This window comes from Schistocerca serialis, chromosome 9, assembly GCF_023864345.2.
Source record: "Schistocerca serialis cubense isolate TAMUIC-IGC-003099 chromosome 9, iqSchSeri2.2, whole genome shotgun sequence".
NCBI classification, from domain to species: Eukaryota; Metazoa; Arthropoda; class Insecta; order Orthoptera; family Acrididae; genus Schistocerca; species Schistocerca serialis.
The window spans coordinates 407,689,446-407,833,624 of record NC_064646.1 but is presented as its reverse complement, the minus strand read 5'-3'; the positions used below and the strand labels follow the sequence as shown (position 1 = coordinate 407,833,624).

The following is a 144,179-nucleotide window of genomic DNA, read 5'->3' as shown; positions in this document are numbered from 1 at the left end:
GCTTGTAGTCAGACGAGTAACATTTAATCATCTGACTGTGGATCCAATCCGGCCCAGGAGCTGTGTCAGGGCAATATGCTAGGGCGCTGAGGCACTCTGTAAATGGGGCATTATAGGGTTCATTGTGGCGTGTAGTGAATGAGAGGACTTTCCTTTCCATCCGCCATTTGAGGGTGCGAAAGGCTGGCTGGGGTGGTAGTTCTCCAATGCAGAGGCTTGAGCATAGTGACCAGCAAAGTGCTTGGCAATCGCGTTTGCATTGGTAGATAACACGTCATTAATGTTAATGCCAGGGATACCTGTTAGGGTCTGGTACCCAAAAAGGCATCTGATCTTCATCCAGACTTGGAAAGGTGACATATGGCACCCAATGGTCGACACGTACCTCTCCCAACTCTCCTGTTTCCATCGTTTTATAAGCTGGCGAACGCGGGCACGGAGCCGCAAGGCTATTAGGAGCTCTAGGGAAGGGTGCTACTTATGTCACTGCAGAGCTCGCTGACGCACTTTAATTGTATCAGTGACTTCCGGGGACCACCAGAGGACTGTCTTTCGCCAGGGGCACAGTAAAGAATGAGGGATTGCATTTTTTGCCGCAGAAACGATCGTTGTAGTGACCTGCTCAACGACATCAATGACAACATGTGGGGGAGATTCAGCGGTGACAGTAGAGGTGAAGGTTTCCCAGTGTGCCTTGTTTAAAGTCCATCTGGCTAGACGTCCGTGAGTATGGCGCCGGGGGAGTGACAGGAAGATGGGAAAGTCGTCACTACCACACAGCTCGTCGTGTGCTCTCCAGTGGATAGATAGAAGGCCAGGGCCGCAAACTGAGAGATCAATGGCCGAATATGTGTCATGTGCCACAGTGAAATGTGTGGAGGCACCTGTATTTAATAAGCAGAGGTCGAGTTGTGACAGTACATTTTCGACCTCCTTACCTCAACCAATAAGTATGGCGCCAACCCACAAGGGTTTATGCACATAAAATCTCCCAAAAGTAGGAAAGGTTTAGGGAACTGATCAATCAGTGCAGCCAATACATTCAAGGTACTGCACCATCTGGAGGAAGATATACATTGCAGACGGTTATTTCCTGCATCATCCTTATCCTGACAGCCACAGCTTCAAGAGGGGTTTGAAGGGACACAGGTTCACTACATATTGAGTTCAGGACATAGACGCAAACTCCGCCTGACATCCTATTATAGTCACTATGGTTCCTGTAATATCCCTTATAGCCGCTGAGGGCAGGGGCCCGCATTGCCGGGAACCAGGTTTCCTGGAGGGCAATGCAGAAGCAGGTGTAAAGCTTAACACTTGCTGTAGCTCAGTCAGGTGGTGGAAAAAACCGCCGCAATTCCACTGGAGGATTAAGTGATCGTGAGACTGGGAAGGTATGAAACTCTCAATGAGGCAGTCTACACCTCAGGGTCACCTGCTGCCACCAGATGAGTACTTGTGTGATCAACATTGAGCCTGAGGGCCAAGCGAGATCTAGGTTCTCAGCGGACGCCACAATCTCCACCTCATCCTCAGACACAGAGCTTGTAGGTAGTCGTGGTGTGGGTCCCACCCCAGTGCCTTGGTTCTTGGGGGTCTTTTTCTTTTTAGGTTTCTCTCACTGCTCCTTAGGTTTGTCCGGCTGGGAGGGCTTCACTGATTCAGTCTCAGGGACTGAGAAGGGCCGAGAAGCCCTACAACCAGCTACCTGTGGTTGCTACAACCACTGGCGGGTGTCAGTTTTGCCACTGGTAGGAACCTGGTTGGGGATAACCCAAGGGATCCCTACCCGGTGAGAGGAGCCAAAGGAGACTTACGCTTCTCTAGCTGAGAAGTGGGGACTGATATCCTCGATGGTTGGGGTGGGGGGCAGGGGTGTTGCTCCTGAAGTAGGTTGTGCAAGAGCAACAGGGAGGGAAGTGCCCCCCCCCCCCACCCCATCATGGGGGCAGGTGGAGTCTGGCAGCTGTGAGAGCCAACAGTACACTCTGCAATGGAAGATGGTAGAACTGTTGTCGTAGTGGCGGCAAAGGTTGACATCATATGCACAGTATGTAGCCTCTCATATTTTCTCTTAGCCTCAGTGTAAGTTAGCCAGTCCAGGGTTTTGTATTCCATTATTTTTCTTTCTTTCTGGGCAATCTTGCAGTCTGGAGAGAAAGGTGAATGGTGCTTTCTGCAGTTGACACAGATGGGAGGTGGGGCACAGGGAGTATTGGGATCTGAACAACATCCACAATCTGGACAGGCAACACTGGAAGTACAGCAGGAAGACATATGGCCGAACTTCCAACACTTAAAGCACTGCATCGGGGGAGGGATATATGGCTTTACGTCACAGCAGTAGACCATCACTTTGACCTTCTTGGGAAATGTGACACCCTCAAAGGCCAAGATGAAGGCAACGGTGGCAACCTGATTATCCCTCAGGTCCAGTGGACGCACCAGACAAAATGGACACCTCGCCACTCTAAACTGGCATGCAGCTCATCATCAACTGCAAAAGAAGGTCCCTGTGAAATATGGTATCCTGGACCATATTTAAGCTCTTATGGGGCGTGATAGAAACATCCCCCAGCTTGTCACAGGTGAGTAGTGCCCATGACTGGGCAGAGGATGCTGTTTTGATCAAGACTGACCCTGACCACATTTTGGACAAACCCACCACCTCCCCCAACTTGTCCTCTAAATGCTCCACAAAAAACCGAGGTTTCATTGACAAGAAAGATTCCCCATCAACTCTCGTACATACAAGGTACTGGGGTGAATAAGCTATGCTGCCATCCTTAACCTGGCATTCCTTCCATGGTGTGGCCAGGGTGGGGGGGGGGGGGGGAGGCGGGGGGAGGGACTATTTGGGGTCGTATTTCTTAGCATCAAAGTTAGACCTTGATCACTTGGAGACTGCTGGTGTTTGACCACCAGAAAGAGATGACATACTATGCTTCATGGTGTGTCATCCACCCCGATGCCACCCACTCTGACCAGGGGCCCTCCCCACGGGCGCCATCCAGCTACAGCAAAGGCCACCTGGCAGGATAACCATTGCTTGGAGTCCTGATGCCCCAGGGTGACAGGCATCTACTCCTTGGCATACGTGGGGAGTTAACGGCACAGGCATCAGCGGAGCGATCCCTGTGTGGTCAGGGGGCTACAACCAACAGGGTACATGGCGGCCAACCACATCGGACTGGTTACTGTGCTGGTTATCAGGCGCAAACGAGCTAAGAAGTCCATTATCATCTACAGTGCAGAAAGCGATCCTGCACAGAGGATGGAGAAAAACGCACCCAGGAGGGTGACCTCGCCCAACAGCTGGAGAACGAGCGGAAGTGCAGATCCATGTTGACAAAGGATACAAGATGTCTCAGCACATGATAGACAATATGCACCATGTAAGGCGCCCTTCCCTTATTGGCTTGTTCTACGGCAAAATTTTGAAAAATGGCGGTCAAACCCTACAGGGGACCATCACATAAATGCTGAAGTGTGTGAGAATCCTTTTAGTCGCCTCTTACGACAGACAGGAATACCGCAGGCCTATTCTAACTCCCAGACCAGCAGGGGGAGTTCAAGGATTGAGTCCTCTGTCCAGCACACAATATTAGTCTGCCAGGAAGTTTAAAATCAGTGCAGTCTGCTGCAGGGTGAAAATTCGTTCTAGTTTTTTTGCATCTTGCTGCAAGTACTTGACGAATTTTCAGTTCCTACAAGTTTTTGTCAAACTTGTAGAAGTTAGTGCCAGCCGGAGTGGCCATGCGGTTCTAGGCACTACAGTCTGGAACTGAGCGACCGCTACGGTCGCAGGTTCAAATCCTGTCTCGGGCATGGATGTGTGTGATGTCCTTAGGTTAGTTAGGTTTAATTATTTCTAAGTTCTAGGCGACTGATGACCTCTGAAGTTAAGTCGCATAGTGCTCAGAGCCAACCATTTGTAGAAGTTATGTGTGTGTGTGTGTGTGTGTGTGTGTGCAGAATCGGTGAGAAAATACTGGTGTTGAAAAGGAGTACGGCAGAAAGCTAGACGGGCCAAAACAAATGTGCTTTTCCAACCCCTAAACAAAAATAAGTGGCACGACCAGTCAAGGGAGTGTAAAGTAAGTTTACTAATGAATACAGCTCACCAGAAAGGAAGGTAGAATGGTAGTACAGACATATTAAATTTTTTGCTGTTTTTTAAAGCTACTGTCAACATAAATGCATGACACTTGTAATAAAATTAATAAATACAGCTTGCAAAAATCATAGGGTACTTAAAAGGCAGTCTTTTGGTGGGATAGCTCGCCGCATTTTTGTTTCCTATTATCGAATATTTGATTATAAAATGGCTCAAATGGCTCTGAGCACCATGGGACTTAACTTCTGAGGTCATCAGTCGCCTAGAACTTTTTTTTCTTTTAAAATTCTTTATTCAATCATTATTATGATACAATTTAAGCTACTACCTAAATACATTAGTCGGTCCTATTTTTAACTATTACAATGTACAATCTGCAGCTATTATTTTTAACACTACAGGTTACTACTGTGATCCTTCACCACTATGGGGATTATTCTACTATTATTTACTATGCTATTGTTTTGGTGTTATTGTAATTTTTAGCTACTGTTAGATTTGGATACTATTTGTACAAGTTACTATGACTACTCTACCTGCAGCATTACAGGTGTGCCAGAAGAAGATACAAACCTAATTATTGGCCTTTCCCACTGAGCTAATCCCAGTGGGAGTGCCCCTGGCACTGGGCTGGCCGAGATTTGGTTGCTGCAGTTCTATACTAATATTATTATCCTAATTTGAACATTTAACTGATCTATATCTAATGTCGTAATTGGTGCGTTGTCAAGTCCGGTGGTGATGTACTGCCCCCCCCCCACCCTTATCCGAAACCTGACGGGTTCCAGCCGTGAGGTGGCTGGCCAAGTCCATGTCCCTGCAGAACAGGGAGGGTGTACGTGTCAAGTCTGGTGTTTTTTCATTAGTTGTTTCTTTGGTACTCTTTGAGGACTTTACCTGAGATGGCATCTGCTAGGTGATTCAGGATGTTAAAAGTGTTTTCATGCCTGAGGAAGTGGTGCGTATTGTTATTCGGCAGTTGTTCCCTAAATTGTTGTGCAACATCGTCGAAGAGGGGACACTCGTACACCACATGGTCTGGAGTGCCCTGCACTGCTCCACAGTCACACGCTGATGTTGCCCTTTTCCCGAACCGACACAAATATATCAGGTAGGTTCCATGCCCAGTAAGAAAGTGCAGCAAGCCTCTAGTGGGTTTGATGTATGTGAGTTTTAAGTGTTCCTGTATGTTTGGAAGTAGCTCATGTGTTCTTCGTCCTGTCTCATCATTATTCCAAAGTTCCTGCCATAATTCAATTCCCCTTCTGCTGTGATACAATTTAATTAGATCAGGGGGGAGATGGAATCTTTTATGCCCTATTCTGATTAAATTGTTTAGTACTGTTAGTGATCTCTGTGTTACTGTGTCGATGTGTGATGCATAGTTCCACCTCTCGTCGACGATGACACCAAGATACTGGGCTTCTCGGCGCCTGAGGACCGGCAGGATGTTTATTTTGACTGTGGGATTTCTTAGTAGTTGACCTTTGAGTAACAGGTACGTTGACTTGTTAGGTGCAATGGTCATTTTTGTTTTGTGACACCATGTGGTCAATATTGCTATAGCTATCACTACGTTTGGTTCTAACTCTTCGTGGCTATGGCTGCCGACCAGCAGGAGGAGGTCGTCTGCGTAGGCTATGACCTCTAGCACATCTTCACTGCTCTTTAGCTCTTCTAAGAGTGGCTCCATATTTATGTCCCAAAAGAGTGGCCCTAGGACGGATCCCTGAGGACACCCCTTGGTAATTTTCTTGCTGACTTTGCCGCTTGTCGCCGATACCCAGACCTCCCTTTCTTCACAATAGCTCCTGAGACAGCCATACAGTGGCCCTGGGCATTCCTTCTCCTGCAAGCAGGAGAAGAGCGAAGGCCACCACAGGTTTTCAAAGGCGTCACTGATGTCCACCATGATGCCGACAATGTACTTGTGCGGGGCAGAGTCACAGACATCTGCAGCCAGAGCAATTGCGTCAGACGCCAATCGTCCTGTCCGAAAATCAAATTGTCTGTCACTCACCCCGCACAGGACTCGGTGTGCAGCCAGTCTGTCTGCTAGCAACCTCTCAAAAAGCTTGCCCAACAAGTCCAGTAGACAAGTCTGTACGACTTGGCATCTTGGGGGTCTTTGTCTGGGCCTTTTTTGATTATAACTACATTCGCCTTCTTCCATATTGAGGGGAATGTCTCAATCCGTAAACACTCGTTGTACAGCTGAGTGAGAGGTGCCACCAGCTGGGGGGCGAGGTATTGTATCACTTCCGCAGTGATGCCGTCTGGGCCAGGAGTTTTGCCTTTTTTAAGAGCTTTGATTTGGGAGCCTACCTCTTCTTCGGAGAAGGGGTAAACCACTCGGTTGTTTTTGTAGACCCATTGGTTCTCTCTCCTTATTCTTTGTTGTTTGTCAGAGTCACCTTCCTCTCTATCGTCAGGTAGCAAGGTACGGAGTAGGACCCCCGCAGTTTCCTGCCAGGTTTCCGTCATTCGGTCCCCGTCCCTGACGGTAGATAGCACCATGGGTGATTTGATTTTTTCTCGTACTATTTTGTATGGAATTCCCCAGGGGTCAGTAGCCAATTGGCTTTGTACATACTTCTCCCAGCTCCTCATCCTGACAGCCTTAAGCTCCTGTTGGAACTGTTCTCTGGCTCCTCTGTATACCTGCAGCCAGCGCTGCTTTTCATGCCAGACGACGCACCACTGGTAATACCTCCTCACCCTCCTTAGTGCCTGGCGCATTTGCCCCAGTTCAGCTGACCATGGTGAGGGGGAGGCCGCGACGGCCCTCCGCCTGGTTGGTACAGCTGGCTTCACTGCCCTAGTTATCGCACTCGTTACTTTTTTGGCATATTCTTTTACGTTGACATTACCGTCCAGTAATGCTGGAATGTCACACTCCCTCGCCAAGCGGTCCCAGTCAGTTTTATTGTAATTGAGCTGCGTTTCCCACCCCATGTCCCAGTGGCACTCGCTGTCTCCGATGGTGAATGTTATTACATTATGGTCACTAGTGGTAATTTGGTTCGGCATTACAAGAGTAACATCGACGTTTGTGCCCTGTCCTCCACCACCAGTGAAGGTGGGAGGGTTTCCCTGTTTGTTTGCGACCATTTGTTGTAGTGCCATGATTGTGTCGACAGCTTTTTCTCCTCGGTCATCCTGAGTACCACTGAACCACAGGAGGGATTTTGCGGCCAGGAATTCATCTATTTGTCTTCCATACTGGAAGTACATGTTAACCACGTAGAATACTCCCGTTGGTGAATGAAGCTCCACGATGTTGCAGTGGTCATCTGAAAATTGTGCTAGTAGTGTGGCTCTCAGTGCTTTGTTTATGATTATGACCGCGGCTCTTGGTTCCGCTCCACTATAGATCTGTTGCCAGTTGACTGCAGTGATCTGGATCCAGCCAGGGAGTATGGCTCCTGCAAACAGAGTACGTCCAGACTCTTCTCCTCCACCACTCTTCGGAGTTCCTACATAACCAGTTTGCTATTGTGTGTGTTTATCTGTCCCACTCTTAACTGGCTCATGTGGGAAGTATGTGTGAATGTGAGGTTCCGGCCAGTTTTTGCTCCAGTTGTGTGCTATTCTGCTGTTAGAGATGACAGATTGATCGTACAATTCATTGAGGCCGAACTTTTCGTTTCGCCTGTCGAACACCTTCTTAACTAGGTCCCGCAGGTCTCCGAAGTCTGTGGGGAGATTCATTGTCTTAAGCTGTATTCTATCTACAGCCTCCATCACTGGGAAGGTGATGTCTCTGCCATATTCGTGGCCGACACGCACCACATGCCTTAAGGCTGTTGTGAGGATAGCCGGCTCTTCCAGTCTAGATAGCTGTAAATCATGCTCCAGGTTGGGGTAAATCCTAGCAGGATCTATTCCCAGCCCTCGTTCAGTTGGTGAGCTTGTTGGTGTACTTGTACTTGTTGGTACACTTGTGCTACTTATTGCGTATACCTGCACTTTCTCTTCATGACTATTTGCCTTTAGGTCTTTTGTCAATAATAATTTCCCTACCACAGGATGCCCAAGTGGTCGTGCATGATCTTTAGGCGGCCTTTGTCCCCGATTCGGAGGGGAGGGTGCATCAATCTGATCACAGGGGTCTGTTTGGATACAGACATATTTCATTGTGATTGTGTAACATTGTGGCCTGGTGATCTTCTGAATAAATTCTTTGAATTTATTGGCCCTTATTGCATCCCTCAACCTCTTGCTTGGAGACTTTCTTTTGGGCTTCCTGTTCCCATTTAGGGACTCAGCCATAGTCGATTCGTGCTATGTCTCTGCTCAAGCATCCTGCAGGTAGGTCAATTTCTGCCAGTGGTATTGCATGACTTTTTACCTCCCTTTGTGCAGGGTATACAGTTTCCAGCTTTGCCGCAGTTCTTTCTTGTATGATCCTCTGCCCCGCATCTGGAGCAGGCCGGCTTCCTCTCACAGTGCTTGTGTACGTGATCTAAATCGCCACAGTTGTGGCATCTGGGAACCACTAGATAATCTCTTACATTTATTGGATGAAAGCCTATGTAAACTCTCCCCATGGTGGTGATTCTACGCCACATCTTTCCAGAGACCTCGGCAACGTCATGTACGACATCACGGTCACGGGACCCTGTCCTGAAATGCAGTTGAAATCGTTTTTGAATGTTTCCCATTCCATGTCGTCGAAGTTTTGGTTGTATAGAGTTACGTATATGTCTGCTTCTGTTAGTGCTAGTGGTACATCGTACAAGATCACCAGCGGATTTCGCTTTTTTGGTGGTTCACATCTGACTGCTTTGTTAAGTTTGGCATTGTTTAAAATCTTGTCTCTGTGCTCCTCAGTTGCCACATCTACTACTACTACATTTTTGGTTGTCTTGACTTTGTTTATTTTTATCTTGTCTTTAGCGGTGTCAATGGTAGTGGTAAATATTTCTTGACTGTCTGTCTGACAGCCACTGCAACCCAGGTTTTGGTTGGTTGCTGCCTTAATCTGTTGTTTTCTTTCTCTAATTCCTCGAGTCGCCCCTCAAGCTTTGCACTGGAAATAGCCCAGGCGGCAAGCTCGTTTTTGATTGCCAGGACTGCAACCTGGCTAATTTTTCCATTTTTGACACTTGAATCCAGAATTTGATTTATTTTGGTGTGTCTTTCAAGAGCGTTTTGCTCATTTTGTTCCACTTCCTCCTGTGAGGCAGGAACAGTCGCTATCGACGCCCTCGAGGTCGCACTAGAGTCACTTGTCTCTAAGTCAGCCATGTTTGTAGACGAGTGAAGAAAGATGGGAGCCCATCTCTTGCCCCGGACCGGCTCCTCTGGCATAGGGGGGGGGGGGGGGGGGGGACCTCTGCAGCTGGCCCACCGACCTCGTCGATTTCACACGATGCTCCTCGGCAAGTGCACCCCATACTCCAGACAGGCGGATGCACCGCTCGCCCTTCGCCGCCTACTTGCCCGAGCTTCCACCTGACGGCCAAGGACCCACTCCTACTCAGGTGGTGGGTCGGTCCCCCAGTCGTTCGGCGGTCTGGACCCATCTAACCTAGCCCAGGCGATGTCACCACCTCCTGGGTTTGGCAGAACACGCCCCGGTTACCCAGGGGCGCAGCGAAGCACCCTTGCCGACTCGTGCCGTGATCCCACGCCGACAAACGAAGTCGCCGGCATGCAGAGCACCTGCTGGTCTGTGCCCTGCGAACAGAAAGCGACTGATGTTCGGTCCCTCGACACAGCTCCTCCTGTGCCGCGCACCGTTCGATTTCGCATCGGGTTGGGTTGCACCTCTCCCTTTTGTCGCAAGGCAGAATGCCGAGCTTAACATCTGGCTCCATGGGAAGGCGGAAAGAGCCACTTGGGAAGGAGAGGCTATAAGAGACGCATAACTTCCCCACATGAGGACTGCCGCGGCACGCCTGACTGGAAGCGATACGCCCCAGTTCGAGCCTCCGTGCCTTACGGTGTGCCGGCAACGGGCTGGCCCACACCGAACGCGCCGTCAAGCGACCAACCTCACTCCCCTAGAACTTAGAACTACTTAAACCTAACTAACCTAAGGACATCACGTACAACCATGCCCCAGGCAGGATTCGAACCTGCGACCGTAGCGGTCACGCGGTTCCAGACTATAGCGCCTAGAACCGCTCGGCCACCGCGGCCAGCATCTGATTATACAACAGACAATAGATGTTCGAAATTTGCATACTACATCCTCAGAATGTTTCTCATCTAAGTGAAATCCTCTGATTTTAGTCAGTATTTCTTGGTAACATCAATATGCATTCATATAACATTTCTTTCTGTCTCTTTGTGTTTCATCACGATTTTCATTCATTAATAACAATAACGCAGCAACAGTATGTCTGCAACAAGTACCTGAAGCAAGTTTCTGAAATTAACTTGCCCAGCGATTTAAAGAAATAAACCTTAGTAAGTTTTGTTCTAATAAAAACATCATAGCAAGAGCTTGCGAAAGTTACTTGCTAGTGGACACAAGTCTTCCAATGTGTACATTAATACTTCGCATCTATGACGATAGACTGGCAGCGCTCAGAGAAAATGAATATCTCTCAACTTGTGCCGATTTTCTCAGCTTCTAGCAGCACTAGCGCAATCGTCAACTTTTCGTGGCCAAGCGGTAGGTCGCGGTCAATCTGTGATACAGCAAGAAGAGATCGAGCTAGGACCCGCCCATCTCCATTTTAAAGATATTGTAAACATAGTACGAAAACAGGCATCATCACTAGTTTTAGTTAAAATATGCAATAACTGTTGGAAAGGAGCCAAATATGCAACTATTTGCGTAAGACACAAATACATACAACATGGTCTCTGCTCATTAGTGTGTATCTCATTACCGCGTTTTCCTAGATAGCACGCCGGTTTTTGGAAGTCCCAGCCACAATTGCACTAAATTAATGTTAAAACAGACCCATTTGTGAGTTCTCCCTTCCTATTAGCATGTTCCAATTGGGTGGTGTCGGCAGTGTTATTTGTAGTTCACTGTTGATATTTGAGTTTACATATTGTCATTTGAAGATAGTGGGTGGAGGTGTGGACGGTAGAAGATGAAGAAATCGGAACATTTCCAAAACATTCTTTTTGCGTTCAATAGAGGGGTGACAGTAGCGATTTTGATCGGGATAAAGTCACGCCGCAGTGCTCTTCTTCGGCAATCCAGTGTAGAAGTGTGCACAGAATCAACTGAGTAAAAAATCTCTGCAATACGCACGTTTATTTTGTATAAAAGTGAAGTTAGTTGTTTTCCTCTGTGTGAGACCACGTGTACAAGATCGTGTGCATATTTGAAGTTCTAGATCACAGTTCACGTCGTTGCTGTGTAATCTTTCACTAATTGTATCAATATTCGTTTGTATTGTGATATACTGTGAAATTTCGAACATCAAATTCGTACTGTTATTGGTTATTGTATGCTTCAACTTAATTGCGTTCTTTTAAAATTTTTGAGAACAGTAGGCGTATCCCCATTCAAAACAATCGTTCTATAATTTCATTGTACATTTATGCAAGAAATGGGTTGTCTAGAGAATTTTCGAACGCTTACAAAACCATCTGTACTGTTGTTTTGGATGCGTAATTTATTTCATACCAAATCAGCGTTTTTGATTCACATTCCTGCCAAAGAATACATCACCCCTGAACTTAATTGTACATCAAGGCTAAAAAATGACTGTTTTTGAGAATTTTTGGAAGCTACAATTTTCCTTTGCATAATCTACGACCAATTTGTAGCAAATCAGAGTATGTGACTTAGTTACTGTAGCAGATTTTCTAACTGACATATTATGTTACACCTAGTTTTCCCTCAAAGAAGAATACCCCCTCTATATTATCTGCATTTATTGTAAATTAACTTTGTTTTCGAGTTTGCTAACAACTATGATTACCTTCAAAACGTTTTAGGAAACGAGTAGCTTTTACCACAGTTTTTTTTTTTTTTTACCTTAATAGAAATCTTGTTTTGTACATACTTCAGTTCTTATAGAGAATAAGCAACTTGTTAGCTCAACAGATTAAAAGATAATCAGCCAGATTTATTTAAAGTTATTTGTTCACTACCTTTTAATACACTGCACAAACCAAAATGCAGGCCCACTGTGAATGCTGTTCCCAAACACAGGATGAGTTGGTTGATATTTGTAAGCAAGGAACTCGCCCTGACAACTGTCAAACGATTGGCAGCCACTGTGAACTGGTGTGCTGGAAGAGCCCCAGTAGTCATGTACCTGTGATACCTGTACCAGAGGCACCTAAGGTTTTATCCTCTCCCATGGATCCTGTGTCCTCTGCAAAAAGTACAGGATCTGTCATTACTCATCCACTTTACTGTAAGTGGAATGTCAATGGTACATCTAGGTATCCTGTACAGGGTGGATGGGCACCAGTGTGAACTCATGGTGTTGTACCGATCCCTCTAACCAACAAGTTTGAGGAGCTGTCTTTCACTGAAACTGAGCCAATGGGACACACTTTACCTGTTTTGGAGGAACCTGTTTTGTCCGGTGCCAGGAGCCGGTGAATGCAAATGGGTAGGGGTCCATTAATCATCAACAGTACAAATGTATGGCAAATGATGGTACCCCTTAGGGAAATGGCAGCAAGGGACAGGAAAGGACACCAGGTGCACTCAGTGTGTATGCCTGGGGCGTCATTCAACATGAAGAAGCAATTCCAGCAGCCACTGAGGGAACAGGGTGCAACCAACTGCAGATTGTAGCACACGGAACAAATGATGCCTGTCGACTGGGCTCCGAGATCATCCGTGGGTCATTCCACAGTCTGGCAGAGAAGTTTAAGAAGACCAGCCTTGCACACGGAATTCCAGCAAAGCTCACTATTTGCAGCATTGTCCCCAGAACTGATCGTGGCCCTTTGGTTCTGAGTAGAGTGGAAGGACAACCAGAGACTTTGAAGGTTCTGTGACAATCTAGGCTGGGACGTCCTCGACTTGCACCACAGGGTTGAGAACTGTAGGGATCCCTAAACCAGTCAAGTGTGCACTACACATCAGAGGCTGCTGCTCAGGTAGCCAACTGTGTGTGGGTTGCACACAAGGGTTTTTTAGATTTTGTGACTCTCCATCAAACCGGATAATGATAGCTGTAGAAAAGCCAGAAGTATCCCTGTAAGATCAAAAGAAGCGTGTCCCACAGGTGACAGTATTAAAATCCTAATGGTAAACTGTTGAAGCATTCACAACAAAGTGCGAGAGTGTGAAGCACTCATGACAAGCAGTCAGTCTCAATACTAGGTACTGAAAGCTCGTTGGAACCTGAAATTGATACCAGAAAGATTTTTGGGGAAAATTTAAGTGTGTATTGAAAAGATAAGCAAAGGTGAAATGGAGGTTGTGTCACAGTAGATAAGAAACTCAAATCCACCAAGATAGAAATTGAAGCTGCAAGTGGGATTGCTTGGGCAAAACTCGGTCTAGTGGAATGCTCAACACCTTGGTACATAGAGCACACTCGATCTCTGATGAACAGAACTTGCCAACGGAACTCAAACACCTGGAGACCGTGTTCCGCAAGAATGGGTATGACAACTGCCAAATCCAAAGGGCCTTCCGACAACAGAAGTGCAGCAAGAACCGAGATGAAGAACAACCCCAAGAAGAGAAGCAAGCTCGGGCCTTTCTGCCGTTTGCTGGCAACGTGAAGTCAAAAATAGGGAGACTATTAAGGCGACACAAGATTGACACAGTCTTCCGACCACCAACGCAGATACGTGACCTACTAGGAACGGCAAAAGATGACGTAGGCCTTAAGAAAGCGGGCGTATACAAAATCCCATGCGGCTGTGGCAAATCCTACATAGGCCAAACAGTTCGCACGGTCGAGGACCGATGCAAGGAAAACAAACGTCACACCCGCTTACACCAACCCTGCCATTCGGGCCTAGCAGAATGCTGTATTGAAACCGGACACACAGCGAAATTCGAAGAGACGAAAATGCTGACGGCCACAAGTGCCTACTGGGACAGTATCTACAAGGAGGCCATAGAAATTCGCGTTACAGGTAACCTCATCAACAGGGACATCGGGTTTCAGCTTAGCAAGGCCTGGAAACCATTATTAAACACCATCAAAGAGCAATGGCGTGAGCGGACACGAGATCCTTCCGCCACGGTGGACGGAGATGAACTGCGCCTACCACCGGGCGTGGCTGCAGCTACCTCCAACCCTCGCACCACGCGGCGCCCGGCCGGCCATCCGTGCTGGGGTACGAATCGGGTCCCCGCAGACATAAATACCATGGACTCAGCACAGACAGATCATTCCATCAGCACCACCTGATGATGGCGGAACCGTTATTCGCTGAAATATCCTGGAACTTCGACAATCGGATCCGACTGGACACCCGAGAACCTTGGATACAAATAATTGGATCCTTGTATCGCACACCAGCCTCATCTCCTGATGTCATCAGAAACTTTAGAGAAGAGCTCAGTTCACTATGTATGTAAATTCCCCAATCATACTGTAATCATTGGTGAAGACTTTAATCATCCAACAGTTTATTGGGAAAATTACAGTTTTGTTAGTAGTGGGCATGATAAAGCTTCCTGTGAAACAGTACGAAAAGCCTTCTCTGCAAACTACCTAGAACACATAGTTAGGAATCCCACTCATGTTGGAAACATATTGGATCTAATGGCAACAAACAGACCTGCCTCTCTGAGGATGTCCGGATCGACAAAGAACAACTAACTCAAGCAGAAATATACGCATGTTCAGTAAACGAGATAAAAAATCAGTAGTGTCATTTCTCTGTGAGGAACTTGCAACTTTCAGCAAAGGGCAGGAGCATGTAGAGGAGCTATGGCTCAAGTTTAAAAGAATAGTTGACCATGCACTGGATAGATGTATGCCCAGCAGTACAGTTCATAATGGGAGGGAACCACCATGGTATACAGTCACTGTAAAGAAACTGCAAAAGAAACAGAGATTACTGCATAACAGATGCAAAACAAAGTATAGGGATATAGAGAGATGTTGAATGAAAAGCATTTGGATGTCAAGAGAGCAATGCGTGATGCCTTCAATGACCACCACAGCAGAATATTGTCAAATGATCTTTCACAGAACCCAAAGAAATTCTGATCGTATGTAAAGGCTGTTGGTGGCACCAAAGTTAGTCCCTAATAAATGAGACAGGAACTGAAATTGATGGTAGCAAAGCAAAACCTGAAATGCTTACCTCTGTTTTCAAATGTTCCTTTACAAAGGAAAACCCAGTAGAATTGCCTAAATTTAATCCTCATAACCTTGAGCAGATGAATGAAATAAGTATTAGTGTCAGTGGTGTTGAGAAACAGCTGAAATCATTGAAACTGAACAAACCTCCAGGCCCCCTTGAAAACCCTGTCAGATTCTATACTGAATTTGCAGCTGATTTAATGATAATCTATCGTACATCCCTCAGACAAAAAACTGTGCCCAGTTCTTCGAAAAAGACACTAGTCACACCTGCCCACAAGAAGGGTAGTAGAAATGAACTATGAAACTACTGTCCAATATCCTTGACTTCGATTTGTTTTACAATCTTAGAACATATTCTCAGCTCAAACATAATGGGGCATCTTGAACAGAATGACCTCCTCAGTGGCAACCAGCATCGATTCCAAAAACATAGATCATGTGAAACCCAACTCGCACTTTTCTCACAACATATTGAAAGCTTTTGATCAAGGCAAGCAGGTAGATGCTGTATTCCTTGACTTCCATAAAGGATTTGACTCAGTACAACACCTACACTTATTGTCAAAAGTACGATCATCAAGTGAAATTTGTGACTGGCCTGAGAATTTTTGTTAGGGAAGGCGCAGGATGTTATCCTGGATGGTAAGTCATAATCAGATGTAGAAGTAACTACGGGTGTACCCCAGGGAAGTGTGTTGGGACCCTTGCTGTTCGTGTTGTATATTAATGACCTTGAATACAACAACAATAGAAGAATCAGGCTTTTTGCAGGTGATGCAGTAATCTAAAATGAAGTACTAAATGAAAGAGGCTGCGTAAATATTTAGTCAGATCTTGATAAGATTTCAAAGTGGTGCAGAGATTGGTAACTTGCTTTATGCAGATATGTAAAATTTTGCACTTCACAAAACGAAAAGACATAGTATCCTATGACTATAACATCAATGAGTCGCTGTTGGAATCGGCCAACTTGGACAAATACCTGGGTGTGACACTTTGTAGGGATATGAAATGGAATGATGACATAATTTCAGTCGTGGGTAAAGCAGGTGGTAGACTTCAGTTTACTGGTAGAATGCTGGGGACATGCAATCAATCTATGAGAGAGGTTGCTTAAAAATAGCTCATGCGACCAATTCTAGAATATTGCCCAAGTGTGTGGGACCCATACCATATAGGACGAACAGGAGATATTGGAAGGTATACATAGAAGGGCAGCACAAATGGTCACATGTTTGTTTAATCCATGGGAGTGAGGCACAGAAATACTGAAGGAAATGAACTGGAATACTCTTGAAGATAGACATAAACTACCCAAGAAAGTCTATTAACAAAGTTTCAAGAACCGGCTTTAAATAATTAATTTAAGAATATACTACAGCCCCCTATGTATTGCTCTCATAGGAATCATGAGTGTAAGATTAGAATAATTACTGAATGCACAGAGGCATTCAAACAATTATTCATTCCGCATGTGAATGGGACAGGAAGAGAGCCTAATAACTGGTACAATGGGATATAGCCTCTCTGCCATGCATCTCACAGTGGTTTGAAGAATACAGATATAGAGGTAGGAACAATTGCACTATGTATGGGGATAATGCCATTGGACTGAGCGTGGCAGAAAATGGTTTTCGCAATTTAATAAGGATCGTCTTAACATTCGTGACCCTCCACGTTCAGAAAGACCTTTGGTATTTGATGAATATTGATTAAACACATTAATCCACAATAAACCACATCAGTGTACTCAAGAACTGCCAAATGTGATGAACTGTGATCATTCCACCATCATGCGACATTTTCATGCAGTGGGAAAGGTTCAAAAATCAAATATTTGGGTACTGCACGTTCTAAGCCAAAATCACAAAAATCAGTGGATGGCCATATGTGCATTTCTGCTTGCTCCTCATCAATTGGCTCATGAACAACACCGACCATTCCTATCCTGTATCACTACTGGTGGCAATAAATGGTATCTTTATGCTAACTAAAGAAAAGAAAGAAATGGTTAAGCCCAAACAAAGCAACAACTTCCCGTACAAAGACCTGCGCACATCGACAAAAGATAATGTATGCATCTGTTGGAATAACAGTGGTGCAGTGTACTACGAATTGCTTTCCTGAGGTGTAACCATCACTGCTGACAATTTCTGTCAACAATTGCAATGTCTTGCAGGTGCAATTCAGGAACAATGACCAGGAAGACTGCATCAAATGATGCTACTACACAATAAAACCCACCTGCATTCTGCTAAACTGATAAAAAAATATGCATAGGAGTTGCGTTGGTTGGTCATTCCACACAACAATATTCATTTTATGTTGTGCCCTCAGATTTCCACCAATTTTTGCTGTCTACTTAACACCTTCCAAGGAGTTTTCTTTCCAGATGAAAATGTGCTCTGAACATGGCTCAGCGAGTTCTTCGCTCAAAACCACAATTTTTACAGTTGCAGAATCAAAAAGTTATCGCAGAGTTGGCAGACTGTTGTAAACAGTGAAGGAGATTATATTACTGATGACTAAAGCGTTTGTTATGTGTACCTGTTATGCTTATTAAACTTATGGAAAAACACTATGAACTTATGCACCAATCCAATAATTGAAAATGGCGAAGAGTCTATGATGTGTAAAAAAATTTGTGGACGTTTCCAAGTCTGTATACAAATAATGCAAGCGCTTAGATAACAACTATATTCAAACAATTCTTGCACGCCTGGATTGCAAGATTGGACATTAAAAATAGGATAAACATTCTGTTTATTGACTAGTGTGCAATGCAACGAAGTGTAGATAACATAAACGTTTTTTTTTTCCCCCCCCCCCCCCTTCACAATTGTACAAGCCGCCATCAGCCAATTGACTAACAAGGGACTCTCCGGTGAAAGGTCGCAAAAGGCCAATGCTGTTTACGGCAATCAAAACACACATATTGTCTACCATACAACTAACCATGACACTGGCTGCTAATGGCAACAGGAGGTGGGATAGGAGGTACAAAATGATGAGGACAGCATAAGGCTATTGAGCTTAGTTGAACTGCTTGGTCAAGGAATAACTCACAACAATCCTACACTGCTAGTGGTGTTGATACAAAACAGATCAATAGTAATGATAAACAAAATGAACATTTCATTACATCTACAACAACTGTTGCCAATGCTGACATTTCATCAGAAAGGAACTCAAGAAATTTCGTTGAGAGAGACAGAATTGACAGATGAAATATCAGTGTTCCTGTAAGATGAGTCAGTAGAATGTGTCGTGTCGTATATGCTCCACTGTGCAGACAATGTACACTGATCAGCCAGGACATTATGACCACCTACCTAATAGCCAGTATGTCCACCTACGGCAAGGACAACAATGGTGATGCGTTGTAGCATGGAAGCAATGAGGCCTTGGTTCATCATCGGAGGGAGTTGGGACCACATCTGCACACACAAGTCACCTAATTCCCTAAATTCCAGGGAAGGGGCAACGAGTTCTGATGCCACATTAAATCACATCCCAGATGTTTTCGATTAGATTCTGATCTGGTGGGACAGCACAAGAATTGGTAATCACCACTGTGTTCCTTGAACAATTCCATCACACTCCTGGCTTGTGACATGGTGCATTATCTCGATGAAAAATGCCTCTGCCATCAAGAAATATGATCGTCATGAAGGGATGTACATTGGCTGCAATCAGTATATGATAATCCTTGGCTGTCATGGTGCCACGTGAACGCTCACAAGAACATAATGGAGCCGCTGCCAGCTTGTCTCTGTTGGTACAGGTGTCAAGCTCTTCCCGTGGAAAACAATAGATTCACCCCCTCTCATCGACAAGATGAAGAAGGTATTGGGATTCATCAGACTATGCAATGGTCTGCCACTGCACCAACATCCAGTGCCAATGATCACGTACTCATTTCAGTCATAGTTACTGACGTCGTGGTGTTAACATTGGCACATGCTTGGACCATCGGCTGTGAAGGCCCATCATTGGCAGTGTTCGGTGCACTGCGTGTTCAGACACAGCCAGCATTAAAGTCTAATGCTGGTTCTGTCACAGTTCACCACCTGTCCTGTTCTACCACTCTACCCAGCCTACAACGTCCGAAATCTATAATGAGGAGCAATACCTCAACCCCGCAACATCTGGATGTGGTTTCACCATCGTTTTGCCATATGCTGAAGACACTCATCACAGCACTCCTCGAACACATGACAAATCGTACAGTTCCCGAAATGCTCATGTCAAGCCTCTGGGCCATCACAATCTGCCCTTGGTCACTCAGATACACTGCGTGCCTTCCGCATTCTACACAAGAACAGCATGCTCACTGGTATTACATGCACCATGCATTTGTCTGACTACCAGTCACTCCTCACCAGGTGTCTATGCTGTCACCCGGGTGGGTTTATATCGATAGTAGGTTGGTGGTCACAATGCTCTACCTGATCAGTGTACATGAGGAGTACTGTGACGGCACATCCTTAACATGTGAAAGTGATATAGTAACAAGTGTTGAGTCATGTGGTTTATCATGCTTGTGAGACTGGGAGCCCGAATCTCATCTCCAATGAAACTTAGTAAAATACAATCATTGTCCAAATAGCAGATTCTAAAATAATTATGTACGCGGAAGATCACCCGCAGCGTAGTAAAAAAACAATTATGAACAGATTTCAAATAAGTCTGCAGCAATATGACCGTGTAGTGCGTAAGAAAAATTATGGATATACAAAGGAGGACAAGGCACACTTGTTACAAAAGCTGATGTTTGCGTAATTCAAGGGTGCTCGATATAATTTACAGGATGTGGATGATACTAAATTATGCATTATTCTTTTGTGTGATATTTCAAGGGAAGCAGTGGATGGTCGCATAACTTCAAACAGTGCTACAGAATTGGAAGATGTAAGATAACAAAATGCCAAACAACGCATCAACTTGGCATTGCACAGCAAAATGCCGAACTGGCACAAAAATTTGTAGATGAGATAAACAAACTTATCCCACTGTTCAGTTAACCTGTAACACTACCGCCCTGCTCGGACGTAGGTTAGCTCTATAAAGCCTGTACTGTAATAAGTTCACGGGCTTCACCTTATAAACAAGGATTTTTAGTACATTAGTTGACCGCGTGTACCTAATAGAAGCAAAATCGGACTTATCTTCAGTCAATAACTACAGTGATGCATCAAGCAAATGTACAGTATAATTATTCTTTCGCATGGACAAGAAGTACACACAGTAGATGCTACCTATAACTAACAATTCGGTCGCCAGCCTACCTAGGCAATTAGTGTGTTTTTCCTTGTACAAGTGGGTGCATGTACAAGCATAGTAACACGTAGTAATGATGCGTTATATGGCAAAGTTTGGAACCCGAAAAATCCACTGAACTAAAGTTTTCTCTTTTTGGTACTAATTTGGACGAGCTACATTTACACAACACCACACAGTAATGATTACTACGAACTGCATTTCGTATGTTGAGCAGACTGAAATCGGGCATAGATTGCCCTAGCGTCGACAATCTTAAAAGTACACACACAATATCACTATGAATAATGGAAAAACACTAATACATTTAGGATTAATATAGAATTTAGCTTTACTGGTCAAATCTGATCAGTACACATCAAGGTTTGAACGAATGGACAAGAGCAAAGGGGGGGCCCTGAAACTGTTATAGTCGTTGTACTGAAACTATCTAGTACTGAAGGCAAATTAACACACAAAATTATCAATCTCTGGATAACTACTCTTTTGTTCTTTACCAATATTTGCAACAGCACACAGAACTATAGATTCCTTTATGGCATAGATTAATCTGCTGATAATTTTCATTAACACAAACATTAAACTTTCAGTTTAGGATACTCGGATTGCACAATACGAGGTAAGGATCCTGTCTAGGTCAGTGATCGGGATAAGTCATGGCTAAAGCAATTCTGGTAAAAGTCACGTTATTATTGAACCATTAGAAACAGTTTCGACACTGGTCCACACAGATACACTTCTAAAGATGAAATAAATGTTTGACCTGTGCAAGTCGGTGCGGCGGATGGCGGGCAGCGAGATAGCGGGCAGCACGGCACACATACAAGCACGGCTAAGGCTCACACAACATCGGCACTTTCCATCTTCTTAGCGTCGTAATTTTTCCAATTTTGTGCCTCAGAATATAGCCATGCCAAGTAGTCGTCGGAATCGGTTCATCCGAGGCTCAATGGAATCCACTTTTCCTGGGTAGCCTCCTCGGTACAGTACGTGTACTTCCGACTGTTGCTCGCCTCCGACTGTGTTACTGAGCCCGTTGTTCAGAACCGCGCTAGTGTGCGTTTTCCCGCCTCGCCTGCCTCCACCTTTTCCCGCTCCCCTACAGGTAGGGTATTCACCACAGGTTTTCTACTACACATATCCTAACGCATTACCTACGTATGGACCAAGTGTATAAATTACAATTTTCACATCTTACAATAGTTTTAACACTAAATACACTTCCCTTTGATTACCACATTATTTGAAATCTAACAGAAATAATAATATTCGTTTCAAAAGTTACACACAGTTTCTTTAACATGACACGAAAAGAATCGAAAAAGAAATTCAACACATTGCTATTATTAATTTATCTAAATTCATAAAGAAAAAAATTTATTATACGTATAATTGTCGTTACACATGCCCCTGTTTCCAGAAAATTTTCTTAAGTCCAAATTTTATGGGAACACTAAATCTTACAATTATACATTGGCTCCGAATCTTTACTTAATTGCCCAAAAAGATTTACACTACATATTTCCTTTTACTCACTGTATATAAGTTTACACTTTTTAAACACTTCAAGAATAAGTACTTGTCATTTACTCAAGTGCCTTTCGCACAGTCCAACTTCCCATCACAATCTCACTAAAATAGCAATTTACTTATTTTTTCTAAATTTCTCAAAGAAATAATTTAAAATTCTGGAATACCAACATTTAACTACAAAAACAATTTCATATTTTGTATACACTATAAGATAATTTGTCGCTGCTTGCTTTGAATAGCAGTCCATTTTCTTACTTACTAAACAAAACACACACACATATATTCAGAAAATTAACTACACACATTTGCTGCCTATTATGCGGATTTGGGCAGTCCTTTTCACTTCATATGGTGACATCTCCTGGATCACATTTACAATTTTCCATCGATTATTTATCTGCCCTCATTGGTATTTGGCAGTCCTTCATATTATGGTTCATACACTGCCCATTTTCATTTTGACAGTCCCATCTTTTATCTGGCTGATAGCATTTATCCTTTCTTTTCAGTCCTTTTCTCCATACATTTTTATAGTTACAGTACAATTGGTAATCTGAAACTCACATAACTACATTAGCACACTTTCAAGGGTATACAGACATTTACAAAGATTAGATACATTTAGAATAATTTGGGTTCAGCATAAGATACAGCACATTTACTCGTTCCTAGGTACATACAGTTTCAGGTCCACAATATTTCTTACGCCTAAAGGTCTTTTGGATTTTGGGTAGATCAGGTAGTAAGCATTGTCGTGTGGAATATTCTGTATTACATATGGTCCATTATAAATATACTTAAATTTTGAAATTTCATGGTTTAGTTCACTAGACTTTTCGTGGGGTTTTAAAAGAACATAATCTCCAATTTTAAATTTTGAAACTTTTAAATTTTTATTGTGTCTTTTAGATCTAGATTCAGCTTTTTGCTTTGCCCTTTTTATCACCAATTCTTTCTTTTGATCCAATCCCAAACTTGTACAAGGTGGAAACTCTAGTTTTTCTTCAATTAAACTTTTACTACTTCTGCCTAACAAAATTTCTTCCGGTGGAAATCCTGTAGTTTCATGATGTAAGGTGTTCATGACATTCTCAAAATCCGATATAAATCTGCCCCAGGCTCTAATTCAACAAACAATAATTCACTTTCAGATAAAACTGAGTTACAGTAATAATAAAGTCATGCATAATATTAATAATATATAAAAATACAATATCCTGCCCCCTAATCTCTTTATTAATAAGGCAGTCTTTTCTGGTTCATAAAACAGTCACTTAAGTCTGGTGGCTTCTTAGGCTTCTGGAGTTCAAAGTCTTTGCTTACTTGAACTCTTCGCAAAATAAACACAGAGTCGTCAGGTGGCTCTTTCTTTCTTTGTTCAGTTTCAACGTCTGGATTTTGTCTTGATACGTCGTCATCGTTAGGTACAATGCCACAATTAACTGCATCCCTATTATTTTCACTGATTTTCTCATACCCTCTTTCAGTAAAAGTATATTCATTTTCCTTTACACCTGAAAATTCATCTTCACTAGAGTCATTACTACTCTCTTCCTCAACATCAGATTCACTTAAGCACGCTACTTTTGCACAATAGGGAGAGTTAGTACATTCATTTTCGTCTGTATTTACGTATCTATCATCATCTGAACTATCGTCGGAATCCGACCATTCCGGATCGCTTTCAGGTTCTAACATAAAAGCTTTTCTGAGACAGGCACTAAGTTCTTCCTCTGTATTGTCGTCAGGCTTAGATTTTAATTCAATCTCCTCTTTTGGCAAAACGGCCTCATCCTCAGCTTTATTCACATCCACTGTGACTTCATATTTGGTGTAATCCTCGTGGACTTTAATTACTTTCAGGTAATCATCTACCCCTTCTCCACGGTGCCTCTCGGTAGCAGCTTGTACTATTGGCGGACTGTTAGCAGAAGTTATTTCTTCATCAATGCGGAGGATTTCATCCTCCAAATCCTTCCTATCATTAACCTTCATCCTATTGGCAGCACGCGTACTTTGCGCGGCGCTATTTATTCTCCCCTCTTCAAATTTGGGCCACGTCACTTTATGGACGTCCCTACTATCTCTCTTTCCACCAACTAATTTCTTCGCCTCATACTCCTTCTTAAAATCCTCCCACTCACATTTCTTTAGGCCCTTGTACAGATCATCGATCTGCACACGCCAATCAGTTACTTCTGCTAGTTCATCCTCGCCTTTTATCTCATTGCAAACACTGCTAACCGCACCTCTCTGTGTATTTACAGTTTCAATTATTGTTTCCTTTGCCACGGAATTATCACTCGTAAAATTTTCTTTAGCTCTGACGGCTATGTTCGTATCTACTGCTGCCGTATTGCTAGCGGCTTCTTTCCGAACAGATGTTCGGCTAGGCTGGGCCGTTGCCCTCTGATGCTCCACTCGCCTGTTAACATGTAGCGCTCTGTGCGGCAGCGATGATTCATTCTGGCTCGCACCTGACACTTGTTTCGCCACAACACGTCGCGGCGTTCCACGCTCGTCCCTAGCCTGTCTTATTACATTACGGTCGGTCCGGTATCTTTTCTTGAATCGGGGCCGGTATATATTGTCCGCTTCCGTTTGGCCCGCAACGTTCGCGGAAATTAGTTTCCCGCGTCGTAATTATTTTGCGCGGTATACCCTCTACCGCGACCTGGATTATTTCCTCTACCTCTTCCTCTGCCTCTTCCTCTTTGTATTACATTGACGCGAAATCCATCGCCATCGTTTCGTTCGTCATGGCGTCGGTTAGTATGGTTACCAAAATTTTGATAATTGGCACGACTTTCGCGCCAATGATCTTCGTCTTCGACTCTTTCGAGAAATGCTTGGAAGCTGCGATGATTGCTTCCTACATACCTTTTTGAATCCTCCGGAAGCTTTTTATATAGCTCCCAGATAATTTCCGAATCTGATCTTCTACCTCTTAGGTGTGTCAATTTCCGGTACCAATACTCACAGAAATCTTTCAAAGAATTTCTGCCCCGGTTATCATGCTGTTTGGCCATGATAAACTCGCGCCATAAATGGTCCTGCTTTTGTTCAGACCAATATTCTTCCGTAAATCTTTGCCTGAATTCTTCGAAAGTCATTCGTTCGGTATTTAAATTTATTCCCCAGCGCTTAGCGTCACCTGCTAAGGCGCTAATTACTACGTTTATCTTTTCCTGATCAGACAAGTGCTCAGGAAATACTCTCTCGCAATTTTTGATAAAATCTAACGGATGCCACCCGTTATGTTTCTTGGCTGGATCGAAGCGTTCCTCGCCTTCTAACAGCTTCGTAATTGGTGTGCCATTACAGACAACACCAGGCCTATCTTTAATTTTGCTCTCCAGATCGAAAATTTTGCCCTGAATTTTCGTAGTATTTTGTTCACAATTGTGAACACATCCGGTTACTTTTTTACTTAAATCACTTTCAGTGTCTGAAACTACCTTTTTCAATTGCGATATCCCGTGTTGACATTCGTTTACGATCTCAGTTTTAAGACCGAAAACTTTTTCGTCTACCTTAGTTTCAACCAAAGGTTCTACTTTCTCTTGGATGTTGAGAATTTCAACATCAAATCTACTATTAATGTTTCCAATTTCCTCCTGCATAGTATCCATATTTTTGTTAATGGTATCAATTTCAAATTTCAGAGTATTTACCACAGAACTTAAATTACCCACTTTTTGTTCTACCTGTTCTATCTGTTTACTAATTTTAATTCCCTGTCCTTCCACCTGTGCTTTAATTTGATCCACCTGTGTTTTGAGTTGCTCGTTAACGTGTGTTTTGAGCTGTTCATTCTGCGTTTTGAGCTGCTGATCAACATGTGTTTTAAGCTGATTAACCTGATTGCCGACTTGATTTTGAAGTTGCTCATTCTGTCCTGCAATTTGTTTGGTTAATTGTTCAAATAAGTCGTTCATACTTAAAATTTTTATACTGTTTTGTTCTACAGGATCGATGTGTTCCGATTCTACTTCAGAAGTTTCTTTCGGTTCTTTCTTTATCTGTGGTGAATCAAATATGTCAGTGGATTCGTTCACATACCCACTATCATCTACAAAGTCACCCTCTGCTTCCTGTTTTGTCCCTTGTTGTGTTCGAGGCGATCTCAACCTTTCAATCTGTTCATTGACATGTTCGTGGTATTGTATGTACGCCAACTGTCTTTCGCTAACGCCATCTGTTATCTGGCCGCGTAAACTCCGGCTACTGCCAGCCGCATTCTCCATTTCACTTGGCGCATCTACCCTGCCTACGTTCCTGTCCATATTGAATGCCAACTATACCACACTATTATACTTGACTCACACTGCAGTTTATTTTGCTAAACTTTATTGCAATTCGTGCCACTGAACATCCACTGTTCGGTATTTACATTAATTTGTAACCGACAACAGATGGATGTCCTGTCACCGGGAAGCCACTTGTAACACTACCGCCCTGCTCGGACGTAGGTTAGCTCTATAAAGCCTGTACTGTAATAAGTTCACGGGCTTCACCTTATAAACAAGGATTTTTAGTACATTAGTTGACCGCGTGTACCTAATAGAAGCAAAATCGGACTTATCTTCAGTCAATAACTACAGTGATGCATCAAGCAAATGTACAGTATAATTATTCTTTCGCATGGACAAGAAGTACACACAGTAGATGCTACCTATAACTAACAATTCGGTCGCCAGCCTACCTAGGCAATTAGTGTGTTTTTCCTTGTACAAGTGGGTGCATGTACAAGCATAGTAACACGTAGTAATGATGCGTTATATGGCAAAGTTTGGAACCCGAAAAATCCACTGAACTAAAGTTTTCTCTTTTTGGTACTAATTTGGACGAGCTACATTTACACAACACCACACAGTAATGATTACTACGAACTGCATTTCGTATGTTGAGCAGACTGAAATCGGGCATAGATTGCCCTAGCGTCGACAATCTTAAAAGTACACACACAATATCACTATGAATAATGGAAAAACACTAATACATTTAGGATTAATATAGAATTTAGCTTTACTGGTCAAATCTGATCAGTACACATCAAGGTTTGAACGAATGGACAAGAGCAAAGGGGGGGCCCTGAAACTGTTATAGTCGTTGTACTGAAACTATCTAGTACTGAAGGCAAATTAACACACAAAATTATCAATCTCTGGATAACTACTCTTTTGTTCTTTACCAATATTTGCAACAGCACACAGAACTATAGATTCCTTTATGGCATAGATTAATCTGCTGATAATTTTCATTAACACAAACATTAAACTTTCAGTTTAGGATACTCGGATTGCACAATACGAGGTAAGGATCCTGTCTAGGTCAGTGATCGGGATAAGTCATGGCTAAAGCAATTCTGGTAAAAGTCACGTTATTATTGAACCATTAGAAACAGTTTCGACACTGGTCCACACAGATACACTTCTAAAGATGAAATAAATGTTTGACCTGTGCAAGTCGGTGCGGCGGATGGCGGGCAGCGAGATAGCGGGCAGCACGGCACACATACAAGCACGGCTAAGGCTCACACAACATCGGCACTTTCCATCTTCTTAGCGTCGTAATTTTTCCAATTTTGTGCCTCAGAATATAGCCATGCCAAGTAGTCGTCGGAATCGGTTCATCCGAGGCTCAATGGAATCCACTTTTCCTGGGTAGCCTCCTCGGTACAGTACGTGTACTTCCGACTGTTGCTCGCCTCCGACTGTGTTACTGAGCCCGTTGTTCAGAACCGCGCTAGTGTGCGTTTTCCCGCCTCGCCTGCCTCCACCTTTTCCCGCTCCCCTACAGGTAGGGTATTCACCACAGGTTTTCTACTACACATATCCTAACGCATTACCTACGTATGGACCAAGTGTATAAATTACAATTTTCACATCTTACAATAGTTTTAACACTAAATACACTTCCCTTTGATTACCACATTATTTGAAATCTAACAGAAATAATAATATTCGTTTCAAAAGTTACACACAGTTTCTTTAACATGACACGAAAAGAATCGAAAAAGAAATTCAACACATTGCTATTATTAATTTATCTAAATTCATAAAGAAAAAAATTTATTATACGTATAATTGTCGTTACAAACCGACAAATCGGGATTTGAAGAGAAAATGCATATGAAATGAACCCTGGAAATTAGAGGTACCAAGAGAGTTGTATTAAGATCAAATAACATCAACACCTTGATGAATTTGCATACAATTATGCCGACTGTTAATCTGGATGGTAAATAGGCTGGAAAGTTATTTATTGTGCCCCTATGATCTCGCAAGGGCAGTAAGGAAAATTTATATCACAGCAAGTAAAAGCGAGAAAATGGGAATAAGAGGACTACAACTATGGTACAAACACTGTTTTTCACCAATAGCTGGTCAAAATTACTTGCTTTGCCTGATTCATTGACTACATATCGAAACTATATTCCTTCAGAGCAAACTATCCCTCCTGAAAAATGTATGATATCGCAATTCATACCACCTGGAACCACTGGACAAATTCAGCCTCTGGATGTTTGTTTTTCCCATACCTATACAACATATTAACAGCTGTGCCTTAAAGAATAGCCAGTTTCATGATAAGCTTCACAAGAGACTGTTTCACATTTAGTTGGATGCCACTGCATCTCTTACAGGACTCAATCCAAATGAAGAGCTTCATCAAAATTAAACCTAATAATTTCTGACATATCTGTCAAAGCTTGACCAGTAGCATATCTAATAAATGAATGATAGTGAATACTTTCTTTGAAGTAAAATTCTTCAAACATATTACAAAATCCCTACACTTTGTCAACCAACTTGAGCCGTCAAGAACGTCTGCATTACCACCAAAACCTTCACCAATAGTGACAGCAAAACATTTAGTATGCGGGCTTATATACCACTTGGGTGCTGGATTTGCATTTAAAGCATACTCAATAACATCAACAGGTTGTGCCAGATCTTGCTGTGGCTGGAGAATATTTGGCTCCAGTTCAGCAGCGATTTCGACAGAGTTGGCACATGATAAGGACATACTGGACGCTGAGTGCTGCTGAGCTCTTGTAAAACTAGAGAGCTCGCCAGGCGGATTCAGCAAGTGCATTTCAGTGTTGCCAGTGACATCACCACGTGGCTGGTCACATTGCTCACCCATGGACTCAGACAATTCCAATAAGCACAACTCGTTAGTACTGTTACCAGATAATGCATTCTCACATCATTCATTTGCAAATGCAAGATCTCCTTCATTATATTCCCAGGAATTGCATGGTTGTGTTGATGGGAGCCCAAATAAAATGTCTGCCTCTCCAAAAATATTGACGTCCTCCATTTTTTTGTGCAGTAAGTGTTCACAGTCTTCTTCAGCACATTTACACAATAAACTAGCTTTAAAAGATTTTACAGGTGCATATAGTTCTTTCTCATAACTTACCATATCACTGATCAGTAACTGCCAATTTAAACAAAACATAATAGCTTTCCAACCAAACCTCTCCCATAGTGCTCAGAGCCATTTTTCCAACCTAACCTCACCCTCAGGCAGGGCTACAAATCAGTCTGTCAGCAATGTTCAGTGTCTTTATGTGTATGTGTACCACAAAGGCAACTACTTGTGTTTCTCAAGTGGAAGTATCTCTAATGACAGTGTTGGTGATTGGGGGTTTCATTGAATGCCGTGTGCATTCTGCCAGTTCACATCACCCCATTGCAACAATATGATTCTATATGCTTTCTTCAAGAGAATAACTAGCTGAATATCCTGTTCAGTCTGTAACTCGTAAGGAGTTTGGCTTCAGTCTTGATGGTGTGAACATTTGTGCTCACTGTGGTGTGCCATTTTTCATTCCGTGTTCACGGTGCCAGTTAATGGTTTGTTCTGAACACTTCGTAATTGTCAATGATGTTCATTTCCTCGCTGTTTGGTCCCCTCCCCCAAACCAACCAACCATATTTAAACATTTTGGCTTCTTGTATACTAACATGCGTCCCATAGACGGTTGATCTCTGCACCTCACAGGCACTCATTTTCTGTTGCCCTACTAACTCGCATGGTGAGTCATTAGCAGCTAATATTTTTACTGTTATTAACTGTTAACACAACACTTTCAAATGAGCATCACTAAAGAATGAAACTGCAACCTCGCACCCAAGTTGTTCTTTGTAAGGCATTATAAAATGCCTGAAACAAAAATGCAGGATGATTCTTGTACAGAAGAAGCTGGCACGATGAGAAAGGTTACAATCTCGAATGCTGCTATGTGTTTTGTAAGAAGTGTCTTGGATTCCACTCAAGATAGCACGTCTCAAATGGCATCAACAAGGCTGGCTTTCATCAGATACCAGTACTTACAGAAGACATCACACCATAAAACACAGTAGTTGCAGCTAAACTATGGCAGCAAATAATGGACAAGGAGAAAACACTGTTTACCTTCCTTCAATGAATTTGTTGATTGTGACGAAGGTGTTGGCATCTGTCAGTCCATGACAATTGATGGTGTGTTGCAGGAACAGATGGCAGAGAAACATGAGAAAGGGATGACGAGGATGAACCAGAACCTTTACCAGTTCCTACAGTCCCAAATGCTGTTGAAGCAATGGGCACAGTTAAGTGTTACGTTTTTTGAGTTTGAAGTTGACGAAGAAGTGATGAACACATTAACTATGGTGAGCAATACAATATTAAAATTAGGACACAAGAAGGAGTCAACTATTGAGACGTTTTTCAAACCTTTGTGAAGACAGGAATACGCGCTGTATATTATCATGCTATAGTGTAGTTAGGCTTACAAGATGTATAATATACTGATAGTTTGTTGAGATGAGAACCCCTATTCAGTTACCAGTAGTGATTAGAGACACTAAATCAACAATGTTAATTTGTGTTGAGAAGAGTAGCAAAAATTGCAATTTTTGCATATTTTTATTTTCTTATATTAACAGAATATTGTAGAACAAAAGCAAACTGGTGCTTTTCATTTATTTTTATTTTCTTCTTCACCACATGCCAGGTACAAAATTTGGATGCTAGAGAGTGTGCCCTCACATCATGTGATTTCCAGCTGGCCAATGGCCGAAGTGTACACATCCAATATATTTATACAATGTTGCCACTGAGCGAAGAGGCACAGTGGTTAGCACACTGGACATTCAGGAGGATGATGGTTCGAACCTGTGTCCGGCCATCCTGATTTAGATTTTCATTGATTTCCATAAATCGCTTCTGGTAAAAACCAGGATGGTTCCTTTGAAAGGGCATGGCCAATTTCCTTCCCCATCCTTCCCTCATCTGATGGGACAAAAAACCTCACTGCTTGGTGCCCTCCCCCAAACCAACCAACCATATTTAAACATTTTGGCTTCTTGCATACTAACATATAATTTTTTGTGTTTCTGGATTTGATTTTCCAAATGTGATCTCAAACATGTGCATTTTGAATTATAATTTATTGCTATAGCATTTAAGGGAGCATGTTGTTATGATATCCCATATTACCCCAAATATGGTACCTGTAATTCTGCATTTTCACCAATGAAAAAAATCGAATCACTACCAAAATAAGGTATTTTTGGTAGCATATTTTCCTACTTATGAAGTCCAAAATCTATTGTCCTTTCAAAAACGTACTAAAGAGATATTACTGTATATCCATTACAGTCCTGTTTTGTTTCTCAGCCATGGAACATGTAATACTCCAAAGGTTTCTGTACTAGATTCTTGCTGTACCACATTACTTTGGGGCTCTCTTTCTTCCAAAACCGAGAGTTATCTATCACTAAACCATTTTTCTTGAAGAATATGTGCAATCTCTTTTCTTCTTCAGTTCTACTTTCCCATCCTTTTGCTCCCACTACATTTTCATGCCCTGGTCTTTCACTCCCAATATGTGCATTCAAGGCTGCTATGACTACTACCCATTGTCCATTCAACTGCTTTCGTAGTTCTTCACAAAGTCCTCCTTGTCTTAAGATGTGCAGCCCACTTGTTGGACATACATCTGAACCATCTCCATACTTCCCTTTCTCATTATTCTGATCTTTTTTATCCTATCACTTATCCTCTGTAACTCTTCTTTTGCACAATCCCTCACAACAACTTTCACTACCTTTTGTCTTTCCTCTTCATTTCCACCCCAATACAGTTCATAACCTTTCCTCCGTTTCCTACTGCCTTCTCCCTCCCATCTTGTCTTTCCCATTCCTAATATATCCAGCTTTGTCCTTCCCACCATATCCGCTATCTCCTCTATCTTTCCCGTCAGTGTTCCAGGGTTCAAAGTTCCAATTTGTATTACATGGAACGTTAAAAGTTTGAACACGCCAGGAACGTTCCAGACATTATTAGATGAATTAGATAGATACAATGTAGACATTACAGCTATTCAAGAAACTCGGTGGCAGGGGGAGGGTAGCATAAAGAGGGGTAACTATACATTTTTCTATAGAGGTGCTGAAGCTCACAGTTTCAGAACAGGTTTCGCAGTACAGAGAAAAGTGCTTCACGCAATCAAAGATATAAGGTTCATTAGTGACCGTCTATCAGTTATAGTGTTGTCCGGAAGATGGAATAGACTAGTAGTAATTAAAGTACACGCACCAACTGAGGACACTGAAGAAATTGTTAAAGACAGCTTTTATGAAGAACTAGATCAACTGTGGGATGAGTTCTCCTCGTACGATACAAAATTAATCATAGGTGATTTTAATGTGAAGATAGGGAAGGAGGAAGCATTCCGGCCTACAATTGGGAAAGAAAATTTGCATAACATTTCGAATGATAACGGCACAAGGGTGGTTATTTTGGCTGTTTCAAAAGACATGATTGTTGAGAGCACATATTTCAAAAGGACATTCATAAAGCAACTTGGGTCTCTCCGGATGGACACACCTGAAACCAAATTGATCATGTTCTTGTAGATCGGAGATGGCACACTAGTATAGAAAATGTTAGGACTTTCAGGGGAGCAGACTGCAATTCTGATCATTTTCTTGTAGTTGCCAAAGTTCACCAACGGCTATCTACAGCAACATCAAGGTGTCACAATGCAGAACTTGTTAGGTTCGACACTGACAAGCTAAATGATGAAAACTTTAGAAGCAGGTACATGATAGAAATTTCAAACAGATTTGATGCTCTCAGGACACACGAAGACCAAGACGAGGATGTAAATAAACAGTGGATCACTGTGATGAATAATATCAAAGAGGCAGCGAAGGTACAATTAAGAAGAACAGGAGGAAACTGTGGTTTGATGAGAAATGCAAGAAATTGGTAGAGGAAAGGCAAAAAGCGCGATTAGATTGAGATAGAATGAGAGACAGAAAACGAGAGGAGTTCTTGAACTTGAGAAGGGAAGTTGGTTGAAGGCTACGGGCAAAGAAAAGGGATTATTTGAACAATCAAATTACAAAAATGGAAACAAACAGTAAAACAAAAAACATTAGGGAATTTTACCTAGACATAAATGGGTGTAGGAAGGGCTTCAAGGCTAGGACAAATGCGCTTCGAGGGGATGCTGGGGGAATACTGCAAGACCCCAGTGCTATATTAAGTAAATGGAGGGCATATTTTGAGCATCTATTAAATGTACACCAGGAAGCAGGAAATGAGCAGGCGTACGAAATACATACAGAAGAACCCCACATACCTGAGCCAACGTTCAAGGAAGTAAGAGATGCAATCAACAAATTGAAAAACCATAAAGCACCAGGATCAGACTGCATAACTGCAGAATTAGTTAAAAATGGGGGACAGAAATTGGTGGAAGTAGTTCACAAAGTGATAACTAAAGTATGGAACTCAGAGATGATACCTGAAAAGTGGCAGGAGTCGATTCTGATCCCAATTTTTAAGAAAGGTGACAAAATGGATTGTAGTAATTATAGAGGGATATTGCTATTACCAGTATGTTCCAAAATTTTCTCAAATATTCTGCTAAGCAGGCTTACACCATATGCAGATGAAATTGTGGGGGATTACCAAGCCGGCTTTCAGAGGAACAGATCAACTATAGACCAAATATTGACCCAGCGTCAAATTTTGGAAAAGAAATGGAAATACAATAAACCAGTTCATAATCTTTTCATAGATTTTACAAAAGCATACGATTCAGTATTGCAATCAAAATTGTACAGAATTCTTTTGGAACTTGGAATACCAAAGAAGTATGTTAGACTTATAGAAGCAAGTTTGAAAAACACAAAAGGTAGAGTACGCGTGGGGAAATTGGAGTCAGAAGAATTTGTAATAAAGAACGGACTTAAGCAGGGAGATGCCCTGTCTCCACTACTTTTTAATTTAGTCCTAGAATATATTGTACAAATGGCAGCAGATAATTCAGAGGGTGTGGAGTTAAATGGAAATATTAAGATATTAGGGTATGCAGATGATCTAAACATCATTAGCGATAGGAAATAATCTGTAACAGCAAATGCGAATGCGTTAATCAAGGCTAGTGAAATGGCTCTGAGCACTATGGGACTTAACATCTTAGGTCATCAGTCCCCTAGAACTTAGAACTACTTAAACCTAACTAACCTAAGGACATCACACACATCCATGCCCGAGGCAGGATTTGAACCTGCGACTGTAGCGGTCGCGCAGTTCCAGACTGAAGCGCATAGAACCGCTCGGCCACACTGGCCGGCAAGGCTAGTGAAGATGTAGGTCTAAGGATAAGTGAAGATAAAACTAAATACCTGGTTACTACTAGAATACCAACAGCAGTAGATCAGGAAATGTTAAGAGTTGGAGACATGCAGTTTGAAAAAGTGAACACATTTAAGTATCTAGGCGTGGACATCACTTCGAGAAATGGGATTATGGGCGGGAAATGCGTGCTACTTCTCACTGAATAGCTTACTTTCATCACGGATATTGTCTAGGAATTTAAAGATTAGAATATACAAAACTATTATTCTACCAGTTATGCTGTACGGGTGTGAGACTTGGTCTCTCACTGTGCAAAATGAAAAGCCATTTCGAGTATTCGAAAACAAAATTTTGAGGAAAATTTTTGGAGCAAAAAGGGATGACATTAGCAGAGAGTGGCGAAAACTGCGTAACAAAGAGGTTCACGAACTCTATTCAAGCCCTGACATAATCAGTATTATTAAATCACGTAGGCTGCGATGGGCGGGTCACGTAGCTCGAATGGATGAGGGCAGGGCAGCGCGCACAGTACTGGTAGGGCACCTAGAAGTAAAACGTCCTGTGGGGAGACCGAGGCGTAGATGGGAGGACAATGTGAAGGCTGATTTGAGGAGCCTAGGTATTGATGGTGAATGGAAGGAAATAGCCCAAGACAGGGACAGATGGCGAAAATACGTTGCTGCGGTAATGGACTCTCAAGTCCGGTATGACCAGTGAGTAAGTAAGTAGGTAACTAAGTAAGTTTCTGAACTCCAAATAAACTTTCTTTCTTTAACAAAAATAAATTAACTTGTGCAGACATGGTAGACATCTGATATGTTTACCGCAGGAGCTGAAGACTACCTCCACCACCTTGTGCCAGCCACCAGCTCATGCCAGAAATGAAGATTCTGAATGTCGCTGATGTGGTCTGGCTCTCACTACCCCATTGTCGCCCAGCCACGAGTGGAAATACCAAATGCAAATCAATGGTTTTGACATCTCAGTGTGGCACAGTCTGTCCCAATACATCTTGCCCCACCACGTGGTGCTGCACCTAGTGTGCAGTAAAACTGAAGGTGCAGTGGCTGCCCATATGTGTGCCCCATCAATTAAAAAGACTATATCTTTTGTTCCTTGGGGCCCGCAGTGCAAAATATGTCATCTTTTGATGTGATTATTACAAATATCAGCCAGCTACACTGCTCTTTTTATTTTATAAATCATTCATGATGAGTCCATTTCGGCATACTGCCATCATCAGGGGCTCTGTAAATGCTAACGTATGCACATGGTCTTATTATAATAATCTGTAACTATGATCAGAAAACATAATACATCATGAGTAGTTAATGGTCTATAACTATGATCAGAAAAGTTATAATACATCGTTAAGTGTTTTTACCTTACTTGTGGAAATCTTTATAGGTTTTTTTAGGTTTATAGATTTGGTTTTAATCATGTTTTCGTCTGGTATTTGTTTCAGTTTTATTTGAGATTTTTGTGCCATATTTTTATTTTTTCTTAATACTTTTGTTATTGTCTATGATTTACAATGGTTTCTTGATGTTATGTCTTTGTTTTATACTCTTCATGCAGTTATCACTGTTACTATGGATGTGTGTTATTTAGTGTCCAATTTACTGCTTTACCCAGTTTCTTGATGTATACTGTCAAGTTTTCTATGTACTTTTTGTGCTTTAGGTTGGTTTATTCATTCAGTAAATTTGTGGGCTTGCTCCATGTTATGAATAAATTTGTATTTCCTCAAGGATGTTCATGAATGCTCCCTATTGCATAATATGAAGGATTTCTAGTGCTCCATTTATGGGCTTTATGTCATGTGTTTTTGTTTGTGTACGTTGTAGAAAAGTGGATGGGCTGTGAAAATTTTATTCACTTTCTAAATCAAGAAACGGTAAAGTAATAAATTAGGGACGCTAAATAACACATCATAAATCGTAGACAATAAAAAAAATTATTGCAAAAAAGTAAAAATATAACATAAAAATCTCAAATAAAACTAACACAAATCCCAGACAAAAACCAAACCTATAAAAATAATTTAAAAAGCAACCGATTTTCCACACATCACTTATTTATAATGGTAATTTATGTAAACACGTAGTGTGGCTGATCCAATGTCATCTAAACTCTCAAGAGAAAAATAGCGTACATAAAAATTAACTAAACTCAGAGACAAGTCTCCAGTGTACATCTCAGGAGAAACTGATAATTCTAAAAAAATGACATGGCACTAATGGAATTACATGTAAAGTAAAACCACCTAACAATGTATTATATTTTTCCTGCTAATAGTTCCAGACCATTATATTACGACCAGCACTTACTTATGTATTTACATAGCACTGATGATAGCAATATGCCGAAATAGGCTCATCATGAATGATTTATAAAATAAAAGCCATTTAAAGAGCTGGCTGCTATTTATAATAATCAACAAAGCAATAATTTCAGGTACCAGCAATAAATAAAAATAATAAAATGAAAGATATTTTTTTAGAATAAACATTCTGCGGCTTATGAGCACATAAACATTATTTTATTGTGGAATAACAAAACTACAAATGACAACAATTTAAATTGACATCAACATAAACGACTTCAGATATAAAAACAATTTAGTTTCACCATAAATACACAAACAAACCTATAGTGTATGATCGTCACTGAGAAAGAAATTGATGGTAAAATAATGGCTTAATTGGCATACGGCTATAGCTATATGATCTCGATACCCGACTTCAAAGACTGAGGCAAGTGAACAAAAAGGCAATCAAATAGTTAAAAAATGAACATAAAAGCTCAAGTAAACTCTTTACTAAATGAGAATTTGTCTTGCAACATTAAGTCCAGAATGATGCTATTCACTGGTTAAAAACATCAAATACAAGATGAAATCCTAGTAATTACTCATAGGTCATACAAAAGATACGTTAAAAGTACTCTCAATGATATTGTTGCTCTTGTCTGGAAAAACAAATACATTTCAGAAGAGCAAACAAGTTAGCAACAGCAGCCTATTCAGGTACACAGATGCTGTAGACTCTCAACAGGGACTCTACAATGTTTTAAAACCATTACAGTCAGTAGAAAACTAATAGGCAACACCAGTCAAATCCTTCCGTTATATTTGTTTTCACATAAAATATTGTTAAAATGCTATTACATTTCTGCATCAATTCCAGAAATATTTCAGTTTGAACATCCTCATTCATACGTAAGCATTAAAATATTCATGTAAAACACACACTAAACATCTCACACCCATTAAAAAATCTTTGTACTACTCAAAGACACTGTCTAAACATTTGTTTTCCTCAAACAACTACTCTCGCCATCGGTGACCACACTGATGATTGCAGCATTTATAAAACGTTGTCATAGGCTCATCTGCAGATCGTGTCTGTATCTGCATAAAATAAGCACGAGGATGTGCACATCTTGGACACCGCTCTTCTGTTGAGTCAACATTTTCCCATGCTGCAGCACCTCCAAGCACATCATCAACCTCCTTGAGTCTAGGATAGGTGCGAGAAGAGGTTCTCTTTGTTATCGTGTATACATATGGGCAAGTACTGCATGCCATACGCATGCAATATGAAATCCCTTCTTCCACTCCAAGTATGTTCCCACAAGTTGGGCAGAAAACCAGCATGATTAATTGTTAAAATCCTATATATAAAGCAGAAAAAGAATTGTTACTTAAGACAAAATACAGGTGGCAATTAAAGTGAGAAAAAAGCAATACCATACAGCAAAGAAAAAAAATTACACCCTCCATGAATTACAAGCTCCTTCCTTATCTATAGCATAGATGTAGTTTATTGGAGACAGCTGACAACTTAATTTTATAAAAAATAAAAAATCATATATACTAGGTTCAAAGATGTCAACAATCTCAGACTGGAGAATGTCTCCAACCTGAGTTAGTTTCAGAGAGAGGGTGAGTCATGTGATCTTTCTGATATGATTAACTAATGAGGCATTAAGTTTCTTGACCTATATTCTGACTGCAAATGATAATTTCTAATTCTGCAGCAACCACTTATTTTGGAGTGTGTTTCAAGTTTTTCAAGCAAGACAGGTACACACATCAAAATGTGAGAAAGCTAAGTCAAAGGACCTTGCCAGTAAGATTCAATGAAGCCCTACAGGGTAGATCAACCCAAGATAACAAACTTTTCTTGTCACAACTTGTATCAAGCCTGAGTTCATTATCAAATGACAACAATTATAGATCAGAATATGCAAAAATTAAAAAAATGTTGGCACAATACCTAAAAGTTAGGCATAATATTATCATGTAAGCAATGTCAAATCACAAATAAAAATAAGACCACAAATAACAACTGATACTTCAAATGCCATTGAAAATGAAAAAGTGGACACAGTCATAAGGAAAAATCAGTTTCTTGTAGAAAATAAGTGTCAATTTTGTTAAACTACATTAATTTTGCCTGTAAACTATGGCATCTTGGTCTAACAAAGATCCTCTTGAGCCCGAATTCGGAAAAGGCCAATAACATAATGAGATTTTCACTCTGCAGTGGAGTGTGTGCTGATATGAAACTTACTGATACATTAAAACTGTGTGCCCGACCGAGACTTGAACTCGCGACATTTGCCTTCGCGGACGAGTGCTCTACCAACTGAGCTACCCAAGCACGACTCTTGCCCCATCCTCACAGCTTTACTTCTGCCAGTACCTCGTCTCCTACCTTCCAAACTTTACAGAAGCTCTCCTGTGATGTACCATTTACATTCCACTTGCAGTAAAGTGGATGAGTAATGACAGATCCTGTACTTTTTGCAGAGGAGACAGGATCCATGGGAGAGGATAATACCTTAGGTACCTCTGGTACAGGTATCACAGGTACATGACAAAGCTCTGAGGACGGGACGTGAGTCGTGCTTGGGTAGCTCAGTTGGTAGAGCACTTGCCCGAGAAAGGCAAAGGTCTCCCCGCTGCAGAGTGAAAATCTCATTCTGGAAACATCCCCAAGGCTGTGGCTAAGCCATGTCTCCACAATATCTTTTCTTTCAGGAGTGCTAGTTCTGCAAGGTTCGCAGGAGAGCTTCTGTAAAGTTTGGAAGGTAGAAGACAAGGTACTGGCAGAAGTAAAGCTGTGAGGACGGGGCGTGAGTCATGCTTGGGTAGCTCAGTTGGTAGACCACTTGCCCACAAAAGGCAAAGGTCCCGAGTTCGAGTCTCGGTCCGGCACACAGCTTTAATCTGTCAGGAAGTTTCAAGGCCAATAACGTTTACACATTCAATGCCCCACATATTATCACGATGCAACCACAATATTGGCTGCCAATGGTAATGTGGGAGGGGGCGGGATGGGCGGGGGGGGGGGGGGGGGGGGGGGGTGCAGACTAGAGATATCCAACTATGAGCACAGCATGAGGGTACAGAGCATAGTTGAACTGCTTGACCAACGAGTAACTCACACCAGTCCTACCCTGCTAGTGGTGTTGTTGCAAAGGAGAGCAATGGCAACAATAAACAAAGCAAACATCGCACTATATCTACAATAACCGTTGTCAAAGCTGACATTTTGTCAGAAAGGAACCCAAGGAATTTCACAGCGTGAGAAAGAAATAGCAGATGAAATATTAACATTTCTGCAAGATGAAGCAGTGGTCTGTGTAGTGTCATATACGCTCGACTGTGCAGGCAATGTGCATGAGGAGTACAATGATGATGATATGTCCTTAACAAGTGAAAGTGTTACTGAAACAGATGTCGTGCCATCTTTGTCAGACAGGGAGTCACAAATCCAGTCTCCAGTGAAAATAGAAAAGGACAATCGTCCATGGAGCAGGTACTAAACATAATCACATGCATGGAAGATCATCTGCAGCACAGTACAAAAACAATTTGGAGCAGATTTTGAATAACTCGGCAGCAATATGAACGTGTTGTATGCAAGAAGAACGGCGGATATTCAAGTAGGACAAGGCACACTTGTTACAAAAACTGGTTTTTGTGTGTTTCAAGGATGCTTGATATAATTTACAGGATGAACATGATAGTGACCTACTAATGTTAGGCACATCAAATTGCACACAACACAGATTACAATCATTTTGAGGGAAGCAGTAGATGGTTGCATAACTTCAAACAGTGCTATAAAATTGGAAGACATAACACAATGAAATTACAAAGTGTCAACTTGATAATGCACAGCAATCTGCAGAATCGGCTCAATAGTTTGTAGATGAGATAAATACTCTTAGCCCATCATTCAGTAAGGAATTTGTTTTCAACTCCAGCCAATCGGGATTTGAAGAGGAAAAGCATAGGAAAGGATCCATAGGTACCAAGAGAGCCGTATCAAGATCAAATAATATCAATGCCATAACACACTCATATACAAGTATTCTAACTCTTAATCTGAATGCTAAATTGGCTAGAAAATTCTTTATTGTGCTGTAAGAAGTTGGAGGTGCTCTGCCCCCTATGATTCTTTCTAATGTGCATGACCTTGCACAGGCAGTACGGAATATTTACATCACACAGTGGGAAAGTAGACGTAAGGAAACTACAGCTTGAAGATCGACAATGTCAATTTTGTGAAGTGTAATACATACAGCCCATAAAAAGTTGACCTCTGCAATTCCCGGACACTCATTTTCTCTCGCCTTCCTGACGTGAGTTGTGAGTCACTAGTAGCTAATACTTTTTCTGTCATAATTGTTAACACATCACTTTCAAATGAGCCTTACTAAAGATTGAACTTGCGACGTAGTACTCAAGGGATTTCTTGTAAGACAACAGCACCTGTTTAAACCGTATAGAAACAGACAATGTAATAGGCTAACTTTCGTCTCAGGTTGGATGACTGCCAAACAGATACCACAATGGAGATGACAGATACTTCTACTTCAAGTGTCACTGATTCGTATCAATCACAAATACCTTCAACCCTACAGTTCCAGTTTTTTTAATAAAAATATCTCACAGGATTTGATATATCTTTGTGTGGATATACCATAACACAAAGTAATTGGCAATATAGGTGGACTGAATGGTAAAAAAAAGTGCTGTGGTTTTCTTCATAATGGCCTTCAATCTAGGTATTTATAAAACCCTTTTTCAGGGAGTATATGTGGACATGGAAAAAAAATTCCCAGATTTTTCCCGGTTAAAAAAGATACTTTTTCCCGGGCGAAAATACACTTTTTCCATGCTAAGCGACAGTAGGTTTTCCGCAGATTTTCCCTCAGGAGTGTAAAACTTATCAATCCATTATATGGTTAATGTTTTATACAGTGACACATAACTTCCTGGCACTTTAGAAATAAATAAAAAAAATGGGGAAGAGAAGTTTTGGAAAGCTCTTTAATGAAGAATAAGAAAAAAATAAAAAAAAAAGGAGGAGAGAAGTTTTGCGAAGACCTTTGATGTGCAGCAACACATTCACTGCATATTTTCATACTACAAAAGTATAAATTAGAATTGCACCAGACACAGCAATTTAGTTTCCGGAGCATTTAAATCGAGATTGCGATGACCTGTTGTAAGCCAATCTTATCTCATGCCACATGATCTCAACAGCCAACGACGTAGTGTAGTCAGCAAGTAGCAAGATCACTGTTACGTAGCGAGAACACACAAAGAGGAAAAGTTAACGGTTTAGGTTAATATATATAGTGTAGCTACAAGGAAAGCTAAGCTTTCACATATAATATTGGTCTCGAAGATTAATAAGCTACAAGAGAAGCTAAGCTTTCACACGTAATATTGATCTTTTTTTGCGTGTGTTATACTTTAACATACATTACACAAATGTGCCAGTAAATTTAAAATAATAAGATAAATATCTGGTCTTCTGGACTCAAAATTCTTCTAAGTGGCTGGTCCTCAAAGTGTTCAGTTTCAAACGAGAATAACACATTCTGTGATTAAAGAAATTCACTCAACTTTCTCACACGTAACATAATTCATCTTGCATAAAAGGAAATTTACTTTGAAAGTAACACTTTTCAAACCACCATTCGCAATACTATCCCGAGACTGTTAGAAATATGTTCAATTTAGCAGTTGCCAGAGAGCACCAGAAGACAGGGATTACTGCGCGTGCACAGCTGCAGTGATGTAGGAAGCTCACATGTTCGTATATATAAAGCATTGAGAGATCTTACATTATGCCATAAAAGAAACAGGACATCAGAGGATACTCCAAGTGCATTGGACATTTGTAAACCATACTAAAATGCATAGTTCAGCTTGAAGTGCACAATAGTTTGTTCAGATTTACACTGAAGTAGGTCCCACCTGTGTGGTTTTTGGGATGTAAATTTTCTTGGGGTACCAGTACTGTACTATCTCATGTTTGGTTCTTTATTATCGCATAATGCCATACATGGCAGAAGATGAAAATGTGCAATTCAGTGAACAATTGGAACTAGCCAACACTGTGGAATGAAACCCTTCATTTCAAATAAATTGATTGCCTCAGAGGAAAAGATTAATAAAGCCAAATTTCTTTATCAAACTTACAAAAATAATTTCATTGTTCTACAAGGCGATTAATGCTTGACTGCTAAAAGCTTGGAAATAAAATAAAATCGGAAAACAAACTAATAATAATCTTTTGCCTTCCATAATTATGTGAATGCATTTTAATTCACTCAATAGCTCCCAGCCATAGAAATCCCTTTTGTTTCATTTGACATGGGACCTGTAAACGAAGAGGAAATAGCAAAATCACTTAATGCAAACACAGGTCACATGGAGACTATGCCCCCTCCCCACTTCAACTCGGACAACTCTGTGCATGCACATATCTGGCAGCTAGGAAAGTGTGAGAAAAATTTCTCTCGTTATCATCTGTCTGCTTGCTGCTATTGCAGATACAGCTAACAGCCACACTTCAAGTAGCCGAAAGCATGAGAAGGTACTGTCCATACACAAGCCAACTGTGCATTTGCATGAGCTTGCTGGCAACTGGTCAAACAAACCTAGTGGAAACAGCTGTGACTTCACGCTCATAGAAAGCACTCTATTGTTACAAAGTATTATATAGTCTTTACTGTTTGCAGACCCTTGTGCACACACGGTGTTTTGTTGTTGTAAATGGCGCATTTCCTTTGCAACCAAAGATTTATTTTCTTTTTCCTCATTTGTTTTATTGCTGCAGTTATTCTCCAGCGGGAGGATAAGTAACATTCTTTGCTAGAGTATCAATTCTTACCAGTCAAAATCTCAAAAATTTAACTGAAAACTAAAACAATGAAAAATTCCCATAATTCTGAAAAATTCCTGAGTTTCCCCCAGATGAAAAAATTCCCGGGTTTTTCGCGGATTTCCCAGTTGTCCCGCATCGTTCATCTAACTATATGTTATTCACCATCTCAATATGCTCCTCAACTAAAAAGTGGATTTTGAGATTTCTATGTTCTTGCAGTCTGAGAAGTTATGGAAAGAGCCTCCATTCTCTGTAACACGCAATGTTTCACCATTCCACTTGAAGGTTGTCACCGAAACACATACAAAGTTTATGAATCAGACTAACAACATTGAATGGCCCCAGTTTGGGAACCAGAGGTCTGTCATATACAAATCCAGTAAGTGTCAGCTGTATCTGTCTACCATCCATCTATACGCAACTCACCTATCCACACATTCTCCCATCCCTCCTGTTCTCCACGTGTGTGTGTGTGTGTGTGTGTGTGTGTGTGTGTGTGTGTGTGTGTGTTTTTACATTTCTTCAGTGTAACTGACATTTCTTCAGTGTAACTGATAAAATAGGGAAATAATGCTAAATCCATGACATGGGTATAACACAAACTTTGGTTATTTCTACAAAGGTAAAAAATGAAGGGCAATTATTTATTTACACAATCTCTGAAAACTGAAATACAAGCAAAAAGATACAAAGCTCAGATGAATAATTATTCAGCGACAAATAGTAGGATAGTCTTGAAGAAACAATTTCTGCTCCTTCCAAGCACATTTGAGCTTATAATTCCTTCAAATAATGTTCAAAAGAGTTATATATCAGAAAATTACGTACTTCTTAATCTGAAATGTAGTATTTTGAGCTCAATGATGTTGGCAAAACAGGCCTGCGGAGGTCAGGAAATTCACGTTGAGTATGGTACCTCCGTTCTATGACTTTGTCAAAGAAACGACTTAGTTTCACAGCTGAGCTGGAACCAGCTGCAAGAGATCTTGTTTGAAGGCAGTCCTGCAAGAGAGTAAAACCCTCATTAATGCCTCAGAAAAGTCTAACAATATTCAGTTACAAGTAACATATCGTAAAACTGAGACAAAATCACTTTAAAAACAGAGAAATCCTGTCAATAATTTGCAAACACTCACAGCAACGGAAACAACTGTCTGCTAAGTGGAAAGCCAAAGTAAATGAATAAAAATCATCACAGTAAATTATAACACTACCTGTAAAAGTATGAGGAGAGATGGTAATGACAGTGTAATCATTCTTTACTGATGTTCGATTGAGGTGGAGGGGTTTTGCAAGGAAAGAAGGTTGAAGTGAAGCATATCCAAGGTTGAAGTGAAGTGTATCCAAGTCCTCCCCTATTTCAACCTACCAACTGAGAAAGAAAATTAGAACAAATTCCTTGAGAACTGCTCTTCATCAAAAAGCGTTACGCAGAATTTATAATAGTATTCTCTATCAACTAGTGCATAACCTTTTTGGCAGACGTCCTCCTACCGAAATTAACAAATCCCCTTCATAAAAAGTACATAGACATGTATACACAGTTTATCAAAAATATTGCAGCTGAATTATTAAGCAAGAATGAACAATTTACACTGTACCTCCTAGCCATAGAGCAATTTCATATTATACATAGCTACTCACTTTCCTCATGTTTCATTGCCTCCCTGAATTTAAAATATGTGTTCCTCTTTGCACTGATGCTACTAGTGACTAGATAACAGCCGATATTTTTTTCTAAGTTAGATGTCAAACATGCTGTGTCCATGAACCATCTCATTATGCAGAAAAGAACATTTTAATTGCAAAGAAGGTTGGTTAAAAAAAAAACACTTGATACAGACCAAATCAATGGCATTTTACCATGCCACCAGAAATAATTATATGTACTGGGACTCACACCTTTGTACAGTGATATACTATACTGAGCATTTACAAACTGGCTACAGCAATGTGAATTGGTTGGTTGGTTTGTAGATTAGAGGGACTAAACTGCATGGTTACCAGTTCCTTTCTCCTTAGTCACATAAGTCTCGGATTAAAACCATACCCCAAAAGAATCCTATCACCTGAAATCCGTGGTTGGGACAAAATGCCTAAAACTATGTGTGTAACCACACTGAAGAAGAAAACAACAGTAGCAAGCCAAAACTGAAAAACAACAGTAGCAAGCCAAAACTGAAAACATTAACTCAAAGGAAAAAAGGTAGATGGTGTTGAAACAACTTAGCAGATGGCCTTGGTTGACTAATCACAAGAATAAAATAAAATGAGCCACCCACTCTGCAACACACTACAACCACGCTGCAACACACTACAATCTCCAGCCTAAAAACACAATGCAAGAGAAACATAGATAATGAAAAGACAAACATCAAGTCAAACAAACAGCACCATAAGGAACGAGGAAGAATAAAAAATGCACGTAGGGTGACGGTCTGGGAGATAAGGCCAGGTGCCCACCATTAGATTCAGGGATAAAAATCCCTCTCTCGGATAAAACTTAAAACTAGATCAGCTGTTAAGGCATTGTCACCTAACACAATAGGAAGTGTGCCAGAAAGGTCAAGAGTCCACCCCAAGGCAGCCAGATGTGGACTACCGTCAATCAAGTACCGCATTGACACTGTGTTGGGTCCTCACGATGGAGGAGATGATTGTGACTCAACCAAGTATGGCCAATGTAGAGCCAGCAAAGGAAAAGGGAGTCCCTACGAGTGGCTCACATGAATGATCTCCACACATTCATTGTCTCCTTTATAGCACGTAATTTATTCGGTGTAGTTAGGGCGTGCCATTTGGTATTCCAGATCCCAAAAACTTTACAGTGTAAAACTGATTGTAGATCAGTATTCAGTGTGCTGATCTGCAGAGTATATTTTACTTGTAGCCTGTTTGGCCAGCCTCTCAGTAAGTTCATTTCCCGGAATTCCGATATGTACCGGGGTCCAGATGAAGGCCACTGAACATCCACAGTGTTCAAAGGCATAAACAGACTCCTGGATAGTCATTACCAAAGGATGGTGAGGGAGGCACTGGTCGAGACCTTGTAGGCTGCTTAAGGAGTCATTACAGATGAGGAAGGACTCACCGGTGTAGGAGCGGATACGTTCAAGAGCTCAAAGGATGGGTACCAACTCTGCAGTGAAAACACTGTAGGTATCTGGCTGAGAGTGCTGTTCAATATGCCCAGCATGAGCATAAGTGAAACTAACATGACCATCTACCATCAAGACATCATTGTGGACTATTTCCGAACCATGGAACTCGCCAAGAAGCCCTTGCGGGAGATGGATTACCCTGGTTGGGAAGAGGAGGTGATAATGCTCTATGGACATGTGTGGCACAATTAACAAGCAGATGTTAGGGCCTGATTCACAATGTATGGACCCCAGCCTCCACGAGTAGTTCAGAAAGCTCCTTTGTCGCAAAGCAGACCCCAAAGTGGTGTAGTGGGCCCAGTATCCGCAATGCTGAGGACGATGCCAAACCGTAAGCCAGACTCCCATAATCAAGGCAGGACTGTATTAGAACTTGTTGTTGTTGTTGTGGTCTTCAGTCCTGAGACTGGTCTGATGCAGCTCTCCATGCTACCCTATCCTGTGCAAGCTTCTTCATCTCCCAGTACTTACTGCAACCTACATCCTTCTGAATCTGCTTAGTGTATTCATCTCTTGGTTTCCCTCTACGATTTTTACTCTCCACGCTGTCCCCCAATGCTAAATTTGTGATCCCCTGATGCCTCAGAACATGTCCTACCAACCGGTCCCTTCTTCTTTGCAAGTTGTGCCAGAAACTCCTCTTCTCCCCAATTCTGTTCAGTACCTCCTCATTAGTTATGTGATCTACCCATCTAATCTTCAGCATTCTTCTGTAGCACCACATTAGAACTTACAATATTCCAATTGTAGCTGCAGAGATGAAAGCAACCTAGTTCAGCCTTGCTAAGAGTGATGATGGGGTAGGGACAGGAAGATCAGAAAGAGCTTATTACCAAACAGGTCCTCATGAACTCTCCAGTGAATAGACAGTAGAAGGCCAGGGCTGTGGACTGAAAGACCAATGGCCGAGTAGGTGCCATGTGCCACACTGTGGGAGCTCCAATATTTAAAAGACAAAGGCTGAGTTCTGTCAGATGATTTTCGACATCTCTGCCACAGCCAGTGCTCATGGTTCCACCCCACGATGGGTTATGGGGATTGAAATTGCCCAGAATTGGGAAAGGTGGGGGGAGTGGAGACACCACTGCAGTCAATACATTTTGAGGTACTTCAGCATCAGGGGGAAAATAGACATTGAAGACAGTAAGATCCTGTGTTGTCCTTACCCTGACAGTCACAGCCTCCAAAGTTGTCTGTAGAGGCACAGATTCACTATATACAGAATCAAGGACATATATACATACTCCACCTGACACCCTGTCATAGTCAGTATGGTTCCTGCAATATCCCAACAGCTGGGAAGGGCAGGGTTCCGCACTGCTGGAATCTAAATTCACTGAAATGCAATGCAGAAAGCAGGCAAAGTGTTTGAGAGTTGTCATATCTCAGCTAGGTGGTGGAAAAAACCACCGCAATTCCACTAGAGGATTACACTTTCAGTGTATTGGGATGGCATGAAGGGGCCGAGGAGGCAGTTTATGCCACAGAGTCACCTGCTGCCACCAGATGAGTGCTTGTGGTGGTTGTGTCCATTGATTCTGAAGCTCCGGGATGATCTAGATTTTTGAAGGACACTAGGATCTCCACCCTCAACCACATGAATGGAGCCTGCCGGAAGTGGTGGTGTGGGGGACACGGGGTCTATTTTTTTTCTTTATGGGCTACTACTTTTTCTCCTCTCACTTCTCCTTAGGTTTTGCTGGCTGGGAGGGCTTTTATGATTTGTTATAAGTAACCAATGATGAATGTAAAGCTATATGATCAGCAGCTTATGGCTCCTTCAGCCACTGGTTGGTGTCCTGTTTCATGCCACAGAAACGTCGGAAGATAAGTGTCCCTAGAGACTTCTTCCTGGTGACAGCAGCTGGAGAAGACTGGTGTTTCTCCGGCTGTGGGACGGGGTCCTGGTGGGGGGTGGGGACTGATGTCCCCGATGGCTAAGGGGCATTTGCTCCCAAAGTACGTGGGAAGGGAGCAACAGGAGGAGAAGAGCCCCAAACATCAACAGGGCAGCCATAGTCTGCAGGCCTTGACAGCCGACTTTAAGAAGCATTGCTGATGGGGATGCTGTTTTCATAATGGGCAACATCGTCATAGCCATAGCTTAGTCATCCATATTGTGTTAAGACAGTCGTACTTCTTTTTGACATCTGTGTAGGTCAGTCTGTCCAGGGTCATATACTTCATTTACGTTTGATAAATGGTGCAGTCCAGTGAACAGGGGGAATAGTGCTCTCCGCAGTTGGTACAAATGGGAGGAGGAGCACAAGAAACGTTCGTGTGTGACAGACATTCACAGTCCTGACATGTGGAGCTGGCATTACGACGAGAGGCTACGAGCCCAAATTTACAACATTTGAAGCACCACATAGGGTTTAATGTCACACCGGTATACAACCACCTTGATCTTTTCAGGCAACATCACCTTTAATGCCCAGATGAAGACACCAGTAGCAATGCTGTTGTCCTTAGGCCCAGTATACACACACTTGAGAAAGTGAACACCTCGTTGCTATAGACAGGCGTGCAACTCGTCATCAGACTGTAAGAGGAGATCTCTATGGAATATAATCCCCTGGCCCATGTTAAACTCTTATTGGGGGGGGGGGGGGGGGGGGGGGGGGGTGATGGAAACCGAGACATCATCCATCTTGTCACAGGCAAGCAACGAACAAGACTGGGTAGTGGATGCTGTTTTTATCAATGCTGAACAGTTCTGCATTTTGGACATTCCCACCACTTCCCCAAACTGGTCTCCTAAGTTCTCTACAAAAAGCAGAGGCTGTGTCATTAAAAAGGATTCCCCATCAGACCTTGCACAAACTAAGTATTGAGGAGAATATGTCTGTCAATGATCTTTAGCCCTCTGTTCCTCACACGGTGTAGCCAAAGAAGGGAATGATTTTGGGTCATGTCTGTCAGCATTGTATTGGCCTTTTCCTCACTTAGAGACTGCTGTGACCATTCAACCACCAGCGTCAGACAACTTCATCCGCTTCATTGCGGATCATCTGCCCTGATGCCACCCACTCTTATCAGAGGCTCTCCACTAGGTCACTCCCCACCTAGAGCAAAGGCCATCTGGCACAATGGCCATTGACAGGAGTCCTGAAGCCCCAGGCAGACTGGCATCTACTTCTTGGCATACTTGGGAAGCTTGCAGCTGAAGCATCACTAGCGCGATCCCTGTGTTTCCATGTGTTGACAGGGGGCTACAACCAAGAGGGTTTATGATGATTTCCCCCCCCTCTACGGATTGGCTACCACGCTGGATACTGAATGCGAAAATATCCACTATTATTGTGGGTACAGGAGATGACAGCATACAATGGATTGAAAGTATGCAACCCATAACACATCCTTGCCCAAAATGCTGGGTGATGGGTGTACTCACATTTCCATCAAAAAAATAGGTGCAGAAAGTCTTTACACATGACGCATACAATGTAAAATGGCCTGTCTTTCTGTGGAAATTGGAAAGGTGGAGATCAAACCCTAGTAGGGGACCATAACATATTTGGCTGAAACGTAGGAGAATGACAGGCAGGAATACCTCGGGTCTATTCTAACCACCAAACCCAAAGGGAGAGGGAGAGGGGGAGGGGAAGGGGGGAGGGAGGGCAATGTGAATTCTTTCATATGTGCTGAAAAATTCTATAATAAAAAGCTAATACTTCCTCTGATAGCCATTATCTCTCTGATATTTTACTTCTGAAATTTACTGTGTACTAACCAACCATATGCAAATCTGTCCTAGAAAGCTGACATGGTAAAAAAAAAGTTAGGATACAAGCAAATTTGTATAATATATGAAAAAATTTTAACCAGTTAATTACTGAACTTAGTGACACATTGCTCTAATAGTTAAACAAATAGCTTAAAGTTCTTATGAAGCAGAAAGAAGTTTCTCAAGAGGTGAGAGAGAGAGAGAGAGAGAGATTTTACAAGGCACAATGAGGTCTCTTTTGTACTGCATAAAAATTTAATCCCTACTGGTCAGTATAATGTAACAACTTCCTATATAATATAATTATAATTAATGTATTGAATGTAAAATATGTAACATTGGAAAAGCATATTGAACTTATAAATACGGATTGAAATAATAGTGAATTTTTAATGATTATCACTGAATCAAACTTCACTCTATATATTGCAGGTTCTTTAAACCAAACTGTATAAATGAGAATCTAATTTCTGAAAAAAAAGAACTTTAATGCACATATTATTGACAGTATTCAGTCCAGTAATAACTTTGAAGTCATATTTGATTTAACTTCACAAGATTATAATACTAAATTATTTCAAGTCATACCACAATACACTGCAATGTGCCTCTATTATACATCAATCAACCCCCATACCAGCCCATGTACAAGACAACAGTAGGATGAATAATGGTGGATAATTCCTTTTAGTTTTTATGATAAACCAGAAAAGAATCAGACAAGGGACAAGGATTTTAAAACTTGCACACATTACTCTTTGGAAAGTACCGTTACTGGTGACTCCTATTAAGCAAGTCTCCGATTGATTAATGATGAGATACTACACCAGTTACAGAAATAATACCCCAGATGAGCTAGCTGCTCCAAAGACATTAAAATTTATTTCACTGTACTAGCAGTTTGAAAATGAGGCCTAATCAACCACGAAAACTTACAAATAAATACCATACCTGTTTTATTGTGAAAGGCAAATCAGTAAGTAAGCTGAGTGCTGCTTTCTTGTGACTACATAAAATGGAACCATTTAAACTAAGACTAAACCACGTTTAAAGTCCTATGTTACAGGTGTCGGTATGTGAAGATAAATTTCAAACTATATTCAGCAGATTATGTGCTTTACTAACATTTAGAATCTCACTCTCAGCAACTTTCCTCCAGCTAATGCGGAATTTTATTTCAACAGTGAAACACTATCATGTAGATCATAACATACTATATTATTGATTGCTTATTATAGGTCTCCTTGACAGTTACATATGTAAAAATTTTTTTCCTGCCCATTAATTTACAGCTATAAAACAGTAAAGAGATAAGGTGGCTGCATTCATTTTTTGGATATGAGCACGAGAAGGGAATCACATCACAGCAGGAATAAAAGTCATATGCTTTATCTTCCAGCAGAATTTAACATACACAGACTCTTCAACATGTATAATGTAAGTTTCTGTGGACTTGAAAGTGAAAAAATAAGTTTTCCAGAACATTCTATGTATACGTTTTACGATGGGGTTGGGACAACATCCATGGATGATTTTGTTATTATGCTTTCAGATTACCACAAAAAAGAACAGGTTACTAGATGAACTGGAAGCAGATAAAGTTTGTGTAAAGGCTAAACACAGACTTTTGAGGGAATGTCCTGCTGACACAATGTCATTTTGCTTTCACTTGCAACAGATACAAACACTGCCTAAATTATCGAATGTGAAGCATACTACTCATGCCAAATATTCTTTTACATGTAGTATGTTATTGATGTCAGTATCCACAATCCAAAATTTTATGCTTGGGGTGCGACTGAGGCTGGAAGAGAAGCGAATGAGGTGTCATCTGGAATTACCTCATTTCTAACTGACATATATTTCAATAATTCAATCACCTGCATCATGCTTTTTGCTGACAGTTGCAGACGGCAAAACAAGAACATCCATGTTATCCATGTTCTAGTTTATTGACTTCAAAACAAAGCACCTGTTAACATTTCTGTGATTATTGTATGCTTTCCTATGATGGGACATTCATTTTTACCCACAAACAGGATTTCTGGCATTGTCCAAAAGTCTCTCTTCATAAGTGCTCGGAAATCATTACATCTGTGGAACACTGACAGATTTATCAGGTTGTGGGAACAGTAAAATTTCTAGGGAAAAATGTTTTGTAGGGAATTACATGATTCTTGCTAAGAATTTAAGAAATTACAGTAGATGGGCTTAAAGAAATGATGATGATGATGATGAGCGTTTGGCGTCATTGGCCGGGAGGCCCCTCGCGGGGCAGGTCCGGCCGCCATATCGCAGGTCTTATTACATTCGGCGCCACATTGGGCGACCTGCACGCCGGATGGGGATGAAATGATGATGAACACAACACAACACCCAGTCCCTGAGCGGAGAAAATCTCCGACCCAGCCGGGAATCGAACCCGGGCCCAGAGGACGGCAATCCGTCACGCTGACCACTCAGCTACTGGGGCGGACAAAGAAATGATGAGAGTAATTAAAAAGAAACATGAGCAGTCTCACACCAGAGTAAAGCTGGAGCTGACATACTGGTTCACTGACGCCTCAAAGCGATTCACAAACCTTCTCAAGTGAGGCACAAGGATTGCCCATTTACTTGTACTTCTCATAATTGATAAACCAAGAGTATTATGTGACACTAAGAAACTGGAATGGGGTTGATAGTTTGCAGTTTTATGTTTCTGCACTAAATATTGATGTGACATCAGCTGAAACTGGTAGGCAGACTCATAAGGACGATGACTGTTTGCACGAGGAAGAAGGACTAAGTGCAAGACCGTAAAAATCAATCTACCATCAACAACATGTCAATAACTTCATTTTGTTATGTGATGGGCTGTGTCCAACAATAAAATATTGAAATGAATGTTTCAAATCATATTATGTGAAAACATGATGGGACCAAAACAGATTTTGATCAGTGAATTGGTTCAAAACATACTTCTAGATAAGCTCAAGTACTGTGGTATGAGTGGGACAGCACTCAAATGGTTTAAATCATACCTAACTGGAAGAGTGCAGAAAGGTGAAATAATCTGTTCACATAATATGCAAAAAAAACTGGTGGTTTCTCAAACTAGGTAACAATCAAGAAAGTGGTGCCGCAAGGTTTGGTCTTGGGTCCTCTGCTGTTCTTAATATGTATTAATGACTTACTATTCTATATTCACGAAGATGCAAAGCTGGCCGATGATACAAGTATAGCTATCACACCCAACAGACAAGAATTAACTGATGTAATTGTAAACGACGTTTTTCAGAAAATCATTAAGTGGTTCTCTGCAAATGGGCTCTTATTACAGTTTGAGAAAACACAGTATATACAGTTCCACACAGTAAATGGAATGACACCATTAATAAATAGAGACTTCGATCAGAAATCGGTAGCTAAGGTAGAATATTCAAAATTTCTAGGTGTATGCATTGATGAGGGTTGAACTGGAAAAACACACTGAAACATTTGATTTCAGCTACTTATGTCATTAGGGGCAATGCAAATTCTGGCAATATACATCTCAGTAAGTTAGCTGAGTAAAAGAGTGTTCACTGCACAATCAGAATAATTGCTGGAGCTCATCCAAGATCATCCTGCAGACACTTATTTAAAGAGCTAGGGATCTTCACTGTAGCCTCACTATATATATATATATATATATATATATATATATATATATATATATATATATATATAATGGAAGGAAACATTCCACGTGGGAAAAATTATATATAAAAACAAAGATGAGGTGACTTACCGAACAAAAGCGCTGGCAGGTCGATAGACACACAAACAAACACAAACATACACACAAAATTCAAGCTTTCGCAACAAACTGTTGCCTCATCAGGAAAGAGGGAAGGAGAGGGGAAGACGAAAGGAAGTGGGTTTTAAAGGAGAGGGTAAGGAGTCATTCCAATCCCGGGAGCGGAAAGACTTACCTTAAGGGGAAAAAAGAACAGGTATACACTCGCACACACGCACATATCCATCCACACATACAGACACAAGCAGACATATTTCTGCTTGTGTCTGTATGTGTGGATGGATATGTCTTTAAATATGTCTGCTTGTGGCTGTATGTGTGGATGGATATGTGCGTGTGTGTGAGTGTATACCTGTCCTTTTTTCCCCCAAAGGTAAGTCTTTCCGCTCCCGGGATTGGAATGACTCCTTACTCTCTCCCTTAAAACCCACTTCCTTTCGTCTTCCCCTCTCCTTCCCTCTTTCCTGATGAGGCAACAGTTTGTTGCGAAAGTTTGAATTTTGTGTGTATGTTTGTGTTTGTTTGTGTGTCTATCGACCTGCCAGCGCTTTCGTTCGGTAAGTCACCTCATCTTTGTTTTTATATATATTTTTTCCCACGTGGAATGTTTCCGATGTGACTTACCAAATGAAAGTGCTGGCAGGTCGACAGACACACAAACAAACACACAAAATTCAAGCTTTCACAACAAACTGTTGCCTCATCAGAAAAGAGGGAAGGAGAGGGAAAGACGAAAGGATGTGGGTTTTAAGGGAGAGGGTAAGGAGTCATTCCAATCCCGGGAGTGGAAAGACTTACCTTAGGGGGAAAAAAGGACGGGTATACACTCGCACACACACACATATCTATCCACACATATACAGACACAAGCAGACATATGATGATATATATAAAAACAAAGATGATGTGACTTACCAAATGAAAGTGCTGGCAGGTCGACAGACACACAAACAAACACAAACATACACACAAAATTCAAGCTTTCGCAACAAACTGTTGCCTCGTCAGGAAAGAGGGAAGGAGAGGGAAAGACAAAAGGATGTGGGTTTTAAGGGAGAGGGTAAGGAGTCATTCCAATCCCGGGAGCGGAAAGACTTACCTTAGGGGGAAAAAAGGACGGGTATACACTCGCACACACACACACACATATCCATCCACATATATATATATATATATATATATATATATATATATATATATATATATATATATATATATATATATATATATATATATATTTTTTTTTTTTTTTTCACTTATGAAGTTTGTTATTAACAATCAGAACGAATTCAAAAGTAATAGCAGTGTACATGGCTACAACACTAGGAGAAAGGATGATCTTCACTACTCAAGGTTAAATCTAACTTTGGCTCAGAAAGGGGTAAATTATGCTGCCACAAAAGTCTTTGGTCACTTGCCTAATAGCAGCAAAAGTCTAACAGATAGCCATATAGCATTTAAAAAGGAAATTAAAAGAATTTCTGAATGGCAACTCCTTCTACTCATTAGATGAATTTTTGGATATAGTAAGTGGGTAATTTTCCCCCCCCCCCTCCCACCCACCCAAAAAAAAATAAAAAAAATAAAAATAAAATTATTAAGTGACATGTAATATTTTGAGTAATGTAATATCTTGTATAGACACGTTTTATTAACCTGACATGTTCCACATCATTACGAAGTGTCATATTCATGATCTATGGAACAAGTACTAATCTAATCTAGTAAGTGCAATTTAAAAATTAAAATAGCACCTTCATGCGCTAGGAAATGATTTCAATCATGACTAATTCTGGAACTTAATCTAAATACCTAGGTCCTTCCGTCAAGAATTTTGGCATATTTCATTTGATTACGAAGCAAAACTTTTCTTTTGCTGGCTGTATAATTATGATCTGTGCAATTAATGCAATTTGAAATGACGCTCCTCATATGGTTTACAATTTGCCTATGGAAGATATGTGCATACTTATCTTCGCTGTGTTGTGAAGCTTCAGTTCCTTCTTATCTCCACCTTTGATGGAGGTAGGTAGACTAGATGATGTTTCTTTTTCACTTATATTAACATTTATTATGTAGTCATCCGTAAATGGCTGTGAGCTGCTAAAGGTCTAGTTGTTCCTGATACCTCCACTTTAAGTTTCCGTAGTTTTTTCATTTCTGTGAGGAATGTGGAGCGGTTTGTGTAAGTGAAAGCTGTCTTAATACTACTGCTGCGAGACATTTAGATCTTTAGGGATGGTGTTGTACGTACTTGCCTTGGATTGTATATAACAGGACAGCAGTATAAGTTATGTTAGAAATGCATTTTCTCATACAAGAGGTACCATTTGCTTCGATATATCTATATCTACCTTTGGAAGAAGTTTCTTTGAGACTAACACATTGGTGGCTACAAGGCTTTGTAAACTGTCTTTTTTGTTATTTTCAATTTTTGTTTCCTTTTTAATTCTTCTGTAAATACTTGCCAACCCATATTCTAAAAAGGGCAGTTTTCTTCAGAATGGTTGCACATCTGTATAGATAACCAGCAGTTTGTGATTTGTATGCAGGGTGCCTCATTCTCTCATAACCTGGACTTTGCAGGTTGTTCAGTCGAGGTTTGAAAAATGAAGCAATGGAATGTCACACTTTATCTGGTTAGTACAATCAACTGAACTTCATATTGTCTAGCCACCGTGAAAAAGTGGAAGAACCATGTTTCTTGCTGTTTTACCTCAATCAGCTGAATGATATATTCATCAACAATGATACTACATTCTACTTAGGGCTACACAGTGTTTAACTGAAAACAAGAAATCTGCAATAGAGACGGAAAGATACTGACTGTTCATGCACTTCCTCTACATTAACTTATACCTAATGTTATTCATACAAAAAAAGATTATTGCAGGAAAAAGAAAAAATACAGGACGGAATGTAGCAGATGAGATTGAAATTAAAATATTTGTATCTCACCAAAAAAATTTCATCAGCTCCACATTCTTCAGCTATTGCTGACGATCGTCTGTGTGCATGAGACCTAACTTTCTCTGCCAGATCCAACTTTGTTCCAATAACTAATATAGGCACCTGGAAACAAATAAATGTTACTATTGCACAGTATGCATACTAACGATTAACTACAAACAAAAATATGTTTTCACAAACCTGTGTTGCTCCAACAAACTGTTCAGGATCAAAATCATCAAAATTTCCGTGACGATTTTTACAATTTCCTTCACGGTTTACAACTTCAGCCAACCACTTGTGAAGATTTAATTGAGATTTACGATTTGTGAGGTCATGTACCAGAATAATACCTGTAAAAAGAGTATAAATGTCAAATGTGACGTCTAGTACATAGAAATAAATATTCACAATTGGAGTGTCCAGAATCTAGTGGCAATAAAACATGTAACTGTTCATCTGTGTTTATTTCTGATTTAATCTTGCTAAAGATATAAATTACATTAGGCTCACAAAGGCTCCAAGAGTAAGCATTCCTTGAGTCCCAGAAAGGCCAAAAAGAGCCCACAGCATGTGATGTGCTCAAACAAAATGACGTTTAGTTTTATGTGCGTCAGTCTACCTTCAAGCTGTTTACCTATTCAGCAACCAAAAACTGACAGTATCTTCCAAGAAAACATCAAAAGCCTCAGTAATAAAAAGGATGAACTTCTCATATACATACAGGAAAATGAAAGGAAAGATGTAATGCCAGCAGACTTCTTTTGCCTATCAGAACATCAGATGTAAATTAATAAAACTGAATAGACTTGTCTTAATTGACACAAACTAGTATTGTACTGTTGTAGTATCAATAAGAAGGAAGGGGGCGGTTATATGTGCAAAATATTTAGTTAACTCCCAGGCCTATCAGGGTAATGAACATAGTGTTAAACAGTTCTTTCAATGTTGTGCCAGAACAGTGAATGAAGAAACTCATGACCTTGTAGCACTGACAGTTTACGGGACACCAGCAGGAAGTACATGAGCTTCATAATCCAGATTTAGACAGTTTTAATAGATTACACAGACTTAACTGATGAATTACTATTTGCGGGGATTTAATGTTGGTTTTCTATCAGGAAGTACTGACTCACTCAGAGATGTTCATGTCCAACTTTGAATTATTTGCCATAATAAAATTTCCTACAGGACTAGAATAAAATACTGCAACAGCCAATGACAGACTGTTTCCAGTCCCAAAAACTGTCATCATTTAGCCAGAAAACCATCAATAAATAGTTTATCTGACCATGATGGTAAAATGTTAACACTCAAATATGTTCACCATCAAAAACAGATAACAAATGAAAAGTTTTGCATTGCACAATCATTAGCAATATTACAATCTCGATGTTCATACTGGTTCTCATATAGGATGGATTGTGTTATCTTGCATGATAAGACACTGAAGACATAGTGACAGTGTAGATGAATTATTTAACTCTTTCTTAAACATGTACCAACATAACATTGAATCTTGTATTCACCTACAACAAGCAAGGACCCAACAGAAGCCAGAATCATGAACTGGTAACTTCTGGACTAAAGTACCTTGTGCTAGTGCAACGTTTGTGTCACACTGCGGGTAATGATCTGTCATATCAAATGTTACTGTATTCGATGCTGTAACTACGCGACCTGGTAGAGAGAGAGGTTACCCACTCCACAAGTGACAGATTGGGAAAGCTTTATTAGTAGGCTGCGCTGTCCTCGAACAATAGTATAACAAAGGAACACCCGTACCAGATTCGACGTCAAGATGTATAACATCCAGCATTAATATTTAACTTTTGACTGATTAATAAATCAATTTAACATCACTAAAGTCTTCACCCATACTGATGTTGTTATAATTGTAATTTCATTCAATAAAAAATAATCCACAAAAGCTAACAAAAGAACTGGGTCACTATTATGAATCTTGGCAGAAATGACTGAACTATCATGAAAGAGGGTCTTATGCTGGCAGGCAGGAAACAGATACAGTCTATTACTACCCTTGGGAGAGTCATCATTCAGCCTTTATATGTGGACGCATATAAATTATAAGCAATTATTTTCATTTACTAAAGTGATTCAACATTTTAATTTTGTCTTGGGAAATATTAAACTTAATAGACACAGAAGTAAAAAATATAGTGAACTAAAATTTAATATTTGTGGTGCCGGAAGTATTATGATCAGACTCCATGATCATCACCGTGATTTATGAGTTTAGACCAGTTCTCACATATGACTAATTATGTTATACTGACAGAGTTTTCCTTAGTTTATTTGGAACAATAAATAAGGTGGCATCACATGTATTTAAAGACTTGGGACATTACTGTAGTGAGGCAAAAACAATCCTGAAATTCATATTGAATTTCATTGGTTAAAACAGCAAGTTCGAAGCCATGAGCTACATAGAAGAATTATAACGGGGACAAGGAGACAACTGTAGAAGATATTAAGTAAGCAGGCCTACAGTCGAACAACTTGTGAAACACTAAAAGCAAACTAATAGGATTTACTCTTGTGCATTTTATCCAAAGCAGCCTTCTAAATACATAAGGGACAACTTACAGTGTTAGCATACATGCTGTAATGTATCGTGACAGAGAGATTCCCTATTTTGACCTTGGGTTGGGTTGTTTGGGGGAAGAGACCAAACAGCGAGGTCATCGGTCTCATCGGATTAGGGAAGGATGGGGAAGGAAGTCGGCCGTGCCCTTTCAAAGGAACCATCCCAGCATTTGCCTGGAGCGATTTAGGGAAATCACAGAAAACCTAAATCAGGACGGCTGGAAGCGGGATTGAACCGTTGTCCTCTCGAATGCGAGTCCAGTGTGCTACCACTGCGCCACCTCGCTCGGTCTATTTTGACCTATTTCAGGGAAGACTGGTAAGGTGCATTTAATTTTAGGAAGGGGGACTGCTACACTAGGAAGAGAGAACTCTTCCTATTTCAGGGAAAAGACTGGTGTCAAGAGCTGAAAGTCCACTACCAACAGTTTTGTAAAATTGTCCAGTCTCTTACTAAAAACATAAAACACATATTATGCTCACAAAAGAAAACAATCCAAGAATAGAAAAACAATTTTGAACTTGATTAAACAAGTATTGTAAAATTCTCCAGTCTCTTACTAAAAACATAAAACACAACTATTATGCTCACAAAAGAAAATTATCCAAGAATAAAGAAAAACAATTTTGAACTTTATTAAACAAGAAACAAACAAAAAACGCAATCCAAATTAAACTGAGCCTCCAGAAAATAGCTCTGGCACTAACAGTGACATTTTGAATCATTGGTCTTCAAATTCAATCATTACCACATCACAGTGGAAGCAAAAATTTCACAAGCATACAACTAAATATAGATGATGGCGACGGTGATGATGATGATGATGATGATGATGATGATGATGATGATTGATGTGGGGCACCAAACAGCATGGTCATCAGCACCCTTACAAAGTGTCAGCATGTCATTCACTTGGGAGGGGAGGGGGGGGAGGAGACAAAGACTACTCCCACAAATGGAATTACTTACAATGCATGAAAGTACACCTATCAATTATCAAAAAAACTGTCGTCATGATGCATAAACAGTCACAACAAAAAGTGATTAGTAAAACAGTCAAACCACCTGGGCAAGCTATCGATTCAGCACACACTGACCACCCCTCCCCATCACATTATGGATGAGACCTGACAGTTCACAAAATTCTGAAACTCATGTTACACTGGCATCGGTGTCAGCAAGGATAGTGGGTATACCTCCAGACAAACTAAGGGTTGCTCCTACAACAGTAAATAAGGGTTGTCCTTGTATCAGTATATAAAACACGCAGCCACAACATGCTGAACCAAAATTGGTACAACACAAACACCACAGAGTGCTGGATCCCCCCCGTCAGAGAAGGAAGTCGTGTGTTAGTGGGCAATGTCCTATGCGAAGTATGGTGAGCAGCACTTCCTTCCATCGATGTGGATAGTATGAAGTCCGCCATGCTTGTGTGTGGTTGATTTGAGTGACCACAGTTTGCTATTCACTACTTCCAGTCATTCAGTTTCCTATTGATGCAGGATTCTTCTCTCAGACAATTAGATGAAAGGGAACAGCACATCAATGTACAACACAATCCCTACACACTTCTTAAGCTGCTTTGCCAGCTGTGGTATTTCCCTGTATGTATCTGGGTACCAAGCAAAAGATCGCCTCCTTGCCTCAATATTGGATTTACTGTAAAGTGTCATGGAAAATCTGAATCAACTGGTCCACTGGATGCATTTGGTGGATCTCACCGAGTACAAGAGCAGATGAGAAAATCCATTCTGTGATGTCTTTGATCTTACTCCAGCATCGTCATAATTTGTTATGTGTTCCAGACTTAGAAAACCCTATCAGAGAAAACAACTGAACAACCAAATTCATTCACTTGTTGGGAACCATCCATATACACAAAGATAAAACTGTAATACATACTCAAAATTGAAGTAAACAGATTTGTAAAAATGTTATATGGAGTACAAGTTTTCTTGTACTGGGTCAAGTTTAAAACTCTGTGCCTCTGAAGATGCCAAGTGGCAATTTGTTTCATCCCTAGCTGTGTACTCATATGTCCAGACCCATGAGACAGTTGGTAGCACATGTCAAGCATGGCTTAGTTGCATAGGATCAATTCCTGAATGGCAGCTGAAAGTCTGGTGGGCCACTGCACTAAATGCTAATGACTGAGGCAATGCTGAATTTTTCAGGGATTGTTGAGCTGGAAGCAGGTGCCACCAAATCCAGAGTGGTGGATCATCAGCCTTTTCATACAGACTCTGAGCAGGGCTGATCTGATAGACCACAGTCAACATCCGAATGCCATCATGGTGGACAGCATCTAAGATCTTGAGGTAGGAAGCACATGCTTAGCAATAAACTATGCTGCCATAATCTAATTAGGATATAACAAAGACACTATGCACCTGCAGGGGAAAATCCTGTCAGCGCCCCAAGCCTTTCTGCTGAGGCATTTCAAAATATTCAATGATTTGATGCTCTTTGTTTGCAAGCCTTTCAGGTGTGTTAGCCAGGTTAATTTCATGTCAAATAGAAGATCCAAACAGTGCACATTGTCCTTAAAATTTAAAATATTGCCTCCCATCATAAGCTATGGTTGGTTGAAACATCAACAAGCACTAGTGAAACTGACACAAGTATCTAAAGCCAGTTTTACTGGGCCAGCTTCCATACTCCTGATGGACTACTGCAATTGACTTACTGTCATTGTCAGATCAGAGGAAGAGTAGAAGTTTTAAAGTAATCTACAAACAAGAGCACTTAACAGCATTCCTGACTACAGAAGAGATGCCACTGATAGCAACTGGAAAAAGTTTGACACTGAGTACTTTGGGGAACCCCATTCTCCTGAATACAGTGGTCAGATGAGGTATCACCAATGTGATATCAAAAGCACCTGCCCTCGAGGAAGGATTAATAAGCAACAGACATCCACATAGTCCCCAAAGTTGGTAAAGGATGCTGTACCTCCAAATGGTATCATATGCTTCTTCAAGGTTAAAAAACACACTGGCCAAATGGTTGCAATATTATCATAATCTCCAATAGAATTAAGAAGGGTGGAATGGCAGTACCTACAACTGCACTGGGAGCAACACAGGTTGTGATGAAGTACGCTAGGATGTTTTTACTTCCCCTCTTGTTTTGCCATCTGCCTCCTTAAATTTGTTTTATTACTTTTAACTATTTACCATTAGCATATGTGAATATAATCTTCATTTTCATAAAAGAGGAAGATTGACCATCAGTTTTAAAGAATATATCAACAGATCTAATTTTGTGCTTAGTTTTATGTATGTAATTGATTTTCTAATTTATTTTGACTATTACTAGTTAATATCTTTTGTTATAGGGTGAAATCAGCAATTGTTTCATAAATTGAATTCTACTGTTGATGTATAAACAAATATAAATTCTGTACTAATTACAAACATTTGGAAGCTGAAATATTAGTAATCTTAAAGTATCTATTTGGGTCTATTTGAAAACATGTTAGCAAAGCCAGCTCTTAATTAATTCCAAAGTAATTAACAGTTTTGTCAAAGTATTGTTTGCATAACTATATTTGCTAATTTCAAGATTTAACCAATAATTCAGCCTAACCCTTGTAGTAGAGTGAACTGTTAAAAAGACGGAATTTTTCGATGTATTCAGTTAATTTAATGAGTTAAATTTTAATTGTAATTTCTGTAATTTAACTTCAAACTATGTGTAGTTTCAGTACCTATTATTGTGATGAAATATAAGGGCCCCATTTTTGGTCATGAGGCAGTCAGTCCACGGCCGAGTTTCACACAAGGAGCCTGTGTTGGTTAGATCAACAACAATGCTGCAACTTAACTGTGAAATTTTTTATGTCTTGCCTGATTTCCATAAGGGAATTAATATTGCCTCATTCCAAGGGGCAGAGTACTACCCATCAAACAAAATCTGATTGAAACAAGATAGGAGCTTGCCTTTGGCTCCAGGACACAGATGATGAAGAATGGCATAATAAATCTGATCCAGTCCTGGGGCAGTGTCTCTGGCTGCTGAGAGAGCTGATTCCAATGCCCACAAGAAGCACGGATGATTGTAGACCACCTCATTACATGAAAAGAAGCAGAGCCACCTCTTCTCCAAAGTCCTATGGAACATCTTAAACTCATCTGCAAGAACTGGGGAGCAAAAACAAAAGACAAAGGCTGAAGATGACACCACAGCTGTGAGGCATCTGGTCAGTTTGTCAACTGACCAGAGTTCAAAAGGTAAATACTCTCTAAATGGGCGAGTTACTCAATAATTTGACCCATGGAGCATGTGGAACACAAGCCCCACAATATATTGTGTGTATTGAAGTACACGACACAGCTTAACAGACCTCTGATGTTACGCAGTGGTACATGGCAGAGGTTACAAATCTTTGGTTGATGACTTCCAAAAGGTTTTAGGCTCAGGTGTAGCATTTCTCCTGCAGGTACATTTGAGAAGTGCATGTACTCTTAATTGGATATGTAGTCTGGGTTTGTGTGCAGGCATCACTCTTGGCAAGTGGGTTCTTAAGGGCCAATGCATATGAAATAGTGTATGTCAGATGTTGCATAGTTTTGAAAGCTTTCTTAGCTTTGCCGCAGTGTACGTATCTTGTATCTTTCAACTCTTGAACTTTGCTTTCGCCACTATAAACTCCATATTTCCTACTCTGTACTGGATGATCCCTGGAACACTTCACAGTTTTCGGAGGACGTGTATGTGAGTCACCTCACCTGATCCGTGAGCTGGACCTCCACAATTTCCACATGTAGCCCTCCTGTTACAATTCTGAGGCTTCTCAGAAGACTGATCTTTGTTGGATGGGTGTAGGTACTACGTGACAGTATACCTGTCCTGTTAGGAGTAGGTCTGAGTTATCTCCACTGGGATGCCATGGGGCAACAGGTGCCTCGGAAGTTGCGCACTGGGGACTTAACCTTAACAGTAATTCACCGAATCAGCATGTAGCATATCTCCTCACAGTCCACACAATAAAGTGAAACCCCCTTTTGTCCTAAATGCAGAACATTCCACCACCACAGTCCCTGAAGCGTGCCCAGTCTACGGCAAATGAAATCTGGTGTTGCTAAGCAGTCCCCAGCTCAGGAAACCTGGGATCAGAATGTTCATACCCAACCACTGATGGCAGAGCTTCCAAGGGAAAAAAAGCCCTCCCTTCGCCAAGTTGTGGGGCACTCTTTGTCAGGCCTCTCCACTATGTCTGTCTGACTTGGGTGGCCCTGCCAGTAGCTATGCTACCACCAGCAAAGTTCCACAGTCATTAAGGCACACAAGCCCTCCAATGCTGCACTGAAAACTGCCTACAATAACCCAAAAGCTAGCTACACTAGATACAGACATTGCTAGCTATCAGGTAAAGAACACATCAGCGAGGCTTGTCAGAGTACACAATCTTCTGGAAAGGAAAGGATATTGGAGAACCATGGCTCAACAGAAGAATGGGATACAATTCATCGGCTTTGACAAATGACATCAAATTTAAGTCATAGACGATAATTTTTGTATTTCCGAGTCATAGATAATAAACTGATTATCTTGGGAAATAAAATTCAAATCATAAATTAAAATAAATGAATACAGCATTAAAAGAAAGAAATTGTGTATGGATTTGATTGTTGGTTATGATTTTAAGGAATCTGTGTACAGTTTTTAATTTATTGGTCATCATTTGATACAATACTGTTTGTAGTCTATTACATAATCCTTTATTAGTTTTAAATTTCATTTTGAGCAAATTTTAGATACATGTCGTATAGTTATTTCTTCATCCTGGATAATTCTGAGATATCTGTTGTAAGTTTGTAGATAGAGATTCATTTGTGCCAATGAGTAAGGATGAACTGACTGATGTTATGGGTGTAGATATGTTATCTACAATTCTTTTTTTACAAATATCAAAATTAAATGCTGAATTTGTTCGGTGCCGTAAGTGTGGCCAAAACATGCGCTCTGGTTGGAGATATAGCAAGGATAGTTTTTGGCGTTCCATTAGAAGAGAAATGCCGTCTGAAAAATCTTAGATGGCTGTGAGGAATGTTATGAAGATTACTTACTGCTGACGTATGAGATATCCTGTGTGGTTGTGTGTGAATTAATGTTGGGTGAGTGTTGTTGTTGTTGTTGTTGTTGTTGTGGTCTTCAGTCCTGAGACTGGTTTGATGCAGCTCTCCATGCAGCTCTATCCTGTGCAAGCTTCTTCATCTCCCAGTACTTTCTGCAACCTACATCCTTCTGAATATGCTTAGTGTATTCATCTCTTGGTCTCCCTCTACGATTTTTACCCTCCACACTGCCATCCAATGCTAAATTTGTCATCCCTTGATGCCTCAGAACATTTCCTACCAACCGGTCCCTTCTTCTTGTAAGTTGTGCCACAAACTCCTCTTCTCTTCTCCCCAATTCTATTCAATACCTCCTCATTAGTTATGTGATCTACCCATCTAATCTTCACCATTCTTCTGTAGCACCACATTTCAAAAGCTTCTATTCTCTTCTCGTCCAAACTATTTATCGTCCATATTTCACTTCCATACATGGCTACACTCCATACAAATACTTTCAGAAACGACTTCCTGACACTTAAATCTATACTCGATGTTAACAAATTTCTCTTCTTCAGAAACACTTTCTTTGCCATTGCTAGTCTACATTTTATATCCTCTCTACTTCGACCGTCATCAGTTATTATGCTCCCCAAATAGCAAAACTCCTTTACTACTTGAAGTGTCTCATTTCCTAATCTAAATCCCTCAGCATCACCCGACTTAATTCAACTACATTCCATTATCCTCATTTTGCTTTTGCTGATGTTCATCTTATATCCTCCTTTCAAGACACTGTCCATTCCATTCAACTGCTCTTCCAAGTCCTTTGCTGTCTCTGACAGAATTACAATGTCATCGGCGAACCTCAAAGTTTTTATTTCTTCTCCATGGATTTTAATACCTACTCTGAATTTTTCTTTTGTTTCCTTCACTGCTTGCTCAATATACAGATTGAATAACATCGGGGAGAGGCTACAACCCTGTCTCACTCCCTTCCCAACCACTGCTTCCCTTCCGTGTCCCTTGACTCTTATAACTGCCATCTGGTTTCTGTACAAATTGTAAATAGCCTTTTGCTCCATGTATTTCAACCCTGCCACCTTCAGAATTTGAAAGGGAGTATTCCAGTCAACATTGTCAAAAGCGTTCTCTAAGTCTACAGATGCTAGAAACGTAGGTTTGACTTTCCTTAATCTATTTTCTAAGATCAGTCGTAGGGTCAGTATTGCCTCACGTGTTCCATCATTTCTACGGAATACACACTGATCTTCTCCGAGGTTAGCTTGTAGCAATTTTTCCATTTGTCTGTAAAGAATTTATGTTAGCATTTTGCAGCCGTGACTTATTAAACTGATAGTTCAGTAATTTTCACACCTGTCAACGCCTGCTTTCTTTGGGATTGTAATTATTATACTCTACTTGAAGTCTGAAGGTATTTCCCTGTCTCACACATCTTGCTCACCAGATGGTAGAGTTTTGTCAGGGCTGCCTCTCCCAAGGCTATCAGTAGTTCTAATGGAATGCTGTCTACTCCCGGGGCCTTGTTTCGACTCAGGTCTTTCAGTGCTCTGTCAAACTCTTCACGCAGTATCCTATCTCCCAATTCATCTTCATCCATTTCCATAATATTGTCCTCAAGTACATCGCCCTTGTATAGACCCTCAATATACCCCTTCCACCTTTCTGCTTTCCCTTCTTTGCTTAGAACCAGGTTCCATCTGAGCTCTTGATATTCATGCAAGTGGTTCTCTTTTCTCCAAAGGTCTCTTTAATTTTCCTGTAGGCAGTATCTGTCTTACCCCTAGTGAGATATGCCTCTACATCCTTACATTTGTCCTCTGCTTAGCCATTTTACGCTTCCTGTAGATCTCATTTTTGAGATGTTTGTATTCCTTTTTGCCTGCTTTATTTACTGCATTTTTATATTTTCTCCTTTCATCAATTAAGTTCAATATTTCATCTGTTACCCAAGAATTTCTACTAGCCCTCGTCTTTTTACCTACTTGATCCTCTGCTGCCTTCACTACTTCATCCCTCAGAGCTACCCATTCTTCTTCTACTGTATTTATTTCCCCCTTTCATGTCAATTGTTCCCTTATGCTCTCCCTGAAACTCTGTACAACCTCTGGTTTAGTCAGTTTATCCAGGTCCCATCTCCTGAAATTCCCACCTTTTTGCAGTTTCTTCAGTTTTAATCTACAGGTCATAACCAATAGACTGTGGTCAGAGTCCACATCTGCCCCTGGAAATGTCTTACAACTTAAAACCTGGTTCCTGAATCTCTGTCTTACCATTATCTAATCTATCTGAAACCTTCTAGTATCTCCAGGCTTCTTCCATGTATACAACCTTCTTTTATGATTCTTGAACCAAGTGTTATCTATGATTAAGTTATGCTGTGTGCAAAATTCTACCAGGTGGCTTCCTCTTTCATTCCCTAGTCCCACTCCATATTCACCTACTATGTTTTCTTCTCTCCCTTTTCCTACTCTCAAATTCCAGTCACCCATGACAATTAAATTTTCGTCTCCCTTCACTACTTGAATAATTTCTTTTATCTCGTCATACATTTCTTCAATTTCTTCGTCATCTGCAGAGCTAGTTGGCATATAAACTTGTACTACTGTAGTAGGTGTGGGCTTCGTGTCTATCTTGGCCACAATAATGTGTTCACTATGCTGTTTGTAGTAGCTTACCTGCATTCCTATTTTCCTATTCATTATTAAACCTACTCCTGCATTACCCCTATTTGATTTTGTGTTTATAACCCTGTAGTCCTTGTTCCTCCTTCCACCGAACTTCACTAATTCCCACTATATCTAACTTTAACCTATCCATTTCCCTTTTTAAATTTTATAACCTAGCTGCCCGATTAAGGGATCTGACATTCCATGCTCCAATCCGTAGAACGCCAGTTTTCTTTCTCCTGATAACGACATCCTCTTGAGTAGTCCCCGCCCGGAGATCCGAATGGGGGACTATTTTAGCTCCGGAATATTTTACCCAAGAGGACGCCATCATCATTTAACCATACAGTAAAGCTGCATGCCCTCAGGAAAAATTACAGCCGTGGTTTCCCCTAGCTTTCAGCCGTTCGCAGTACCAGCACAGCAAGGCCGTTTTGGTTAGTGTTACAAGGCCAGATCAGTCAATCATCCAGACTGTTGCCCTTGCAACTACTGAAAATGCTGATGCTGCTGCCCTTCTTCAGGAACCACATGTTTGTCTGGCTTCTCAACAGATTCCCCCCCCCCCCCCCCAATTGTGGTTGCACCTACGGTATGGCCATCTGTATCACTGAGGCACGCAAGCCTCCCCACCAACGGCAAGGTCCATGGTTCATGGGGGAGAGGGGTGAGATTGGTACTCATTTTGTTGAGATGTTTGTGAGAAGTACTTAAACTATAGGGGGTTTCTGGGGCGGAGGGGGATAGGTTTCATCATAGAAATTGAAGAGTAGGGGGGAGCCTGTGGCGGGATTATGGGTTTGTTATTTTGAGGACAGAAAGTTATGATGTTCAAGTTGGTTTGTAACTGAAAAACGAAAGTGTTGGTCAAATTAATCGAAGAGTATGTTGCGGAGGTGTCTACTGTGTTACATCTGACTGCTTTTCATCAAATACAGATTTGGGGAAAATGGGATTGCTTCATTTAGTTGTTAACCACAATATCGAATTCGGAAATTATCGTAACGCTACAGAAGGATATTTGGAAAAATGGGAGGGGGGGGGGGGCGGTGTCATAACTGTTGTAGGAGAAGGAAACAGTGCATTACTGGGGCATTTGGATCAATATTCTTGGAATCTCAGTGTACCTGATACATACTGCCCATTTAAGTATTTCCTTAAGCATATTGCAGAGATGTACAGAACAAAAGTGGTTAGCTAAATTGATGTTGGGGAGGGGAGCTAAGGGGTTTAATGTTAATTAGGGAAATGAAATGGAAGTGTGATTTTTGTGAGAATGGAGAGGTTATGAATTTGGGACTTTTGTGTCTGATCTTGTTTTATTTTTTGTGTTGGGTAATGTTCGATACACATTTTCGTCTTTTGTTATTTTGGTTTTGTTGCTTTCTTGTGACTCTGTATAGGTGGAAAGTGGGATCTTTCTTGTGACTCTGTATAGGTGGAAAGTGGGATAGTCAGCATTGTGTGTTGGTGAACATTATGGTGTGGTATGCTATTCACATTTTTTAAAATTTTTATTTTGTTTGTATGCCATTCTGGGTGTATATGTTCCTATGTACATGTTTATTTGTATGTGCGTATTCGTTTGTGTAGTCATTTTTGTCTGTGTGTCTCTATGTATGTGGGGCTTGTTGACGTTTTTTGAGGCTAGCTCAGGTGTTTTCTTGATGTCTGTGTATGATAAGTTTACTGTTTTCTTTTCTGTAATATTAATTTTGCATTTTTTTTCATTTTACTTTTATTATTATTAGTAGCGAATGTCCCAATTGGAAAATGATAAGCAGGTGATTTTCAATCTTTCTTAGGGTTCTTCTTATTTTCCCAGTATTTCTTCGTTTTTCTCCCTGAAGGCCTTCTTTCTTTCTTTAGTCCACTTTGATCGGTACGGTTTTGGGTCCACCTCTGGAATAAACTTCCACTTATCAATTTTCCTCCTAAACGTATCCCTGTCTGAGGCGCTTCTTATGTCAATTTTCGCTTTTTGTCAAATCCTTCATAACTTCAGTTATCCAAGGTACTGATGCTTTAAGGGATGTTTTATATTGTTTTCTGTTGATATTGGTTTGTTGGTGTTCAATGTTTTGGATAATAACAGTGTTTCATTATTTAGTTGACCTACATAGGTTAATCATATAATAGAATATCCATCTTAGAGTTCTCATTTTATTCATTTTGGATGAAACTGGTAATCTGTTTTTTATTTGACATATATAGGCCAAATAGAGAACGGCTACCAAGGATTGGTTTGTTGGTGTTCCTATTATGGGTAAAGAATAGGATATCAATGCCAGGTTTGTCATTATTTTTGTCACGGGTAACATTAGTACCCTAGCGTTCAGTTGACCTACACTATGTGATCAAAACTATCCCGATACCTAGCTGAAAATGACTGACAAGTTCATGGCACCCTCCAATGGTAATGTTGGAATTCAATATGGTGCTGGCCCACCCTTAGCTTTGATGACAGCTTCCACTCTCACAGGTATATGTTCAATCAGGTGCTGGAAGGTTCCTTGGGGAACGGCAGCCCATTTTTCACAGAGTGCTGCACTGAGGAGAGGTATCAATGTCAGTTGGTGAGTCCTGTACAAAATCAGAGTTCCAAAACATCCCAAAGGTGTTCTATAGGATTCAGGCCAGGACTCTGTGCAGGCCAATCCATTACAGGGATGTTATTGTCGTGTAACCACTCTGCCACAGGCCGTGCATTATGAACAGGTGCTCGATCATGTTGAAAGATGCAATTGCCATCTCCAAATTGCTCTTCAACAGTTGGAAGCAAGGTGCTTAAAACATCAATGTATGCCTGTGCTGTGATAGTGCCACACAAAACAACAAACACTGGGTGCAAACTCCCTCCATGAAAATCACAACCACACCATATCACTGCGGCCTCCGAATATTACTGTTGGCACTACACTTGCTGGCAGATGACATTCGCTGGGCATTCACCATACCCACACCCTACCATCAGTTTGTCACATTGTGTTCCACGATTCATCATTCCACACAACGTTTTTCCACTGCACAGTCATCCAATGTTTATGCTTCTTACACCAAGCAAGGCGTCATTTTGCATTTACCAGTGTGATGTGTGGCTTATGAGCAGCCACTCCACCATGAAATCCAAGTTTTCTCACCTCTGGCCTAACTGTCGTAGCACTTGGAATGGATCCTGATGCAGTTTGAAATTCTTGTGTGATGGTCTGGATAGATATCTGCCTATTACACATTATGACCCTCTTCAACTGACGGCGATCTCTGTCAGTCAACAGACGAGGTCGGTCTGTACTCCTTTGTCCTGTACATATCCCTCCATGTTTCCACTTCACTATCACATTGGAAACAGTCAACCTAGGGGTGTTTAAGAGTGTGGACATCTCATGTACAACGTATGACACAAGTACACCCAATCACCTGACCACATTCAAAGTCTGTGAGTTCCGCGGAGCGCCCCATTCTGCATTCTCATGATGTCTATTGACTACAGAGGTCTCTGATACGGTGTACCTGGCTGCAGGTAGCAGCAGAATGCACCTAATATGAAGTACATTTGTTTTTGGCAGATACTTTTGATCACATAGTGTATATAGATCCACTGAAGTACAGGATATCGATGTTAATATGTCGTTCTTTTTGCCGTTGGTAATAACAAAGTTTAGTACATCACGCTTTTTCCTTCATGGTTAACACTGTTACCCTCTTCCTCAGTTGAAGAACAGAATACCAATGCTCGATTTGTTGTATATTTTGTATTATGTGATATGTTTTCCTGACATCCTTGCTAATATTTTCTTTTATGGTAATGTCTCTAGTTCTGTTTTTAAGTTATACCTGCCAGAAATCTTGTAATTCCCTCATCTGTCCTAATAATTTCATTTATTTTATGGACCTTATTTTTTTATAGTGTAAGATTCTTTTACAATTATGGGCTTACTTGATGTACATTTACGACCTATATTCTATTACGTTATAAGATTACATTACAAGTACGAGTTTGTGTGATGAATATCTATGATCTCTGTTCTCTATGCTACATTTCTTTGTTTTTGAGCACTCATTTACTCATTCAGATGTTTGTCATGTATCATCTGAGGCTTACTTATGACATCACTGGTCAAAGCCAATGAGTTGTATCTCAATCTCTGTTAAGTGAAACCAGATTATTAGGTGAAGGATACATCGGTGAGGCTAGTTTGGGGGTGCACAATCTTCTGGAAAGGAAAGGATGGAGGAGAACTACATACCCATGGTGCAGAATTTGCAGTAAAAAAATAAAAATAGTGGAACAATATCGATTAACACCTATTGCTGTCAATGAAAGAATTATGACTCTTTGAATTCTTCTCACTTGAGACAGATTTGTCACCCCAGTCCCTGCCTCTTCTCCCTCTTTCGACTGCAATTAAGATACAAGGAATCAGTTTTACCATCAACTGAACAATGTTCTCATCAAGACAACCACTGGAGACCCACTCCTCTTATTTGACAGCTTCAATGTTAAGAGTGAGAAGAGAGAATAATTTTTTTTTTTGGGGGGGGGGGGGGACGGGGGGGGACAAAGGAGCTGGAAAGTGCAATGCAAATAGGCTGCTACTCCTTGCTGTCTGTGCTGAGAATGAGCCTTTTATCACAAATATGCAATTCTGCTCATCTATTAAGACTACATGGATGCATCCACATTCCAAATAATGGCACCGCACTGTCTGTCATCACTCAGTAGCATTACAAGAAAGATATGCTAATCACAACAACAGCTCAAAACATTGACAACTACTGGACTGATCACAAACTGCTGGTTAACAATCTGAGGATTCGCATACATTGTGAATCAAGATGCTACTTCTCAAATCCTTCCAAGTGAAAATTCAATGGAAACAGCCTGTAGAATAAAACTGTCTGTGCTTCTTGTAAGACACATTTTTGGATCAAATTATCAAAATGCCAGCTAATACAACAGTTGTTGAACTGGAATGAACTCCTTAAGAAAAGGCCACAATCTAAATGTTACAGAGGATGTCACTGTTTTCGATGCAAAGAAGAAAAATGACTGGTTTGGTGACAGTAAAGAAGCAAATAAAAGCCTAGTAAGTGTCAAGAAAAGAGATGCTTACCTATCTCTTACTCAAGATCCATCCTCCACAGAAAAGAAAACACATTTTTAAGACCTAAAGCAGAAATTTCAAACTGAAATAAGAACAATCAAGAACAAATAGTGGCAATGAAAAGCCAAGGAACTCCAAAGTCTGTCACATGCCAGGGACTTGCCAAGTATTACACCTGAATAAAAGAGATGTATAGACCTCCAGTTTCTCATTAGGAATCCTGAAAGCCACCAAGAGTATGACCATCTTCACTCTAACTGTCAGGATGACAATTACATCTTCATTTGCTAGAAAGAGCACATCAGTTCACTGTGGCTGACATCATTCTCAAACATGTCCCAGAACACCCAACACAACCTTGGATGGCAGTTCCATAAACATTTCATGAATTTAGCAAGACTAGATAGTATGAAACCAAAAAAGGTACCCAGATCTGACAACATACACATGAAGATCATTCAAAGTGCTGGCCTCCCCTCTAACAAGGCTTTTCGACCTATTCCTTCTAAAGCAAGAAACCCATAAGATACAAGCTGACATGAAGAACTCCACAATTGCCATCATTCTTTAAAAAAAAATGATCGAAGAACCTGCAGTAATTAATATGACATATCCTTGCTCTCTGAGGCTGGCAAAATGTTTGCTAAAATTCTGTTAACCACCTCACTCTCTTACCGAAACTGTACTTCCTGAATCCCAGTGGAATTTCACACCCTCCAGAGGCCCTACTGATATGATCTTCTTTGCATGACAACTATGAACAACAAAAGCCTGATTATCAGTGTCCTATGACCTAGGAAAGGCCTTCGATACAGTGCCTAGAGAAGCTGTGTGGAAGGTCTTAAAGATGTTCTGGCTGTTCTGAATACTTTATTGGACTGATTACAGCTCTCTACGATGACATGCCATAGTAAAACATTGGACAAATTCTTTGTTATTAATAGACTCAAACAATGACGTGTTGTTGCGCCAAAATTGTTTGCCCTGTATCTCTCACCCTTGCTTTATGAGACATCTGTAAAGAATACAGGTGTTGAATTTAAGATACAGATTCGATGGGGGACTATTTAATCAGTCCAGACTTCATTCTAAAAAGTACACAAGTTTCATCCACATAAATGAAATGCAATACATAGACAATGTTTCTCATACAACCACAGAGCTACATTTGTGTGCAAATTGTTTCAATAGGGTGTATGAATGGTTTGGCCTGACCATCAACAGCCCAAAAGCAAAAAAACTCACACAGTCATCTCCTGATCAACCTTTCACCTTTCATTATCACTGTTTCCAGCACACCTTTGGAACAAGTACATCACTTTCTTTATCTAGGCCCTAAACATTCACCAGAACAGGACATGGAGAACAGAATACATGTTGCTCATGTTGCTTTTGGACATCTCACACATCATCTCTTCCTTAATAAAGAAATGACACTTTGAAACATATTGATGGTGTATCAAGCAGCTGTTGTTTTTACTCTATTCAAAATTGCAAAACTTGTGATGCTGTACTGCCAAGATCTTAAGAAACTAAAACCCTTCAACCAAAAGAAGCTTAAATACATGATGAACATCAAACAGGATGACTTCATATCAAACACAGTTTTTCTTGAGATGGCAAACACATACTGTACAGAAGCTATTAATTGTTCTTGAGATGGCAAACACATACCGTACAGAAGCTACCATCATTATGTCACCAATTCATATAGATTGGGCATCTCCATCAGATGAGAAACGACACTCACTCGATAAATTTTGTATACTTAAGTGAGCACAGGTAAAAGTCCTACTTCAGCTGCAGTTTTACATTTTGCACAGGAATGTCGGAAATCGAATATAAGAAATACCAGAGATGATGAACTAAGCCATCATATGCATCTCTACAACTAAAATGTGATGCCATAAAGGAAATACAAGATAAAAATGGAAACTTAGCTACAAGTATCAGCCGACAATGTGGCATGTATCATGACCACAGCAGCTATGGCTCTTTAGGCTGTCAATTACTGATCCAGACTGTGCTCAAAGTGTGCCCTATAAAGGTGACCACACACATAACTGCGAACTTGGAAGGCATGCATGATGGAGCACATTGTGCAAGCATGCCTATAGGATAATTTTGCACAAGCACTGAAGCTGCTGGATCAGGTATAAATCATGAAAGCTTGTGCATGCATGCAAAAAAGCATGTGCTTGAGTGTGGGCACCATCAGCTTTGTACGAGCAAAAATGAGTTGCGAAATAACCTTAACAGCGCCAGTACATCACACGATGGGAAGCAAATCGATCATAACTTTCAAAGTTTATTCCACTACACGAAAGGCAGCTTTGCTTCACGAGCATTAAATCACAAGCCAATTACAGTACACAAAGAGGGACATTGTGTAAGTCATACTTTTAACAAGACAAAGCAATTTACCTTCTCACAGCCACATGATGTTATTAAAAAGATATGCTCTTACAGAAAAAACTATGGAAGAGAAAAAATGAAAGGTATTTATTAATCTGTGGCAGGAAGAGATTAACATTACTGATGTGTATTTGGAGTTTCACAGTATCTTAATTGTGATTTTGGGGCATTATTTCTGATTACAAATCAACGCGTACTATGTTCCAAGTTATTACACAAACTCCTTAAATTTTGAATAAAAGCTTCTCAGTAACAGCAGTCAAAGACTTGTGTTAAATGGAGTCACCCTCTTCTGCCAATGATCTCATTAAAGAGGGTAGAGGAGCAGACAGATGTTGAGGGGCCACACTTGCTCGTCAGATGGGAAACTGCGACTAAAAATGCAAAAGAATCAGCAACTCTCAATAGCATTAATATGCAGAAGGCTCCAGAAACCATAACATTAAATAGGTATAATGTGTATCCACACTACACATAGACTAATTTGAAAAAAAAAAAAAAAAAAAAAAAAAAAGTGTCATAATGACATCTCCATTCTGGATCAATCTTCCACATGGATCTCTGGTAGAGGACTGCCAAAGGAGAGATTATCATGAGAAAAATAACCAACAAAAGGGAAACATTCTATAAATTGTAACACGGGATGTCAGAATATCAATTTGGGAGAGAAGTTGGAAAATCTGAAACAGGAAATACAAAGGCTAAACCTAGGTACAGTGGTGGTCAATGAAAACAAACGGAAAGAAGATAAGGATTCTTGTTGAGACAAATATAGGGTAGCATTAACAGGGGCAGAGTTCACAGTGACTATAAGACAGCGCAGAGAACAAGTTATTGTAAACAGTTCAGTGATAGGATTATTCGCATAAAAACAACAACAAATCAAACCAACAATAGTTCAGCTACACATACCGATGTCAAAAGCAGGAGATGAAGAGATAATGAGAGTATGAGAGCACTGAACTATCATCTAAATATGTGAAGGGAGATTAAAACACAATTACATATAATGAGGGATTGTAACATTATAACAAGGGAAGTAACAGCGGACCTACATACTGGTCGACAACATGGCTGGAGAAATGGAAGATGCCCATGATGATAAGGAAAATCTCGACACGTCCACCTTGGGCTCATCCAGCTGCTCATTGAGAAGTAACAGGAATTTAGCTTTCAGGTATCTTTTATGCCGGTCATAAAGTTTCCTGAAATATGGAAGCATAGACTGCAAAAAACAACCAGTCAGTATTACCAGGTCATGACTCCTTTTTAATAAGTTTCACAATTCCAGCTCATGTCAGCTTCATACGAAAAGGAGAAACATAAGGCACTTCTGCACTCCACATAGCAGGTCATAGTGGGTGGCAACAGCTTGATGTGTGGTGCATAGCTGTCAACTTCACTGCAAGCAACCTCCAGTATGTTGTTGTTGTTGTGGTATTCAGTCCTGAGACTGGTTTGATGCAGCTCTCCATGCTGCTCTATCCTGTGCAAGCTTCTTCCAGTACCTACTGCAACCTACATCCTTCTGAATCTGCTTAGTGTATTCATCTCTTGGCCTCCCTCTACGATTTTTACCCTCCACACTGCCCTCCAATACTAAATTGGTGATCCCTTGATGCCTCAGAACATTTCCTACCAACCGATCCCTTCTTCTAGTCAAGTTGTGCCACAAACTTCTCTTCTCCCCAATCCTATTCAATACTTCCTCATTAGTTATGTGATCAACCCATCTAATCTTCACCATTCTTCTGTAGCACCACATTTCAAAAGCTTCTATTCTCTTCTTGTCCAAACTATTTATCATCCAAGTTTCACTTCCATACATGGCTACACTCCACACAAATACTTTCAGAAATGACTTCCTGACACTTAAATCTATACTCGATGTTAACAAATTTCTCTTCTTCAGAAACGCTTTCCTTGCCATTGCCAGTCTACATTTTATATCCTCTCTACTTCGACCATCATGCTCCCCAAATAGCAAAACTCCTTTACTACTTTAAGTGTCTCATTTCCTAATCTAATTCCCTCAGCATCACCCAACTTAATTCGACTACATTCCATAATCCTAGTTTTGCTTTTGTTGATGTTCATCTTATAGCCTCCTTTCAAGACACTGTTCATTCCGTTCAACTGCTCTTCCAAGTCCTTTGCTGTCTCTGACAGAATTACAATGTCATCGGCGAACCTCAAAGTTTTTATTTCTTCTCCATGGATTTTAATACCTACTCCGAATTTTTCTTTTGTTTCCTTCACTGCTTGCTCAATGTACAGATTGAATAACATCGGGGAGAGACTACAATCCTGTCTCACTCCCTTCCCAACCACTGCTTCCCTTTCATGTCCCTCGACTCTTATAACTGCCATCTGGTTTCTGTACAAATTGTAAATAGCCTTTCGCTCCCTGTATTTTACCCCAGCCATCTTCAGAATTTGAAAGAGCGTATTCCAGTCAACATTGTCAAAAGCTTTCTCCAAGTCTACAAATGCTGGAAATGTAGGTTTGCCTTTTCTTAATCTAGCTTCTAAGATAAGTCGTAGGGTCAGTAATGCCTCACGTGTTCCAACATTTCTGCGGAATCCAAACTGATCTATCCCGAGGTTGGCTTCTACCAGTTTTTCCTTTCGTCTGTAAAGAATCCGCGTTAGTATTTTGCAGCCGTGACTTATTAAACTGATAGTTCGGTATTTTTCACATTTGTCAACACCTGCTTTCTTTGGGAATGGAATTATTATATTCTTCTTGAAGTCTGAGGGTATTTCACCTGTTTCATACGTCTTGCTCACCAGATGGTAGAGTTTCGTCAGGACTGGCTCTCCGAAGGCTGTCAGTAGTTCTAACGGAATGTTGTCTACTCCCGGGGCCTTGTTTCGACTCAGGTCCTTCAGCGCTCTGTCGAACTCTTCGCGCAGCATTATATCTCCCATTTCATCTTCATCTACATCCTGTTCCATTTCCATAATATTGTCATCAAGTACATCGCCCTTGTATAGACCCTCTATATACTCCTTCCACCTTTCTGCTTTTCCTTCTTTGCTTACAACTGGGTTTCCATCTGAGCTTTTGATATTCATACAAGTGGTTCTCTTTTCTCCAAAGGTCTCTTTAATTTTCCTGTAGGCTGTATCTATCTTACCCCTAGTGAGATAAGCCTCTACATCCTTACATTTGTCCTCTAGCCATGCCTGCTTAGCCATTTTGTGCTTCCTGTCGATCTCATTTTTGATATGTTTGTATTCCTTTTTGCCGGCTTCTTTTACTGCATTTTTATATTTTCTCCTTTCATCAATTAAATTCAGTATTTCTTCTGTCACCCAAGGATTTCTACTAGCCCTCGTCTTTTTACCGACTTGATCCTCTGCTGCCTTCACTACTTCATCCCTCAAAGCTACCCATTCTTCTTCTACTGTATTTCTTTCCTCCATTTCCTGTCAATTGTTCCCTTATGCTCTCCCTGAAACTCTGTACAACCTCTGGTTTAGTCAGTTTATCCAGGTCCCATCTCCTTAAATTCCCACCTTTTTGCAGTTTCTTCAATTTTAATCTACAGGTCATAACCAAAAGATTGTGGTCAGAATCCACATTTGCCCCTGGAAATGTCTTACAATTTAAAACCTGGTTCCTGAATCTCTGTCTTATCATTATCTAATCTACCTGAAACCTTCTAGTATCTCCAGGTTTCTTCCATGTATACAACCTTCTTTTATGATTCTTGAACCAAGTGTTAGCTATGATTAAGTTATGCTGTGTGCAAAATTCTACCAGGTGGCTTCCTCTTTCATTCCCTAATCCCACTCCATATTCACCTACTATGTTTTCTTCTCTCCCTTTTCCTACTCTCAAATTCCAGTCACCCATGACAATTAAATTTTCGTCTCCCTTCACTACTTGAATAATTTCTTTTATCTCGTCATATATTTCTTCAATTTCTTCATCATCTGCAGAGCTAGTTGGCATATAAACTTGTACTACTGTAGTAGGTGTGGGCTTCGTGTCTATCTTGGCCACAATAATGCATTCACTATGCTGTTTGTAGTAGCTTACCTGCATTCCTATTTTCCTATTCATTATTAAACCTACTCCTGCATTACCCCTATTTGATTTTGTGTTTATAACCCTGTAGTCCTTGTTCCTCCTTCCACCGAACTTCACTAATTCCCACTATATCTAACTTTAACCTATCCATTTCCCTTTTTAAATTTTATAACCTAGCTGCCCGATTAAGGGATCTGACATTCCATGCTCCAATCCGTAGAACGCCAGTTTTCTTTCTCCTGATAACGACATCCTCTTGAGTAGTCCCCGCCCGGAGATCCGAATGGGGGACTATTTTAGCTCCGGAATATTTTACCCAAGAGGACGCCATCATCATTTAACCATACAGTAAAGCTGCATGCCCTCGGGAAAAATTACAGCCGTGGTTTCCCCTTGCTTTCAGCCGTTCGCAGTACCAGCACAGCAAGGCCGTTTTGGTTAGTGTTACAAGGCCAGATCAGTCAATCATCCAGACTGTTGCCCTTGCAACTTCTGAAAATGCAGCTGCCCCTCTTCAGGAACCACACGTTTGTCTGGCCTCTCAACAGATCCCCCCCCGTTGTGGTTGCATCTATGGTACGACTATCTGTATCGCTGAGGCACACAAGCCTCCCCACCAACGGCAAGGTCCATGGTTCATGGAGGGACCTCCAGTATATCTCACATATTTTCTCAAGAATGGAAAAAGAGTTATAGCTCAGCTTCCACCATTACAAACTATTTCATTACATTAGCTATATTTTGAATGCAGCAATTATGACCTAAACTGCACCAAACATAAACTGACCAGTGACTACATTCTTCTATGTCCAGTGGTTTACTTATTTGCAAAGTATCAGAATAACTATGGCAATAGAGAAGACAAATCCAGTTTCAAGTTGGACATGGGACTATAAAATGAGGAACTTTTTTTTCCCCAAACAGTTTTCTTAGGCCCATATTACACTGTCAAAGATCTTTGACAAATCTTTCATAAAAGCTACGGGACCACTATCTAACTTTTATAAAGGGTATGATAAAAGTGCTCCAGTACACTGTCAAATGTATACTACTATATAAAGACAAGTCATGGTTTAACACTGTTACCAAAAATCTCAAGAAGTTGTTTCCTTTCTCACAGTCAATTTTAATTAAAATATTAGCTACACTATTATTTTGCCTTATGTGTAGTTTTGAACAAAATTTGCATACACAGCAATGTTCTGTTTCATCTTATTCCTCACAGTTGGTTTTAACAGAAAAGAACGAAAGTTTTATTTATGCCTTATTGACTTATGATTAGAATATTTGTATGGAATCTGAATTGTCCAAAACTTTGTAAACCTTTCCATTCACAGATTAAAGCCACACACTGTCATTGAAGCTACTATCCTCACAGATCCACTGGCTGGAGAAATCTCTCTCTTATCTTGTGTATCAATGATCCCCACCGACTGACCAAGTCATTTTAAGTGGCTTTCATTTTCAATCGAGATTTCCTTTGAAACACCAATAAAAAAGTCTCAAAGACAAAAAGAAGGAGGAATTGAAGGTGGGGCTGAGGGTAGGGGGAAAGAGATTAGGACGTATATCCAGTTCCCATAGATATTTAGCAATTGTGAAGCAAGATATTTAACAAAGTTCTTTATGCTGTAATAAATGTCTAAGAATCAAATAACAAAGATTGCATAGCGGAGAACAAAAGTGGTCTAAAAATTGTATTTTTTTAAAAATTTTTATGCAAAAAAGCAAAAGTATTACTCAGAAACTAAGTGAAGAGGAAGATGTAGCTTTGCTTCATCTGCATAAAACAATTTTTTTCCAAACACATCTGATGACTTGAAATTTGTAACATCAGATAAAGTTGCATGGAGCAACCAGCACTCTGTGTTGCAATGGGGAATATGACACGGGTGTGTCAGTGTTGTATCGCTGAGATCCGAGTGTTAACAGCTATGTCACTTCAAGTACTTTTCTATGGACTCCATCAGTGCGACATCTCTAAAAATAGCAACCACTGAAGTTGGAGAGACAAAAATAGGCACAAGGGAGGTAACTGTAAAGAAATATTGGGTAACAAAAGAAACACTTCAGTCGATCGGAAAAAAAAAAAAAATTAAGGAGGTGGTGCCCCAGAGCTTATAACTATCAATGAAACTTCACGACTCACAGCTGTGCAGTCAGCATAATGTCGAGCAACTGCTCTCATAATGTTGTTCAGCTGATTGTTAATATAACACGAAGGAAAGCAATGTCTGTCACATTTTTACTACTGATGAGTAATTTATATTACTGCTCGACAACAGTGTTGAATCACAGATTTCAGATTTTATATTATTTGAAACACTGATCTTATATCACCTTATAAGTTTGTGTACCTATTTTACGATACCTGATGATGGTCTGTGGACCAAAACTGATTGTGCAATAAAGGACCCTGGCATCGAGTCACAATGGTCCTTAAAGGCACAAAAATTTCAGGAAATATAGCAATACAGCTAGATAAATTACTTAGGATTGAAATAAATACGAAGTTAAGAGAAGCTAATGTGAAACAGTCACTGAAAAATGTGAAGAAATCGAAAAAGATGTGGTCTATAGAGCAGATTCAGCATACAGAGAAGTCACAACAACAATCAATGAAATTAAAAGCAAGGTGTTGACATGAGGAGCACAACAGCAATTCCACAGCTAAATCTGAGCAGAGAGCAGATAGGTGGAAAGAGTATGTTGAAGACCTATATGAGGAGAAGGCACTGTCTGCTGACAAGATAGAAGGACAAATGGTATTCAGTTTTGTAATCGTAGCAGCTCCAGTGTTAAAGTCAGAGTCTGACAAAGCTTTAGATGACTTGCAATCAAATAAGAAAGAATGGGTGTGTCATTTTTTCAGAATTTTTAAAATCACTGGGTCGAGAAGCAACTGACTGATTATTCAGGTTGATGTGTACAATCTATGACAGTGAAAACAAATCCTCAGACATTCCGAAAAATGTGATCCAGCCACTCCAGAAGATAGCAAAGGCAAGTGTGAGAACTATTACACGGTGCATCCTAGCTGCTTATGTAATGACAAGGACATACCATACTGAAGAATGGAAGAGAAAATTGAGGATATGTTGGTGTTGACAACGGTGAGCTTGTTGTATTGAGTTTTTTTTAGTGGTTTAATTTTCAGTTTTCGTGGTGCGAGTGCACCAGATGTTTATGTTCATTCTGTGTGTGGCCATGTTCTGTGACATTATATGGTAAATTGGAGTAAAAATAGCTTATTGCTCCTTTCTTTATTGCAACCAAAAGTTACAGTAAAAAAAAAAAAAAAAAAATTATATATATATATATATATATATATATATATATATATATATATATATATATATATATATATATATATATATATATATATATATATAAAAACAAAGATGATGTGACTTACCAAATGAAAGTGCTGGCAGGTCGACAGACACACAAACAAACACAAACATACACACAAAATTCAAGCTTTCGCAACAAACTGTTGCCTCATCAGGAAAGAGGGAAGGAGAGGGGAAGACGAAAGGAAGTGGGTTTTAAAGGAGAGGGTAAGGAGTCATTCCAATCCCGGGAGCGGAAAGACTTACCTTAGGGGGAAAAAAGGACAGGTATACACTCGCACACACGCACATATCCATCCACACATACAGACACAAGCAGACATATTTAAATATGTCTGCTTGTGTCTGTATGTGTGGATGGATATGTGCGTGTGTGCGAGTGTATACCTGTCCTTTTTTCCCCCTAAGGTAAGTCTTTCCGCTCCCGGGATTGGAATGACTCCTTACCCTCTCCTTTAAAACCCACTTCCTTTCGTCTTCCCCTCTCCTTCCCTCTTTCCTGATGAGGCAACAGTTTGTTGCGAAAGCTTGAATTTTGTGTGTATGTTTGTGTTTGTTTGTGTGTCTGTCGACCTGCCAGCACTTTCATTTGGTAAGTCACATCATCTTTGTTTTTAGATATATATTTCCTACGTGGAATGTTTCCCTCTATTATAACTATATATATATATATATATATATATATATATATATATATATATTTTTTTTTTTTTTTTTTTTTTTTTTGTGTAACTTTTGGTTGCAATAAAGAAAGGAGCAATAAGCTATTTTTACTCCAATTTACCATATTTCGCTCTGTGATTTTCTGTCAAACATAATTAAAGACCTCAGGTTATGAGCCCAGGCAAACGCATACATATGGTATCTGTTTCATTACTGTGAATTCATTGCTTTTGATTGGAGTTTTATTCGCATGAACTGTGATGCTCTAGTTCTGGAATCGTTGCATTTTGCTGGTCTATTGTGGAAAACCTTCGTTTTTGTTTTGATCTGAGTATTACAAGTTTGACTTACATTCAACCTACACAAAGATGGATAAATTGAAAGCATACAGTATCCAGAAATTTTACAGCACAAATTTCCAACTGTGGAAATATCAGTTGCAAATTATTTTTCGTGCTGAAAAAGTGCTCGATATTGTTGAGGCGAAACTGAGGCCAAATGAAACTGGTGAGAGTCAAACCACTTGGGACAACTTAAATGCGAAGGCGATCCTCATTCCATCTACTGCGATGGAATTTGACCAATTGCAATCTTTTTAAGACATGCACAAATGCGGCATAAATGTGAGCCAGACTAAAGACTATTCATGAACAGTGATCTGCAGTTAATAAAACGGCCTTGAAGCAGAAATTTTTTGACTACAGAATGTTGCCAATAGACACAATCATACAACACATCAGTCAAGTTGAGTCCCTGATACAAGCATTAGCTGATATTGGGGAACCTGTTACAGAAGTCGACAAAATGGCTAAAGTTTTGGGAGAGCTGCCAGCAAAGTTTGCAATTTTTTCAACTACGTGGCATTTGTGTGCTGAAGACCAACAAACGTTCCATAATTTGACTTTAATGTTATTGAAGGAACAACAAAAACTTTTACAACGTGATGAAACCTCAACAGCCTTCACAGCAGTTAATGTGGACAAAACATGCAAGTTCAGTTCAAACACTGGTAACAGCAGTGTGTCTAACACGGTCAGCAAAAAAGATGTTGGCTGTAATTACTGTTACAAAAATGGACATTTTAAATCTGAGTGCAGAAAACGTTTAGCAAAACTTAACACGAAAACTGATATGTTTGTGCAGCAAGCTTCAAGTGCATAACACACATGTTTTTGCTCCAGGTTGCGAAAACATTTGGTTAGCTGACAGTGCTGTGTCAAAACGTATGATGTCACGCAAGGAGTGGTTCAACACATTTAAGCCAGTTCAGTTGGATGCCTCATTTGTTCAAATTGCAGACAACTTGAAAGTCAAAGCAGAAAGCATTGGTTCATTTGAAGTATTGTCATTAGTTGAGGGCAAATGGCAACCTCGCACTTTGGAAAAAACATTATATATTCCTAACTTAAAGAAAAATTTATTTTCAGTGGGAGCAGTCACAAAATGAGGAATGAGAGTTATTTTGATGACAAGAGAATGGGAAGTTCACAGTTCAGGTCTAACTGCAGCAGAAATTAAGATGGACAATCAGTGCTATCAAATGTTGTTTAAATGTCCAGATATACAACAGGCAAATCCTGCTTCCCTGAATTCCATGCTGATATGGCATGAGAGACTTGGGCACATTCATTTCAGTGGTCTCAAGAAATGGCTGATCTGAACTTAATACCTGGTTTCAATATGAAGAAAGTTGAAAATCTTCATTGTGAACCGTTTCAGTATGGCAAGATGAAAAGAAAATCTTTTAATTCAAATCTGGAATCAAGATCGAAAGTTCCTGGTGAATTTATTCATGTCAATTTGAGTGGATGGATGAGAAAACTGTCTGTTGGAGGTGCACATTTCAACATAGTTTTTTTCAACAATGATTGCACTTAATAGAGGTTCGTGTATTTTCTTAAAAGTTAGCATGAAACTTTCCCTGTGTTTTTGGAATTTCAGACACTGATTGAAGACAAACTGGAAACAAAATCAAAGTTCTGAGAAGTGACAATGGAACTGAATTCATAAATAAGCAATTTGAAGATTATTTAAGGCAATATGGTATAATACATGACAAAACAAGTTCCTATACACCACAGCAGAACGGTTGACTTGAACGAGAAAACAGGTCCACTGCTTAGTGTGCACGCACTATGTTATTAAGTACCGACTTGTCTCACGAATTGTGGGCAGAGGCAATAAATTGTGCTGCATGTATCTTAAATCTGCGACCATGTAAAGCAAACAATAATGGTTTGGAAAACCTCCTTCTTTAGGACACATGAGGAAGTTTGGATCAGCAGCATACGCACACATTCCTAATAAATTTAGATCAAAATGAGATAGTAAATCAAAGAAATTGATCATTGTTGGCTATGGTACCAATTATCGCCTCTACAATCCTGAGTCAAAGAAAATTACAATCTCCTACACTTTTCTTTCAATGAAGAACAAACCCATAGCGTAAACATAGAGCAAAAATCTGCAGAAGATGTTCAAGAGGAATCTGAAGAGCATGATACTGGGGAATGCATGAAAGAAAATCAAAAAGATGTTCAAGAGGAATTTGAAGAGGATGACACTGGTGAACAAATGAAAGAAAATCAAAGGATGAATCTGAGAGACTGGCCTAATATGCGAGCACCTACTCGTTTTCGGGACCAAGATGTAGCTTGTTCTGCCCTTATCTTTGAACCTCAAACTTTTGAGGAAGCAATGACATCAAGAGTCATCAAAGTGGAAACAAGCAATAGAAGAGGAAATGACATCCTTGAAGAGGAACAAAACTTGGGATCTAGTATCATTACCACACAATCACAAGGCAGTTGGATGTAAGTGGGACTATCGTGTGAAGCAGAATTCTGAGAGAAAAATTGACCACTTTAAAGCTAGATTATGTGCAAAAGGTATGTGTTTTCCATGCTTTAACAAATAACACTGATGTTTACCTGGCACTTTATGTGGATGATGGGTTGCTTACTTATAAGTCTCCAAAAATGCTGGAAAACGTTTTGACAGCACTGGGATCAATTTTGAAATTACTGTGGGAATGGAAAATACTTCTGCGGATTGGAAATTGTACAAAGCCCTTCTACAAAAGAAATCTACCTAGGCCAGCACAGATACATAAATTTTTTACTTTAGAACTTCAACATGAATGATTCAAAACCAAACTCCACTACTTTTGATGTTAGAACCATGTTGTACAGTGGGCAGTCTCCTGCAAACCAGCATGGGGTAAAGGACATGGAAAGCAAACCTTATCGGCAGGCAGTTGGCAGCTTAATGTTTGCAGTAACTGTCTCATGGCCAGACATCATGTTCGCCGTGAATATGATGAGTAGGTTTTTACATAATCCGGGTCTTGATCATTGGCATGCTGTTAAAAGGATTATGAAGTATCCACAGAGGAGCAGGGACTTGACCGTAAGGTACTCGTCAGTCAACAACAGGCTATGTGAGCTTGTTAGCAGATGAGCCTGTGACATGGTGTTCACGTCAACAAAAAAATGTAAGCAGATCAACAATGGAGGTCAAATACATAGCAGCTTCAGATGCTGTTACTGAAATTGTTTGGTTGCATGGTTTTCTCAGTGAACGTTGTTTTCAGTTAGACAAACCAACAACACTCCATGTTGACACTCACAGTGCTATTCGCCTGATTAAAAACACACATCACAAACATACCAAGCACATTGACATTAAATATCATTATATACGTGAACATATTGAAAATAATGAGATTGAAGTTTATTATGTTTATTCTGATAAACAGTTGGCAGCATGATCCATGTCACTTCAGGCGGGGGGGTACCTTCATAGTCATGGATGTTATTGAATTTAGCATATGTTAAAATTCAGAAGTAAGCAAGAAACATGTAATTTTTTTGTTTTCTCCAAAAAAATTCCTGCCCCAAGACACAGGCCTCCAAAGATGACAATGCAAACATTATTTTGAAGATGTGAATTTTGGAAAAAATTTTAAAATGCTGTATCTCTGTAACAGTACTAGATATTTTGTTAGACTTCTTTATTTGAAAGATACTTGCTTTATGATTACAATGGTATCTTCCATTTGGACATATCTGTCATAGTTCTTTTACTGTCACTTTTTGAATTTTTTTATAATTTACAGAATTTTTTTTTTTTTTTCAAAAATGCCAATCCAGAAAAGTTAGATTATTTTCTGTTGATTAGTACCATGTAGTACTATATTCTCTGTAAAGGAGAGCTTCTACTTTTAAGTTGGACAGGTTTTATTTTTAAAAAATTATTTTATTTAACTTTCAAGGGTAATATATGTCTTCGTTGAAGTTGTTTCTTACTAATTTCTTTGTTACAATGTTTATTTCTATTGTCTTTGTTGCAGTTATTTCCTATCACTTTCCTTGTCACAGTTATTTCTTTACAGTTTCATTCTTGCAGATATTTCTTATACTTTGTTGTGGTTTCTTGTCAGTTTCTTTGTCATGATTGTTCCCTGCGGGTTTCTGTATTGTAGTTTTTCAGTAATAATTTGTTTCATGAAGAGGCTTCTAAGAAATCTGAGCCATCCAGTGAGTTCTGTGTTTTCGTGAGGAATTTGCCAGTTGACACAGTTGTAGTGTTTTTTTGAAAAAAAAAAAGGACTGTTTGAAATGTCTTCTGACTGGGGTCACGGGAGAGTGAAGTGTGCTGCCAATTTGCATATGCATAAATGAGTGATATATAAGACTTTGTTCAGGCTGGGAATAAGTGTTCTCATTTGAAGACTCTGTTTCAAAGTGAAGTTGTTCCAGTGATGACTTTTTGTATTCTAAATGTTTTGACAGAACAACAACAATGATAGTATCTGAACAAGGTGAAGCCTCCCATGGTGCAGATACTGCAGATTTTGCATCAATAGAGGAAGAATTAAATACAATGAATCAGTTAACTATAGAGGTAGGTGTTACTCCTGTTAAGGAACCGTGGTCAGTGAAGTCAAGCCATAAGCTCTATTCATCAAGAAAGAGCAGAGAAATTACTAAAGCTATGGATGAATACATTACAGCAAAATTGACCGCACTCTTCACAGTAGAACTTTCATCTTCAGAAGAAAACGAACCAAAGCACTCTTGCACCTCTTGCCAGAATTTCTCACCAATATCAATTCAGCTGCTGAATATTGTGCATCCTCCAGTGAAAGGATGCAAGTTTTAACTATTATTCCAGAGACATTTTCAAGGAAAACAATTTTGAACCACTTTCCGCCAGTTCAGAGTGCATGGAAGACAAATCAAGAAATGTGAGGCCTGTAAAAGAAATCTTTGGAAGACCAGATCCCTATTATTGTCATCCTGTAGAAGCAGCTCAAGTTCAAATAGTGCAATCGTTTTATCTGAAAGATAAATGGGATTGCTCTTGCCAGAGTGCCAACAAAAAAGGCGCTATAACTGTAACAGCTGAAGGTAAGAAAGTTTTGAAAGTGCAGAGGTACATGACTCACAGTATTAAAGAAACTTTTGCAACTATCAACCTTCACATATTGGAAGATCAAAATTTTATGGACTACAACCTAAGTGGGTAGTTCCACGCCCAGCTAGAGATGCCTGTTTATGTATGTATTGGCCGAATTTTGAACTTTGTGTGGTAACTCTGAATGACTGACAGGAGCATGTGACACATTGACACCTTGGTTGGGCGTGTGAACTCATTAGTAGTCTGTGACGTAAAGCAAGAGACTTGTTTCTTTCAAGAATGTGGCGGCTGCCCTGGAATGGGAGGACTGTCTTCACAGGCACTTGACCTGGAAAATGCAGCAGATAACTCTGCAAAAATTACATATGCGACATGGGAGGAAAATAATCTAATTAAGAAAACTGATGCCTATCGCAGTTTCATTGATGAACTAGGTAAATGGTCAGTGAAAGCAGTAACACACCAGCACCTGAAGAAACTGGAACAACAACACATTGCAGAAAAGCAAGGGTGTGTATGGGCTGAAGAACTATGTTTAGTGCTTCACCATGGTTTTGCTGAGAACTGGTCTGTAATTCTCCCACAGGAGTGACATATTTTCAAAACAAGACCAAAGTATGTGATGACACAGGAGATGACTCAGCACATGCTTTGTTAGCAAATGCACAAAATTCTTCAACTGCCAACTGCAAACAGGGGCAGAGAAGATCATCATTATTTCTTATGGTGCTCGTAGTAATTTTAAAAATCGTTACCCGTTGTTTGAATTGAGTAAGTCTCTTGTGCCAACTAACTGGTTATAGGCTACAGTGCTACTGGTCAAGGGAAGTGGCCTTGTGATGATGTAGGAGGCCTGCTGAAGCACCATGCTACAAAACACAATCTTCCCAGACCAAATACAGCTGTGATTCAGAATTCTGAGGGTTTTATGAGAGTCATGAAATCTTACACAGGCACAGTCCTCATTCTTTTGTCCAAAGAGGAAATCAAAGAATTCATGAGCTAAAAGAAGAGGAGTGGTCCAAACAAACTACTCCTATGAAAGGAATTCAGAAGACACATTTCTGGACTCAAAGTGCTGGGCAAACACATATTGCATGCAATTTAAAGAGCAAGAAAGAAGAAATTTCATTTGTTCAGCCAACTGCAGGATAATATTCAGATTCACAACCTGAGAAGGGGGATGTTTGTGGCGTGTATGTATGACAGTGACTGGTGTATTGCAGAGATTATAGATACCAGTTATGAGTTAAATGACACTGTAGTGAACTGAATATAGGTTTCCAGCTGAAGGACAGCAACAAAGCCATCAGTGCTCACTTCCTGTTCACAATATTTTGAAGATTGTAAGTGCTCCAGTTCCTATTGGTTCAACAGGAAGTCATCACTCTATATCAAATGAAGACACTGAAGCAGTGGAACACATTTTTAGTTCATTGACTGGCTAATTTAAGTACAAAACAGAGTGCACAGAAATTATATAAATTGAAACCTTTAAGTCTTTGGACCTTTCACATACATTTTGGAACCATTTAAAATGCTCGAAAAATGAGTCTCTTACTCATTTTTCAAAACTACAATTATGTTAAATAAGGCTAGGTTTTGTCTTTATGAGCCTGTCATATAATAATGTGGTAATAAAACAGGTTTTATATGTGGCAAAAATTTCAGTTGTTTGTCAAACCTGTTACCCTAAAGGTGGAAGCTCTCCTTTTCATGGAATGTAGCACTATATGGTACTAATCAACAGAAAAAAATCCAAATTTTAAGTATTGGCTTTTCCGAAAAAAAAAAAAATTTCAATAAATTATAAAAAAAAAGTTCAGAATGTTATAGTAAAAGAACTTTGACAGGTAAGTCCAATAAGAGGATTTCTTTGTAAGGAAATATGGAAGCGTCCGATCCCGCCCATATGCTTTGACCCATGACGTCACAAATATGGCAGAAACGACCATAAACCACGATTCCAATACGGCGCATATGAAGTCGGTACGTACACATTATGAGGACAAAAATACATCGAAAAACAAACACACACACTTTCCACAAAAAGCCTAATGACACTAACGGGACAAGCGGAAATGGGGTGTTTTTGGGTGGAGGCAAACTAAATATAAACAATAATTGGTCTTTAAATATGTCTGCTTGTGTCTGTATATGTGTGGATGGATATGTGTGTGTGTGCGAGTGTATACCCGTCCTTTTTTCCCCCTAAGGTAAGTCTTTCCGCTCCCGGGATTGGAATGACTCCTTACCCTCTCCCTTAAAACCCACATCCTTTCGTCTTTCCCTCTCCTTCCCTCTTTCCTGATGAGGCAACAGTTTGTTGCGAAAGCTTGAATTTTGTGTGTATGTTTGTGTTTGTTTGTGTGTCTGTCGACCTGCCAGCACTTTCATTTGGTAAGTCACATCATCTTTGTTTTTAGATATAAATATAAACAAATTTAGACACCCACCCCCATACAAAACCACACACAACAATGAAAAAAACCGACATCACAAAACTCCCCAAATACCACGAAACACAATATCGTCTGGAATCGGACACTTCCCTTGACCTAAATAGCTCAACAGCAGCTCCCGATCCCATAAATTAAGATCAAACACTTCCCTTGGCCTATATAGCTCAAAAACATCTCCTGATAACCAATATCAACATACACAGCCACACATTGGGATCGAACACTTCCCTTGACTGGCGCACTGTTAATTTTATCCGTCTTATCCATTCCTGAATAAAAACAACAACCAATTAATTTTACTAAAATTACCACACGATGTACAGTGAACAACACTAAATTAACCTTCACACAAAATCGTTAACTCACTGAAACGAATTCCACTACAAACACAGCCGACACTCTAACAATTCTGGATAATGAGCAAAAGCAAACTAAGCCCATTTCACCACACAAACGAAAACTCTGAACATACCACCATAGAGCACAACAAACCACAACACGATGACATCTACAAACACGCCACACTCACAAACCAAACTCCGCGCCATATGACGTCACACACAACACCCTTACGTCACGGGTCAAAGCCGATGCATGGGATCGGACACTTCTGTTGACCCCTTTGTAATCATAAAGCACTTATCTTACAAATAAAAAAAAAAAAAAAAAAAAAAACCAACAAAGTATCCAGAACTGTTCCAGAGATACAGCATTTTAAATTTTTTTCCAAAATTGGCATCTTCAAAATGGTATGTGCAGTGTCATCTTTGGAGGGCTTTATCTCGGAACAGAATTTGGAGAAAACAAAAAAATGTGTGTTCCTTACTTCGTCCTTCATTTTAACATATGCTAAATTCAGTAACATCTGAGACTATGAAGCTAAGAATTTTTCCTAGCTTGCCTGAATTAATATGGACTATGCCCGGCAGACTTATTCACAAAACATTTAATTAGCATCAAATTCATATCAAACAAAAGAGCTCTGCCAATGATCTCAAAACAAACTCAATAAAACAAGAGTGGGAGTTTTGACAGCAGTCAGCTTGTTGTATTGAGCTTTTTAGTGGCTTCATTATCAGTTTTCATGGTGTGAGTGCGCCAGATATTTATGTTCATTCTGTGTGCGGCCATGTTCCATGACATTATAAAATTATATCTCTGTTTTTCTGTTACAGTTACGGTGTAACTAATGGTTCAAATGGTTCTGAGCGCTATGGGACTTTAACATCTGTGGTCATCAGTCCCCTAGAACTTAGAACTACTTAAACCTAACTAACCTAAGGACATCACACACATCCATGCCCGAGGCAGGATTCGAACCTGCGACCATAGCAGTCGCGCGGTTCCAGACTGAGCGCCTAGAACCGCTAGACCACCGCGGCCGGCTACGGTGTAACTCTTGGTTGCAATAGAGAAAGGAGCACTAAGTTATTTTTACTCAAATTTACATTATTTCGCTCTGTGGTGTTTTGCCAAACATAATTGAAGACATCAGTTAGATAACTACCAGTTTGGATAGTGAGATACCCAAGAGGCAGTTGTGAAATTGAACTTGACTTAAGAAAAAACAAGGCACATCCATAGGAATTGCCAGCCTAGAAAAAGTATGGGTAGTAAAACGGTGCACACGATGTTCAAGCATTGCAAAGTCCAGGTTGAATATCAACAATTATGAAACGGATAAGTTGCTAATCACTGTAAAGATGACACACTGAGCTGCAGACAAGCACAACAAAAAGACTGTTACACACTGAGCTTTCAGCCAAAGCCTTTTTCAGGAAAGAAAAGAGAACACGCACACATTCACACAAGCAGGCACACCTCACACCACACACAACCACTATCTCTAGCACACTTATCAGTGTAATATAGGCCTAATTATACTAGTAACTACTTGGAATGTGGTGCTGCATGTCATTAGCAGACACAGCCACCCACTTTTGGCCCAGTTATCTGATGCTTTTTTGTTTGTTGTTGCCTCTTGTTTCATTGGTTGTGGTCTCCAAAATTATTCACTGGCAATTACAGGTACTAGCATTTGTGGCAGTGTCATATTGCCTCTGTATAACAGTCTGTATTTCGTGAAAGTTTCTTGAGGGTGGAGTATGTCGCAAATACTTGGGGCTGAAATGCTATCAATGCATTCCTTGCTTCTGCATATATTTCTCTCATAACCTTCTGTTCCTAATTTTCTTCTGCTCAGCGAACACAGTGCAGTCCTTGTGCCACAATTGGGAGGGTGTCAAATCATCTGCTGCAAAATGGAGAAGAGGGCATAACGTATCAGGGTGAAGTGAAACTAATCCATTTTACTCTTAGGTAATTTACTCCCACAAAGAACTGTTACGGATCTTAACTTTGGCCAGTTGTAGCATGAGATAGGATCATCCCTCTAGACAGATCCTGCTTCAAAGTAGGGAGACATTGTTGAACTGTTTTTCTGGTTACTGTGGGGGGGGACTTAGATTGTGCTGCATACTGGATCTACGTAAGTCTAGTAGAGATATCGGGTGTACTGAAGACTGTAAAATACTTACCGTGCGTCGGGCTATAAAAGACTGATCGAGTATTTCTGTGACTGCTGCTTCCTCCAATGTCCCAAAATTCAATGAAGTACGTCTTCTGGTGTTGTGTTCCTTCCTTATATTCATGCAGCTTAACTTCCACGGAACATCCGACAGTCCATGATGGGTTAGAGATTGGTTGGTTATGGCAAATTAGGTGCACCAATGAAGATTTTCCTACTCCTGCAACAAAAAACGAGCCAATTAATGAAGTTTAATTTACTTTGGGTGTTCAGTAGACAAGTCAATACAAAAAAAAACACACCAGAGTCACCTACTACTATGATTCTGACTTTGTCTACTGATGCCATGCGTATAGTTACCAAACAAATTACAGTTTACCAACACCTCACGCCAATGAACACGCAACACTCTTCGCAAGCTCGCTGCTAAAAATATCTTTCGTTCAGAGATGACCAAATGCCAGAAAGTTAAAACTTCTTTCGTGTCTAATACGTTTGACTGTCATGTATAAAGATTGGATTATATTTGCAATGTATGTTAAGGAAAATATAAACACGTATTATGACACTATTTTGTTCCTAATAGGAGGGCTTAAGCATTTTTAAACATGACATGTATCCCCTTAACCACACTACTGGAATGTCTTGCTAGCTAATGCGCTTTGAAAAAACCAGGGAAAGCAGTAAATGAAGATTCCAGCTACAGCGAACTGCTGTGTGTTGGTGGATACAGAAATTTTTAGTGACTAATTTTTGGATTGGAAGATTTCCCAGTGCAGTCTGTCATATTGACGATGGTGGTGAAAGTCTACATATCAGGAATTTCTGGTAATAAGGAGGTGCGTACCCATTTCGCTGTGACTGTTCTCATAGCAAAAAGAGGTGTGCCCATGCACCGTAGCGAAAATGACGACAAACTTTAAGAATGACAGGAGTGAATCTTACCAGTATGGTTAAACACTTTCAGATTTACGGTCGAAGCATATTCGTTCGTGATGATTATCTGCACGTTACATTTCATGTAGGTTGAAACGAGTTTTGTTTTGACAGGTGAAAAAACGCCAACAGAGGGTTCAAATGATACTGGACAGCAAAAGTATAGAATATGTAACTGTGGATATAACAGAACCGGGAAATGAAAATGAAAAAGAATTTATGCAGCAAAACGGCAAGGCAAGATCGTCTAAATACCCACTGCCGCCTCAATTATTCAACGAAGAAGAGTATTGTGGTGTAAGTTTTCTCGGAAATTGAATCCAGTGTTTTACAAACATATCTGGCCATTTGCTTACTTTTTTTTTCTTTAAATTACAGGATTACGAAGACTTTGACATGGCAAATGAAATCGATGAATTGGAGAAGTTTCTGAAGATGACACCAGCAGTTTCCAAAGCGGAAATAAATTTAGAAAAATCAGAGATTTCAGCAGACGAAAACGTTGTTGAAAATGGTGAACTGAACGGGAATACAACCAGCCGAGAGGTAAGAAAATTAACTTATAAAATACAGTTCATTTACAAATATCGATGTTACAGTCCTTACCTTATTATCTAATATATAAATTACGATAATTTTACCATCAGTTTTAAGTAACTTTTTAAAATTCAGAACTCGTCAGAGAAAAATGAAGATAAGGAGGCAGCTGGAAGTGCAGCAGATGAAAGGCGAGAAGAAAAGACTGAGGAAGCAGGTGACCAGCAAAATGAGGAAGAATAAGGTTAGCAATTCTCTTGGTCATGTGTGGTTATTAAACTGATTAATGCCGTTGATCTATTTCGTTTTCTTAAATGATTGGCATCATAAGTGTCTCATGTTTTGCAGTGAACATGTTAAAGCTGCAGCACTGCCAAAGTTTGTCTTAAAAAGGCCTAAATCTGTCACCAAATTTCATATCTGAGAGCAGTGAGCAAATTTGACTAATCAGAGGTATTGATGCTGCATCTTTTAAACTGGCAGTTTGTCATAAATTGCTTTCATTTGCTTTCGGACAATAGATAAAGAAGAAGAATAATAATACTAAGGTAGAAACTGATACAGATTTTCAGTTAGATGGATTCATCGAACAACATGTCATGTAATTTTTTTTACACTTTGTATTATTTATTTTAAGAGGCTTATTATAGCAGTTTTACTTTTGTATGATACAGTAATATTTATCTGTATGTGATTTGTACAGTACTGGTGCTGGAAAAATATGAACAAAGCAATAGATTATATATTTTTTCATGTCCTGTTGATTAGGTACATCTCCGTTGACATTTCACGTTTGCTCTCTTTCTTCGACTGCTCTCTCTATTTTGAAGAAAAAATATATTTATATGTGGTCTGAGTGGTGCAGAAATGGCTACATAATCATGTAAATGACATGTTATTCAGAAATCTTAATCTTCAGTGCACATAGATTTTTCATATAGACATTGAAGACATAGTTATTTTGACCACGGATTTATTGTTTTTAGTTTTATTTTAGCCTGTAATTGGTCACACTTATCTGTCTAATGAGAAAGACTTCAGAACAGGAAATACCTGAAGCATCCCTTAATTGGAGAGCTTCATGGTATGTTGCACTAATTGTGCCAAGTGTTCACACTGCGGAAAGTATGAGTCATGCTCCACATGAGATAGCATCACATCCTCTTCTGCAGGTTGCTGCCATAAGCTGAAAATCTGGTTTTATTTCTTATTAACAAATATACATTCAGCTATTTCACAACAATGAATATCTTCAGTAACAAGATTGCTGAACTTTATTTTATTGTGACAGTATATGTTTGAGACTAGCTGTTTCCAGTTGTTTGTTGTTGATAAGTTTGGACCTCGCACCCTTATGCAAAATTAATTATGTGTGATGGTTATGCTACAGAGCAACTCCAATACCTCTTACATTTTAACTTGTCTATGTATCTAATATTCTTATTACATTCGCTCATATACAAACACAGTTCCACATGATGTCCTTAGTACATGATATGTGAATCACATTGTAATATTTATAAAAGAATCAATGTATCTTGATATTTGCATTATACTGAGACATTTACAATGACAGTTTGTCTTAATAATGCTTAATGAGTATAATGGTGATATGTGTTCCCATGATTATATAAATATATATATACCCAGATACATTTTGAAGCTCTGTATTAAATAATAAAGATTTTTTTTTTTAATAATTCAAGGCACTTTCACTTTATTATATATTTCCTGCTCATAGTGAATTTCATTTTGAACTCCCAGTCTTAGCAAAGAGGTATCTTCCATAAACGTATTTTCACAATGCTTTCTCGTAATGAGATTTATTTTGCAATCAGGGAATTTATATTACTCACAGGAAGTGGTATGTTCCTACAATAACAGCAGAGATCAAAAGTATAGATTTAAATGTTAAGACTCAAATTACGAAACAACAAGAAGCTGTAAATGGAATCAAGTAGAGAATGAAAATATGTTGGAAGGAATGAAATTTTGGTAGAACCTATATGCCTGGTTAAAAGATAAAATTAAATCAAATGTGCAGAATGAAAGGTAATGCGTTATAAGTCCTATATTCTTCTCATAAAATATTAGCTAATTTACACATTAAACTTCAAGCATTGTACTTGCATGTCTTGTCAATGTCCTTGTGAATTGACCAAAACAAAATATACACTAGTCATGACAATACAAGCTTAACAAACAATTGATAATGATTGCAGTGCAATAAATTCTGTAAACAGTAAGAGTCAAAATGTTAATTTCTGTAGAAAATTTCTTATAACATCTATAGGAGTCTTCCTAGTTTTTTTATAATTATCCGTATTTTTGTCTTGTAAGGGGTGCTTGATGATATTTTTATGTTTATGTTGTAGTATTGATGAATGAATAGAAATTTCTATTTGTAGCTTTCCTTTTATAAGCAGCAACAAGTAGAGGAGGAGGGGGAATGAGGTTTGTGCCTCTTGCAGGGAATATTGTTTTTGAAAACACAGGGTACTCATTTAACACATCCCTCCTCCACATAACTTCTTTTTTTATTCAGCACAGTTATTTTTGTGCTAGTGGGAAGATATATACTGGATGTAATAAAACTGTCTTAAACCAGGTACAAGATGTGAGGTGGGGCAGTGGTCAAGACACTGGCTTTGTTAGGAGAAAATGGATACAATTCCCCCATATGGCCATCTAGATTTATATTTTCTGTGGCCTCCTTGATTATTATGAGGGAGCTACTAGGGTAGTCCCTTTGAAAAAGGACAAAGTCAATTTCCTTCTTCGGTTCAATCTTGTCCTCTATTTCTAATGACCTCATAAATGGGATGCTAAACACCAATATTTTTTCCTTAAATCAAATACTTGATACTGTCATGTTTTAGCTTTTTCTTTAGCCTCTTGTTAGCCATTTTCAGTTATGATGAATACTGTGACATCACCATAAAGAACAGCTGAACATGGTAAAGCATAACACATCATTCACATAGGTACATTAAAAAACTTAACATCCAGCTACAGAACCATCGGACACCTCTTAAAAATTTCAGAAATTTGGAGTTCTTATGGGTAAGTTTTATCAGTTGTTTTGTAATCTAAAATTTTTATGCAACGATACCACAGTTTACATACATGAACACAAGAACTGGACAATCAAGCGATATACCTTACAGTAGGCTAGCTAAGGTTCATAATAGCCACAAATACCTAGGCCCCTACTTTTCAACAAACTCCCAAATGCTGCCCATTCAGTTCGCTATAGTACATTTAAACAAAAGAGTGGTTTAAAAACAAAGCACGTTATTCCATAAAAGAGTATGAGCAGTCAGATTTAAGTGACATAAAATCTGACTACCATCAAACTAAGTTGTAATCGCTGGTTAAAAGGTTCCTGCATATATAATTTTCGCGTGTGTAACTGTCTTACAGATATAATTTTAAAAAAAAATTGTGTGCTTCATGTCTCTTAGCTATCTACATAAATAATTACACCGATAACATGTAAAATGTCCGAAGATGTATACATTCTAAATTTACAGAATTACATTGTTCAGATCACGATTATTTTATGGTATCTGGTGCACTGGAGATAAAAATTTTGCAATACGGGAACTAATTTTATACAAAAAGGAATAAACATTGCCTGTATTTTTTCCCACAACACTATTGCACTTCTGTATAATTTATAGTTACTGACATAAGGAGACTACAAACTGTTGTTTCATTTAAAAGAACATATTTATCATGCATGTGATTGAATCAGTTGCCAAGCAAATTTTCACACCATTGCTGGATAGCAAACAGCTCTTTCAGAGATGGAATTTTTCCAGAAAAACAGAAGTTAAGCAGAGTGGTACCAGTGTACAAGAAAGTGGAGAAGGATGACACCCCCCCCACAACTACAGGCCAGTGTCACTTATGTCAGGTTCCTAAAAATCTTGAAACTGCCTTATGCTTAATAGATTAGTTGATTATCTAGAAAAATATAACATTCTTACACCATCACAGCACGGTTTCAGAAAGAGTAAAGCTACAGAATCAGCAATTGCCAGTCTGACAGAATGTATTATACAGTCTTTAGATGAACTAGTTGCATCTGCAATGTTTGTCTCTCTCCAAAGCATTCGACACTATTGTGATATACTGATAAGAAAATTGGAAAACTTATCATATTCAAAGGTAAGCAGGCCAGTGGATAGAATCATACTTATGCAATAGGAAACAATATGTATCAACAGGGAGTGCATATCAGTCCGAAACCAGAGCCATAGAATATGGAGTGTGGCAGGGATCAGTAATGGGGCCACTGTTGTTTAATCTGCTTAATGAAATAAGGAGAAGAAAATATTTTATGCAGATGACATGACAATATTGAACAATGACCAAAATGTGGTAGAGCTTTAGAGAAGACCATACATATCTGCAAACACCACAGCTCTGTGGCTCCTGGAAAAATGGACTTGTTGTAAACCCAAAAAAGACTATGTATGCAGAGTTCAGAAAAAAGAGAAGGGTGTGCACATGGCTTTAGAGATGGATGAAACGAGACTGGAAGAAGTAAAAATCCACTAGATTCTTAGGGATTAATGTGGATAACAAGCCGAAATGGAAGCAACATATTGGTTCTGTATGTGAGAAACTGTTTCATCACATTCATAACATGGGGCAGCTATCACAGTATGCAGAGAAACAGCTTCTGTGCACAGTATACCATTGACTCATGTTCACATTTCAAAAAAATGGGGGGGGGGGGGGGGGGTAATCAGGATCATATAAAGAAGAAATACTTCGGGAACATGCTTCAAAAGACTAGACATCTTTAACTTTTATATCTTTGTAGATATATAAAACTATAATACCTGTCACAAAAGATAGTGCAGCGTGGATTACAAATACTGGTGTAAATACTCACAATACAAGGAGAAAGAATAATATATGAAGCATACCCCACTGACCATCAACGCTTGAAAAAGGACTCCAGTATCGGGAATCAAATTACCTAAAAAATGTGTGGCGATGTACATGACACTAAGTTTTCACAAAACCTCACTGACTATCTGATGGAGAAGGTATTTTACAGTGTTTAAAAGTACTTATCACATTAAATCTGTATATAGTGTTACTTATAAGCAATGATGTTAGAATGTAAGAAAAATGGTTAGTAAGTATGTGATGGTGAATGTTTTCTGTTTTTTGTGTGTCCTATATTACATGCACATTCACTGTACACCACGTAATCCTACATGATCAAATAAAATTCAACCCAATGACATAAAAAAAATTGTTAATTGGCATGTGACTCTAAAGTAGGGAAAAATCTGTACACCATTTATAACTGTTGTGTGCACAGTGCTCCCAAGATTCCCTTCGAAACACACTCTTTGTATCAAGCTAATATGTGGAAGCACTGCCCTTTCCTTCTCATTCCATACGGTAAGTCTCCCCTGACCCAGGATTCTTTGTGACTTTTCCGAACTGTATCCCTATTCCTCAACCTCTTCAGTCATTTTCCTTCACCCCTCTTCCTTCCTCTTCAGTCATTTTCCTTCACCCCTCTTCCTTTGTCTTCAGTCATTTTCCTTCACCCCTCTTCTCCTTCACCCCTCTTCCTTCCTCTTCCACTCTTCTGCCAGAAGAAGGAGCCACTGGTGTGTTCTCCTGCTGCCACTTGGTGAGTAGATTTTCATGTATCCAGTTACATTATCTTTAAGGAATGGGACTTTTACGGTTACAACACGTTAATTATGCATATAGCAGTTATTTACTACAAATTAATGTACCATATTATCTAATCTACAGCCTCAAAATACCAGTTCAGGGAGTTTGTATGTGAGGAATTCCAAAACATACTTCAAAGTAGCATGAAAATTTATTGCTGTAGGAGTTTAAATATTTTTGACAAGTCATATTTCGGTAAATTCAAATATGAACTTTAATTCATAAAATTCATTCCATTACTTTGATTGGCTCTTTAAATTTAAGGTTTCTTCTGTTATCAGTAAATGACTGAAAGTAAATTTCTTCCATCTGTTCCCATGAAATACAAGCCTGATCATCTTTCTTTGAGAAAATGAATGTTTAAATTGCATTCATCTAACTTTCTAGCAAAACTTTCATTTATGCAGTCTCTAAATTGATTGCTTGTGCTACAGAATTGCATGTTTGTTTTCTTAAGTGGTTCCATAATTTACAATTTCAAAATCAACGATCTCACAAACAGAATGCAACTCACTGAAGAGAATGTTTCTCTGCCCCAAAAAAAACTTTGTATAGTGTAAAAAAGCTGAATTTCATAAAGCTATCATCCTCCAACATCTCTGTTTTCATATGATGGCCTGGAAATGTTTTGCGAGACTGGGAAAAACTTTCTGCCCAATGCCATTTACACCATCTTTATCTCTGGCACTAAAAATGTTTACAAATTTTATTTACAACTTCAGCAGCAACTTTACCAAATGTGATGGCATTTATTACAAGTCTTCCTTGGAATACATTTAGCCAAACAAACTGCTTTATGCCACTTCAAATTCCATCTACAGTATGCTTTCTATGAGCTTTTTTGGAAAAGTTCCATCCATCTGGGAGCTTAAGAAAAGTCCTTTTGAGTGCACAGCAGAAGATATAACCTAGTTGCAAACTGGATTTGTTCTGAAACTGACCAATAGTGCAGTACCAGTATTGTCATGTTTCCCCCTCTAATGTACTTCTGCAATGGAATATTTATCATGCCTCAGTTAAGTAAACACAACATCACATGAGACTGAAGACAAATCTGCACTCTTAGCTGGACATTAATTCAGTAATATATCATAGCAGTTGTGCAGAATATCGTTAGACTATTAGAACTTGGGTGTACTTGATACGATGAATATTGACTACACAAAAACTCCCTTGAACAAGTAATGTTAGCTTTACGAATCACAGCCATAGGAGACGCAAAAAAAAAAAAGAAAGAAAAAAGAAGAAGAAGAAGAAGAAGAAGCTGCTTCAATCATTCTGAGCTTGCATTTAAATTCACATAATATGCTGGAAACCAAACATCAGCGTTATCTCATAAGTATGCTCAGCACCCATTACCTACATGGAAGGTACAAAATATAAAAATCATAATCAACGAATGAAAAAACCAAAATATAGCACCTCTGGTGTCTGGCGCGAAATGTTTGATGGTGCTGTGTTTTTAAACACACGACACAACACTACATATCTGTGCCATGTCACCACAGATACTATCATGCTGTTAGTCACCAATGTTAAATTAAGTAATTCTCGGAAAAGTTAATGTACAACACCAATTTACCTTGTTTGAGTACTCGGTAGTTTGCTTTTGGCAATCCTATGTCAGAGCAATCGTATGCCCTTGTTCCACATGATAAACTGTAAACTGAACAGACAGTCACAGCAATTATGACGATTAGTTTATCATGCATAGACAGAGCTAAACTAGCAATTTTAGTTACCAGAACTCTGCATTTTTATAATATAAATGGGCAGATATTTGTTTTGGGTTCTTGTGAACAAGCTTATGGGATGCTTGAGTACATAAAACACTTTGTGTCACATCTTACTATCATGATTTTCTACTTAAAAATAAAATTATATGCCTCTTTCTCATGGAAGTTGAGAAGCCTTTTTTGTTTATGCACTCGTTCATCTAGAATCTTCACAGTCTTGCAGTAGATCTTACCAGGGCACAATTGGCTTACATCAGTCCTATGATACAATTGCTAGGCTGATATTCACATTTCAGTACTGATAACATTATTGTGTATTTTGGGTACAAGTTTTTCAGAAACTACTTGGATCCTTTTTGTATAAGAGAGACAATATATTTCAATACTTCTGTCTGCTTTCTTGGAGATCTTGGCATGTTGCTTTTCATTGTTGGCACTGGCTTGCCCAAAACTTCAGGTGACATTGCCACACCTTAAGCTCTGTGACATATTTCATGTACTCATGTAGACTTACTCTACTTTTCAGTTCACTTTATCTTCCTTTGTGGAGCTTGCTTCCTCTGTCTTTCTTCAATAGTGTACCCACAGTTGCAGCTTTAAACACACTTTTCTGAATTATCTCTATTCCCCTCCCCGCTCTCCCCAAAAGAAAGCAGCTTTTAAACTTTGGATTTTCTCCAACCTACTTTCTCCATTTTTGCCATCTTGCATTGGTGGTATTATTTAGCAGTTTCTTATTCTAAAAATTCAGTCATATAAGGTGTGATATACAAGTTTTATTTCCTATGTCCAGTTAAAAGGATTGTTGCCACACCCATAAATGTCAAGTCTGTAACAACATCGCAACAAATTTATGCTGAGCTTACCAACTTAGACAAATATTTATTGTGTACATACATACTATAAAAAGAAGAGAAAATAAAAATGGTTGTCACAGGATGCTCTTCATAAATATCTGAAATAAAATTAACTGAATGCTTCTGAATATTTCCAATATGACAAAGACCAATTAGTAATTCTGCAGTAATTGAAAATTTAAAAGAACATGGCCATTGCTGCCAACTACAAATACAAAACTACCTAGGGTATGTGTGTTTTTCTTAGTAATTGTATTTTCCTTGTGTATTTTATCTCATCCCCCCCCCCCCCTATGAACCATGGACCATGCCATTGGTGGGGAGGCTTGCATGCCTCAGCAATACAGATAGCCGTACCATAGGTGCAACCACAACTGAGGGGTATCTGTTGAGAGGCCAGACAAACGTATGGGTCCTGAAAAGGGGTAGCAGCCTTTTCAGTAGTTGCAGGGGCAACATTCTGGATGATTGACTGATCTGGCCTTGTAACACTATCCAAAACAACCTTGCTGTGCTGGTACTGCCGTAATTTTTGCTGAGGGCATACAGTTTTATTGTATGGTTAAATGATGATGGCGTCCTCTTGGGAAAAATATTCCGGAGCTAAAATAGTCCCCCATTCGGATCTCTGGGCGGGGACTAGTCAGGAGGACGTTGTTATCAGGAGAAAGAAAACTGGCATTCTACGGATCAGAGTGTGGAATGTCCGATCCCTTAATCGGGCAAGTAGGTTAGAAAATTTAAAAATGGAAATGGATAGGTTAAAGTTAGATATCGTGGGAATTTGTGAAGTTCAGTGACAGGAGGAACAACACTTCGGGTCAGGTGAATATAAATACAAAATCAAATAGGAGTAGGTTTAATAATGAATGGGAAAATAAGAATGCGAGTAAGTTACTACAAACAGCATAGTGAACGCATTATTGTGGCCGAGATAGATACGAAACCCATGCCTACCACAGTAGTACAAGTTTATATGCCAACTAGCTCCGCAGAAAATGAAGTGATTGATGAAATGTAAGATGAGATAAAAGAAATTATTCAGATAGTGAAGGGAGATGAAAATTTAATAGTCATGGATGACTGGAACTCGATAGTAGGAAAAGGAAAAGGAAGAGAAGGAAACATAGTAGGTGAATATGGAGTGGGACTAAGGAATGAAAGAGGAAGCTACCTGATAGAATTTTGCACAGAGCGTAACTTAATCATAGCTAACACTTGGTTCAAGAATCATAAAAGAAAGTTGTATACATGGAAGAAGACTGGAGATACTAGAAGGTTTCAGATAGATTATATAATGGTAAGACAGAGATTCAGGAAGCAGGTTTTAAGTTGTAAGACATTTCCAGGGGCAGATGTGGACTCCGACCACAATCTATTGGTTATGAACTGTAGATTAAAGCTGAAGAAACTGCACAAAGGTGGGAATTTGAGGAGATGGGACCTGGATAAACTGAAAGAACCAGAGGTTGTAGAGAGTTTCAGGGAGAGCATTAGGGAACGATTGACAAGAATGGGGGAAAGAAATACAGAAGAAGAATGGGTAGCCTTGAGAGATGAAATAGTGAAGGCAGCAGAGGATCACGAAGGTAAAAAGACGAGGGCTAATAGAAATCCTTGGGTAACAGAATAGATTAAATTTAAATTGATGAAAGGAGAAAATATAAAAATGCAGTAAATGAAGCAGGCAAAAAGGAATACAAACGTCTCAAAAATGAGATCGACAAGAAGTGCAAAATGGCTAAGCAGGGATGGCTAGAGGACAAATGTAAGGATGTAGAGGTGCATATCACTAGGGGTAAGATAGATACTGCCTACAGGAAAATTAAAAAGACCTTTGGAGAAAAGAGAACAACTTGTATAAATATCAAGAGCTCAGATGGAAACCCAGTTCTAAGTAAAGAAGGGAAAGCAGAAAGGTGGAAGGAGTATATAGAGGGTCTATACAAGGGCGATGTTCTTGAGATCAGTATTATAGAAACGGAAGAGAATGTAGATGAAGATGAAATGGGAGATATGAAACTGCATGAAGAGTTTGACAGAGCATTGAAAGACCTGAGTCGAAACAAGGGTTGGGTTGGGTTCTTTGGGGAAGGAGACCAGACAGCGAGGTCATCGGTTTAGGGAAGGACGGGGAAGGAAGGCGGCCGTGCCCTTTCAAAGGAACCATCCCGGCATTTGCCTGGAGCGATTTAGGGAAATCACAGAAAACCTAAATCATGATGGTCGGATGCGAGTCGAAACAAGGCCCCAGGAGTAGACAACATTCCATTAGAACTACTGACAGCCTTGGGAGAGCCAGGCCTAACAAAATTCTACCATCTAGTGAGCAAGATGTATGAGACAGGAAAAATACCTACAGACTTCAAGAAGAATATAATAATTCCAATCCCAAAGAAAGCAGGTGTTGACAGATGTGAATATTACCGAACTATCAGTTTAATAAGCCACGGCTGTAAAATACTAACACGAATTCTTTACAGACAAACTGGTAGAAGCCAACCTCGGGAAGATCAGCTTGGATTCTGTAGAAATGTTGGAACACATGAGGCAATACTGACCCAACGACTTATCTTAGAAAATAGATTAAGGAAAGTCAAACCTACGTTTCCAGCATTTGTAGACTTGGAGAAAGCTTTTGACAATGTTGACTGGAATACGCTCTTTCAAATTCTGAAGGTGGCAGGGTTAAAATACAGGGAGCGAAAGGCTATTTACAATTTGTACAGAAACCAGATGGCAGTTATAAGAGTCGAGGGACGCAAAAGGGAAGCAGTGGTTGGGAATGGGGTGAGACAGTGTTGTAGCCTTTCCCCGATGTTATATTGAGCAAGCAGTAAAGGAAACAAGAGAAAAATTCGGAGTAAGAATTAAAATCTATGGACAACAAATAAAAACTTTGAGGTTCGCTGATGACTTTGTAATTCTGTCAGAGACAGCAAAGGACCTGGAAGAGCAGCTGAATGGAATGGACAGTGTCTTGAAAGGAGGATATAAGATGAAAATCAACAAAAGCAAAATGAGGATAATGGAATGTAGTCGAATTAAATTGGGTGATGCTGTGGAAATTAGATTAGGAAATGAGATGCTTAATGTAGTAAAGGAATTTTGCTATTTGGGGAGCAAAATAACTGATGATGGTCGAAGTAGAGAGGATATAAAATGTAAACTGGCAATGGCAAGGAAAGCGTTTCTGAAGAAGAGAAATTTGTTAACATATAGGTTTAAGTATCAGGAAGTCGTTTCTGAAAGTATTTGTATGGAGTGTAGCCATGTATGGAAGTGAAACATGGACGATAAATAGTTTGGACAAGAAGAGAATAGAAGCTTTCGAAATGTGGTGCTGAAGATTAGATGGGTAGATCACATAACTAATGAGGAAGTATTGAATAGGATTGGGGAGGAGAGAAGTTTGTGGCACAACTTGACCAGAAGAAGGGATAGGTTGGTAGGACATGTTCTGAGGCATCAAGGGATCACCAATTCAGTATTGGAGGGCTGCGTGGAGGGTAAAAATCGTAGAGGGTGACCAAGAGATGAATACACTAAACAGATTCAGAAGAATGTAGGTTGCAGTAGGTACTGGGAGATGAAGAAGCTTGCACAGGATAGAGTAGCCTGAAGAGCTGCAACAAACCAGTCTCTGGACTGAAGACCACAACAACATTTTATCTCGTATCCTCAACACATTTTTTTATCATGAACAAACTTCTAATGAATAAAAAAATGGATGTTTTCTTTTACAATTGCAAAAAAAGGTACAACCCAGAGAGAGGTTTTTATTTTGTAGGGGAAATGTTTATTTTGTTGTGGAACGCGCCCATTAATCAGCTGAGCATCAACAGGTGACTGTGTTTTGAAGACATTCATCAAGTGATTGTGATTCAAATGTATTGATTATTATTGAAATAGTAACTGAAAATTCTGATTCAATCTAACTGATTTAAGGAGTAAATGTAACAACCAACCAAATAGTAGGGATGGTGAGCAGTCATAAAGCACATAAATAAGACTGAAAAGTTTTCTAGCTTTCAGCCAAATCCTTTTTCATGTCACTTGAGTGGAGTGAGAGAGAGAGAGAGAGAGAGAGAGAGAGTTGAGAAAGGGTGCCTGACAGCTGGAAGGGAGACGCAGCAGGTAGACAGGATACAAATGTTGCAAGGACACCTACGACAATGGTGAACTCAAGCAGCACATGATGGGATGAAACAGTGAACTGGGAGTGGAAAATTGAACAGAGGAAGAGGAGACTGTGAGGAGGAGAGTGTACGTTCAGTATCAGTAAAAGTTAGGTCCCTGAGATTTTCGTCATCGAGCCTACGTAAAATGCTGAGCAGAAAGTGAAGCAGAGATGGTAGGTCACAGGGTTGATTCCACAGGTGGCCTATGATGGGATTGGTGTAAGATGTGCTAAGTGTGTGTACTGTAAAGCTTTCGCACCTGGGTCTTCCACAGTTGTACAACCCATGTGGCAAGGAGTTACGAGAAAGAGTGGACTAAAATCCCGTGTACATGCAACCTATTCCTGACCTATGCACCCCCTGACTCTCCCTTCCACAATGATATCACGTGCACCCACTGCTCCTCTGCCACAGCCATCATCAATCCTTCCCCAATCCTCCCTCCTGCTCCCTGCCCCCTTCCTCCCCTCCATTCCATCTGACACTTTCCCTCACGCCTTCGATCTGCAGAGCTACAGGCCAGCACTATTTAATCAACTGGTACAATGTAGCCATAAAAGTGTGGGTTGCAGGAAGGAGTGCAGTGTGTACTCGAGCTCGGAAAAGGGTTTTTCTGAAGGTTCATACAGTTTTCAGTCTTGTTTATGTGCCTTTCGACAACTCGGCGCCTTTGTTATTCAGTGTGTTGTTGCCTTTACTCCTTAAATTAGTATGAAAAATTTTCAGCATATTTCAGTGTTACTAAATTTGCCTGACACAATATTAAACTATGGCAACTATTACAAGAGAGATGTTTACACAGTTTTAGTAACTACCATGTTCTATTGTTTTACAATAAGAATGGCACGTAAGTAATATCAGATACTTATTACCCATTTGTTTTTCATCTTTCTTATGTAGTACAACTACACTAATATTTAAGCAAATTAGAACACAGCTTGTAAAAATATACATTTTCACATTTTGAGTTGCTTTACTGTACTGTGACTGTTGCAATATTAGAGGCTGCATCTTCTGTCAACACAAAAGAGTTTCCTTTTTTGTGTGCTACAGTAGTAAACTAAGCATTGGTAAACCAGAATAGAATAATGATAATATTATGAAAAGGACAGATTGTTACTCAGCATGTGGAGTAGATGAAGAGTTGCAGAGGGGCACAACAAAAAGACTGCTACACATTTAAGTGTGTGTGTGTGTGTGTGTGTGTGTGTGTGTGTGTGTGTGAGAGAGAGAGAGAGAGAGAGAGAGAGAGAGAGAGCAGTCTAACCTTTTCATAATATTTATACTAATACATTTGAGGTGCTTTTCTCTGGGCAAATAACCTCTCTCTCCATAATTAATGAAGAGATGATTCATGCTATCTTTTGTAATACTAACTATCCACTCAGTCTTGCCTTTGCTGAATTGTCATTCACTAGTATTTTATGATTTCTGACTTTACCATAACTGAAGGTAATCAACTCTGCGACATTAGTCTTTGATCTATCATAAAAGAGCAAAACCCAAAGTTCTAACTTTGTTTTTTTTTATATTTTTAAGCCTTTTCTTCAGCCATGCTTGTTTTATTTTTAAAGACATTTAGTGAGATATGAAGTGACTGTGAAGGTAATGTATTAAATAGCTTTATATCTAGATATTCCCTAACTATTCTGTACAAGTATTATGTAGAAATACAGGCTGCTTGAGCCTGTACCTTTTATACCTTTTCTTTATAAACTTAAGGTAACTGTATGTAAAGGGAGATGGAACTGTCACTAAGTTTCATTGTTTGAAACAAACTATTCCAACACTGCCCCATGGGGCAAGGGCATCTGCAAGTGCCCATCTGCTCGCCCGCGCACAGGCACAGGTAGTACAGGCTACCTGCCAACTTGTTATGCTGCACAAGTTCTACACTCCCCTACCCTCGAGTTCTCAGACAGTGTGGGTGTATAGGCTACAGCCTAACTGCTCCCACATCAGCTGTTTAGCTGTTTGTCTGTCTGTGCTCATGGGGGCACGACTGCCTGCTGGTGGGCATTTGAGCTAAAAGAGCTAGAAGATAATTTAGTTTTTGGAATCTCATACATGTCTACGAGTCTGCTTCTGCCAGAGAAATGTTTTTTTGGTCCTAGGAGAATTTCCCCATAGATGAACGCCACATTTTAAACAGAAGTAAAAGAAAGATTTTAGTACCGAAGCAACAGTTTTTCAGAAACCCTTGTGCAGAATCTGTTGTCTTCAATGCAAGTTTCCTCAGCAATCTGCTTCATTCCTGCGCAACTACTACAATTTACCTACATTTGAACCTCCTGAGTGCAGTCAAGCCAATGATCCCCATATGAGCTTTATCCCCCTCCCTTCCCCCCCCCCCCCCCCCTCTCTCTCTCTCTCTCTCTCTCTCTCTCTCTCTCTCTCTCTCTCTCTCTCTAAATCCCTTCTTTTTGTCAAATTGTGCCTTGAGTTATTTTACCTTCCATTCGATTCAGTTCCTCCTGATTAGTTACCCACACTGTCCATCTAAAGGTAAGCATTTTACTATAGCACCATATTTCAGAACTTCTATTCTTGTTTGGTCCATACTGCTTATCGGTCACGTTTTACTTCCATATAATGCCTTACTCCAGACAAATACCCCCATAGAAGACTTACTAACATTTAAATTTATATTTAATGTTCACAAATTTCTCTTTTTCAGAAATCCTGCTTTTGCTATTGACAGTCCATGTTTTATATCCTCTGTGCTTTGGCCATCATCACTTATTCTGCCGTTCATATCACAAAACTCATATAGTGCTTCTAGTGCCTCAGTTCCTAATTGCCTGGTTCAATATAATTACATTTGTGGCGCCGATGAAATCGACACCAACATCGATACGCATTCATCTTTGGACTCTAAGCATTATCTTTGGCTGTTCCGCCATGTTCAGTTCAGTTCTTTGTGATCCTTGTATGTGTTAAGGTTAATAAATGAACTATTGCTAAATGGGTGTGATTATTGGTGCAACCAACCCGGTAATCCTCCTCACTGGTGACCCCGAGTATTAACATCTTCCGTTTTCACCGTTTTACTGTGTCCGCGACATTTGTGTCGGTTATATTCATGTGTATTACATCGACACAGCATTCGAACAATGACTTCGGCCTAACGCCGATTTTGTGATCGACATGCATCGTCTTGCGGGCGATGTACACCCGCCAGGACTGCAACACGATGCCTCTCACTCGATGATTCCACCGATTTCACCGGGCGTTTTCGAGCCTGCAACAATAAGTGAGGTTAGGAGTGCTCATGACTCCAACTATCAAACGCCTTTGTTCCCGCCACATGTGCCCTCCCTCATCGACTGTGCAGTTACCTCTTACAGATGTCTGTGCAGTGTGGGACCAGTGCCAATTTCTGCAAATGCTTCGTCGGAAAACCTACTACTTCCAGGACAACGATTTGCCATGCCGCAATCCATGCAGTACCATGCAGATACCTGCCACGTGGCCGGAACTGCTTCGTTCACAGGTCTACCTCCTCAGCATCTGACCACACCCGCGCCTGCCTCAGTTCAGCATCAGCACATGCCTTCCTACTTCGATACCTCGGCCTGCAACAGGAACTACAACTTGTTATTTGTGCCTGACCTCCACCTCCGTCCCACTGCTACGCCTCAGTATTTTATGCCACAACATTCACCTTATCCGCACACCGTTTTGAGTGGCGTGAGTATGAACAGTGAACATTCACACATTCCATCCCACATTCGACATAATTTCCCACACTGTGCTTCTGGACAGCCCGCACCTCCGCAGCCTCCCTGCAACACAGGTGGGCCCGGCTCTGATCATACGACAAGCTTTCTGTGGACTAACACGCGTTCTCAAACTTTGAACTTTTTCTCACCTGTAGCCCCCGCGCCAGCTCCAGCTGAGCTTCCGCTACCGTTCTCAGCACAGCTCGGTGCCTTATCCGCATCGGTCTTCCGCGACGCGTCAATCCAAACACACCCGCAACGTGTCGAGCTTCCGCAACCGCAATCAACACATTATGGTGTCTCACGCGCGTCGGCCTTCCGCGACGTGACGGATCGTGCCCAACCACAATGTGTCACCATCACGCTGCCACCCAAACAGCCGTCGTTGCCACATCCCCTGGAGGCACACTCTCCTGGAATACTACAGCAACAACAGCTCGATTCAGGTAGTGCCCTGACAAACTCAACTCAACCTGTTCTTCCGAACATTCTACAACACTTACTGATGCTGCCGCCGTTTAAGCAACAACCTGGTTCAAAATTGTGGACAAAGTGTTCGACCATTACAAACTCAACGAGTCAACCAGGTTTCTGTGCCTCATCACCCACCTGCACGAGCAGGAGGACTTGATTGCTGACCTGGTCGCCGCCCCGGACTCATCTATCCGGTACACTCTATACAGTTCTACGTTGGCTTGCATGCTCAACTGAGGCAGCAATACGGCAAGTGCTCCACATTGAGCAACTAGGCAACGACAAAGCTTCCCAGCTCTGGAGACGGCTACATGCCCTGGTCAGCGCCGATCTACTCTCTGACACAGCTCTACCCGCCATCTGGTCAGATAAACTATCTCCTCACATCCGCTTTGCTCTGAACATGTCGAGCAAAGAATGACAATTGCTGACAAGCTACATGATACATCACTGCTCTATTTCGCCATCCACTGCCTACCTGGCAAGTCTCAGGTTCAGGCTCATCGCCCTGCATCCGGATGTGGCCGGGGCCTTACTGTGCTGACCATACCGCTCGCTCCAGGAAGCAGTAAACAAGCAACTGGGATGTCACTGGCTCCGCCCACGGTCATGCTCCCTCCTGCAACCGAACCTGCTGCAGCCACCGAACCTCGGCCACCACCACTGGCAACAAACCTTCCGTAGGAAATGCAACTGCACTACCCATACTGTTACTTCCACACACGGTTTGGTGAGGCGGCATGGAACTGCAGACCACCCTGCTACTTCCCAAACGCCAATCGCAGGTAGGTCCGAGTGCTGCCTCCTGCACACAACATGACAGGCACCCCCTGGTGCTCCATTCTGTCTGGGAACAACCAGATAATTGTGGACGACTTTACATTAAAGACATTTTGTCAGGATACCTTTTCCTACTGGACACAGGCGCCGATGTTTCACTGCTGCCTACGTCCTTAGCATCGTCAAACATCCGCCCTCATCATGCTTCACTGCAAGCTGTGAATTCAACTAAACTAAAATGCTCAGGGGCAACTTCCCACGTTGTCTCACTCTCCGCAAACTGCAAATTCGAGTGGACTTTTGTAGTGTGTGAAATTGATAAATGTATACTAGGCACTGACTTCTTGTGACACCACAAACTCTCACTGGACCTAGTGCAAAACACCGGGATTAATCATCCATCCAAGACCCACTTCCCCTGTGCTCCATCGAGCAACCCCACCCCCGTGACTCATCGGTCCGGGCTCATCTCATCTGTACATGCTTGTCTCTGTCGACGACGTTACAAGAAGCCATGCACAAGTGCCTTGTCGAGCTTCAACACGTCGTTCACCTATGCAAGGAAAACTTCAAGCTCTCCCTCCAGCTCCACGAAACACAGCTCCAGCTCTCCGATGCAGCAAAGGAATTACAGACACTACAGCAATGACAAAGCAAGGTCAGGTAAGTGCACCGAATCTGCTTGCAATCGCAGCAATCAAGCGTCCGTGTGTTTACCTCCCGCTACCCCTTGCAACTGTGCTATCAAGACTGCCATAACGTGTACTGACAGTTCCGCAGGACTACACCCTCCTAACATGGCAGCGTTTTACACTCGGCCAGACACAAGTGAGCATGCACGACGAGCGTCACGTGTTCCCGAACTGACGGCTCCTACCCCACACCTCGCGGGCAGCACCTCAAACTATGCAACTTTGCAACTTCGGCTCCTGTGCACTGCCGTGCGACCGCCACTGACAACACAAACAGTGCACTCGCGCCAAGCGTTTCACCCGCGACCGTGCTGCCACAGGCCGCGCCCTCGGACAATGGACTCACTAACGGCTCACAAGCTCTACCGAGCTCGCCTGACCATGGTGCCACTGCTTCAGACCGGCAGCCATCTTGTCGCATTGACTCCTGGTACACTTTGCCCTCTCGGCTCCCGTTGGATCCGCCGAGTGGCTCCAAACATCACGACCACGCCTCGCGTGCCCCGCCTGCCACACATTGTAAACAAACCGCCTCCCGTGCTGCCGGCAACATTTCCGTCATCACCAATGGCACGGTTCACAAGCTTCGCCTCACGCCAGGTCCCTCGATCTCCAGGAAACAACGTCAACTTTGTCCCGAGTGCCTCTCCGACCTTAAAAGTCAGATTTCTGAGCTACTAAGCTCCGGCGTCATTGAACCCTCTGCCAGTAGCTGGTCTACACCCATACATATGACACCCAAGAAAGACGGGTCCTGATGCATGTGCGGAGACTACCATCGACTAAACGCACGAACAATTATGGACACCTACCCCATACCCAACATTGCCGACTTTACCAGTTCCCTCACAGGTGCGACCATGTTCTCTGTCATTGATTGATACGGGCCTACCACCAGATCCCCATGGCACCTGAAGACATCGAGAAGACAGCAATCACCACCCCGATCAGGTTATTTCAGTTTCGATTCATGCCCTTCGGTCCGAAAAACGCAGCCCAGACCTGGCAACGCTTTGTCAACAACGTGCTATTCGACCTAAAATTCTACTTTGCATATCTTGATGACGTTCTCATGTTCAGCTCCTCCGTCGAGAACAACATTCAACATGTGCAAACTGTCATGAACACTCTCGCGGCAGCAGGCATCGAGACCAACCAGGACAAATTGCAGCTACATCAACCCACTGTCACTTTTCTTGATTTCGGGTCTCTGTCGACGGCTTTTCACCACCCCCTGAGAAAGTACAAACAATACTAAACCTACCCAGACCTTCATCATTCAAAGAGCTCCAGCGCTTTCTGGGACGGTTAATTATTATCGCCGACATCTACCTCGGGCTGCAGAGATTCAGGCTCCACTGACGGATGCCTAGGCAGGCACCAACATTTCTGGATCTCGGCCCGTTCCATGGACCCCTGCTATGACTTGACTCTTCACTGCCCTCAAAAATCTTCTTGCCGAGGCCTGCACCACTGCGCATCCTCATCCCAATGTGCAGCTTTTCATCACCACAGACGTGAGCGATACTGCCATTAGCGCTGTCCTTAGCCAGACAATCGACGGCCAAACTTCGCGTCTGCAGTTCTTCTCGCGCCAGCTCACCAATGCAAAATGGAAATATTACGCGTTTGACAGAGAGTTGCTCGCGGTCTACGAAGCAATTAAGCATTTTGAGACTGACATTGAGGGGTGCCCTTTCTATGTTTTAACGGACCACACACCCCTGACTGTGGCCATTTACAAACCCACCAGCTGACCCGCCTCCTCACCGCTTCAGATACATGGACTTCATATCTCAGTTCACCACCGATGTCAGACACATAAAGGGTGCTGACAATATAGTTGCTGATTTCCTTTCGTGAGTCAACGCCGTCCATTCGCTGTTAGACCTCTCTGAACTGCCTAACCTCCAACCCGCCGACGAGGAAACACAAAACCTGATTTCAGGCTCTACTTCTTCACTACACTTCGCCCGCTCCACCTTCCCTGGCATATCTGGTGCGACAACAGTACGGGCACGTTACGCCCCCTCATCCCAACCACACTTCGTCGAGCTGTATTCAACGCATTGCATAATTTAGCACATCCCAGTGTTAGTGCGTCCGCCCACCTCGTGGCAGAGTGCTTTGTGTGGAGAAATGTCAACAAGGACTGCCAGCAATGGGCACGCTCCTGTGTCGCATGCCAACGCTGCAAAGTACACAAGCACACTCCCCCCTCCCAGGCCCTTTCGATCCCTCCTGGGCGTTTCCAGCATATTCACATTGACATTGTCGGCCCTCTCTCCCCCTCTAACGGCTTACGTTATGTTCTCTCGTTTGTCGACCGAACAACTCGCTAGGTCGAGGCTGTCCCCCTCCCCAATGTCATGGCTGAAACTGTTGCTCGAGCTTTCGTCGAGTCATGGGTATCACGTTTCGGGTGTCCAGCTATCATCACAACTGACCACGGCAGACAATTTGAGTCGGCTCTGTTCAACGGGATTTGTAACATTTGCAGCATCCGGCGCATCCGTACCACAGCATATCACCCGCAAAGTAACGGGCTAGTTGAGCATTGGCACCGCAATTTCAAGGCAGCTCTTCGATGCCACGACTCTCTATGGATGGATGCCCTTACCCTTGTGCTACTTGGCATTCGTGCGATCTATAAGGAAGACCTCAAAAGCACAATAGCCAAGTTCGTATATGGCCAGAACATTGTTCTCCCTGGTGAACTTGTGAGCCCTTCTGCCTCTCTCCCTCAGTCTGACTTACCTTCCTTCGTGGACTGTTTCAGACGCCACTTCATCAACCTCCATATCCCTCCGCCAGCCAGCCATTCCCCATCTAAGGTTCACGTCCCGAAATATATGGACAATTGCGAGTACCGCATGCTCAGAGATGACACTGTCCGTGCTCCGCTCCAACCTCCATATACTGGTCCATACCGAGTTCCACGGCGCTCAGCCAACACTTATGACATCCAGATGAAAGATTCAGCTGTTACAGTCTCTCTCAACAAACTTAAGCCTGCTCATGTCGAGCCTTCTTCAACCCCCCTTCAGGCCATGACCATGCCACTCACTGTCATGGCTCATGATGCTCCGACCACTCCCTCCACGTCAGACTTACATGCTCAATCGAGTGACTTCCAGCTCCAATCGACAAGCTCTCCTCCATCCTCACCCTCTACTCTGGTCTCATGCAATCCGTCGAGTGACCACATGCTCCCCACGGCAAGCTTACCTACAATCACGCCCTCCCCGCCTGTGCCCTTTGCCGGTCCCTTCGATCTCATCACCGTCGCCTGCCTCGCCCTGTCGAGGTTTCTCAAGTCCCCCCCCGCCCATCTTGAACGCGCCCTTGCTCGAGATGTTTGTGCCTGTCCCCCCCAGACATAATCCACGACATCTCAATAATACTGCGCGATTATACACTGTTCGTCATGTGTTTCTTTTCATCCAGTGCTCATGACACAACCTCCGCCATTCCCTGCCACCTGGTGAAATGTGTTCCCCTCCCACCCAACGTCGACCTGGATATGCTTCGTATGTTCGCCACGCCCACCGGAGACATCGTCGTCATCGCTCCGTTCCACCCGCAAACCGCCAGCCTACCTGTTGCCACACGACCAGCACACCCAGTACGACGCCCGGCTCACTTCAGTGACTTCCAAGTTCGGTGGCCAAACCTTCCTTCACGACATCTAACCGCACAGCTCCCCGATGATGCTGTCAAGCTGACCATGGTCCAGCTCCCGCAGAGCACCCCTGCCGCCGCCATAGTCCCCCTCTGGCCTCACAACAGTACTCCGTACTGCATGATGCAATTTTGATGAAATTGAGCCTACACGCTGCTCCAAGCTATGGTCACGGTACTTGCGGAGACACCAAGAAAATCCATCTAGTAGTTTCAGAGTTCAAATAGACATCACAGTTTTACTGTTTCATTATTAGAAGTAGCTGAGAAATCCGGTGCTGTCCAGAAATTTATTAATGGCTGTGTCCAAGACTTTGTACATGTGGAATTTATTTTTCACTTAAACAGAGCTTCTTTGTATACAACCTTTGAATGTAGTGTGACTGGGGACAGGAATAAAGAGATGGCCGTGCAAGAAGAAACTGACACCCGTGACTTGCAGTATCTGGCCTCATACTTCTCTTATGGTCATGGCATAACATAAGCTCAGATAGAATTGTAGATTTTTTAAGCAAAATGGCAAATTTTTACAAATAAGTGGGATTAGGGGTTTAAAAACTCACACACATGCACCACTTCCCCTGAAAATTTCTGCTTGTATGATGTTATATTGGAGAGAAGTAACTTAAAGTCTTTGTGAGTGATGGGTTCTGAGGAGTGAAATACCGCACTTTATCGTGTAATTCCCACCTTTTTTTCCCCAAAAAATTTTCTTGAAAACACTGCCGAGGGAATTATGCAGGTAGTAGAGTGGGGCTTCTAGGAAGACGATGTATTAGGTAAATAAAAGTTACATTTACAATAATTTGTGAAAAATGTGGTACCTACTGGTATTTATTTTCAATTAAGACAAAAGAAATGGATTCATACCATTATGCCTACAATGAAGATCAGCAATGCATTGTTTTACTGTTTCTTTTCTCTCACTATTCTGCGGCATCGCTTTCGTCACTATCATCACTATTTTCAGGCTCAGTTAACACATCATATCCTCATTTTCACTGTTCCACAAAATGTTGTCTTCGGAACCGTCAATGACACAAGAAATTCCAGCTTCTTTACAGTTCTTCTTAACAATATTGACACTAATTTTCATGGATTATCTATGCACAGATTGTTGGTATTTATGGCTTCCTTATCTCGCCTTCTGAAGTCAGCTGATGACATCCTGCTGCCATCCATTCTGAATACTGGCATTGAAGATGTCCTTTGAAAGGTTTGTTGATACTGACATCTAAAGGTTGAGGAATGGCCATTAAACCACTAGGGATGGTGACATAATGGGACTTCATCCATTTCATTTATTCCTTTGCAGCTTCCACAAGGTAACCCCAGAAACTGTCTAGGACAAGAACAGACTTCTTTTGTAATAATGCCCCGGTCGTCTTCCCCAGACTTTCTCGAACCAATCCACCATCAAATCTGCTATCATTCAGCCCTTTTCCTGACCTCATAAGTGAATTCCATGTGAAGTAGTCTCCTTTGGTAATGCCTTCCTTTTACACATGCCATATGGTTGAAGTTTATTGTCATCCACTGTAATGCACAACATCACTGTGCATCTTAGTTTTTCCACTCCAGTTGTCTACACAAGGACACTGTTTAGTCAGATGGAGGAACGGTGGTGTTATGCAGCATATCAAAAAATGCTGGCATCTGGTTAGCGTTACCAACCTGGGAGAGCAAATAGTCATACTGATGTCGCACTTGTACTACATAATGATGGAACTCAGTTACCTTATCTGTGTAGTATCAAGGTAAATGCTGGCACAAAGATGTTCTCCTTTGTAGACTGAGATTTTGGCATCTTATAAAATGACTCACCCAACCAATGCTTGCTTCAAAATCCTTTCTGTCAATGTTGAGCATGGCAGCTATCTCACAAGTTTTGCTCTGAATCATTTCATAAGAGACACCACAGCCATATTCTGAAGTACTTTGGCAAAAACAATCACACAATTATCAATTCTGGGATATTTATCTGTTTCACATCCATCGAAAGATTTGGAGCTTGTCTTTGCAGCCATGAGTTTATCTTTTTGTCTCGCCAATACTGTATTGAATTAGGATTAATGGAGAAATGTCTTCTTTCAGCTTTCACTCCATTTTTATCAATGTAATATGACACATTTGATTTAAATTTAGTTGCGTAGTTTGAATATTTTGACATGAGAACTTGTAACAAACTGACCTTGAAATATGTCTGCAAATTCACTTTTCAAATTTATGATACATTGTGACAATGGAAATATTTTTATGTCAAGTACCGCTGTGTCCATTGTCGTCCGTTGTCGAGTCATTTGAAGGCCACTCCAGTAAGAACAAACCAGGAGAGGGAATTATCAGTGATATTAATAAAATAACTTTTTAATGATGAAAAATCATAGGGGCAGGGAATATGCTAGGGGGAAGCTTATGTGATAAAATACAGTAATGCGTGATGCTCTAGATTGGAGTTATGTCACACCTCACTTTCAGAAGGAGTTCCTAAAGTTCCACAGAGCAAGTTAAGGCCTGACATTCTCGAGCCATGCAACTCTCACCTCACAATGTTCATTGGATTCTTGAGCAGCATAGTCCTCAGTCTTTTAGTCATTCTGAAGTTTCAGAAAGACTCAACCTCTTTCTAGGCATATTTATTTACAAACAAAATGAAAGCAAAATGCAATGAGTAGGCACCCAAATCACAAAGCAATAAACTCATTTTTCCTCAATAATACACGAAAACCTATGAAAAGAAGCAAAGTGGTGTCATTAAGTTTTTTGTCCACAAAACGAAATCAGTAATCTGCATATCCTGGCCAGATAAATTCAATGTTAGTTTGTATTCATAAAGATAAAGTTGCAAGACTTCGTTTTGTTAATAATTCCAGTCAGTATTTTTAAACATGACTTATGAAACGCACAATTCATTAAAATTCCACACCTGCCAGCACCCACCTTCTCTGAAACTGTAATAATTACATTTTTCTTAAAGTCTGACTGTATTTCATGTGTATCGTATGTGGTTTTGTCACAGCTGACTTTCCCAAGGATGGTTTTGTCACAGCTGCCTTTCCCAAGGATCTCAGTAACTCTGAAGAAAAGTCGTGTAGTCCAAGGGCCCTGTTTCAACTTAGGCCTTTCAGTACTGTGCCAAATTCTTTTTGCAGTGTTGATTCCCCATGTTATCTTCAACTACTTCCTCTTGCTTTTCCACAATCAATACTGTCTTTAAGTTATTTTCCCCAATATAGTCCTTTTGTATGTTCCTTCTACTTTTCCAACTCCTTTCTTCTTCTTCTTCTTCTTCTTCTTCTTTTTAGTGCTGGTTTGTTATCTGAGCTCTAAATATTCATATATTCATGCAGGTGCTTCTCTATTCTGCAAAAGCCTCTTTAATTTTCCTGTACATGACTTCTATCTTTCCCGTAGTCACGCATGCTTCTACAGCTTTGTATATTGTGATCTTACCTCCAGTCACTAGGACTTAATCTCTCAATGAATGTTTATGGGTATTTAGGAGTCCCACAGAGGTGGTGTTCACTTATACTTTATGCCCACTCAATGCTTGGAGCATCAATGCATCTCAACAGACTAAACTGACAGTGATTGTTTCTTAACTAAACAGTTTATCAGTGTAATTTGAATTCATTCATTCCCAAAACACAACAGGACATTGCTAATCACATATGTCATCTGGGTAGCAATTAATCAAAGCATGAATGTTCAATCAATGACTATCCCATTTCACATCACGTAATCAAAGTCAAAGTCCATCAAATTATTTCAAAGTCCAACACTGTGTACTTAAAATCAAGGTCCTCGTGACCTCAAATGTCAGAAATTTTCTAGGTCCAATCTCACCTGAATATTTCTAAGTCCCAAACCTTATCAGAATTTCTCCAACAGCATGGCAGTTACACTGCTCATCTCCAAATACGTCTCGCTTACTTATACCATACCACTGCTAGCAGAAGTCTGCTCAGAATTCTGTCTACTAAAAGACTGCTCATCCACTGGCTATTTATATTCAAATCAACCATTTTTCTGGACCACTGGAACCACATTTTGCACCACCATTTGACAGGTTTTCATTTAATGTATAAGTTATGCATATCAGATGATGCATCTTGTCAGCACACATCTAGCTTTGTGATTACAAATTTTCTGCAGATATTACTTCTCCCACAATCTTTAAAATTCTAAAGTTATTCTTAGTAGCATAAATAGTCGCACAAAGACAGCTTGCTTAACATGAGTACAAAGTTACTGCATTCTCACATGCTAAGAAAGGCACCAGGTTTTATATTGTGGGTGTTACTGGGTGCAGCTGCTATTTTTGGTGCTATTTTAGTCAATTGCAACATGATTGCAATATTTGATACAGGTCAGTGCCAATTTTTCGAGACAGATTGAGATGCACAATAGATTGTGGCACCTCCATTGACTCATCCTAGGACACATGTAGGCATGCAAAACTTAAGAACAAAAGTAACTTTCATGTGATGTGGGACTGCCAAGAACACAGCTCAATGAATCTTGAACCATACGTAAAAGGAACTGCTACAGTATAGTACAGAATGTAACAGAAAGTAATATGTAATGAGTCAAACAGAAATGACAGTTTTATTCAAAGACAATAATTACACCAAAGTACTGCACCTCATGATGGGAAACAGTGGTTAACATGGTGTGTGATCATCAAGGACAGCAGTGCATGCTCTCCAACATGCCCCCATGCTGGCCACAATGTTGGCAAGGAGTTCTTGTGTCTGAGCATTCCACTGCTCTACCAGCATAACTGAAAACTGCTGGATGGTCACTGGTGTGTATGGGCATATTGCAATATGTCTCCTAAATGCATCCCAAAGGTGCTTGATGAGTTTTAAATTAGGGGAATGGGCAGGCCACTCCATTTGCTGAATATCCTCTAGTTCCAAGAGCCCCTGCAGCTATCCTGTTCAATGTGATCACACATTGTCATCCATTAAAATTGAGACACAACTGAATGCACTCCTGAAAAAGTGCAGTATGCCTCACTTTTTGTAATGTTTAGGTGACCATCACAAATCACATCGGATTCAGTGTAACTATTGTCTTTGAGTAAAAGCATCATTTCTGTTCGTCTCTTTGTTTATTTCTTTCTGTACCTTCTGTAGTACATGGCAGCAATTCTTTCTATGTGGGGTCCAAGTTTCACCAAGCTATGTGATTTGGCAGTCACACATCAAGTGAAAGTTGCTTTCATCCTTACATTTTCCACGTCAGTGTATTTTCTTTTGCTGCAGGGAGTGTCTTACTTGTAATTTCAGTTCACAATATTATCTCTAAAATTATGTAGAAACTATAGAAAAGTTCTAACAACATAAATAAACATTGTCATTTTTTATATTACAGTTATATTCTAGACTGAAATATCATTCTTTAGAGATATTGTGGTGCATCTTTAGAACCATCATTCAGCTTTGTTGAGTTAGTACAATAAAGACAATACAAAATACAATAAGCACAATACAATAAAAGTTATAATTTATCTGAACTTGTGGTCAGATATTGTTTTTATCACTCTAGCTGCTAAACCAATTATAAATCAGTGTTCAGTGTGGGCTCATTTGTTTTGTCTTGAAGAGAGCTTTAATCTGATATATGCAACTCTTATCCAGCTATAATGTCATGGACTTGTGGAACGTGGCCATCTTCTCACCTGTTACTTTAACAGTCAAGTTTGTTGACAAATCATTCTGGCAAGTCTTGCTTTGCCATTTTGCACTTTCCATCAATATAATATTTTTAACTTCTGTATTTGCTTTTGCCTGCCGCAAAAAAAGTAGACCCATTCATGGATTATACTATACCAGTAGCCCTGTTCTGACTGGCCAGCTGCTGCCTATGTTAGCAGTCCTTTCAGCTACTGCCAACAGGTGAATCCTGACAGTGGCACTGCTTTCTTATTCAAACAGCTTCTAATTTGGCTTCATGATGCTGAGAGGACCCCATTCCAGACATCCACGCCTGAGAAAAATACACCAACCTGACGTGTGAGGTTGAGGATACTTCTGGTACCACTAACTGATCATTTCATACATGTGGGAAGAGTGATGTTGATAATCCTCCGCCTTCACTTCCAACAGAAACACCTGTTAAACATGACCTTTTCCGAATGTACTTCTGACCAAAAAGCGATTCTGGTAGCTGGAGTCCAAAGATTTTGGTAATCATCCTTTTGCGTTCTAGTGGAAATATTTCCATAGCAACGTTCATCCCGTAACAAATATTTCTTCATTTCTAACCGAGAAGTAAAATACCAGTTTTCATAAATTTTGCTTTAAAAGTTTTTTAATGAAACGAAATATTTTCTTAAGAATTTTCGTCCCCCCATTGCACTACCTTAGGGGCTGAATTTCCAGAAACACTTAAACATATACCTTTTTATTTCTAACTGTGAAGTCAAACAACAATTGTCATAGATGTAGTGTTAAAAATCCTTTACTAGTTCTTTAGTAATTGAAGGATCAGGAAAAGAATGAGCTAAGACCATTTATTTCATTTTTTGAGCGTCCATCAGAATACAAAAGCATGGGACAGTCCCAATATTTCTTACTGCAGGCAAAATCAAGCCTAGTCATACTGTAAATGAGGTTTGACAAAATGGAGTACAGGTCAGTCCATATGAAACAGGGAAATAAAAGGCTTAGTCCATTAAGTGCTGGTCTTTAAATAATGATATAGGTAGCGCCCCTGATAAGCAGTTGCTGTAAATTGTTGTAATATGTGTATTGTTGGTACATTAAGCTGTTCTGTGCAGGTCTTTGTGTAGTGCTCTTAAGTGCCTGCAATTTAGCGAAAATACGGATATGGAACGCGAGCCAATAAGTGATGCTTGTAGTGATAATGTCGTGTGACTAGGGCCTCCCGTCGGGTAGACCGCTCGCCTGGTGCAAGTCTTTCGATTTGACGCCACTTCGGCGACTTGCGCGTGGATGGGGATGAAATGATGATTAGGACAACACAACGCCCAGTCCCTGAGCGGAGAAAATCTCCGACCCAGCCAGGAATCGAACCCGGGCCCTTAGGACTGACATTCTGTCGCGCTGACCACTTTTTAATCTCATTTTGTTCGTTTTCGTTCGTTGTATCTGCTCTGGGCGGACGTCGAAAGACACCCGTTTCAGTTCGTTGTTGATCCACGAACTCAGCTTCTTCTTCTTCTTCTTCTTCTTCTTCTTCTTCTTCTTCTTCTTCTTTTTTTTTTTTTTTTTTTTTTTTTTTTTTTTTTTTACAGAGGGCAGCTAACCCTCTGACCGAACACGCTGAGCTACCGTGCCGGCAAACTGTGTGCCGGACGTTCCACTCAGCTACCGGGGGCGGACATGCTTGTAGGTCGCCAACTAATGAGATTAATTTAATGCCTCATGAGAGACTGTCATAGTAGTCTATAGTGCTTTGAGAACGTACCTGAAGAGACAAGACAAAGGATTTTAAAAGAATTCAACTTGATGGAATCTGTAGATTTGCAGAATGTTTACCTATGTTGTCTCAGTACTGTAATTCCAATACAGCGTAGAAGGCCTAGGAAAGACAAATGTGAAGCAAGATTTAACAGTGCAATAAGTTCAGAGTTGAAGGACAAATAGGGGATGGGGTGAAAGAAGTTGTAGTTTGTTGTAAGGCATTTATGGCAATTCACAGCCTATCAAAAAGTAAGGTTCAGTATTTAGTGTCTAGTCTTGGAACTACTGGGAATGCCCTCTTGATAAGAGAGGGAAACATGGGAACAGAGCCTGGAAAATAAGTGATGGAACAGTTAACACCATTAAGGAGCATACTGCCTCCTTTCCAAGTAGAAATGCTCATCATGGTTATACAAGTAAAGTATACCTCTCTGAGAAACTACGTATAAGTAAAATTTTCAATATACTCAGACAGGCTTAATCAGCACTTGAGGAATCTTATGAAACATAAAAAACATATTTAATACGAACTTGTATTTCCTTTGGACATCCCTGCGCAGATACATGTAACTGTGATGAATATATAGCCAAACTGGAAAAACAAAATTTCACTGAAAAGGCAGAAGTAAAGGTATTGAGACTCAATTGAATAATTTGAAAGCTTTATACAATTATCACAAATTGCAAGACAACACATTTTATGAGACAAAGGAAAAAACTAAGAAGCAACATCGAAAGACCATTAGAAAGGAAGGCATGTGTATTGATTTTGGAAAGAGCATGCCTCTGCCTCTGCCTAACATTATGTTGTGTGCTATAAATGGCAATTATCTACGTATGATTGCAACATACATTGTTTATCAAATGCAGAGAGCACATTTTTCTTGTATTCTGAATATGTTGCCAAAAGAGGTAGTGATGAAATCTGCTCAATGATTCATACATTTTGTTACGATTACCTTAGCATGGCCGCAAAATACCTAGACATATTTTGTGATTCATGTACTGGGCAAATTAAGAATTACACACTCATCTGATTTTTGTACAATTTAGTTACAGCAGAGAAAAAATCTGACACTGTAAAAGCAACATTTCAAATAACAGGACATCCTTATTTGGAACGCAATAAAAACATGGGACTTATAAACAAGAAAGATACTGCAGAAGCTCCCTAAGGTTGGACAGAGGTTTTCATATGTGCTTTGTCAAAGCCTTCATTATTTAATGTTGCTGAAGCTACATCTGGAACTTTTCGCCAATGTACACAATTCCTGAAGCCCATTGTACCAGTAGAAGTGTGCTTTTCCTACACATCCAGTTAAAGAACTCGTCAGACACAGAACTCATCCAAGGCTTGTAAAATTCAGTACGACTTATAATGGAGCATGGGAGACTGCTGCTCTGAAATCATTTGCAGAGTCATTTGCAGTTTCGGAAGAGTCTCGTCAAGGAGCTTGTGGGCGACGTCAGGGCTCAACCAACCCCCTCGAGGAAGAGGCCACGCTCTGAGCTTGGTGACCTACACAGGATGGACGACCTGTACCATGCTATCGCAAAAATTGACACCGGAAAACAGTGTGACTGTGTCGTTTGCAGTAATCGCTCCAAGCCAGGAGGGCGAAAACGGTCCCCCTTTTTTTGCGAAACTTGCCCGTCCAACCCTTCATGTGCCTGAGTGCTTCAACAGGTATCACAAAGTAGCAAAGTAGCGAAAGGACTTGTAAAATATGGTTGCCTATCGAAAAATCGATATGCCAAAGTTGTAAAGTTTGTTTTAAGCAAATTTTATGAAATTTTGTAGTTTATTGACATGAATCAAAGTGGACATTTTATTTTTCTTCTCACGGACGTCCCATAAGAGATAAAATTGTATTTTATACGTCGTTTTAAAGCTAAGACTTTAAAGAATAAGATACATCTGATTTTAATCTGTCTAATTCAATGCATCACCTCTCAAATAAAAAAAGTAAAATTATTCATTTTTTTCTATTTCAGCACCACCGCCAAGTCAATAAGTGCGCGATATGGAATAATGAAAATAGTATGCCAGTAAAGAGCGTGTTTTAAGCTTCATTTACAAAAAAAATAACACTGATAAGTCAAAAACTGTAGATTTTATAAGTGACACAAGATACCTAAGGGATATGGAACCCGCACAGCAGCGCCGAATTGCTCCGCTTTGGGGAAACGCGCTCCGTCCCGAAAGGGTTAAGACAGTCTCCAAACCTTGTTAATCTTTTACTATGATATAGTTTCAAGTTATAAAATGTTTTGCTTTATATTTTCAAGCCAACTACCCATCTCTCATACCTGAAAGTTTTGGAAAAATTCTGTGGGACAGAAATACAAGAAAATTATGACAATCTTCCTGTTGCTTGGAGTTCTCATAATCAGAACAGGCAATCTTCAACTGCTGTTTAAATATAGTTTCATTCTTACTTCAAGTGCTAAAGGACTAAGCAATGCTTATGCTACCTTGAATTCATGGACTACTTCACTGAATAAGTTACCCTTACTCAGGTTCTTAACATGTGGCAACAAAAGTTTGTATAAATATGTTATAATGTTGTTATATATTTACAGAATATTAATCAAGGTTTGTAATTTTGTAAAGTAAGTGTATATTGTTATATAACTATAAGATCAAGAAAAGATCTCAACAGAAATATTAATGTCTTGTAAAATTTATGAATCTGGACTTAGTTCATTCTTTTCACGGGCCCTTCTATTATTTGTTTTCAAAAAACGTTCACCCACTATTTTACTTCCTTAATGGTTGACCTTCCAAAAATGCTGCAATGTGTTTCTTATTTTCTGTCTGAGAAACCAAATACCAGTTTTCATAGTTCTAACTTCAAAAAGCCTTTCGTCACCTATCTCAATATCTTAGGAGCGGAATTTCAGACAGTTCCTTCTTAGACGATACATACAGTATAAGATCCACATCCTCTCCAAATTTTAAGTTTCTATCCTTAGCGGTTTGGCCTCGGCAATGATGATTCAGTGAACCAGCCATGCATATTTCAACCACTTAGGGGTTAAATTCACAAAACAGTGACATGCATATATTTTATTTCTAACAGCGAAGCAAAATACAAATTTTCGTAGATTTAGCTTCAAAAAATGCTTACACAATGAAATAGTTCCATAAAAACTATCATACCCAACCTGTCCTATAGGGTTTGAATTTCTAAAAACAGTGAACACACATTTTTCTATTTGTAACCGAGATGCCAATTTAAAATTTTCGCACATTTAGGTTTAAAAAAGCTTTCATAACAAAATTTTTCATAAAAAAAATTTATCCTCTATTTCACCCCCTTGGGGATCAATTTCCAAAAACACTAAAACGTGTTTTTTTTAAATTTCAAAACCAATGTTCATTGATGTAGCTTTAAAAATACCTTAGTAGTTTTCATTCCCCATAGAGATAAATTCCCAAAAATGCTGAAACAGGTATTTCTTTATTTCTGAGCAAGAAACAAAATACCAATTTTCGTATGTCTGGCTTCAAAATTGCCTTAATAACAACATTAGAAAAACGTTCATCCCCTATTTCATCCCCTTGAGCTTGGAATTTCAGAAAATCCCTTCTTAAACGACACCCACAATATAAGATCCACACCTTTTCCAAATTTCAAGTTTCTATTCGTTTAGGATTTGCGACTTTGTTTGTGTCTGCCTTGATATATTATGGAAAATTTTAATAAAACTCACAAAGAACTAAGAAATAGGCTTCCTAATAACATTCATACTTCTTAAAGAAGTTATTTCTGAACTAGCTAAAATATTTGGTTACACTAAGTCCGATGAATTGAATCCATCATTTGTCAGTGGCGGAACATCAGTTTTATAGAATGGCCCAACATTAGTAATGCAGTGGATTTTTGGGCAGAAGTAGGTGCTTATAAAGATTCCACAGACATGAATGCCTTTCAAGAGTTATGGTGTCTCACAATTAAAGTATTAAGTCACCCCCATTCAAATGTAGAAGTGGAGAGGGTTTTCAGTCGTATGGGCATTGTGAAATTCAAATCGTATAACAGGACGAATATCGATACTCTGAACTCGAGTATTACATTAAGAAGTGGGCTAAGGCGCATAGAAAAGTGTTGTCATTCATATGGACCACCTGACTCCCTGTTGAAATTGATAGCTACAATGTCAAGTTACACCAAACAGTCTGCTCCTGACAATGGAGCAGCTGGACCTAGTCGGTCATCTTCAAGAATGGAGGAATATGGACTTAATGTAAACGTAAGTTTTAAAAAACCACTTCATTTTAGGTAGTATCTGATTGCCATTATCAGTTTCGTTTAAATATAATAATAAATTTTAAGCAAAATGTGATATTTTATTTGTTCCTATATTTGTTTTAAATTTGAGGTATTTTGGTTAAAAATGGCGACTTTTTAAATTGCTTTTGAGAACTTTCAGTATTACTGAGTTGGCAACAGTGCAGTCTGCCGCCGCAGGCAACAGAGCTTTCTGAACGTATGGGCAGCCCTCTCTCTGTTTTACACAGCCTTATTCTCTACGTAACCTTGTAGCCTACGAGATCTTGCTTGTGACGTGTTGTTCAGGTCTTCACCTATTCATGGTTATGTTGCTGTCATACACAACACAACGTTTCGCGTAGTTCTCAACTTAAAATGAACGTACGTAATTCGAGTACTAACTGGTCATAGTGAAGTTGGTTCTGCTGTATTTGATATAATCAAAGTGCATTGGACTCTCGACTATCTGGCTCGTGACTATCCGGCCTCCGGACTATCTCACCTACTAAAATAATATCATAATAATACATCTCCATAATAAAATGAGTATTAATTTATGGTATGTAATGTACTTTTCCAAAGCTTTTGCAAGCAGGCGCCGGCTACAATGCTGTGTGGCCTTTCAAAATCTTTTGTATATTTTTTGCCCCTAACATATCTGGAGTCACACTTATAATATTGAATAAATTATGGAAAACACTCTTCGAAAAACGATACTTAGAAACGCTCACAATCAACAATGAAGACACGTAGAGAACAGCTCTCTTTGCACTCCTGTGTACTTTGTTTCTTTAGATGCATATCAGATGGCCAGAGGGCATTCGCTATTAAATTGTTATTTAGCGCAGTCCTCTGTGTTTTAGTTAAAGAATGCGAAATTGGTGATAAACGAAAAAACCTTGTAGTGATTATAGAAGTCAGAAAATGTTAGTATAAAAATGGTGTTTGTAATGGTACTGCTGCAGTCGGAAGAGGGAATTTATAAAACTCTGGCTATACGATTTTTTTGTTGTCCAGCTTGACCTCCCACCATATTAGGCTGGATAGTTGAGAGTCAGCACGTTCAGTTTCCAACACTCAGCAGTGTAGGTTGTGTTCCAAAAATGAACAGCATAGAGACAGAAGTGATGACACTTTCTGCAGGAGCTGACCACCATTTTGCAGGACAATGCTCAAGCACGTACAGTGCAAGCTGTTACTGATTTGTTTGACTGATGGAGCTGCTAAGTGCCATACCACCTCTGCAGTCCCCTGACTTAAGCCCTCATAAGTTCAACTCGATTTCTAAACTGAAGGAAACATTTCACTGCATTCCCTTCAGAACTGCTACAGATTAGTCGGACAAGAGACCGCGCCGCTCGAACTGTCAACACAACTGGCACTGTTAAGAGTATCCTACAACTTCCACAACGCTGGCAGCGGATTATACTTTGAAGGTCAGTAAAGCTTTGGAACACGCATCTATTTTGTATGAGCTGTAAATGAATAGTTGCCACTATTAAAGTTCCAACCCTCATACTAATTAATTAAACCAATCAATTATTTAACCACTCCCTTTCTGGGTAATACCCAAGCCCTGCCCTCCAACTCCCACTCCCCTCTCCCATATGGAAATTGGAAGGAAAATGACTCAGTCTTTGCTGAAGAGGAAGGATCCCACTATAGGAAATTCAAATCAATGTGAATTACATAGCAAAGGATAGACTGTTTAATTACAAAATTCAGTTTGCAGGGGCCTGGATCTCTCTTTGATTTGGTGGGAAAAACTGAATATTTTCTGCTGTTGGGGAAGACACAGGTCATTTAAAAAAAAAATTAAATAGATCACTTTTTTCTGATCGCACAAGCAATGCTGTCACAAAATCGATGTCATCATAACTCACTGGACGTAATTACACTGTTAAAAATCTTTCAATCCCATCTTTGCACAAACAGCAGGGCAGACGTGTCACGAGGCATACTGGCTGTGACATTGCGCGCAGATCAGGAGAGAGGTGCGCGGACCAGATGTTGAGCTAACCCCAAACAAAACATCAGGTGGCAGCAACTCTTTGACATTGATACCTGAGAAATTCTCTCTCTCTCTCTCTCTCTCTCTCTCTGTCTGTCTCTCTCTCTCTCTCTCTCTCTCTCTCTCTCTCTCTAAGTAGCCACTTTCTGACACATGCCGCTGCTGGGCCTGCAGATGCCGTTGATCATGGCTGGGCCAAACCACAAACAAAGCAGCATTTACCAGAGAAATCCCTAACCCTTCCCCTGTAGGATAGTGGCGCATACAAGAACTCCTTCCAAGGCAAATGGGTGACTGGGAATCGATCCAGAATACTGCTGAAGTCAATAAATTGATTGACTAATTAATTTCTGCTGACATGATCATGATATAAGGTGGACACAGTAGCTCACTGGTCTGAGTCGCAGTCAGTCTCTGGAACAGGAAGAACCATGAAGCACCAACAGCAGCCGAGATCTTCGTCAGCCTCTCCATCACAGGAGAAGTGTAAAAGTAAGTACTCACGACAAGCCGTTGCTTCTATTACCGCATATAGCGATTCCTCCTCTTCTTTCTCAAGTAACACACACGGCTGAAATCTGCTGCTAGCATGAATGTATATTTTCAAAAACGCTGTTTCAACCCATGTAGTAGCTCCTGCAAAAGACACTGCAGGGTGCTGATGGTGTAACAAACACAACATTCAGTCAAAGCAGTCAAATTCCACCGCCAGAAAAAGTGAAGCCAAACATTGTGTTTCTATTTGACGATGTTGCCGTGGAAAACCAAGATCAAATTCTACAATATTTTTGTTTCGGTCGTCATATGGGTATTGACATATTTTATTTGAGTCAGTTACATTCCAGAATCCTGAAACAGGTGGTGAAGGATAATGCAAATCTCATTATAGCATTCAGACAAGACACTTAGAACCTAAAACACCTTTACCAGGTGCATGTATGAATTGATATGTCATTTAGTCATTTTGTAAAGATATGGGTAGAGTGCTGTAATCACACACAATACAAGTTTCTTGTCATTGATAAATTAAGACAAACTGAATGATGGTAGGTATAGATGGAGCTTCCATATATATAGCTACGAAAAAAGTGATATGTATGTTAACAGACATCACATCACAAACAAGTTCGGACATACGTCAGACTCTCAGCCCAAGAGAATAGGTGTGCATAGCCAGAGAATGCGTCTATACGTAGATATAAAATTTTAGTCTCTTGAACATTAAGGAACTAGAGACTTATGCCCAGACCCTTCTGAAACTGATCAATGAATTAAGGAACTTCTCTTAGCATATAGCAAGATGTCAACTAAGCATAAGGCCATCACTGCATGTAAGGTTGTTTGAGAAAGTTACAGTTGGTAATGTTAGGATACTTTGATCGAGAGCAGACACTGCAAGAAATGTTTAAACCAGTTATTGAACCTCTCAATGAACTCTTAGCAAAATTACGCAATGACAATGATGATCATATTGCCGGTTTCATTAACTATCACAACAATGGTAGGATAGACAAAGTAGTCAGTGTCAGTGGCGAAAACACCATAGATATGGGCACACAGACCATAACTTTAAATGAAAAAACAATACAGATAGGATATAGAAAGTTCCGAAGAACACCAGGTGTACTGAATCTCATTTTACTAAAACACGCAAAAACTAAAATTTTCGCCCAATGATCTGGAGATATATGCTAAAATACTACAATTGACTGGCATACACAGGAAAGTAGGAAACCAATGCAGTGTGAAATACAGACACGTTGTAAGACCATTACCATTAGATGATCGGTATAGCAGTGATGATGGTATTGACATACATCATAAAAGAGTTATCATTGAGCCCCCTCAGTATATATACTTCGACGACACCAATGAAATAACAGATCGACTATGACTGCTCATGACGACAGCTGCTGCGAACAATACCGCTCATTCGAATGAGGTTATCGCAATAATTTCAGATCTTAGAGAGAAAGACGTATATTCGAATGAGTTTGGAGACAGTAGTTTGAGAACTGCACAAACCAGCAGTCAAACATACCCTCATAGGCATGTTATGCTTAATGGTTTGGATGACATGAAGGCTGATCTTATAGATATGAAGGAGTATTCACATGAGAATAATGGATTCAAATATATTATAATGCTTATTGATAGATATTCCAAATTTGCCTGGGCATTACCTGTTACAACAAAAACCTGGGAAAATGTCATGGATGTATTTGAGCGTTTGTTGCAGACAGAGACAAATCGATTCCCTGACAACCTCAAAACCATCACAGTGAAGAGTTTTACAATAGGTATTTTAAGAGCGTGATGAAGCAGTATGGAATGCAGCACTACTCAACATTCACCCACCTGAAGGTGAGTATCGTGGAACGTCTGAACAGAACAAAAAAAGTTCAAATGTGGATGCGTTTTAATCCTCATGCCTCATACAAATGGACAGATATCATCCCAGAAATAATTTAACAGTATCATTGAACCAAACACAGCACAATAAATATGTGACCAATCGATGTTCATGATAATGGATTCATGGACGTGATGTAATATTGTATTAAAATTCTGTATCCATGTAAACAGAAATTTGATTTGAGTGATCTGGTACATATCTCAAAACACAAGAGAGCATTTGAGAAGTCATACCTCCCATACTGGTATAATGAGATATTCACAGTTTCCAAAGTGCACAGAACAAATCTCAGAACTTAGATCCTAAAGGATAGCAGTAGCACTGAAATTTCAGGATGTATTTACACCAAGGAAATCAAGAAGAGCTAAGAACCTTACATGTTTCTCATAGATCATATCATAAGACGTCTAAGGAATAGAGTACTAGTTAAATAGCTTGGTTTTCCTGCAACACAAAACAGCTGGATTGAAGCTGATGATTTGCTATATAATCCGGTGCACAGAGCACAACCAGTACAATAGCATAACATGCGTGGTAGGAGGCGCATTGTAGGAGGTAGTGGAATTCTCGACTAGCTTCCTGTCAAATTGCACATTCCAGGGTATAATTGCTGCAGACGTGGTGCAAAGCTTCAAAAACGTTTGCGTCGTGGTGGTAAGGGGATTGATTTGCTTGAAAGGCGTGTTTGGAACATGATACTGCATACGCAAAACATAAAGATTTCCCAGGACATCACACTGCAGATCGAATTTTAGCTGATAAAGCCAAGACAATAGGTGTGAAAAAGAATATTGGTATAGGGCAGCACATTGCAGCATTTGTAGTTAATAAAACCATGCGCTGTAAAATTAAGTTGGCCTTGGGTGTTAATTTCAAGCAAAATTATGAACACTGTACGATGCACACTAAGGAAGAAGATGAAGATGATGAAAACTAAAATAATTAAAAAGAAGAAATACTCTAGAGACTTCATTATCACTTGTACTTTTGGTCGCCGATATGTTAAAACGTACTACATAGCATTGCTACAAGCTGTATTTTTATTTTGTGTAAAAAATTATGTGAAACGACAATTAACTCGGGTGAAGATATAATGTACTTACGCGCACGCAAGGACATTGAATTTTTAAGAAGGAATGTACTGACAAAGCAGCGATTATTGAACTGCGCCATGTACAAAAGAAATATCAGACGTAAGTCATGCATTTATTGTGTATTTGTCAATGTCTGGAAGTTTAATGCCAATCCTGACAGCGATATATGCAGCTAAAAGTGCCTGAAGCATAAAGAACCGGTTAAAGCACACAGGATTTTGCCAATACATAAGACATCAGGTGGAATTTTCCACTTCATCATTCTTGCCCTCGTAGGTCTCTCACGGGTTTACTTGCTGGAGGCGTTGTGGCTATCAACAGGACAATGAAGAACGCACAGAACTCCCAGGAGCAGCTTGAGGAAGCAGGAAGACATAACCTGTAATTGGATTTCAGATACTTTGCATATGAGATCTACATCTACATTTATACTCCGCAAGCCACCCAACGGTGTGTGGCGGAGGGCACTTTACGTGCCACTGTCATTACCTCCCTTTCCTGTTCCAGTCGCGTATGGTTCGCGGGAAGAACGACAGTCTGAAAGCCTCCGTGCGCGCTCTAATCTCTCTAATTTTACATTCGTGATCTCCTCTGGAGGTATAAGTAGGGGGAAGCAATATATTCGATACCTCATCCAGAAACGCACCCTCTCGAAACCTGGCGAGCAAGCTACACCGCGATGCAGAGCGCCTCTCTTGCAGAGTCTGCCACTTGAGTTTATTAAACATCTCCGTAACGCTATCACGGTTACCAAATAACCCTGTGACGAAACGCGCCGCTCTTCTTTGGATCTTCTCTATCTCCTCCGTCAAACCGATCTGGTACGGATCCCACACTGATGAGCAATACTCAAGTATAGGTCGAACGAGTGTTTTGTAAGCCACCTCCTTTGTTGATGGACTACATTTTATAAGCACTCTCCCAATGAATCTCAACCTGGTACCCGCCTTACCAACAATTAATTTTATATGATCATTCCACTTCAAATCGTTCCGCTCGCATACTCCCAGATATTTTACAGAAGTAACTGCTACCAGTGTTTGTTCCGCTATCATATAATCATACAATAAAGGATCCTTCTTTCTATGTATTCGCAATACATTACATTTGTCTATGTTAAGGGTCAGTTGCCACTCCCTGCACCAAGTGCCTATCCGCTGCAGTTCTTCCTGCATTTCGCAACAATTTTCTAATGCTGTAACTTCTCTGTATACTACAGCATCATCCGCGAAAAACCGCATGTATTTGTCATAAACGAAAAGGACAGCCAACGAGCTATAGTTCGTAAAACTGCTAAGCATCACAGCGCGACAGTAAAGGGACGAAATGTTTTTTAAAGTGCGCCTATAACAAGATGCGCGTCCAGCGTTTAAATACTCCAAATAAACACCATGACCCGCTGGGCGCAGATATTTAAAATCATTGCCGCAGCGCTTGATAACAAGAAGGTGTGAAACAGAAGAAAGAACAATCTATCTTTTGTTAAGAAATACTCTAGAGACTTCATTATCACTTGTACTTTTGGTCGCCGATATGTTAAAACGTACTACACAGCATTGCTACAAGCTGTATTTTTATTTTGTGTAAAAAATTATGTGAAACGACAAACAAACGTTTCGTTAACTCGGGTGAAGATATAATATACTTACGCGCACGCAAGGACTTTGAATTTGTAAGAAGGAATGTACTGACAAAGCAGCGATTATTGAACTGCGCCATTTATAAAAGAAATATCAGATGTAAGTCATGCATTTATTGTGTATTTGTCAATGTCTGGAAGTTTAATGCCAATTTGTTCAAAATATATTAATATTTTACGATGCAGTAATTTTCTTATTCTTTTCTTTCACTAACCAAAAATGATGTTCAAATTGTATATGAGCTTTGTTACAGGTTCACTCTTTATCGCGATGTCTCGATTGTATTTGGGAGAAGACTAACGTGTTCAACTTCCGATCTGTTAATCTTTCTCTCACGAAATTCCACTAATTTGCTTTCATTTCCATTTTTATGTTCAAATAGGTCCCTTAGGTATTTTCATCGAAGATTCTGATTGCGTGAAGGCAATCCGGATCAAAAGATCAATTAAGAAAACCCTTTCGCGTAATCAATCCGTACGTCTCCTGAACACAATCGAGAACCGACGCATCGCTGAGCAGTTAATAATCTCTCTCTCTTTTTAAGTCGTACTAAAAAACGGCCACACAGGATAGCCGTAAGTACGCAATCTAGTGTTAGGTTTCATTTTGTCAGTAAATGTTACCAACCAACAGTTACAGCGTCACTCTTTATTATTTACTACTATTTCTTATACAGAATATGCAAGTTCCTAACGCCAGAAACCATGCAATAAAAGTGTAACTCTTCATAAATAAAAAAAAAGCCCATTAGCTATCCTATCGGATAGACCGCTTACAAATACAGAACTACTCGAGTCTGTCAGGAGAAAATTCAGGATTCCAAGATTCCGTGGTGTGTTTGTAAGGGATACATTACGGAATACTATGTGGAAGTCCAGTGAATCTGGCATTGTGAATTTAGATGTTGCTGGGGGACCAGGAACTCACTGGCTGACGTATTTTAAGTAAAATACAAATAACATCTACTATTTCGGTTCATTTGGAGACTGCAGCCGGGAGATCAGTCACAGCGATACTTCACTGACAGAAGACGTGTGTTCTACAATTTTGATCACTACCAAGACTTTAATACCTACTTATGGGAGCATCTGTGCTCCATGTTACTTCTAATGTTCATAAGGAGGTCCTTTAAGCATCCACCCGTCAGTCAAGGTTCAGACGTGGTGTTGTATACTCGGAGTTTAAAAGATCGATCGTCAGTATCTTGGGGAATTACTTCCCACCAACTGATTTAAGCATTGGTGAGTTGCCTGTTTTGCTGATTGGATTGGAGACTTACAGCAGTATTCCGAATATCACAGAGGCTAACAATAAACTTCACCTGGAAACTAATGCTGGAAAAGAAATTGTGAAAATAGAACCTGGTGCATACGACATTGACGATTTAAACGAAGTTTTAAAACTGTCTGGAAAAGGGATTGCGCTACACGCAAACGTCAATAGTCTTAAATCTGAAATAAAGACAACGAGTGCAACGTTTGACTTTAATCAGAAAGGATCAATAGAACGGTTACTGGGTTTCACAAAAGGACCGATATTGAAGAACGATTGTAATAAATTCCACAGGTCCGACCAGTCAGTGGATATGCTCCCAGTCAGCACAATCTGTGTCGAGTGTAACATTGCAAGAATTTCTTTTCTCAACAACAGACTGATTTACATAATTTACAGACTCTGCCTATCATTGGGAACAAGGTATAAGATTGTTTACCTCCAAGTAACAGTACAGGCTTTGGACTATCTGGAGCTGCGTACTGTGGACCAAGATAATCAAGCTGTTTATTTTCGCAGTGATGAAATCATTGTAAGGCTACGTCTAAAGCGGTGACCCTGAATGTGCAGAGACCCAGAATCAATGGCGGCCTTCAACCGGCCGTGGCCTGTTGGAACAGAATTGGTGACCTTTAACTTGCCAGACCGGAAATTGCAGCAATGAGCTTCAACCAGTCAGGGATCGCAGCAGCCCTGTATTGTCAACAAGGACAGGTTGGGCATAAGGTATAAACTAAAGTGCACAACGTGCAGTGCAACACTTCATAACAGAACAGCAAGGTGATAACATGTGCAAACTATGAGTTTCTTAAATCAGTAGATCTGAAGCCATGCAATGACGTCGTTCGATATAACTAGCCCAGTGGAATGTGATTAGTGTATTTTACGCCAGGAATATTTCTCATATAAACCTCATGCATCAACCACATTTAACAAGATCGATGGAATTAGGATTGTCATTCATCACCAAGACGCTTAAACACTCCCGTGCAAGAGTTTCACATATCTTGAATCATTTACGAAAAGGGATGGTATTGCTGCAGTAGCATCGAACCTTACACGTAATGTGTTTCATGATGTATGATATGAACTTATCAGGGTCGATACGTACTCTACATAAAGCGTAAGTATAACATCAACTCTTAAAAAATATGTCTCCCTCGGATTTGAACGACTTAGAAAATGCTGCATGGTTCATTGACGAGCCAGCGGATAGAACAATGGAAGGGTACAGGTGATTTACTGCGTTTTTACCTTTAAAAGAGCTAATGGGATACTTTGAGGACATGCAGTGAGTTGTTCTGAATGCTAAACGGGCACTTATTCCAAATCATACTTTCAGGAAGCTCAAGAAGAGACCGAGATCACCATCAGTAAAATAATACGGAAAATGCCACACATCACAGTTTCAGACGAGCATCATTTCAAGCTTTTTAAAAGTTCTGAATGCTGCTGTATTTCTACCATTATCTTTCTGTTCACGGGAGGTGTTTGAGTGCCCGGTGCTACCAATGCAAGCAGGCAAACGTGTTCTATTAAATTTCAGTTCAATTGGAGAGTCCCATGTCCATCATACAGACGAAAAGGAAATATAGCAAATTATTCCACTAAATTTGATAATTGCAGGTAACTGATGCCAGAGTCCACCTGAACTTCGAATTCTAACCATATGATAATTAACAAAAAATGGCTCTAACCACTATGGGACTTAACATCTGTGGACATCAGTCCCCGAGAACTTAGAACTACTTAAACCTAACTAACCTAAGGACATCACACACATCCATGCCCAAGGCAGGATTCGAACCTGCGACCGTAGCAGTCGCGCGGTTCCGGACTGAGCGCCTAGAACCACTAGACCACCGCGGCCGGCTGATAATTAACACTTTCAGTGGGATGAAACTGCATACTGTCTAGGAAAGGAGATGTATGCGAGGATGGACATCTACTCAATCCATAGAAATTCAATGAGCTGGCGACAATCATCCACAAAACAGAACGAGATAATTAAATCTGGACCTAAATATGTACTAATTGAATTTGAATATTCGTCAGATTTCGCAGAACACACTGCAGCATATATTCTAGTTCTACATGACTGTATGATTAGCATCTGCCCGCTCTTCAGTGTTGCGCAGCAAGCTGTATAAATGAACAGATGCCACGCCATACCCAGAGTATTCCACAATGGTATCTTAAGGTGTGAACACCACTGCACACGCTCAGGGGTTTCTGTGATTATGAGCACAGACTTCTGATATTTAAAGATGTTGCATTCACAGTTACACAAAAGATGGCAGAATAATAGAGACATTCTCAGCAAACATTGCATCGCCAAGGTCTTTCAAGCTAGTGTAAAGTGGTTAACACATTTCTACCATGGAATTCACTGGGATGATCCTGGCATACCCTATAAAGATATGGTGATATTATTATTCGACCCCAAATATATTATCATCTACGTGAAAGAGAAGGAGAAGATCGCATGGATACGTCGAATCTTCAAGTTTGCTATTATTTGAGACCTGGAATTCTATGAGTGTCCTGTTCTCCATCTACTCAAGAAGATGCGTGAAAATAGTGTTGCTGTGTCTGTTTATTAAAACCTAAAATTACTACTAAGTTGAATAAGAAATAAAAAATTTTTACCTTACAATCTGTGTATGATTTTTCTTCACCCTGCTCCTACTTTGACAGTATACAGCTTTGTCCAGATACTATGTCTGTGGTTTTCTTCAAGCACAGGAATATAATTTTAGACATGTTTGCTATATGGCTTTGGAAGTGGACATGTTCACATGCCTCATGCTCCCATAACCCAATAAGCACAGCATGAAAGTCGTCGCTCCATGCAACCATTCTGTATATTTTGTTACCTTCCATCTCAAACTTCACTTCCTTAATGGCATTCATCTTCAGAAAAATATTGTCATTTGTGTCTTGCACATCCTTTATATGCACAGTGCAATAGGAGATAGGTTTTTTTTGTAAATAACAACAACAAAGACATATGGTAAAGAATTTTTTCGTTTATTCAGTTCAGACAGACAAAATTTGAGTTTTGATATACAGTTCAGTTCTTGAGACACAATTCAGTTCTTGAGGTGCAGATCAGTTCTTGATGTACAGTTCACTTCTTGAGGTACAATTTGACACTGATATTTCAATGCTGAGATACTTTTAACTTACACACTATTATTAATGACTATGGAAAAAAAGAATCAATACTAAAACTGGTTGTGAATATTTTTACATTAGTTTTTCAGTAGCACCAGATGAGAATACTTTACCATTTTTTATAAATTTACTCTAAAAACTAATGCAGAGATACTTTTCTTACTGAAACTGTATCCCACGGGCCCAATAGGTTGACTAACGATTCTGATGGACTGTGAGTTATATACACTTAGAAACTAATCATTCTTGGACAGTTAGTGGCAGGTGAAACTTAAAACTTCACAAGACACACACACACACACACACACACACACACACACACACACACACACACATATATATATATATATATATATATATATATATATATATATATACAAATGTGTGTGCACAATAAACATTCTTTGCAGAAATAAATATTTACACCAAACACACACACACTCTCTCCCTCTCACTCAATCAGTCCCCCACCCCTCCTATAGCTACAAGTGAATAGTGTGAGTACAGAGTGTTTCAATTGTGTCACCACAGATGACCCTTCTATCATCATGAGGTGACTTAGACTGCAGCACGGTGTATACCTTGTGTCCTCCCAATCAAATACTAGTTCGCTGTACCATACATGGCGGCTGCAGTGCAGCACTGCGCGGGCACTGCAAATAGTCTTCAAGGGAGAGGGCTGCCAATGCCATATGACACACACCCATAGCCCACCTCTGGGTGGCACCTTCCAGTGTATAATATGCGTACGGTTTTGATTGCAGACCTACAAACTCAACAGTCGCCAATCCATTCACCTCATCTTTCATAACACTGATAACCTTCTTTTCCTGTAGAACAATATCATAAGGGTTATTGGCTGTGTATGAGGACATGACGAATTCATTACCATGGTACCTCACCTTGTTACTTCATATGGATCACAGTTCTTCACCCAGTAGATGAAGCTGTCTCTATCCATACAAAGTAATTTAGGATCGGCGAATTGAGTTTTTGGAAACTCGTAATGAAAGATATACATGTTGAGTTTGGATAGGTCTAATATGCACATCCCCACATAATTCTACTGCAGTCTTCGCCATCTCCACAGCAACAAAGTTATCACTGAATATGGTGACTCGTTTAAAATTTGGTCTGCCAATGCATTTTCTTATGCCCTAACTCCCATCCCATACAGTTTAATCAAAATTTCACTCCATTTCCTCAAATTCTATTGTTGAAAATTGAATTACTCATCGAATTATAAAAATCTTTCTTGAAGTCACATGTCGCAGAAGCCCTCAGTATAATATTCAAATTAATATATTCCTTCAGCGATGGGGACTGTTTGAAGGAGATAGTCCTGATGATTCTAACCAGTCCCATCTCCAAGCAGAGTCACTGCTGGATATTACAATAATCAATAATATATCTCCGCTTACTCTCCAGCATTCATCAGCTTTGGGTTGGAGCCTCCTATTAGAACTAGTTTCTCAGAACACAGTGGCAAATTGGCATGCACATCATGCAAACTAATAAAGTATCAGAGTTCTGCCTCCTTCAGACAATCACATCAAATTCAGCCACCATACCCTCCTTGATTTTTCCATCTAATCCCTTGCATCCATCTTTAGGCACCCATCGAAACTCACCAATCAGCAATGATTGCTGCATGGCATGCCCATATAAGTTATTTACATCCAGGTACATGATGTAACTAGAATCAATGGATGCATTGAACCTGTCACCCTTGGTGTCACCATGGACACATTTGCAAATTCCCCTATGGATCCGTCGCTCAAAGAAAAGGAGCTTGTCAGTATTGGTCAATAATTCAATGCTTTGCTTTGTTTTCTTGAACATTGCATCCAAAACAACCCAGGTGCTGTGTAATAAAAGGCAGGATCCAGAGAAGGTGTGCTCAAGCACAACCCCCAAAATTTCTCGAAACTAGCCACAAGCAAGTGCAGGTCTGTGTCCATGTAAAGTTGTGTGTACTCTCCTAAGTGAAGATGGTGAATTCCTGACAGATATTCATGGCATGCTCATATTCTGCATCCGATATGGCATTTCCTGTAAAGTTGCTGGAGAATGCCATTATCTCGAGAGTAGCATAGCTAGGCCAGTGCCACCCCACTGATGACATTCAAGATGGCGGCCGTGACGTCGGCTGATGGCGACTTTTGGTGGGAAAGTGCCATGCCCCCTGCCACGCCCCCCTGGTGGGAAGTTTCAATTTTTGTGGGAAATTGAATTATGTACTTCTAGGGGTCCCTCTTTCCAACTTTTTGCATGATGGTGCGTCATTCTGTTGGAAAATGGGCGGGAATTTAGAATTTCGGAGGGAATTTTGCTCTAAGAGCTTACACCTGCATCTGAGGGGAGTTAGTATGGTGTTGCCCCCACTAGAGGCTGCTCATGATGTCGTTCAGTTGGAATATAATTTGTTTAAATTTCTATAAATTTGTTTAAATTAGTATAAATTTGTTTAAATTTATTATCTACCTACAGCATTAGCAGCTTAGTTCGGTGTTACCACCACAAGACGCTGAGATATCAGTGCTTGTTGAGCTGACGGTGGTCAATTAGCGAGATGTTGGTACCAGACAGGGGGAGTTTTA

General features: G+C 40.3%; 2 protein-coding genes across 2 annotated transcripts; one reads left to right on the top strand and one right to left on the bottom strand.

Moving 5' to 3' along the window:
- Nucleotides 1-38,327: 38,327 nt before the first annotated feature.
- Nucleotides 38,328-95,407, bottom strand: LOC126419017 (rab-like protein 3). The gene is made up of 6 exons (XM_050086074.1): nucleotides 95,254-95,407; nucleotides 94,962-95,171; nucleotides 57,808-57,959; nucleotides 57,616-57,729; nucleotides 44,817-44,990; nucleotides 38,328-38,466 (listed from the first exon to the last, which is right to left on the bottom strand). The coding sequence occupies exons 1-5, from the start codon at nucleotides 95,297-95,299 to the stop codon at nucleotides 44,820-44,822; spliced, it is 693 nt and encodes a 230-aa protein (XP_049942031.1). The 5' UTR covers nucleotides 95,300-95,407; the 3' UTR covers nucleotides 38,328-38,466; nucleotides 44,817-44,819.
- A 198-nt stretch (nucleotides 95,408-95,605) lies between these two features.
- Nucleotides 95,606-98,118, top strand: LOC126419018 (SH3 domain-binding glutamic acid-rich protein homolog). The gene is made up of 5 exons (XM_050086075.1): nucleotides 95,606-95,790; nucleotides 96,002-96,184; nucleotides 96,266-96,433; nucleotides 96,560-96,668; nucleotides 96,773-98,118. The coding sequence occupies exons 1-4, from the start codon at nucleotides 95,746-95,748 to the stop codon at nucleotides 96,665-96,667; spliced, it is 504 nt and encodes a 167-aa protein (XP_049942032.1). The 5' UTR covers nucleotides 95,606-95,745; the 3' UTR covers nucleotide 96,668; nucleotides 96,773-98,118.
- The last annotated feature ends 46,061 nt before the right edge of the window (nucleotides 98,119-144,179 follow it).

What these genes read in the sequence shown, in the direction of transcription:
- LOC126419017 (XM_050086074.1), bottom strand. Translation starts at nt 95,299, where the DNA reads ATGGCATCAGTAGACAAAGTCAGAATCATAGTAGTAGGTGACTCTG. An exon ending in CATAGTAGTAGGTGACTCTG is followed by an intron (nt 95,172 to 95,253) that starts GTGTGTTTTTTT and finishes TTTTTGTTGCAG; the next exon opens with GAGTAGGAAAATCTTCATTG. An exon ending in AGTTTGTTGGAGCAACACAG is followed by an intron (nt 57,730 to 57,807) that starts GTTTGTGAAAAC and finishes ATTTGTTTCCAG; the next exon opens with GTGCCTATATTAGTTATTGG.
- LOC126419018 (XM_050086075.1), top strand. Translation starts at nt 95,746, where the DNA reads ATGGTGGTGAAAGTCTACATATCAGGAATTTCTGGTAATAAGGAG. An exon ending in GAATTTCTGGTAATAAGGAG is followed by an intron (nt 95,791 to 96,001) that starts GTGCGTACCCAT and finishes TTGTTTTGACAG; the next exon opens with GTGAAAAAACGCCAACAGAG. An exon ending in ACGAAGAAGAGTATTGTGGT is followed by an intron (nt 96,185 to 96,265) that starts GTAAGTTTTCTC and finishes TTTAAATTACAG; the next exon opens with GATTACGAAGACTTTGACAT.